A 121,896-nucleotide genomic window follows, 5' to 3' on the forward strand; every position below is an offset into this window, starting at 1 on the left:
TCTGCCTGCCCCTGCCTCCCTAGTGCTGGGATTAAAGGCGTGTGCCACCACTGCCCAGTTCCCTTTCAATTCTTTATTCACTTCATTATTATCTTTGTTTTGCAGATGGAGAAACTGAGGAAACAAACATGAAATTAAGTTGCTCTGGGTCACACAACTAGTAAAGGGCAAAGCCAGGATAATCCAAGTATTCTGACTCCTACACCCACATCCTTGGTTAGTCTGCTGTATTCGTCTACAATCTGCTCTTTCTTGCAAATGGGAATAAACACAGATCTGCTCTATAGTTCATCTCAGTTGCTGAATTTGTGCTTCAAAAAAACCCCATGCAACCAAGTATGTTTTTTTAGTAATACTGAGCCTCCAGTGTTTAATCAAATTCCAGGACTGACCTCTTATTTCCTAAAGATAGCATGCTGTACATTTTGATCACAGAGAACATCCATCCATCCTGTACTGTAAAGATAATGGAGTTATATAAAAACTGGTGGTTTTCTTGAAACTTTTTTTCAGTGCTTGGTTTGATTTCATGCACTTTTCCATTTTCAGGGCGGAAAGAGACCTGTAGGGATGGAAAGATACTCATTTCTAAATTTTCATATTTGAAAAAGTGAGAACAAGCCAGACTTCGCATATTATGCCTCTACCCCAGCACTTGTGTGGCAGAGGTGAGAGAACTGTCACAAGTTCAAGGTTATCCTGATCTATATAACAAATTCCAGGTCAGGCAGAGCAAGACTCTGTTACAGAAGGAGTAAATGAATTCCCTTTTCAAATCCAAAAAAAGCAAGGGGACTGTGATTATAGAGGCTAAGCTGAGGATGTAGTTTAGATCTTTAGTGCCAGGACAAGACTGAATGACCCCTTTCTTCTCATATTTTGTACTGTAGTTCTTTTCCCTCCAGGTAGATTTTATTTTTTAACTAATGCCACCAACAGGTGGTCTCAAGCATAAAAATGCTTATTTTATTTATATTTGTTAGTTAAAATTCATTGAAGTACATACTGAAAGACATGGGACTGCTGCTTACTGAACTACCTCAGAACCTGGGAACTTGTATAAGTGACTAATAGTGATAATACTAGTAAGTCTATTAAATCCAGATAGCTTTATTATTTTTATATAAATCTATCCTTAGAAACGGGTTAGTGGTTTTTATTGATTTTCTAAAAAAATGTATGAAACAAAGGGTCTAGGCTTTAATTTTGTCATATGTTGAAAAAAACTGAAAACAGTACAATGTTATTTTAATACTACATATTAAAATGTATTGTTCATTTTCTATTACTGATACACTCATGTCTTTATTATTTTTGATTCTCACTTTTTGTAGTAACTGCTTTGCTTTCCTGCCCTTCACTGGGACACCTATTTCATAAGAGCTTCTTGTGGGGCATTATGGCTTACTCCACTCAAGATCAGCCTGGGCTGTGTTAGACCCTGCCTCAAAAAAAAAAAAAAAAAAAATAGGGGCTGGAGATCGGGCTCCACAGTTAGCTTGGCTTTCTGTACCCGTTGGTCAGCTCACAACCACTTGTAACTCCAGCTCCTGGGGATCCAGTGCCCTCTTCTGGCCTCTGTGAATGTGTGTGTGTGTGTGTGTGTGTCTGCATGCACACATGAGCAACCCTCCACACACACTTAAAACTAAGTCTTTTACAAAACAAAATTTTTTTCTCTCATTAAAAGACTATTATAGCCGGGCGGTGATGGCGCACGCCTTTAATCCCAGCACTCGGGAGGCAGAGGCAGGCGGATCTCTGTGAGTTCGAGACCAGCCTGGTCTACAAGAGCTAGTTCCAGGACAGGCTCCAAAGCCACAGAGAAACCCTGTCTCGAAAAACCAAAAAAAAAAAAAAAAAAAAAAAGACTATTATACAAATAAAAGACAGGTCTGGGGATGGGAAGGAGCTCTCAGGTAACAGCCTATCAAGAGAAGCATATTATGCTAGGTAAAATTATAAGCTAGGTTTATCTGTCCTTTCTACCCCACCCCTACCCCAACTTGGCTCTGTGCTTCTCCATCTCTTTTGTGCGGATGGATCTGAGGCACTTACTACTATGTGTAAATGATCAAAAATGCAAGGCTTAATGAAGTTACAGTCCCAGAACATGACTCTGAAGCCCAAATCGTGAAAGTTTACAGAGTGTTAAGTATTGCTGAACAGAACAGAGAAGGAAGAGTTAGAGTAAGGGCAGGGAATGGAGACTTTCCTTTTATACCTGAGTCCATATCTCTCATGCTTTGTCTTTCTTTCTTTCCTTTTTTAAAAAAATTTGTAAAAATATTTATTTATTATGTATATAGTATTCTTTCTGATTGTATGGCTGCAGGCCAGAAGAGGGCACCAGACCTCATTACAGATGGTTGTGAGCCACCATGTGGTTGCTAGGAATTGAACTCAGCACCTTTAGGAAGATCAGGCAACACTCTTAACCGCTGATCTATCTCTCCAGCCCTCTTTGTGTGTGTGTATGTGTGTGTGTGTGTGTGTCTCCCAAATCTATAGATGAAAGTTTCTGTCCCGCCCAACCCCACAAAAAAAAAAAAAAATCTTCCTCAAGAGCAGAGGAAAATGACAAAACAGCAGAGAGGGATGGTCAAAAATGTCCTGGCACAAACCTTTAATCCCAGCACTCAAGAGGCAGAAGCAGGCGGAATTCTGTGAGTTCAAGGCCTGCCTGGGCTACAGAGATAGTTCTGGGATGAACCAGGGCTTCCAGAGAAATCCTAACTAAGAAAAACGAAAAACCAAACCAAAAGAAAGCAAAGCAAGTCTTCAGATTTGCAAAATCAAAAGGAAAGGGGCAGATTCTATGATTTCTAAAGATTAGTGAACTCCAGAAGATGGGATGATTTCCCTGACTCAAAGCAGTCCTGAACTGGCCATGGTTTCTATGCTCATCTGTCCAAGGAAGACAGTACTGATTTAAGATCATTCCCACTAGGGCTGTGATGTAGCTTAGTAGCAGAGAACATGCATAAGGCTCTGGGTTTAGTCGTCAGCACCATAAAAATACATATAAATATGTATAATGTATTCTATAATTGTGTATGAGGGAATTACTGCCACCTCTTTTTGTTTTAACAGAAATGATAACACAAGTATAGAAAAGGATAAAAATCTCAGTGATAGTGATTTACAAAGAAATTAGAGGGACAGTTAAGAATTCAGGAAAGGCTGGGCAGTGGTATTGCACACCTTTAATTCCAGCACTCGGGAAGCAGAGGCAGACGGATGTCTGTGAGTTCGAGGACAGCCTGGACTACAGAGTGAGTTCCAGGACAACCAGGTCTATTTCACAGAGAAATCCTGTCTCAAAAAACAAAACAAAAAATCCAGAAAAGATGTTGTTTTAGTCACTATTCTCTTGCTGTGAAGAGAAACCATGACCAATGCAGCTCTTATGAAAGAAAGCACTTAAGAGCTTGCTTACAGTTTGAGGTTAGTTCGTTATCATCATGGTATCATATAGGCAGGTGCTGGACTAGAAGCTGCGAGAGAGAAAGAGAGAGAGAGAGAGAGAGAGAGAGAGAGAGAGAGAGAGAGAGAGAGAGAGAGAGAGGGGGAAGATGGCGCGTCCAGCTTTTAAAAGCTGCCTAGCGCATGCACACAGGGGCTTGATGTGGCTATGTCATACGCAGATGGGGGGGGGTCACGCATGCACACAAGGGCTTGGCTGAGTCAAACGTGGATGATGTAATCCACCCAGCATGAGGGTCATGCCCGCGGCATGCCCTCTCCCCCTTTCCCTCTCTCTCTCTCAGCACACTGACTTCCCCAGGCCTGTACAACCCCCTCTAGTAAATTCCTAAGTGGGTTTGCTGCATATTTTGTATTTCCTTCTCACTCGCTCCAGGTAATTTCATCCACTTCCTACAAGAACCCACCATGAAACTACACTATAGCCAGCCTTGCTTGTCCTTTTGCTTGAAGGTCCATCCTAGTCAAAATCTTTTAACACCATGGCCTAGATGAAGACCTATGTTAATGGGTGATGTTCAGCTATTTCTTTTGAATTGAAGCATTCTCTCCTGGAAAGAGGCTCATAAGACTCTGGGAGAAAACAAGACTTAAAAGGCTCAGAAACTTACAGGACTCACACAAGATCCATTCCTCGGGAATACATTACATTTATTATATATACGCATTAAATAATTGCTAGGGAAACTCAGGCTGGTGGTGATGCCAGCTAGTTGTGCAGGGAGCACCAAGGATGTGGCTTTTGTAGGGGGTCATCATGATGGAATGGGCTTTTTGATGAACAGCTGTCTTTGCACCCATGCTCCCTCCTCTAAGTAACCCCTGTAAACTGACTCACTGTTTCCCTAAAGCTGGATGAGGCTGGACTGTTTCCTGGGATGTTATTTGTCTCTCTGGGATTTGGAGAGGTTTACCTCTCCCCAGGAAAAGTCACATAACACAGGGCTCCTGTCAGCAGTGTACCCCTTGTATTTTCGTCCAAAGATTCCTTCCAATCTGGCACCTTCCAGCATGTAAGACAGCACCCCACTACCTCCAAATTTGGTAGCCTTTCTCTTATCCCATCCATGATAGCCACAGCTGCAGCCAGAGGAGTTTGTGCAAAACAGACTGATCATCACTAACATGTTCAAAGCTCTGCTTGGAGTAGAACATCCAGGCTTTGGTGGGGCATGTGAATTCCTTCATAACTTGCATCGATATCTCCATTTTCTTCTTTAGTGACTCCTTCATCCAGACAAGGGTACTTTGTAATGTTTCAAATACACCACACTAAATTCTGAGTGCCAAGAACTAATCCAAACTAAAGAATACAGTAAAGACAAAATGTCTATCTCACCATTTAATTATTTTAGTAGGCAGAGCTGGTCGATTAGCACGACAGTTTCAGAGAAGGTACCATCGAGACAATGAAGTGGATGTCGGGTGGGAGGCGTCACCTACTTTTAGGTGTACCGCGCAGAAATGCAGTTTGATGAAGACACGAGAAAAGCCCCCTCCGACTGAGAACTAGCTTGATATTCCCAAGGTTAAGAATTACCTGATGCATCTGAATGTTTTATTTTTCTGTATTTTAAGGACAAAAAGGCATATCCTGAGGGATTCTAGGTGAAACTGTCAGGTCCTAGTTTACGTTTTAAAAACACGTCTCAGGTTAGCGCAAAGACCACCTCTACTCCGGAAATGGCTACTTACTGGGTCAGTTTCAGAATCCAGGGAGTTAAGAAAGGGCGAGGCTGAGAGGCGTCACCTAAACTTTGCCTAGCCTCTCCATCCCTTTCTGGCGAGCCAGAAGCCAGAAGCCTCCGACGTGGCGCTCCTACATCAAAGAGCCACTTGCGGCTGCTCCCTCTCCCATCTCCATCAAGGTCAAAGCTCAATGAGAGAAGGTTTAATGCGCGCCGGGGAGCTGACAAACCTAGGGTCCACGGACTAGTGTCATGGAGAACGTTTCTCACAGGGGAGGACGAAGTCGCCACAGGTAGTCCTAAGTTACCCACACCACGGGACCGGCTGTGGAGAGCGCGGGTCGCAAGCTACAGTCCCGGCGGCCTCAGCACCGGCTGGGATCCTTCCGCCCGCTCCCTCGCGTCCGTCCCCGCGGGCCGGTACCCCGGGGCTGCCCCGCAAGGGCCCGAGCTAGGGCTCCTTTAGAGTCTGAGGTCCATCTTCTTATCCCATTCCCGGAGCGGGGCTATTGCGGGCTCCAGAGGAGAAAAGGGACTTTTTGAGGATCAAAGCGGAGGCAGACGATGAAGGGAAGGCGAGCTCAAGCAGGCGATTTTCGCGCGCTTTGTCGCGGGGGGTTGTGGGTAGCTCGCCGGGAGGGAAAAGACAACCCCGAAGCCGGGTCGCGCCGCCCGTCGGGCCGGAGGGGATGTTCGAGGACGAGCCCCAAGCCGAGGGGGCGGCGGTGGTCGCCGCGGCCAGGGAGGCGCTGCAGGCCCTGTGCCAGGAGCTGAACCTGGATGAGGGCAGCGCGGCCGAAGCCCTGGACGACTTCACTGCCATCCGCGGCAACTACAGCCTAGAGGTGAGCGGCGGCAGGTGGGCGACGGCCCCGACCCTCGCCAGGCCCCACCTCCGGCCCGCCCCCGCCCCGGCCTCTCGGGCGGTGGGAGTTCCCCCACCTCCGAGGGTCTCCGAGGAGCGCGGGGAGAGAAGGGTGGGTGTAGCTCGGTCAGCCCACCCATTTGTTTTGAGGCGGGAAACCGAAGCTGAGAAAAGGAACTGCTCCCGAGTCCCGCTCTGCTCCGGAGCTCCCTAGACGTCAGGCTTCCAAACTTGATTTCTGCGCGCCGCCCAGCGCCCCAAAGGGCGCCGTTAAATCGATCAGACCTGATCCTGTGATAAAATGAGTCGCTCATCGCTGCTCATTCCTTTGCTTATGTCTTTCCCCACTCTTTAAACACGTTTGGATCCCCTCTCCGCGGAAGAGAAAGCGGGGTCCTAAGAGGTTAATTTGGCGCCCCAGGTGACACGGTTTGTGATGGAGTCTGGTTCAGCTGTATGAGCCTTTTAACCTCTCCACCCTTCTGCCTCTTAGGGTGCAGCAGTGGGTTCGTTTATACCAGGGCAGTCTGATCAAAGTCAGCACACACACACAAAGCTCTTCTCAGTCCCACGTTCCTCTCTGCCAGGTCGTTATCGTGGTCTGACCCTGAATAAAATAAGCGGTGGTTGTCACTGTTAGATTTTCCCAGTAACTTTTTTTTTTTTTTTTTTTGGTTTTTCGAGACAGGGTTTCCCTGTAGTTTCTAGAGCCTGTCCTGGAACTAGCTCTTGTAGACCAGGCCCAGTAACTTTTATATCTGTCTCCACAGCAGGGCAGTGTTATCACTGCCCAGGATTGTTTTGCTTAGAATCACTCGAATATCGAAACTTAGAGAGGTATATAAGCTCAGTGTAGAAACAGAACTGTAATGACATGTACAAGTGGAACTCATGCCCGTGGGTTCCACAGGTCAAAAGTATTTGGGGAAAAAACTGCATTTTCCGGAACATGAACAGACTTGTCATTCCACAAACAATATAATATCATTATTTACATAACATTTACATCAAGTAATCTAGAGATCATAGGTTATGTGCAAATGCATTGCCATTTTAAATCAGGGGTTGAACATCCTTGGATTTTGGTATCTTCTGGTCTACGGGAACCATACCCCAGGGGATATTTCAGCATATCCCTGGGATGTACAGAAGCTTTCATTATCCACAAGGGCTGGATTCACATATAGATTGATCCTCTGACAATTGCTGCACTCAGAGGCATGGAGTTGGAAATGAGGATGGAGTGGTTGAGACAGGCAGATCCCAAGTACCCAGCCCTGGCCTGCCAGTCTAACTGCAACACAGAGCTCCCGGTTCAGTGAGAGACTCTGCCTCAGAAGACACCCAGCAGTTATCTCTGACCTTCACTCATGAATACATGAATGGGGGAACACATTTACACATGTGCACATGCATGTGTACACACGTACACTATATAAAAAAGTGAGGGAAATTTTAATGGCATCTCAGCTGGAAATGTTTTTTAACGTACTGAGAAAGCAGTTCTAACCTCCCAGGCCTTCATTTATCATTGAGTACAATCTGTGGCCAAGTCACTCAACTTAGATGCTTGTTTCAGATTTTAGGTATGTTAAACTCAGCCTAAGTTGTTAGCTTTCTGCAGGTCACTCTGCCTGGACTATTTCCCTTCACCTGTAACTCCAGAGAAGGTTGACAATCTAAATGCTAAATCTATAGTTAGGCAGAGTTGGTTGACACCTTAAATGTTTACTGTAGAAAGCATGGTTCAGCAGTTTAGACACTGGCTGCTATTGCAAAGGTCTTGAGTTCAATTCCCAGCATACTTTCACAACTATCCATAATGAGATCTGGTGCCCCCTTCTGGCGTGAAAGCATACATGCAGGTAGAATACTGTAGGCATACTAAATAAATAATTCTTTAAAAATTGAGTGTGGAAGTAGTCTGCCCTGTGCTTTTTTTTTTTTCTTCTTGTTTTTCTTCTTTTAGTTGTTAGTGAAAGACGCTTGGAGAAAAGGCATCTCTCAGTCTCTGCTACTCCTAAGAATCCTGTCTACAGTCTCTATCCCTGCCTAATCCACCACACAAGGCCCTGCAGGCATTCTGCCTTTTCTCACCTAACTTACATTTTTTGGTAGTTTGCTACTGAGCAGTTTTAAATCTTCCTTTGTGAAGTTTCTGTTGACATCCAGTCAAAGTCAGTTAACTACACTGTATTTTCCCACGCTTTCTCTTCAACTCTTAAAACATATGTGTGCGTGTGTGTGTGTGTGTGTGTGTGTGTGTGTGTGTGTGTAATACCAATTAGGGAGAACAGTTTCTGTTACTATTCTTAACTTTAGACTTGGAGATTAAGAGCCATTTTTGATTTTGTTTCATTGGTTTAAGTATTCTACCACTGAGGTATATCTCTGATCCTCTCCATAAAAATTTTAAAATAAAATTTTAATTTATAATCAGGAGGTGGCATGTGCCATGTGGAGGTTGGAGGACAACTTCTGTTGGGTCTGTTCTTTCCTTCCACATTGACATGGGTTCCAGGGATCAAACTGAGATTTCCAGACCTACATAGCAAGTGCCATCTCTCCAGCCCTGTATCTTAATTCCTTTCAGGATTATTGCCATTTTTTTAGCTTTTAGTTATATCATTCTCCCCATTCCTTTCCTCCCTCTGACCCCTCCCTCTTTTATGTACCTCCCCTTTATGTTGTCTCTCAAAATCATAGTCTCTTTTTAATTGTTGTTCCATATGTGTGTATATGTCTATGTGTGTGTATATTTCTAAATATATAAATGTAGTTTTCTCTGTCCACATGTATGTTTTTAGGCTGATCATTTGGTGTTGGAGAGCCAGTTGGTGTGCTGTTTCTCTCAGCACTCCTCAGTTCCCTGGTTCTTTGCCTAGGTTCCTCCTTCCACATTAGCACTATTGGTCTATTGGTGTCATGCTTGTTCAGGTCTTGTTTATGCAGCCATGCTAGTGTCTGTATCTGTAATTCTTTTTTTTCCTCTGGGTAACCCTGACTGTCCTGGAACTTGCTCTGTAGACCAGACTGGCCTCGAACTCGGAGATCCAAATGACTCTGCCTCCTAAGTACTGGGATTAAAGCTTGTGCCACCACTGCTAGGCCTGTATCTGTAATGCTTAATCCTCTTACTTCAACTGTATTTCATCCAGTCATGCAGTGTTACCACTTGAAAACATTTGAAGTCAAGAGCAGAAAATTAAGTGTTGAATTACCAATTGTTACTTTTTTATAGCTTGTAAATTGAGATATCTATGGTGGTGGAGAACTATGCTTAATATTTTAAAGATAACTTACTATGGGATAAATAATGCCCCAAATCCTGCTCTCACAAAAATGACATTGTCCTTCATATTGTGGGTATTAATGATTACTGTATTATTATATATCAGCATATTAATATGTTGACATGTGACTCCCCTGACAACTTTCTACTCTATTTTTTCTTTTCTCTGCAGAATTGGTTAAAAAGAAATATAATTTTTGTTTTGTTTTTTGTTTTCAAGACAGGGTTTCTCTGTAGCTTTTGGAGCCTGTCCTGGAACTAGCTCTTGTAAACCAGGCTGGCCTTGAACTCACAGTGCCTCTGCCTCCTGAGTGAGAAACATAAAATTTAAATAATAGAAAAGAATAAATACAATCGAGAATATGACTGCCAGGTGGAGTTGGCATATGCCTTTAATCCCAGCACTCAGGAAGTAGAGTGAGGTTGACCTCTGTGAGTTCAAAGCCAGCCTGGTCTACAGAGCTAGTTCCAAGATAGCTAAGGCTACACAAAATTCTGTCTCAGAAAGAGAGAGGGAGAGGGAGAGGGGGAGAGAGAGAGAGAGAGAGAGAGAGAGAGAGAGAGAGAGAGAGAGGAGAATACAAAAAAGATTTTAGTAAAATTCTTTCAGTAAGGCTAAATTTGGAATTAAGTAAGATATCTATTTTTAGATTTAGAAATTCAGGAAAATTTCTGATTTTTCTAAGAACAGGGAGGTAAATGTGGAGGTCTATATTGATATTTGGGACTGTATTCACCTTATTTCTTTAGGGTTTAGAGAGATGAAATTATAAAACCTTTCCCAGGTAAGCATTTTAAGGTGTCTCTGTATTTTTCTTGTGTTTCCCTGCAGGGAGAAGTCGTACACTGGCTGGCATGTTCTTTATATGTTGCTTGCCGCAAGAGCATCATTCCTACAGTGGGAAAGGGCGTCATGGAAGGAAACTGTGTTTCATTGACCAGAATACTTCGCTCAGCTAAGTTAAGGTAAAGCATTTTGCTTTCCCAAATGTTTTAGAAGTACTAAGTTTGGCTGGAGAGGTTGCTCAGTGGGTAGAGTATCTGTCACACAAGCATGAGTACCTGGGTGCTTGTGCCCTGGGCCTTAGTGCTGGGAGACCAAGGCAGGCCATCCTAGGGCTTGGAGGGCACAGTCCAGTCAGAATGACAGCTCTACCTCAAAAATTGAAGTGGAGGTTCTGGAGAGATGGCCCAGTGTTTAAGAGAACTTCCTGTACTCCCAGAGAGCCTGAATTTGGTCCCCAACATCCATACTGGGGCTCATAACTCCCTGTAACTATACTTCAAAGATGTAGTTACCTTTGACACCTTCTTGCTTCTTGTGTTTCCCTGCAGGGAGAAACTCTGCTTAGACACACACACACACACACACACACACACACACGCAAAGATAAATTTAAAAATAAAAAATTTTAGTGGAAAAGTTATTGAGGGAGATACTTCAGTGTCATTTGCTGGCTTCTACATGTAGCTACGTGAACAAGTATACACACATGCACACACATAAACATACACCACAAGCACACAGAGTCCTAAATGTCATTTTAGGATTCGGTTTCTCTCATTTTAAGTCATTTGACTTTGTTCTGTTACTGCATGTTCTTTCCCAGTTTGATCTTGCTTCTCTACGTTGCCTCTTCAGATTCTAACTTCAACCAAAGGCTTCTGTTAAATTGATTTTAGCTATACTTTTGCTCACTAATTTTTTAAAATTTGAAAATAGTTTAAAGCTTACAGGAGAATTAGAAAAATGAGAGAAATGGAAAGAATACCCGTCTACCTGTGATCCAGTCTCACCGGTTACTGCCATTTTACCTCATTTACTTTATCAATTTATCTTTCTGTATTAAGTATTATGCTCTTTCTCTCTCAGTGCTTCTTCCTTACTCATTTTAAAATGAGTTGTACTCTTTATAACCTTTTATCCTGAAATTGGTTTCAATGATATTTTAATTAGTTAGTTATTTACTTATTTTTGAGAGTGAATCTTACAATATAGCCCAGGTCCAGGCTAGTCTCAAACTGTGGCTCTTGCTGCAGCCTTCCAAGTGCTACAATTATAGATGTGTGTCACCATGCCCAGTTTCAGTGGTATTTTTTAATTAACTATGATGCAGTCTTCAGGGAACTTAACATTTTTTTTCAAGTCTGCCATCAATAGTCTAGTTTTGTTAGTTGAGCTAATAATATTCCTGGTAGCATTGTTTTTCTTTGAGTACCATTTCCAGTTTTGGATCAGTATTACATTCACTTATTCCTATTTGTTCCCCTTTAAAAAGGAATATTTTTGTAGCCGTTGTCTCTTTTTTATTTTTATTTTATTTTGTTTTTTCAAGACAGGGTTTCTCTGTGTAACAGCTCTAGCTGAATAGTCCTATGTGGTTGACAAAGGAGCAAGTAAAAGGTAGAACTTAGACCTACAAAGTGCCTAGTAGTGACAAGTTGAAATAAAAATCAACTATGTAGAAAACAGGGCAATACATTGACACGATGACCAAAGTCAATAACATTAATAAGATGAAGATGGATATAATATGCCACTGCATGTAGTTGTCCTAAAGACTTAAAATCACTCCATGCAGTTTCAAAATGTACAACTTGTGTATATTTAGCCTTAAGAAGACATCAGACATATCTCAAATGAGGAGCAATCTATTTTAAAAGAGGACTGGGGTAATTGTAGACTTATTTAAAAATGTTATCATGGGGTGGGGAATATAGCTCAGTTGGTAATACACTTGCCTAGTATGCCTGCGGACCTAGGTTTTTTTCTAGGCACCAACCATATAAAAGCTGGCATAAGCCTGTTATTTTAGCACCGGAGTGATGGAGACAGGAAGTTTAGGGATTCATGATCATCCTTGGCTATATAACAAATTCAGAGTCAGCCTGGGCTACAAAAGACTTGTCTCTAAACAACAGAATTATAGCTTGAAAAATTAGATCAGTATATACTCATAATAAAAATTAGATCAGTACATACTCATAATAAAAATTTCAAATGAGTTCTAGAGGTGGGTGGTGACGGTGGCTTTACAACACAGGTAACCAGATGCAGCTGGACTAGACATTAAAATGGCAAATGTAATCCTGTGTGTAGTTTATCAGAGACATGAAGATGGTTTTTAAAGGTTGGGTGTGTACCTCCATGGTACAGTGCCTGCAAGTAATATGTTGGTGTGATGAGACATGTCAGTTATCCTAGCACTCAAGAGGCTCCATCAGGCCTCTTGGAGGCACCCTGTTCATTTTCATCATGTGGTCAGTGATTGAAGCTCAACCTAGGATACACACATACCAGGAAACTTCGCACCCCAATTTCCAGTGAAGCTGGTCTAAAAGAAGTAATTCTCAAAAGTGAGGAATTCCTCAAAGGAGAGAACATCCCACACTGAGCATCTTCCTACCCCAATCTGCCCCTGTCAAAAAAGGGAAAACTTCATAGTAACTAATTGGGAGGAGAAAAGAAAAATAGTGGGACAATTTTTTGTTGTTGTTTTTACGTTGCTGCTGCTGTTGATAAGAACTTTTTAGAATTTCAGATTTTAATTAATGTTTCAAATTTACCTGTGAACAATTAACTGATAACTTTAAAAACATTACCTAGTATCCCTCTATATAGTGCCAGATAATAAAGTGAGCTTTTGACATTATGAGTTTTTAATCTAAGACCATGCTAACAGATCGTATACCATTATTGGATAAGCTGAGAAAGTGGAGTAACAATCTATTATGATTTTCTAAATATCTACGTATTTATTTTATTTTTGGTGGTGATGTCACACACTAAAACTCAAACACTGAGCTGGAGAGATGGCCCAGTGGTTAAGAGCACTGGCTGCTCTTCTTGAGGTCCTGAGTTCAATTCCCAGAACCCACATGGTGGCTCACAATCATCCACAATGAAATCTGGTGCCCTCTTCTGGCAGGGATACATGCAGGTAGAACTCCAAGTACATAATAAATAAATTTAAAAAAAAAAAAACAAACGGGGCTGGAGAGATGGCTCAGAGGTTAAGAGCATTGCCTGCTCTACCAAAGGTCCTGAGTTCAATTCCCAGCAACCACATGGTGGCTCACAACCATCTGAAATGGGGTCTGGTGCCCTCTTCTGGCCTGCAGGCATACAGACAGACAGAATATTTTATACATAATAAATAAATATTTAAAAAAACAAAACAAACAAACAAAAACAAAAAGCCTGTTAAAACTCAAATACTTTATGTTAAGACCAAGGTCCTCCCAACTCCCCCCAGGTCCAGAAAGGTGAGGGTGGGTATGGGTGGAGGGAAGGGGGAGGAGGAGGGGAGGAGATGGAAATTTTTAAATATAAAAAAATAAACCATGAGAAAAAAAAAGAAAAAACTCAAATACTTAGCTGGTCCTGGTGGCACACAACTTTAATCCCAGTACTTGGGAGGCAAAGATAGGCAGATCTCTGTTAGTTCGAGGCCAAACTGGTCTATAGGGCGTGTTCCAGGACAGCCAGACTTACAGGGAGAAACCCTGTCTCCAAAAACAAGCAAAAGAAAGCCGGGCGGTGGTGGTGCATGCCTTTAATCCCAGCACTCGGGAGGCAGAGGCAGGCGGATCTCTGTGAGTTCGAGGCCAGCTTGGTCTACAAGAGCTAGCTCCAGGACAGGCTCTAAAAATAAAGCTGCGGAGAAACCCTGTCTCGAAAAACCAAAAAAAAAAAAAACAAGCAAAAGAACTCAGATACTTGAATTTTACTCCCAACCTATAATAGTCTGCTTCTTTGTGAACAACTTTCATTTGGGAGACTTTTTTTTCCAAACTAATTTTGTGAACCTATAAATTAATTGTTGACTAACGTATACTTCATCAACTATATGTAGATCATTGCCTAGGTGCAGCGGAGGAAAGAAATAGGTAGGTGCTTTTACCACCTGCATCCTAGAAGGTTGCTGTCACTCTGTGTCATCAGTCTCCGTGATGGTCCTGGGAACCAGAGCAGTTCATAGCAGTGAAATGAGGGCTTATGTTCTTTGCTTTTTCATAAATTTAGGTTTTTAAAGACTTTTAGTCGTAAAGAGATTGTGTCATTTTCAGTCCATTATATGAGCTAATTTTAAAGTTGTCTTTTCTTCCTTTTCTTTGAAGCTTAATACAGTTTTTTAGTAAAATGAAGAAGTGGATGGACATGTCAAACCTACCACAAGAATTTCGTGAACGTATAGAAAGGCTAGAGAGAAATTTTGAAGTATCAACTGTAATTTTTAAAAAATTTGAGCCCATTTTTTTAGATATATTTCAAAATCCATATGAAGAGCTACCAAAGTTGCCACGGAGCAGGAAGCAGAGGTGAGTCATTTAATCTCATATATTTGTGATACAAGATTATTAGGAAAGTTTAACTTTAAAAGTCTGCTTATTACCTTTCTGCAAAGACTTAAATTTCTTTGGAAATTTATGGACAGTTGCTTATATTTGGAAATGGGTAATACTTTTATTATTATTTTATTTATTCTGATGTTCAATGTAGACTAAAAAGCTTTAAGAAGTCTGTTTCTGAGCCATCTGTCCACTTGAGTGGAGTTTTACATGAATTTAACCCTTTTATTTATATTTGCTCTTTCAATGCTTAGCAGGTTAGTCAGACCAAAAGAATACATTTTTTCATTTTAGGAGAATTCCTTGCAGTGTAAAGGATCTCTTTAATTTCTGCTGGACACTCTTTGTTTACACTAAGGGTAAGTTGACGTTCTCAGAGCTTACATTTCTACTCTGGGATTTGGTGATGTTTGACATGAGAGGTTCCTGGGTTTTAACTTTTTTTTCCTTATAAAGGTAATTTCCGTATGATTGGTGATGATTTAGTAAACTCATATCATTTACTTCTGTGCTGCTTGGACCTGATTTTTGCCAATGCTATTATGTGCCCAAATAGACGAGACTTGCTAAATCCATCATTTAAAGGTAAAATATTTAGTTTTAAAAAGTAATTATTAAATTTTAGAAAAAACTAAAAAACTGACTGTTCTTCTTGTCCTTCCTGTTCCCTTCATGGTCTGTCAAACTAGGTTTACCATCTGATTTCCATGCTCCTGACTTCAAAGCTGCAGAAGAGCCTCCCTGTATCATTGCCGTACTTTGTGATCTACATGATGGACTTCTAGTAGAAGCAAAAGGAATAAAGGAGCATTATTTCAAGCCATATATTTCAAAACTCTTTGATAAGAAGGTAATAACAAATAAGATATTTGGGGTCAGCAGCACCCTGAAAAGAAAGAATCTCCTTAACATTGTAGGACTCATGTAACATGATCCTAATCAGTCCTATCAATAAAAGCCAGGAGTCAGTTATTGGGGTAATAGCCTGAAAGATCAGAGAAGCAAAGGAGCAGCCATTATATTATATTATATTGTATTATATTATATTATATTCCTGTCACCACCTTCCAGGTGCTGGAATTAAAGGCGTGCACCACTGCTTCCCGGCTCTATGGTTAACTAGTGACTAGCCGCATGCTCTGATCTCCAGGCAAGCTTTATTTGTCAGAACACAAACAAAATATCATACAATAGTCCTGGTCAGATGTCCCAAGTCTGGGGCTAGAGAGATAGCTCTAAGGTTAAGAGCATTAACTGTTCTTCCAGAAGACCCAGGTTCAGTTCCTAACACCCACCATACCCAGCTCATAACTTCCTGTAACTCCAGTTCCAGGGCATCCAGTGCCTTCAAATCCCAAGTTTCAGTGTCTGCTGTGATGCAGCCTTGCCCTCTAGTCACAGGAGACTGAGTGGTTGAAGAAAGTGCTCAGTTGTATGTTGTGTCTGGGAAATGCACTGCCAGAAATTTTCGGGGTTTCTAGCAGAACCTGCATTCTCCTGAGAAAGGGTTATGAGAAGCATGAGATCAGAGTGAACTGACTGATTTTCTGCCGCAGTCATTCTGTTAAGTGCTATTTACTAAACGCATTGTAATAGTATAACAACTATTGTTTTGTTTTTTCTTTTTTGATTTTTTTTTTTTTTTTTTTTTTTTTTTTTTTTTTTTTTTTTTTTTTTGAGACTAGGTCTCACTGTTTAGCTCTGGCTATCCTGGAAATCACTGTGTAGACCATGACCTTGAAGTCACAGAGTTCTTCCTGCCTCTGCCCCAAGTATTAAAGTGTGTGCCATTACTTTCAGCTACAACTATCACTTTAATTCCACATAAATAAAGCAGAAAACTGCTTTCAGGCTACTTACATGCACTCTCATTTTTTTTTTCTGTAATTGTCTGTTTTTATGTTTCTGAGTTGGTTTATCATGGAGGAGTTATTAACTTCTCACTTCTTCAGCCATGAATCATGTAATTCAATTAGGCCTTGTCTTTTCACTTTGGTAAAGAATTTCGTTTAAATCATCACTCTGGTTCCCCATTTAGTATTAAGAGATTTTTATTTACTTATTATTATTATTATTATTATTATTATTATTGTTTGCTTGCTTGTTTTTCAAGACAAGATTTCTCTGTGTAGCCCTGGCTTGTCCTGGAACTAGCTTTGTAGGTTAGGCTGGCCTTGAAGTTGCAGAGATCCACCTGGTTCTGCCTCCCAAGTGCTGGGATTAAAGGTGTGTGCCTCCATGGCTGGCTTAAATTTTTTTGAGTATTATTATTATTGTTTGTGTGCATGGATGCCTGTTGTGTATATGTGAGTACACATGCCACAACATGTGTGGAGGTCAGAGGACAACTTCATGAGTTGGTTCTTTGCTTTCACACTTAAATGGGTTCCAGGCATCAAATTCAGGTTACCAGACTTGTGGGGCAGGTGCCTGTATCTGCTGAGCCCCCTCATAGGCCCATGATATTTTCTTTAAGCATAAAGCCTTTCCTAACTGGCTTCTTCTCCCTTCTATACTTTGTATTTAATCTTACATGTCCTGGAATATGTATACATCATGATTTCTTGTAGGTATGTGTAGCATAAATTTTAATTGGTCTTAATAATAAAAAAAAGTCAGATATAGGGATTAATACTGAAGATCCAGAGAAACAAAGTAGCCAGCCATTAGGGAGACCTTTTACCTCTATCAATGCTCAAACCGAAGGGACGATGCTGTCCTTAGACTGCATCTCCAGGCTGCATCTGTCTCCATCAAACCTCAGACTGCCTTGAGCTTCTGTCTCCTCCCAGCCATGTCACTCCTGTCTCCACCTCCCCAGTGCTTGCATTAAGGGCGTGCGATGCTAATCCTGGGGTTAAAGGTGTGCGCCACCACTGCCTGGATTCTAGTGGCTTAACTCTGCACTCTGATCTTCAGGCAAGCTTTATTTCTTAAAACACAAACAAAATATCACTACAGGTATGTTAAACATTTCCAGAAAAGTAAACTTTTAAAGAATATGTTATGCAGACATAGTATACCTTAGTACAGTGGCCCAAATCCCATTTTGTCTGTATAGCCACTATTGTCTTGGCACAATTATTGTAACAATTTATTCCATTCCAGAAGCATACCCATCATCCAAACCATTATGATTTTGAAACTACTTGGAGACTAGTCAGATTCTGGATTGCATGATTGGACAGGATAATAAATAGTTCAGCTCTAAGGCCAGACATGTTTTGTTTGACTTGTAGGATAATACTTACTTTTATCTTGTTCAATTTATTATTTAAGTAACATGACCTTTTATATAAAAAGCTTTTAAAAACAAGACGCTATGACAATTCAGGGTTGGAATTTTTTTTTTTTTTGAGAAAGGGTTTCTCTGTGTAACTGGCCTGACTGTCCTGGAGCTCTCTCTGTAGACCAAACTGGCCTTGAACTCACAGAGTTCTGCCTGCGTCTGCCTCCGAAATGACCGGATTAAAGACATTCACTACCATGCCAGCTAAGGGTTGGAATTTCTACATGGTAGACTGTCACCAAGCTAAATGATAACTGTCACTTTTAGAATGGCAAATGTAACTTCAGCTCTCTCTGTTCATGTATGATGGACCTTTGCTCTTGATGGCATTTCCCTTTGTTACCTAACATAATGACAACCTAAGTCTAGTAAGGAAGATAGAATTACTGGCAACTGTGGTTTTCCTTTCTCACCAGTAATAGGAATCAAGGCCTTCCTCTCTTTCAATTTGTGGTACTGAAGATCAAATCCAAGGCCTTATAAATACTAGCCAGTGAGCTAACTACCCAGCCGCAACCCCTTTAATTTTCTTTTAATCTTTATCGTTTGTTTGTTTTGAGAGAGGGTCTCATGTAATTTAAGTTAGCCTCAAACTCAAACCAAGGGTAACCTTAAACTGCTGATACTTTTCCCTCTACATCTCACGTTCTGGGATTGCAAGCATGCCTCTCCTTTTAAACTTTTTGCTTACTGAAGCATGTAGTAGTAATTTTAATTTTCCTTCTCATAGACTAATATTTAATAATGGGTCTCTTTCACTAGAATTACTGGTGAAATCGCTTGTTAAAAATACTTTCTTGGGCTGAAGAGATGGCTCAGAGCAACCACATGGTGGCTCACAACAATTTAAAATGGATCTGGTGCCCCCTTCTGGCCTGCAGGCATACATGCAGGCAGAACACTATATGCATAATAATATAATCCTTAAAAAAAAGTGCTTTCTCAGTGTAGAGAGTAAATGTCAGTGGAATGCTTAGCTACAAAAGGAACATCTGTATCACATCCCCTCCCAAGTCTCAGGGATCATTTGGAAGTGGTCAGAACCACTGCATTCTATGAGTTCACAGCAGCAGTGTTTGCCTACACAGCATCAGTTCAGTCAGCATTCCTGTATGGAGTGGGAGGGCAGGAACTGTGGTTGGTTGATAGCTTTAGGGCAGTGAGAGTCTGTGCTCTTTAATGGTCTGGCACATGATAGGTTAGCCACACTCCAGTGGATGACTCTACTCCCAGTTTTATGGGCAGTACAAGTTGGAGTCAATATGTTATTTGAAAAAGTGGGGGAGGTAGGAGTAGATTTGGGAGGAATTAGTAGTGAGTAAGTATGGTCAAAATATATTGTATGCATTTCTTTAAAAAAATGAAAATATTTTTAAATTTTGGAAAGAACTGTCATAGGCTAACCTTGCAGTGTTTTGAAAATTTGTCCTTAGGGTTGTGATCACTGGCATAGCGCTCACTTTGCATGAGTGAGGTTCTGAGTTCAATATCCAGCACCAATTAAAACAAAAACCTTTGATTTTTCTTATTTGGGAGGATGGTGCTAGAGGACAAAATACTAAAACAAACAAAAAACAACAACAACAAAAAGCCCAAAAAACAAATCTGACTTTAAATCTGTTTTAATGTTCTGTGGTTATGTTTTTACTAGTCTAAATGTCTTTTTAACAATATTTATTTAATTTTGTGTGTGTGTGTATGGCTGAGTGTGTCTGTTCATCACATTTGTGTAGGATCCCCTAGAACTGGAATTATAGATGATTGTGAACCACCATGTGGTGCTAGGGACTGAATCCAGAGTCTGTGCAACAATAGCCAGTGCTGCTAACTGCTGAGACATGTCTCAAGCCTGCTCTGAAACCTTTACTAATTCTTTATATGTGTATTATACATATGTGAAATGTTACTGAAATCTCATTTTTGTGTTTGTTGATATTCCCTATTTTTTTCTTTGGCCAGATTTTAAAAGGTGAATGTCTTTTGGACCTTTCCAGTTTTGCTGATAATAGGTAAGTATTTAAAGATGAGTGTGCTGGCACACACCTGTATGTAATCTCAGTACCTGGGACTTGGTGGCAGGAGAATTAGAAATTCAAGGCCAACCTTAGCTATGTAGTGAGTTTGAGGCCAGCCTAGGCTACATGAGATCTTACAAACAATAGGTAAATATCTAATACAAATAGTGCCTGTCATGACACAGACTGGCAATAATGAATTGTTGAAATTTGTTAAGTGAAACATTAAATATCAAGGTAACTTCGTCAAATTCAAAAGTCTCGCTTTAATGGCATTGAATGGAATTGTCACTAAGCCCTGTTGGCTGAATATATTTAAGAAACATTGGCATTTGAAACAACTGCACTCCCCTGAGAATTCAGAAATTCACCCAATGACATCTGTGTTTGATTTTATATTCTTCCAAATAATCCACATTAGCAATTGAGAATGCTCTTATTTCAAAGCCATTTGATTTCCTCAGGGATCAGATGTGAATTAACGTCACTGTTTTAGATTAAGTATATGGTCTTCTTTCACTTGTACTTGAAGATAAGTTATTGCTGCGACCAGTATGGCTATTCATAATCAGGTGGGACCTCTGATACTAGACAAGCAAAGGCAATAAAAATGCAGTCATCTGGGCTGGAGAGATGGCTCAGAGGTTAAGAGCACTGGCTGTTCTTCCAGAGGTCCTGAGTTCAACTCCCAGCAACCAAATGGTGGCTCACAACCATCTGTAATGAGATCTCATGCCCTCTTCTGGCCTGTAGGCTGGATCTGTCTTCAACTGAGATGCATCTGTCATATGGCTCAGTTTTATTCTGGCAGCTCAAAGCAATTCTCTTTGCAGCAAAGCAGTGAACAAGGAGTACGAGGAGTATGTTCTAACTGTGGGTGACTTTGATGAGAGGATCTTTTTGGGAGCAGATGCTGAGGAGGAAATTGGAACACCTCGAAAGTTCACCGCTGACACCCCATTTGGGAAACTGACATCAGAGGCCAATGTGGAATACAACCTTCAACAACATTTTGAAAAAGTAATATAACCTAGCGTGGCCTCAGTTCTGAATGATACTTGTCTTTTCTTTGTGTGATTCTACTAACAGCAGAGGCATCTTTCAAGTTAAATATTGAGTTTCTGCTACTAATTCATATTTCCCATGAAAGCTCTGAAAGGTAATTTTTAAACTATAGCACTTACTTTTCCTATTAGTCATGATTTATATACATTTTCTAAGCACGCCTGGGTTTGTCATTATATGGTTTTTGATATAAAATTTACAGTTAATTACCAGTCTCTTTGCCTCAGCTTAGCCTGTTTATGTTGCTTCAGAATTGTAGTTTTACTTCTCTGCACTTGACACAAACTGCTTTTCTCTGACTTCTGCTGTGTAACTATAATGGAATGTTGAGGGCCAAAGCTTAATTTCATGTTTATGTGTGAGATTTATTAGAGGACAGAGGCTAATGGAAAATTCACTCCTGCAGAGAGTGGGAAGCTACTTTCCAATTCTTTTATTAACTTCATTAGCACAGACAAGTTTTACTATCTGTGCCTATTTCCTCGTGTATAAAATTAAAATAGATATGCATCGTATTTCAGACATGAGATTACAAATAGAAAGTATGATTCTGTTGTACAGTATCATTAGCATAATATTGCTGACATCGATGGCTGACCTGAAAAGGAAGAAACGTGTTAAGCAATGCACCTGTGAATGTAGAAGATGGGACACCGCATTGGACATAAGGTCAGAGGGAGTCTCTCGTTAATTCCACACATTTTCCTTTTCTGACAGAAACAGTCATTTGCACCTTCTACCCCGCTTACCGGACGGCGGTATTTACAAGAAAAAGAGGCAGTCACCACTCCTGTTGCTTCAGCTACTCAAAGTGTAAGCCGTTTACAGAGTATTGTGGCTGGACTAAAAAATGCACCAAGTGAGCAACTTCTGAATATTTTTGAGTAAGTATAATGTCGTTTTCCTAAATGTTTTATTATAATTAGAGTCTTCGTGCAATTATGTTTTTAATATAGTCAGAATTTTTGAGACTGGGAGTACATGTGGCGAATTTTACTACATCAATTCTATCATAAAATAGGTTCATGTCTAGACAGAAACACCTACAGAAAATTTTGACATTTCACAAAATAATAGGCTTTCAAGTGTATTTGAAGTTTGTTGAGTGTTGACCTTCCACTCCTGTAAGTACTTGAGTTATTTGTGTTTTTTCTTTTTAGTTGACTTTTTTTTAAATGTTTTTACATTCATTTATATATTCATGGGTGTAGGGTTAAGAATACCATTGCGTGGTTGTAGAAGCTAGAGAACAATATGTGGGAGTCAGTTCTCGCCTTCCACCATTCGGATTATGGATATTGAATTCAGGTTGTTAGGCTTGGCGGCAAGTGCCCTTACCCACTGAGCCATCTCACTGGTCCCTAAGTTCACTTTAAATGAGTTCAACTTGAGTGACTATTTAAGGTGAGACTGCTTTCCCACTAGGGAGAATATATAATTTTGTGGAATTTTATGGAATTGTTTTTTAAGAGATGTGTTTCTTCATAAAAATGAAGCCAAATCAGAGACCATTCTTTCCTGATTCCTAATGAAATGAGAGAGTAATGAGAATCAGAAAAGTAATGATCAGCAGCTGCCTTTTTGGACAGAGAGGTGACTTCATGTTATAGACTTCCCAATCAGTGGGCAGGAAAAGTAGATGATTCTCACGTGGCCATCCCCAAGAAGTGGTACTGGGAAAGGGATATGTTTAATAAAGTTGTAATTGTATGAATTGGTATTCTACACTCTGCTCTTTTCTCTGTCATTCTATTGAGGCATAGTGATCATGAGTTCAAGGCCACGCTAGGTTACGTGAGACCTTATCTCAAAAATAAGCAGAAGTAGGGATAGAGTTGACAGCATTTCTAGTCCCAGGCTACTGTTGCTGTCTTCTGAGAATTAGTCCTCTCACATAACCTAGGCTGCACCTGACCTGCAGCTCAGTACTTCTCTTTTCTTTGATGATTGATGAGGAAGGAGAGTTCTTGCTCATTATGTGAGCCCTGAACAATTTTAAAAGTTAACTTTCAGGGGCTGGGGAGGTAACTCAGTTGGTAAAGTGCCGAGGCCCTAAGTTTGATCCCCAGAACCCATATAAAGAAGTTGAAAGTGGTGACTTTCCCTTTGTAAATCAGAGCACCAAGGAGGCAGAAGCAGAGGATCCTTGAGGCTCACTGGCTAGCCAACCTAGCCACATCTGAGAACCCAGGCTAGTGAGAGAACCTTTCTGAAACAAAATAAGTGCTCAGCTCCTGAGGATTGGTGTCCAAGATTGACCTCTGATGCCCTCACAGACGTGCATAGATGTACATAGACACTAGAAAAGGGGAGAAAACAATGCTCCAAAGCTGTCAGTTTTTACTGATGCTGAAGCATGGGTATATTTTGTAATCATCGATGATCACAGAAATGGCAAAATTACACTAAACTTCACAGAAAGAGTAAGTATAGAGTGACTGCCTGAGGTGTGATGTGAGGTGTGCTGTGTAGCTCAGAGACCTAGAGCAATAATGGATGATCTGCTCCTTCCCATCAATTTGATTTCACTGTACTGACAAGGTCAGCAGGCATGATAGGGCTTAGCATGGGCAACCTAGAAAATGCAGGATATAAAGACACAGAAATGAAAATCCTGGGATTAACTCTGTAGGAATGTGAAATATACACATAAATAAAATATCTCAGTGGAAAAGGGAGAGAGGAGCTGGGAGTGGTGCTGTAATCCCAGCACTTGGGAGGTAGAGGCAGGAAGGTAGGGGTTCAGTGTCATCCTCTTTGGCTACATACTGAAATTAAGACCAACATTAAAAAAGAAGGAAGAAGAAGAAGAGGAGGAAGAGGAGGAAAAAAATTAAAATTTATGTCTACCCTCAGAGGACCCCAGATAATCAAAAGAAACTTGAAAAAAAAAAAGAACAAAGATGGAGGCCTCACACTTTATTTAAAATAGTACAAAGTTTGAATAATCAAAATAGCATGATATTCAGCCAGACCTGTATAAAACGGAGAAACAAAATGGAGAGAAATAAACTCTTATTACATACACGCGTGCGCACACACACACACACACACACACACACACACACACACATATGTGGTCAAGTGGTCTTTGATAGTGGTGCCAAGACCATGCAATGGGTTACAAATAGAAAGAAATGTTGGTAAAACAGAAGAATGAAGACATTACACAATATTAAAAATTAATACAGGGCTCAGAAGGACCAATTCATATCTTTTATTTTTTACTGCTAAACCTGATGACCTGAGTTTGATGTCCAGGACCACATGGTGGGAGGAGAGAGCTGACTCCTGGATGTCTTCTGCCCTCCACATGTGTCCTGTGATACACAAGTGCCCCCTCCTACATTTACACAAAACAAACAAATATAATACAGAATAATGGATACTCCTGGGACAGAGAGATGGGTCAGCAGTTAATAGCACTTGTTGCTTTTGCAGAAATCCCGGGTTTGATTCCCAGCACCTTCATCAGACTGAGACCCTTTTTGGCCTCTGTGGGCACTGCATGCATTTGGTGCACAAGCAGACACCAAATGTGCACCACCATACTCAGCAAAATAACATAATTAAAAATGCTTAAAGCAGGGTAGTAAAGCAGCTCAGCAAGTACCTGGTAAGTTCAGTCCCCAAGACTTACATAGTGTATAGAACCAACTCCTTCAAGGTTCCTTCTGACCTACACACATGTGCCATAACCTATATCCCCCTTCATCCATACAAAATTAATACATTTATAAATTTTTTATATGTTTAAAGCACTACATTATTTTTCCAGAGAGACAAATAACGAATATGAAAGAGTGCTGAGCATTACTAACTAGAGAAGTGCAAATCAAGCTCACAGTGAGCAGTCACTTCCTGTCCATCACGATTGCCAAATCTTTCACTCTACCCCCAAATCAAAAGATAGAATCTATAGTGGTGTAGTATTTGTTTTGGTAAATACAACTTGCCTGAAGATCTGAATTCAAAGCAGCCACACTGGTCAGCCATACAGTCCAGGCAGTGGTGGCACACATCTTTAATCGCAGCAGCCACACTAGTTAGCCATAGAGACTGGGTAGTGGTGGTGACTCCTTTAATCCCAGCACTAGAGAGGAATATAAAATGGGAGGAGACAGCTTGCATGCTCAGTCTCAATCTGAGGATTCGTGCAGGCAGGATCGCCCATTTCAGTCTAAGGTAGAGGTAAGAGTTAGTGACCGGCTGCTTTACTTTTCTCATTTTCGGCTTGAACTCCAATATCTGTCTCTGGGTTTTTATTATTCGTGCTATAAGAATCATTAGTGTTAGTAAGTACAGGAAGAAATTAGGATCCTTAGACATTATTTTTGAGGATTGAAAAAGGAGCAATCATAGTGGAAACTGATACAGTGTTTCCTCAGAATAGTAAAAGTTAGGCTGGTGAGGTGGGTAAAAGTGCTTGTTGTACAGTCCTATCAGCCTGAATTTGATGCCTGGCACCCATGGGAAAGAGAGCCAAGTCTCCAAGTTGTCCTCTGATGTCCACATGTAGACCATTGCACAGTAATATTTATAAGGAATAAAAGTTGGCCAGAGAGTGGAGATGGTGCATGCCCCTAATCCCAGCACTTGTGGGGCAGAGACAGGCAGATCTCTGTGAGTTCAAGGCCAGCCTGGTCTATAAAGCAAGTTCCAGGACAGCCAGAACTGTTACACAGGGAAACCCTGTCTCAAAAAAATCAACCCCCTCAAAAAAGAATAAAAGTTGATTATCATATGACTTGGTTAATACCACTTCTGGAAAATGTATTCAAAACATTGAAAACGGGATCTTTTGTTGTTACATGGTTTTTGCTGATGTTACTGAGACAGGGTATCACTATACAGCCCTGGCTGGCCTGAAACTCGCACAGATCTGCCTGCCTCTGCTTCTCATGTGCTGAAAATAGGATTTAGAGGAATATAAGGGGTGTTTATATATTGTATTCTCTGCAGCATTATTCACAGTCATCAATATGTGGAAGCAAAATGCCTGTAGGTGAACAAATCAAAGAAAACAGTATTTGTAGACATAGAATAAAGAATTATTTAGCCTTTAAAAGGAAGGAAAGTCAGTCATATACCACAGCATCTTGGCCTTGAATATACTAAATAAAATAAGCCAGCCACAAAGACATATCTCATACTTGCATTTATATAACATATATAAGGGAATCAAACTTTTAAAACTTATATGTAATTTTTTATATATGAAATTTTACTACTTTCATTAATTTTATTATAGAAATTTATTGGGACTACATATCTTTGTGTGTTACTTGCTTTATATATGTAAAGCTTTATTTATTTAAATTTATAGGCTCACAACTGATAATAGTACCCACTAAAAACTATTAGTTTTTAGGTTTTTAGTTTTGTTTGTTCTTTAGCTGCGTAGCCCAGGCTGATCTTGAACTCACGATCTTCATGATTTTGTATCCCAGTGCAAAGCCAAAGCTCACCAGACTCTGTGTGTGTGTGTGTGTGTGTGTGTGTGTGTGTGTGTGTGTGTGTGTGTGCATGTGTGTTCACAGTGGTCTTGGGTGTGCTAGGCAAACAGTCTTAGCACTGAGCTACATTCCAGTTTAGAGAAATGTTGGTAATCTGTGCTTTTTCCTGGTAAGTGGACTCCTCTTGTATTTTATAGATCTTGTATGCGGAATCCTATGGAAAACATTACGAGAATAGTGAAAGGAATAGGAGAGACTTTCTGCCAACACTATACTCAGTCCACAGATAAACAGCCAGGATCTCACATAGGTAAGAAGAGACATTTAAAAGTGCACAGTGTTAAGTATGGAGAATGTCCCCCATAGTAGAACTCTTTCCTTTACAGTTAAAGTAGCAATTTAAGTTTTCCTCTTTAGTTGTCATCACAGTTCAATACCATGTGCTTTCCTTTATTTCCCATAGACTTTGCTGTAAACAGACTAAAACTGGCAGAAATTTTGTATTATAAAATATTAGAGACTATAATGGTCCAGGAAACACGAAGACTTCATGGAATGGACATGTCAGTAAGTAAATCCACCCTCTAGTCAACAGCAAGGCCTCAGAACCCTACCAGGGAAGTAGTAGTTTGTTTGCTACTGTCTCTCCTCTTGTACTTTAGGTCATTATTAAGTAAAATTAGGGTTATGTAAACATAAGCACCGAGGTACACATCATGATCACTACAACTAAATGACTGATGAACAGGTAGTTTATACAGTGTGCATATATTAGACAAAGTGATGATTCACATCCACAGCAAGATAAAGTGAGGCAGTATGGTGTTTAATTTATTATACTGCTCAGGATAGCACACAATTTAAAACTTAAGAATTACTGTCTGTGATTTTTCATTTAAGATTTTTGAATCAAGACTGACCTTGGGCAAATGGAAGAAACCTTAGAAAGCAAAACCACAGACAAATGGTATCTATCACATAGAACTCTCTGTTAGAAAGGCCTTTATGCTGGTCCTCTGTAGCACGCTACACTCAGCCACTGTTTAGCCTTCTTACAGTTTTATAGCACATTGTATGAACCTGCCTCTTTTAATTCATTGATATTGTGTTTGTAGCCTCGGACAGAGTTTATCTTGGTAAATGTTCTGTAGAAAATGTGTATTCTGCTATTGTGTAGAATGCTTTGTTATTTCTGTTATTGTTCATGACATTGCTGAATTTCTTTCCTTCCTAATTTTCTGCTTGCTTCTGTCAGTTGGGCTACAACACTACACTCCTCATGTGCCTTTTTGTGAGTTTCACATTCATTCACTGGGCATTCCTACAGAGCTACCCTTTTTGTCTAAACTTATGTCTTATGGTTCATTGTGTTTGTTTTGTTTGATAATTTTACAATGCTCTGTCTCATGAACTCAGAGCCCTCTACATATGAGGAAAGTGTTCTACCACTGAGCATATACTCCTAAATTTTTGCAAATTTTTTATTCTCTACAGTTAACTATATTTCTTTGATGTTTTCTTCTATTGCTCAATATGTCTCCCAAATGTTTCTGTGTTTTGTTCTGTAGTTCAGGGGAGGTTTTCTGCAAATGCTGGGTAATTCTGGATTATCCACTTATATATATTATCCAAATACATGTATTATCCAAATGAATAAGGCATTAAAAAGGTAATAAACTGTGAGGATAAGGTTCAGTGGTTTTCTGTTCTAATCTCTTACCTGGTTGTTGGTGTTATAGAGCAAGACAAGGAAGGGAAATTGTCCAGTTACAGACTTTCACCTCTTCTTAAGTACCTGTGAGTCTTCAGTTTCTCTAGAGAACGGTTTTCTATCATTTGACCTTTCAAATACTGATTGTGTATAACTTTCCACACTCTGCAGACTTTCAAATCGCCACTCTGTGTCAGTCCTTGCCTTATTCCTACTTTGCATTGTGCCTATGCCTTCAGATGCTGGTTCCTTCAGGTTTCATATATCAAGTCCTTTTAAGTGTCTGTCTACAGACCCTCACGTATATTTGAATATCTTTCTGTCTGCTGAGTCATTTATCATCCTTTCTCCATTTGGTTTTGTCTATTGTGACTTGTGGTTTGTAGTTACAGATGACTTATCCTAGATGGGGTTCCCATTCTTTTATTCTCTTGTTGATCTGTGGTGATTTTTGATAAAGACGGACAATAGACAGATTTTAAGAAAGTAATTTTGGAGTCCAGCAAGATGGTTCAGTGGTGAAAAGCACTTGCTGTGAAAGCGATGACCTCAGTTTGACCCCCCAGAGCACACATAGAATACCTCCAATGGGCACAGTGTGTGCGCACACACAAACACATGCGCAAGTAAAATAAATGAATGTAAATTTTAAAAATATTGTGTATATGATATATGTACAGACATGTGCATTTCATGGTGCAGGTTTGGAGATCAGAGGAAAATTTTATGGACTCAGTTTTCTTTTCCTACTTTATGTGGATTTCAGAGATCAAACTCAAGTTGTCAGACTTGCATTGCAGGTACCTGCACCCACTGAACCGCTGTGCTGGCTCAAATAGCCATTTTTAAAAAAATATGTTTTCTCTCTCTCTCTCTCTCTCTGTCTCTCTCTGTCTCTCTCTCTCTCTCTCTCTCTCTCTCTCTCTCTGTGTGTGTGTGTGTGCGCGCGCGCGCGCGCGCGCGCACGCGTGTGACATGGTGTGAATGTGGAGTTGAGGTGTCAGTTTCACTCTTACTGTATGGGGCCTAGGGTTCAAACTCAGGTTTTCAAGCTTGGTTGTCAAGCAGCTTTACCCACTGAGCCATCTCTCCTCTGACCCCCAAATAACTATTTTTAAGAACTGAAAACATAGCCAGACTGTGGTGGTGCATGCCTTTAATCCCAGCACTCAGGAGCCAGAAGCAGGTGAATCTTTATGAGTTTAAAGCCAGCCTGGTCTACAGAGCAAGTTCTATGATAGCCAGGGGTACACAGAGAAACCTTGTCTCAAAAAAACAAAAACAATAACCCTGAAAACATGTTAGATCTTTTTTAAAAATATTTATTTTATTTATTAATTATGTATACAGTATTCTATCTGTGTGTATGTCTGTAGACCAGAAGAGGGCACCAAACCTCATTTCAGATGGTTGTGAGCCACCATGTGGTTGTTGGGAATTGAACTCAGGACCTTTGGAAGAGCAGGCAATGCTCTTAACCACCGAGCCATCTCTCCAGCCCAACATGTTAGATCTTATACTCAGTATTAGATAGATCATCTTATATTCAGTGGTGAGAGAGGTTTTTGACTTCCCAGTGAAATATTTTTCTCTGAACTTTTAGCAATTGCATTATTTTATTTTAGTATTAGTACCTTCTATTTTAGTATTAACATTTATGCTGACAAAATAATTAAATTTTGGTATTTTTAATAATTAAAGAAAAAGAAAGCCAACCCTAAGTTTTTCTCTCAATGGGAATATTACCTATTTTATGTGTTAACATTTCAAAGAAGATTTTTATGTGTGCCTCATCTAAATTCAAAATCTATAGTAAGCAAGATTAAATATAATTGGAAAACTTTACCAGCTTGAGAATGAAATATATGTGTATATACGATATATGTGATACATACATATGTATATAACATATATCCTATTTATATATCCTCATTATCCTGTTATCTCTGGTAATTTAACATTTTTACAGATTATTTTGTCTGTTTTTTATAGTCCATTCTTCCTCCCCACCTGCCTAGATTAGTTTTTATTGAGTCTTGAATACAAATCTCTCAACTACTAGTTTATAGTTTTCTCTAGAAAGACCAAGGCTGAAATTACTGAGAAATACTAAACTCTGATCTCTTTCTTCCCCAAGGTTCTTTTAGAGCAAGATATATTTCACAGATCCTTGATGGCTTGTTGTTTGGAAATTGTGCTCTTTGCCTATAGCTCGCCTCGTACTTTCCCTTGGATTATTGAAGTTCTTGATTTGCAACCATTTTATTTTTATAAGGTAAGATGATTGCAAAGTTCTGTTATGGTATGTATATCTCACATAAACACATTTATCTTAATGTTGAAGAAACATAGTTGCATTGTTTATAAAATATTTTTGGCGGTGTTCTAATAATAATTATTCCTTTTTAGGTGTAATCAAAGATAAAAGGAAAGGAGGGATATATTGAGCCAAATTTCATAGTTTGAGTTCTTTTTCAAATCACTTACTTGCAAATGTGACCTGGTACTCAGTACTTAACTTCAGATTTTCTCTTTGTCCTAGGCCTTGTCTCCTTTAGTATGTACTCAGATACTGCTGTGGGTTTGAAAGTCTATCATTCCAGAGCCTCTAGGCCCTCTCCCTGTGCTAGAGTCATTAGCTAGTCAGTATTTTCTTAGAGAAGAAGCATATAGTTATTTTCAAATAGTTCATTCTGCTCTTTGGCGATATTGGAAAAGGGAAATTGATTAAAAAGAAACTGGACTGGAAGCTAGGACTGTATTCCTTTTATACTACTTTTATACTACTCGCCAGTTTATGCCCATTGGATCTGTTTTTATCTGTTAAAAAGAAAGATATGAGGATTATGAGCGTGCCTGTAACCCAGCACTGAGGAAATGGAGGCAGGAGGATCAGAAGTTCATCCTTGGCTACATATAAGGTTTATAGCCAGCCTGGACTACCTGATATCCTGTCTCAAAAAACAAAACCAAAAAGACATGAAAGAAATGTGTGTAACTTTATTTTACTCTGTTCTTTGACTAATTGATTAGCTTGGTTGGGGTTAGAACACAAGACCTTGTGCATAGTAGACAAGTGGTCTTCCACTGACATTTTTCTCAACCATGTAGTATTGTTTTCTATTTTATTTCCTTTTCATGTGTCTGTGTCTGTGGTATGTATGAGTGAGTGTAAGCATGCTCACATGTGTGTGAGCAGGCATTAACCTACAAGCATGTGCTTGTGGAAATCCAAAGTTGATGTTGGGAATATTCCTTAACTGTCCTCTTACCATATTCTTTTGAGGTAGGGCCTCTTAATGAAACCCAGATCTGCCAATATAGCTAGTCTTGCTAGCCAGACTGCTCTAGGGATCCCCCATCTCTGCCTTCCAAGGTGGAGTTACAGGCAGGCTACCACATCCACCAACATTTATTTGAGTTCTGGGGTTCTGAACTCCAGTTTCCTTGCTTGTGTAGAAAACATTTTAACTGTTGTGCCAGCCCTATATATAGGCAGAGGCTGCTTCTTCGTTCCTAGCCACCCAGATCCGAAATAATCACACAGAAACTGTATTAATTAAAATACCTTTTGGCCAATAGCTTATGCGTATTTCTAGCTAACTCCTACATCTTAAATTAACCCATTTTTATTAATCTGTGAATCACCACAAAGTTGTGGCCTACCAGTAAGGTTCTGGCTGGTGGCTGCCATCTTTCTCCTTCGGCAGCTACATGGCATTTCCCTGACTCTGCCCACTTTCTCTCTATATCGTTGTTTGGATTTCCCATCTGGCTTGACTCTACTAAGTCATTGGCTTAAACAGCTTCTTTAACAACCAGTGGTAATAAAACATATTCATAGCATACAGAGGGGAATCCAACATCACCCATATGTGTTAATATTTTAAAGGTGTTCAGTTGATATCCTTGAAGACCTGTTCTTTTCTGGAGGGAGATGGAGGGTCAGTGGATCTGGAGGGTAGAGGGAAGGTTGGGGGGGCAACTACAGTCAGGATGTATTGTATGAGAACAATAAAGAGAAAGAAAAAAAGGGCTTAAAAGCATCTTGTGTTTTAGTTTATAATATATGCAGATACTAGCAGTTCACAGAATTATGTGGTTCTATGTGGCAGTAAAGAGTCATTTGTGTTTGTATGCCTCGACCAGTGATTGCTTGTTAATCTAACCTCAATGCTGTTTCAACTTTCTCCTTTTCAGGTTATTGAGGTGGTGATCCGCTCAGAGGAGGGGCTTTCCAGAGATATGGTAAAACACCTAAACAATATTGAAGAACAGATTTTGGAGAGTTTGGCTTGGAGTAATAATTCTGCACTGTGGGAAGCTCTCCATGCTTCTGCAAACAAAGTTCCTACTTGTGAAGAAGTAAGTTAGGGCTAAGTTAATAGCATTTTTTGTTTGGTTTGGTTTGGTTTGGTTTTTCAAGATGGTATTTCTCTGTGTAGCCTTGGCTGTCTTAAAACTCACTCTGTAGACCAGGCTGGCCTCAACTCAGAGATCTACCTGTACTCCACCTCCTAAGTGCTGGGATTAATGGCGTATACTACCATTGCCCCGTCAATTTTTTAAATGAGCCTTTTGAAGATAAAATTCACGTACCATACGATTCATCCATTTAAAGTGTATAGTTGATGAGTGGGTTTAGTGTATTGATATGTATGTATATGATAATGGTTTTAGAATATAGGCATCAAATCTGTTAGAATCTCACTACTTGGTTATCCCTTTTTTCTGATCTCCCTTTCACCCTCCCAAACAACCACGAATCCACTTGCTGTCTCTATAGATTTGCATATTCATTTAAATGGCTATATCTAAGTCTGTGATGTCTTGTTTCTTTTCACTTTCATATATATTGCAGTACATATCAACCTTTCATTTCCTTTTGCTGTCAAATATTCCACTGAATACATATGCCACATTTTAGTCGTTCATCTTTCATTTGACAGACATTAAAGTTTGTTTCTTTTAGCTGTTAGAGTGATGCTCTACCCAGGTTCAAGCCAGATATGTACTAGCCCTGAGAGGGGGAAATGAACAGGGAGTCCAACCCCTAACCTAAAATCTATCTGCAGTTGATACTTGCTAGCAAAAGGAGAATCAGTTTTCCCCCATCAAGTCTCACTGGGTATATCACCTACATTTTAGGGCAGACCCTTTGCTCAGGAGTAGTTGGTTAACATAAAACAAAGTGATATTTTTCATGGACTTTTGTTTCATTTTGCTTTGTATTGGTAATTTTTGTCTTATTGGTCTTTCACTTATTTTTATTTTTAATTTTATGGGTTTTTTGTGTGTATATCTTGTTTTGTTTGTTTTTTAAAGAGAGAAAGAACTTAAAGTTGAATAGATAGGAAGGTAGGGAGGACCTGAGAGGAATTAGGAGGGAAAACTTGATCAAAATATATTGCATCTTTTTTAAAATTTATTTTTATTTTATGTGCATTGGTGGTTTTACCATGGGTATTAGGTCCCCTGGAGCTGGAGTTACAGATAGTTGTGAGCAGCCATGAGGGTGCCGGGAGTTGAACCCTGTTCCTCTGGAAGAGCAGTCAGTGCTCTCAACTGTTGAACTATCTCTTCAGCCCAATCAAAATTTATTGTATGAATTTTTTTAAAAGAAATAAAAAAATGATTAGGTAGTGGTAGGGCACACCTTTAATCCCAGCACTCGAGAGGCAGAGGCAGGCGGATCTCAGTGAGTTAAAGGCCAGCCTGGTCTACAGAGTGAGTTCCAGGACAGCTAGGGCTACACACACAGAAACCCTGTCTTGGGACTGAAAAAAAAAAAAAAGATGCTGCTTTTAACATTCATTCATGAGGTCTTATGGGCATATTTTCATTTCCCTTGGGTATCTGTGAGTGGTATTTTATCTATGCTTGGAATTACTGGATCACACTGAAACTGCTGGGGCTTTTGACAAATGTTAGATTTTGTCAAGAAGTAAAAGGGGAGTGAAATAAGATAAGGGTTCTTTTTCTCATGGGTTTCTGTTACTGGGTTCGTCTTTGTAAGATGAAGTGTTTTTGTTTTCTGTAGGTTATATTCCCAAATAACTTTGAAATAGGAAATGGAGGAAATGTACAGGGCCATCTCCCCATGATGCCAATGTCTCCAATAATACACCCAAGAGTGAAGGAAGTTCGGACTGATAGTGGGAGCCATCGAAGGGGTAGGTATAACGCTGATGAAATACTGGGGGGGGGGGAAGACAAAGACTTTTTTTCAAAGAAAAACATTTTCAAACTCCATAATATAGTAAAACATCTGATTTCTTCATTAAGATTTGACAAGAAACTTAATGCTTTCACCCGTACCTTTATGTGGCCTGTTATATACTCTCTTCATATTAAAAGTATTTCTGGGCTGGGCCTTTGATCCCAGAATATGGAGGCAGAGACAGACAGATGTCTGTGAGTTAAGGACAACTTAGTCTACATAGTGAGTTCCAAGATAGTCAGGGATATAGAAAAAGACCCTGTCTTAGAGGGAAAGAGGGAGGGAAGGAGATGGGAAGAAAGGAGAGAAGAAAGAAAAAGGTTTTCTGGACTGGCAAGATTGGTCAATGGGTATTGAAGCTAGCCACCCATCCTGAACACGTGTAATTCCCCAGGACCTGTAGCATAAATTCTTTTTTTTTTTTTTTTTTTTTTTTTTTTTTTTTTTTTTGGTTTTTTCGAGACAGGGTTTCCCTGTAGTTACTAGAGCCTGTCCTGGAACTAGCTCTTGTAGACCAGGCTGGCCTCGAACTCAGAGGTCCGCCTGCCTCTGCCTCCCGAGTGCTGGGATTAAAGGCGTGCGCCACCACCGCCTGGCTTTGTAGCATAAATTCTAATTGGTCTTAATAATAAAAGCTCGGAGACAGATATTAGGGGATGAAAGCTGAAGGATCAGAGAAGCAGAGCGGCCAGCCACTAGAGTTCTTACCTCTACCATCCTCAGACAATATGGGCGATTCTGTCCTCAGACTGCATTCTCAGACTGGCTGCTTCCGACTGACTGCAGAGCTCCCGTCTTCTCCTGCCTTATGTTCCTCTCTGCCCAGCCGTATCACTCCTGTTTCCATCTCCCTAGTGCTGGGATTGAAGGCATGTGATCCCAATTGCTGGGATCACCTTTTTGTGAACTCTGTTTATCTTTTAGACTGGATCAATTTTGTGTAGCCCAGAGTGGCCTTGAACTAACAGAGATCTGTCTGCCTCTTGTCTCCCAAGTGCTAGGATTAAATGTGTGTGTCACTATTGCTTGGCCTTTATGGCTAACTAGTATAGTTAGCTCTACACTCTGATCTTCAGACAAGCTTTATTTGTTAGATCATAAACAAAATATCACCACAAGGACTCATGCTGAAGGGAGAGAACCAACTTCCTCAGGTTGTTCTCTAATCTCTACTTATACACCATGGCCTGCCATTCTCCTAACTAAATAAATTAAAATATAATTTAAAAAACTGTTCTCTACTACTGTACTACATCCCCTAAAAGACTTATCTACACCTTTAAAATTATGCCTTTTGTGCATTAGCAGTGGGAAGATTGTAGTACAGTCTTGTTTTTCTTATGACATGCTCAGAGTTTTGAAATATGTAACTCTTGATTTTTGTTTTGTTTTGTTTTTGAGAGAGCGTCTCTGTGTATCCCAGCCTGGCTTCAGACTTACATTCTTTTTAGCCTTCTGAGTGCTAGAATTACAATTGTGTACTTTAAATTCTTGAATTCTTAAATTACTTGAGAAAACCTTCACTGTTCTACTACTGCTGCTTTGCAAATACTTAAACAACTATGGTAGACTCTCAATTTAATTATTACACAAATAAGTAGCTGACCCATACACACATTTAAAAACATGACAGTTTGCAAGGGCAAAAGTAAAGATGCTGTGTTATAAATGACACAGGAAGGCAGCAAGCATCATCTAAGTTTCTTTTTGTAAGTTTTTATTTTATTTTGGGGTGCTGGTGATCAAACTCTGAGCTTCAAGCCATGCTAAGCAAGTGCTTTGGTAAGATATGTCAGGGCTCTGCAGACTCTTGTGAGTCATAAGAGCTATAAGAATCTACTTGTTTACAAAAGAAGGCAGAGTTGCTTTTATAACGTCCAGTATCACTGAAAGATTTTCATTTAGCCACTCCTGCTTCCCCAACCATCCCACTAATACACAGAGCCTCCACATCATTGCCAGAGAGTAATTTTTATTATCTATGTTTTATTTTTTTTAAGTTTGTAAGGCCTTTTTTTAAAAAATTTATTTATTTATTATCTATACAGTGTTCTGTCTTTCTGTATGCTTGCAGGTCAGAAGAGGGCACCAGATCTCATCACAGATGGCTGTGAGACACCATGTGGTTGCTGGGAATTGAACTCAGGACCTCTGGAAGAGCAGTCAGTGCTCTTAACTACTGAGCCATCTCTCCAGCCCTTAGCTATGTTTTAAAAGTAGATTGACTAATTATCTACTGAATATAAAATTGATAATGAGATGCCCTCAACATTATATATAGTAGGTACTGTATATAGTTCAGTGGCAGAATGTTTGCCTTACGTTAAAGCCAAAAAAAGAGCACATACTTGTGAATCAACTCAGGAAAGTGATAAAAAAAATTGTGAACAGCGATATAGGATTGGATATATCTTAGAAATATGGGCTTGAGCTGGGTGTGGTAGTGCTTTATTCTAATACTCAGGAGGCAGAGGAAGGTGGATCCCTGTGAGTTCAAGGTCAGTCTGGTCTGGTCTGCTAGTGTGTTCCAGGCCAGCCTGTGCTACATAGTGAGTTCCAGGCCAGCCTGTGCTACGTAGTGAGTTTCAGGCCAGCCATGGCTACATAGTGAAACTGTGTCTCAAACACTAAAAGCAAAGCAAAACCCAGACATATGTAAATTGTATTACAGTTTTTTTTAGAGGCTCACAACTAGTAATTTTCCTTGAGTCAAAGGAGACTTTGGACTTTAACTTTTGAACTTTGGAACTATTGAGAGTATACTGACTCTTGAAAAACAAAATTCATTTTTTTATTATTGGACAGGAATAGTTATTAGTGACTCTATTAGTTATGTTTCTATTGCTGTGATAAACCACCATCACCAAAAGCAACCTGGGGAAGAAAAGGTTTTTTTCAGCTTATAGTTCTATATTACTGTCATCACTGCGAAAACTCAGATCAGGAATTCACATAGGGTAGGACGCTAGAGGCAGGAGCTAATTTAGAGGCAATGGAGGAGTGCTGGCTAGCTCACTCTATTTTGTTATAGTATCCAGCACCTCCAGGCCCCATGGCCACAGTGAAGTAGGCCTTCACACAAGAAAATGTACTATAGGCTTGCCCATGGGCCAGTCTGGTGGGAGCATTTTCTCAGTTGAGGGTCTGTCTTCCCAAATGACTCTAGCTTGTATCAACTGACATAAAGCTAGCCTGCATAGTGGCCAAAACCACTTAATTACCATTTTTTTGCCCACTTCTGCATATTACCCAACATCCATGTGACTATCCTGGGAAACTTTTTAAATGTTTTAACTGCTAGATTTCACTAACTGGAAAGTTAAGAATGTTGTCAGAGAGCAAGGCACAGTGGTATGCACCTTTAATCCCAGTACTCAGGAGGAAGAAGCAGACAGATCTCTGAGTTCAAGGTTGGCCTGGTCTACAGAGAGAATTCCAGGACAGCCAGGCCTACACAGAGAAACTCTGCCTCAAAAAAATCAGAGAAAATATGTCATCAGAAAGCACAAGAGATCTACAGTGGAGATTGCCACATGTTGCTGTAACCAATCTGTTTCTACCGATGTATCTGAAAAAAACTTTTGTCTCATGACTGTCTTTGTTATGTTAATATGAAGCTATAAAACTGCTACCATATTGAAATATGGAATTTGGGGTAAATTAAATCTGTGTTCCTAGACCATGGTCTCTCACATTTTGTTCTAGAATAAAATATTTCTTCTCCCTTAAAAAAGAACATGCAGTATTGAAACAGTCTGGAGAACCTTAATCCCCACTAAGGGGAAGATGAAGGCAGCTCTGCAGATGAATAGCACTGGGAGAGGCCTAGTTCCTGTGTGTGTGACAGAGGTTAGCATCACGTGTCTCCGCCTTTTCTCTTGAGGCAGGCTGGCCATTAAACCCCAGGATCTGCCTGTCTTTGACCATTCCTGCTCCCCCTTCACCCTTTGTTAGGGTTACAAACCTGTGTGACCACTCCTGGCTTTTTTATGTGGGTGTTGGGGCACCAGATCCCCAGGGTCTTATGGTTGTGTGATGGGCACTTTATTGACTAATCCATCGTACCAATCCATAATCCTCACTTTGGTTTTGACCAGAGAAGACCCTCAAATTAAGACAAAGTCAGCAGTTGCATGAATCACTTTTGCTCATGTTTTCTGATGGGCCTATTAAAGATGCTCTGTATTTCCTCAGAAACCATAGCACTGCCGTAAACTGCTAGGAGTGTGGGGAATGACAGAACAATGACCTCAAACTGAGCTTTGCTTGTGCCTACCTTTTTCTTCGGTGCTATTTAGTAGGTAATATTGGGAGATGGAAGCTAATTCTTAAATTAGTGGTCATGTCATTCTACCTCTCTGCTTCTCCTTTATTCTTAATATGTTGCTCTATTGGTATGGACAGAGCTTCAGGAATCCAGAAAGATGAGCTGCCATAACCCTTACACTCTTCTCTAATGACTTAAGTCTCTCTCTCTTCCTCTAGACTTGATAGTCCATGAAGATGGAAACCATGTTATTTACTTCTAGATCTCAAATGCTTAGCATAGGAATAAGTAAACCTGATTTTAAACTCTTTTCTTTTCCTCCTTGTTAGATATGCAACCGCTGTCTCCGATTTCTGTCCATGAACGCTACAGCTCTCCTGCTGCAGGAAGTGCTAAGAGGAGACTTTTTGGAGATGACCCACCAAAGGACATGTTTGTGGATAAGATTATGGCAGAAGGAACAAAACTGAAAATTGCTCCTTCAAATGTGACTGCTGAAAGCTTATCGATTTCCCCTGGTCAAGCTCTGCTGACAATGGCCACAACCACAGTAACAGGGACAGTAGGACAGAAGGTTACAGTTCCTTTGCACGGTAACATCTTCATCTCTACTTTATACTTTTGAGTTAAGTAAAAATTTAAGAAAGATTTTAGGGCCAGGCGGTGGTGGCGCATGCCTTTAATCCCAGCATTCAGGAGGCAGAGGCAGGCAGATCTCTGTGAGTTCGAGGCCAGCCTGGTCTACAAGAGCTAGTTCCAGGACAGGCTCCAAAGCTACAGAGAAACCCTGTCTCAAAAAAACAAAAAAAGAAAAAAGGAAAGAAATGTATTAAATTGGATCACATGATCTAACACTTTTTTATAGATTTATTTTTACTTTATGTGCATAAGAGTTTTGCCTGCATGCTTGTCTATGCACCTTGTGCATGCCTGATGCCCACGGAGGCCAGAAGAGTATATCAGATGCTCCTGGAACTACAGCACAGGTGGTTGTGAGCCACCATGTGAATGCTGGGAACTGTACATTGGGTCCTCTGCAGGAGCAGCAAATGCTCTTATTGAGCCATCTCTTCAGCCTCAGTATTTTATTCTTAAACCAAAATTCTTTTGTTTTCCTTTAGCTGACCCTGTATTTTAGGGCAGTTTAAAATTCACTGCAGAATTGAGAGAAAGGAGAGAGATTTTTCATGCATTTCCTGTCATCATCCCTGCTCTCTCCCACAGCCTCTGAAAGCACCAACATCACATCAGGCCTGCATGGTTCTCAGAATCAGTGAGCCCTCATTGGTGCATCACCACCCAAAGCCCAGAGCTTACATAAGATTCACCCTTGGTATTTTACATTCTGTGCGTTTTGATAATGTGTAATGACATGTGTCTGCCTTCATAATAGCACACTTCTACTGCCTAAAAGTATTCAGTCCTCCACCTCTTGTTTTGTTTTGAATCTATATACCATTTTTCAAATTTTCACATTTTATAAATTTATAACACTTTTTGTTAGAATTTACTTTATTATCTGAGCTTTATAAATTAATGTTCATGGGGAGATTTTTATTTTTAATTAAAGGCACCTTAAGTGCACAAAAGAGTAAAAATTAATTTTTAAAATATTAAAGTAGGACCAGTAAGATAGCTCATCAATGAAGGGTCTTTCCTACAAGCCTGACAACCCAAGTTCAGTCCCCAGAACCCACATGGTAGAAGGAGAGAGTGACTGCTACAGATTGTCCTCTGACTCCACACACATCATGGCACATATTCACACTCCTCCCCATAACAAAATAAATAATTGATGTTTTTAAAAGTTTTAATTGTTATATAAAAACATCACAGGCACAAATTAACTAAAGGACAAGGATTTTTTTGGTCGTCTGTTTTTGAGACAGGGCCTCTATACTTACTGTGTAGCCTGGGCTAACCTCAAGTTTCCAGCAATTCTCCTGTCTTAGACTTGCAAGTATAGAGATTATAGGCATAAGACATCAACCTTCCTACTCAAATTTGTTTCTTTAAGTAAAAGTAAGCATAAAAATAGCAAAATAAAACATGATCTTGTTTCAGAAAGAGAAAAACCAAACTTCTTTTCCAACATGTAGTTACTATGTTACAGCTGCCTTCTTTTCTAGCATATCCCTGTGCCTTTTTATACACAGACATACATATGTATATATAAAGTGACAGCTTTACTACTGGGAACATTCAACTTGTATCGCAAACTGAGAACTCTTGCTTGTGCATTCAGGTGTTGCCAATGATGCTGGAGAGATCACACTGGTTCCTATTTCCATGAATACAACTCAGGAGTCCAAAGCTGAAAGTCCTGTATCACTAACTGCCCAGTCATTAATTGGTGCTTCTCCAAAACAGACCCATCTGACTAAAGTCCAAGAAGCTCATCTGACTGGAATAAGCAAACCAAAGAGAACTGGATCCTTAGCACTATTTTATAGAAAGGTATGTGTTCATATAGCCTCTGAGAAGAGTTAACTTTACTCAAGAAAAATTGAATGCAGAGCAGTCTTGGCCTCTCTTTTAACTCCTTTTATACACACACACACACACACACACACACACACACACACACACACACACACACACACACACAGATACACACATACATACGCATAGCCTAGAATTTGTTGCTCTAATTTTTAGGTATACAGTTTGGTGTTAGATACACTCACATTATAAAACCTTTGTCACCGTCCATCTCTAGAACTTTTCTTCTTCCCTGTCTGAAACTGTTTACTTATCAAAGAGGAAACCACTGTTTCTTCCTGCTCTTGGGCACTCACCATTCTGTTTTTTGTCTCTGAACCTGACTACCTATTTGAAAGGTGTCCTATTTAGTGAAGTCACACAATGGTTTGTCTTTGTTGACTGGTTTATTTCACTGAGCACACCTTCAGCACTCATCTGTGTGATAGCATATATGGGAATTTCTGATTTAAACTGAATGAATAACAACAGTTCTGTGTATTTATTGCCACAGTTTGTTTATCTACTCATCTGTTGGTGGATGTTTGGGTTGTTACTGCTTTTTGGTAGTATGAGTAATGCTTCTATAAACATTGGCATTGAGTCTCTGCTTTCAGTTCGAGTCTATTCCTAGAAGTGGGATAGTAATTCAGTATTTAATGTGTCAGGAGCTGTGGGCCAGAGGACAGCCTTGGCCTATGTGCCATTCACTTTTTTTTTTAAAGCAAAGAGACTTTATTTTTTATGCAAGTTTGCACACTTGGTCTCTCCACATATCCAATGTATCCATAGTGTAGTGGTTATCACGTTCGCCTGACACTTTTTTTTTTTGGAGAGCCTCTCACTGATCTGGAATTCCCAAGTAAGCTAGGCTGGCTGGTAAGCAAGTCTCAGGGATTCCCACTGGCTCCACCTCCCTAACACTGGAATTACTAATGCTTACCACCGTACTTTGTTTTTTTGTTTTTTGTTTTTTGTTTTTTGTTTTTTTTTAAGTTAGTCTGGGCACTGAACCCAAATTCTCATGTTAGTACTGCAAGCACGTTAGTGACTTGAACTACTGTATGTCCCCAGCCCTCAATATTTGTTTAGACAACTGCCATTTTGTTTTCTGCAGTGACTACACCACTTTACAGCCTTAGTGCTAATGTGCATGGTCTCTAGGAACAGGTTTTTGTTTTTTTTTTTTTTTTTTATTGAAAGTGCAATGAAACATGTTAAAAGCTTAAAAGAAAGGAGAAATGAAGACACTCTCCCTGAAGCCCAGGAACAGGAACAAGAAAAGGTCTCTCTAGATATTGTAGGGAAAAAACTTGGTTCATCTTCTTACTGTTTTGTCAGTGGTGTCACTGGACTTAACCTCCAGTTTTCGCGAAGACCTGCATGGTCAGTAATAGAAACATCAGTCCTCAAAGAAGAGAAGCAGTGGAACTCACCATTTTCTTTTTATGAATAAGAGACATGATTGTTAAGTAATAATTCATCATAGTTTGGATGTTCATTCCCTTTTTTTGAGGACTGGGGTACTGAGTATTGAATCAGGGCATTGTACATTCATTTTTATTTTACATTTAAACTGTTTTTATGTATATAGGTGTTTTGCCTGCATGTATATCTGTGTACCATACTTGTGCAGTGCCCCCAAAGGCCAGAAAAGGGATCAGATCCTTTGTTAATGGAGTTATAGCCCTGGTTGTTATTGGCTGCCATGTGTCTGCTGGGATTTGAACTCCAGTCCTTTGGAAGAGCATCTTTGGCTTGGATTTTGGAATCTCTGTGCTTACTAATATTAAGTAACTTATTGTCATTCTATATATCTTTGCGTAAATGTCTGTTCAGGTCCTTTGTCTACCTTTCATTGGATTTTTATGATTATTACAGGAGTCCTTTCTGGATATTTTTTTTATCAGATTCATGATTTTCAGGTATTTTTTCCTCCACAGGAGTTGTTTTTTCTTTGATTATATTCTTTGATGCATAAAAATTCCTAATTTTGACAAGCTTTTTTTCTTTTGAATATGTATATGTGCATATGCATGTGTGGATATGCATGGATGCCAGAGGTTAATGTTGAATGTCTTCCTCAATCACTCCCTACCTTATTTTAAAAATATGTTTATTTAAGGTATGGAGAAATGGCTCAGTAGTTAAGAGAACTGGCTGCTCTACCAGAAGACCCAGGTTCAATTCCCACCACCCAGGTACTGGTTCACAACAGTCAAACTACAATCCCAGGGACTCTGACACTCTTTTGTGGCCTCCTCCGGCACCAGGCACACTAAACCATGGAGCCATCTCTCTAACCCCAGGAGACTTGTTTTTGTTTTTTGTTTGTTTTGTTTTGTTTTTAGTAGTTTTGCTTCCTGAGTCATTTTCAGACTCAGGAAAGTTCAGATCTTTACTACCTGGCATATTAAACCTTCCAGCAATTTTATTTCAACCCAAAGAGAACACACAGGGGCTCTGAACACTTGAAAAAGTTTGAAGTCATAATAGTTATGATGCAGGTAAACCATGTCTTTACTTTTTGTTACTTTACATGGTGGCATTTAGAGTAATAGGCATGATCTTTTTTGAGAATTTTGCTTTTGTCTATACTCTATTCAGCAGTGAATGCTATAAAACAGGAAATTTAGATGATTTGGTAATTAACAGTCTGCCTGTTTTTTTAACCTTGGCCTATAAGCCCATGTTCATGGTAAGACATAAAAACTTGAGAAATGATTTTTTATTTTATTTTTTTTTTTTTTTTGGTTTTTCGAGACAGGGTTTCTCTGTGGCTTTGGAGCCTATCCTGGAACTAGCTCTTGTAGACCAGGCTGGTCTCGAACTCACAGAGATCCGCCTGCCTCTGCCTCCCGAGTGCTGGGATTAAAGGCGTGCGCCACCACCGCCCGGCAAATGATTTGTTTTATAATAATGTGTTTTCTTCTATCTTAGGTCTATCACTTGGCAAGTGTGCGCTTACGTGATTTATGTTTAAAACTTGATGTTTCTAATGAGTTACGAAGGAAGATCTGGACATGTTTTGAATTCACTTTAGTTCACTGCCCTGATTTAATGAAAGATCGGCATTTGGATCAGCTCCTTCTGTGTGCCTTTTACATCATGGCGAAAGTATGTATAGGATGGGAGGAGGCCTTTGCCCTAGTTGCCTTAACTTGAAGCATCTATAAAAAGTTGTTGAACTTGATCCTTAGTTTTCCTTTTGTGCTACAAGCAATATTGCTTACTGTAATTAAATAATATCAAGCTACTACATTGTCTGGACTGTCTTGTAAGTTTCATAATAATCAGTTTTTCCACTTGATAAGACTACAGTTTGCTTTGGACCAGTGAGATGATGCAGTGGGTAAAGGCGCTTGCCACATAAGCCTGATAGCCTGAATTTGATTTCTGGTACCCACAATGGAAGGGGAGAAAGGGAAAACTGACTTCTGAACATTGCTCTCTGATCTTTACACATGTATCAGATGTGCTCCTGAGTTCACATACACACCATCATTATCACAAATGAAATTCTAAGATTTTAAAAAAGAATACACTGGTTTAAAGAAATTGGGAACTGTGACTAGCACATTTCTCCCTCTGCCTGTGACATCTGTGATACAAGATTTAAAAGGAAAGTGAGGGGCTGGAGAGATGGCTCAGAGGTTAAGAGCATTGCCTGCTCTTCCAAACGTCCTGAGTTCAATTCCCAGCAACCACATGGTGGCTCACAACCATCTGTAATTGGGTCTGGTGCCCTCTTCTGGCCTGCAGGCATACACACAGACAGAATATTGTATACATAATAAATAAATAAATATTAAAAAATAAATAAATAAAAGGAAAGTGAGCATTACATTTAGATGAGTAAGGCCCAGAACTGAAAGTCATTTGGCTAAAATTACCCAGTAAGTGGCAACACAGGTCCTCTTCATTCATGATTTGATGTAGGATGCCTCTGTCCTATAATGCCTTTCTTTGATTTATATCATGTGGCTTTGCAAATAGTTTTTGCTTTTAGTTGCTACACCATGTTTTAGGTCACAAAAAATGTATCTTGCTTGTTTCTTAAAAGTTGGACATATATGAGAAATATTTATTTATAACTTCTATTTTGACAATATATTGGCCAAACTAGCAATTTTATCCAATGCATATAACTTTAAGACTGGATTTTTAAGCGTTTGAGGCAAAGGGTATTTTTCCAAACTCTTGTGACCTTCCTGTCTAATACCTCTTTAAAATTGATATATAGGAGCTGGAAAAATGGCTCAGTGGATATGAGTACTGCTTGCTCTTCAGAATAACCTGGATTTAATATTCAGCACCCACATGGCTGTTTACAACCTCCTGTAACTCTAGTTCTAGGGGACCTCATATCTTCTTCTGGCTTCCTTGGTCCCCAGAAGTGCATTTGGAACATAGACATTCACACAGACAAAACACGCATGCATATAAAATTTAAAAAATCTCTGTACAAAGTGTTGATAAATGCCTTTAACTAAAATCATTTGTGTTTTCCAGAAATCTGTCAGAATTGAGGCTTTTCCACTTCTAAGTCATCATTATAGAAAATGGGTTCAGTGCTAATGGACAGTGAGTGAATTAGGGAAGGATTAATTGAAGCCGATGTTGTGATAACAGATAACAGAATGGATTCCTCTTTGGGTCATTGATCTGTTTCCTTTCCTTAGACCTTCTGTGACTTCTGAGTATTAGAACCCCTTGCAAACTGTCTTAAAACCTTCAAATCTAATTCCACAATAACTCCGCAGTTCTCTCATTTCTGTCCGATAGTAGGCAATTAATTTTCTTTTAAAAAAGTACTTAAAAGTAATAAAGCCAGAAACTGCAGGGGGGTTAGCAGGTCTGTGTTTTCTTCTGCTGTTTTTTGTAAAAATTCATTTTCATATAGTCCTATCATACTAGTTCTAGTGCTTTTTGATTAATGAAACTATTAACTATGTCCCCACAGGCTACAAACCCTGAACTTTAAAGGTAGCAAAAATCATAAATGTATGTGGCTTTTAGTCATGGATTGGCCTGGGGTTAATGGCTTTCTGCAAGACTGCTCTCAATAACAAGCTATAATTGAAGTTTTTGTTCAGAACCATTTTTCTTTCAATAGCAATTGATAATTGTAATTTTTATTTTCCCTAGGTAACAAAAGAAGAAAGAACTTTTCAAGAAATAATGAAAAGTTATAGGAATCAGCCCCAAGCTAATAGTCACGTGAGTTACATTATTTTTACTACTGTCCAAAAATAGATTTTTTTGTGCCATTTCCTTGCTGGCAAGGCATAAGTAGTTGCGTGATAGTTTTACTATAGTTTGGATATTCTGGTTAGAGGATGCTAGTAATTGCAAGAAATACTTTTGTTGAAGGACCGTGTAAATAGAAGCCAGGAAATCTGACTCTGATTCATCCATATCATGCATATGTAGTGTGAAGCGGCGGGGCTGCGTCCCGCCACCCGGCTACCGGCTAGCTTTACACCCGAAATAATTACACGGAAACTGTATTCTTTTAAACACTGCCTGGCCCATAGTTTCAGCCTCTTATTGGTTAATTCTCACATCTTCCTTTAACCCATATTTAGTAATCTGGGTAGCACCACGAGGTGTAGCTTACCAGGAGAGATCTTAACCTGCGTCCATCTCGGAGAGGAGCAGCATGGAGACTCACTATGGCGACTGCCTGAAGCGTCTCCCCAACTCTACTTCCTTGTTCCCACAATTCTGTTCTGTCTACTCCACCTACCTAATTTTCTGTCTCTTAAAGGGCCAAGGCAGTTCTTTATTAATAATGAAAGTAACACATAGACACTCCTCCATCATGCATATGGTCTCACAAATCCTGGGGTAACTGCTGTTCATTTTATAAATATTTATTTATTTATTATGTATACAATATTCTGTCTGTGTGTATGACCTCAGGCCAGAAGAGGGCACCGGACCCCATTACAGATGGTTGTGAGCCACCATGTGGTTGCTGGAAATTGAACTCAGGACCTTTGGAAGAGCAGGCAGTGCTCTTAACCTCTGAGCCATCTCTCCAGCCCAACTGCTGTTCATTTTAGGAAGAGACATTTTTCACTAGAAAACCTAGCAAAAGATAGATATATATCTTTTATTATATATAATAGTAATAATATTTCATTATTTGTTTGTTGGGTTTTATTTTGTTTTGATTTTTGAGACAGTCTCATTATGTAGCTCTAGCTGGCCAGGAACTAACTATATGGACCAGGTTGGACTCAAATTCACCAAGATCCGCCTGCCTTTGCCTCCTGAGTGCTGGAATTAAAGGTGTGCATCACCACACTTGACTAGTAATTTTCTGTCTTCTTTCCTTCCTTCCTTCCTTCCTTCATTGTTTGTTTGTTTGTTTTGTTATTTCAAGACTGGGTTTCTCTGTGTAGCCTTGGCTGTCCTGAAACTTGCTCTGTAGACCAGGCTGCCCTTGAACTCATAGAGATCAGCCTACCTCTGCCTCCCAAGTGCTGGGATTAAAGGCTTACACCACCACTGCCCGGCCAATTTTAACTCCTGATGATAACAACCCATCTGAGAATTATTTAACTGATTTTATTTTGCTATTGTTTGGATTTTAAATTGTATCTCTTTGTGACTGAATGATCCTTCCCCCTCTGGCTTGTAGGTGTATAGGAGTGTTCTCTTGAAAAGTATTCCAAGAGAAGTTGTGGCATACAGTGGTGATTGTGAAATGACAGATGGTGGTAAGCTATCCAACTTAATATGCTATACCTAATAAATCTTTGACTGCAATATAGTAGGTATCATACGTGGACTCATAATGTAGGAGAAATGAGTAATGCTCTCTCACTGTTTTTAAAGATTTGTTTATTTGTGTGTGTGTCAGAGGGGGGTTGGGAGAGAGAGAGACACTGACTAACTGATTGTAGGTGCCTGTGGAGGCCAGAAGAGAGTGTTGGGATTCCCTAAAATGGTGTTACAGGTATTTGTAATCTGTCTAATGTGGATGCTGGGAACCAAACTGTGTCTTCTGCAAGAACAGTACATGCTTTCAACTGGTCTATCTCTCCAACCCCCACATCCTGCTTATTTTCTCATATTTCTGGAGATTAAATCCAAAATCTTAAGCATGTTAGGCAAGCACTCTACCATTGCATTGCACTCTCAGACCTAAAGACAATTTTTAAGTTGCATAGCACTGTATCACTATAGTGTTGGGTTGGTTAGTGTTGATTGTCAACTCGACAAGATCTGGAATCACCTAGTAAGCCTCCAGGCATGATTATGAGGGACTGTCATAAGGAGATTCATTGAAGTGGGCAAAGAAAAGCAGCAGCACTGTTTCCTGAGGTGGGGTCCTAAACTGCATGAGAAGCTAGCTGAGTGTGTGCACCCATCATTCTCTGTATCTGATTGTGGGTGCCGCGTGACCTGCTTTCGGAACTTCCTGTCATGATGGGCTATACCCCTGAGCATGTGGAAAAACAAAGCCATTCTCCTTAAGTGCTTTCAGAATATTGTCTCACAGCAGCAGGAAGGGTTAACAAAGACAGTATACTAGGATTTAAACTTTGACGATCTCAGTCAGCAGTCCTGTTGTGCTAAGTTTTTGTGGCAGCAACATACCTGAGAGAAACCATTTTAAAAAAGAAAAGAAAAAAAGACAAGATGGGTTCAGAGTTATTGTTCCATGGTCAACTGACTTATTTCTGGGTTGTCAGGAGGCAAACATCATAGTGGGTAACAGCAGAAAGGAAATGGGAGGGCCTTGGGACTGACTATAACTAAAGGCCCACCTCCCAGGACTTTCCTCCTTTAACTAGGCCATATCTCCTAAAATTGTCACTGTCTCCCAAAATAGTGCCACCTTCTGGGAGTCAAGGTTTTAACTGTGAGCCTATGGGAGACATTTCAGCTGTAAACCATTTAATAATCTTTCAGAATTTGACTATTTGAGATTTGTAGGCCACATATACTTCTTTTTACTTAAGCATATTATTCCTGAGGTAGTGCGAAATATATAAAATATAAACCAGGAGGAACAGCAAAAGCCCCTGGATTCCTTACCTATTTTGTGGACTTTGTTTGCTTTTGTTTTTTGAGACAAGAGTGCTAGCCCAGGCTGATCTCACACTTCTTATGGATCAGAGGATGACCTTGCAATTCTGATTCTTCCATCTCCTGAGCACTGGGATTAAATGTTTGTGGCACCATGCAGTTTATGGGGTGCTGAGAATTGAATCCAGGACTTGGAATATGCTAGACAAACACTCCACCAACTGAGCTACAACTGTACCCCAGAAATTACTTTTGAAAAAGCATACCCAGGGACTAGAGACATGACTTGGTGGTCAAGAGTGCAAACAGAGCAGGCGGTGGTGGTGCATGCCTTCATTCTCAGCACTCAGGAGGCAGAGGCAGATGAATCTCTTTGAGTTCAAGGCCAGCCTTGAACTACAAGAGCTAGTTGAGAAGAGGCTCCAAAGCTACACAGAGAAACCTTGTCTCAGAAAAAAAAAAAAGGAAAAAAAGAATGGTGCAAACTGATCTTGCAGAGCACCCACATGGCTGCTTATTGTCCAGCAGCTGCCTCGCTGGCCTGCCTTCTTCGTCTTTAATAAGCAGCAGGCATTACAATTTGTCTTTATCTAAAGACTAATGGCAGTCTGTACAGATGCACCAGATGTAGTCATTGAGAGGTCCCTTAAACTGGATGTAGATTTCCCTAACGTGCCCCAAACAGTCCCCATGAGATAGTACTGTTCCCCTTATGTTCTTTCCTCAAATGTTGGTATGTCATCCTGGGTGTAGAACTGTGTGTCTACTCATAACCGTGGGATAGTTTTCCTTCTTTTCCACTTGTACTTTAAATCCTTGGAAAAAAATCAAACCAAAGATCCAAGCTAAAATATTCATAAGTTTTCCTATAACACTGAAATTTATAATTTAATGAAAACATTAAATAAGTGCATTTTATTCATGTGATGAGATTGACCTATAACAGCTATTACCAAGTTTCTGCGTTTATTTTCTGTTATTATAACAAGACACCTGAGACTGTATAGTTAAGAAAAAACAGAAGTTTGTATCTGTTGAGGGATCATTTCTGGTAAAGGCCTTTTGTTGATGGGGAAGATTCTGCAAGAGTCTGAAGTTGTACAGGGTACTATGTGGCAAAAGAAGCATCTCTAACGGCAGAGCCAGTAGGCAGGCAGTTTGTTTATTTTACTCTATTTTAAGGAGTATAACCTTGGGGTTTTTGTTTTGTCTTGTTTTTAACTTTTTAAAGTATGTATAGATGCTGCACATCTATGTACCACTTGCATGTAGTGCCCTTGGAAGTCAGAAAAGGGCATCAGGTCCCCTGGAACTGGGTGGACTGTGAGCCACCATGTGGGTGCTGGGAACTAAACCCAGGTCCTCTGCAAGAAGTGTTTTGAACCATTGAGCTAGCTCTCTAGCCCGTCTATTTGGTTTTAAAGTTGTTTTGTTTTTAATTTTATATATGTGTACAAGTGCCCATGGAGGTCAGAAGAGCACTTTTACCAGAATGAGCTTTAATCCTCAACGCTTTGCAATGGGAGATGACATCCAAATTGGGTCTGAGACCCCTTTGGAGGTTCCCAGGGGTTGCATAGTCCTGAACTGTTTCAGTTTTCTGGTTTCCTAAAATGAATGCATGTTTCAGCCTTGCTGAAAATAACTCATTTTGATATGCTGAATTTCTTTTCTTTTCTTTTTTTTTTTTTTTTTTGGTTTTTCGAGACAGAGTTTCTCTGTGGCTTTGGAGCCTGTCCTGGAACTAGCTCTGTAGACCAGGCTGGCCTCGAACTCACAGAGATCCGTCTGCCTGAATTTCTTTTAATTGGCAGTGGATTCTTTACTATTGTAAAGAAACAGGCCAGGCATGGTGGCACACACCTATTCCCAACACTTGGGAAGCAGAGGCCAGTGAATCTCTATGAGCTTGAGGCCAGTCTGGTCTGCAGAGCTGGTTCTAGAGCAGCCAGGGCTGTTACACAGAAAAACCCTGTTTGGGGGTAGTAGAATGGGGAGACAGAGAAAGAAAGAGAGAGGGGGTGGGGGAGGGGTGATTCTTAGACAAGTAGGCTGAAGGTTATACACTTCCCTAAACAATGAGTAAACTAAAGCTCCGCCTGAGGTCAGACTCTGTTCCGGATGACACCAACAAACAGGAAACAATCAGGAAGTCACCTTGAGCAGACAGAGTTCCTGTTATGCAAGAGAAAACAAAAGCCCTATATGCTGGCCAGTTATGGTAGCTCATGCCTAAATTCAACACTGTGGAAGCTGAGGTAGGAAGATGGCTGCAAGTTTGAGGTTTTCTCCTACTAAGGAATAAGACTGTCTCAAAAACAAACAAACCCTACTACTTACTTGCCTTGTATTTGCAAAAAAAGATTAACTCAAACAATTCATCTTTATTTTCTTTTATTTTTGAGCCAGGGTCTCACTAGTAGCCCTAACTGGCCTGGAACTCTATGTGCTGCCATGAAAGGTGTGTGCTACCATCTCTGGCCCATATGCCTTTTTCTTAACCTGTGAATTTATGCCTTGTCTTTTAGAGCCATTCCACCTTCTTCAGACAACCAGTATAAGCATCTACAGGCCTTCTTGTACTCTGAAGTTCAGGATTTTTTTTACTGCCACACATTTGAAGAGTAGTTTAAGACCTAATCAGATCTGGTTCTCCTTTAATAAAGGCCAGCAGGGACACAGCTCAAAAACTGCTCTCATGAAATGTGTTTTCTGAACTTCTACTAGAGAAAAGAGTGCACATTCAGACCACACAATTGCATTTTTCTACATTCTAATTGGATTTTTTTTTATTAACAAAGTCTCATAGTATATCCCAGGCTAGCTTGGACTCTTGATTCTCTGACTTCAACAATCCAATTGCTGGGATTACAGGCATGTGCCACTACACTCTCAGTTTGATTTGTAAAGTATGCAGATAGATTTTTCTAAAACTATTAATTGCTTTTTACAAGGATTTGTATTTCTTTTTAATTTTGTTAGAAGGAATGTAATCCAAGTCACTAATATAATATTATAGCATACCTATCACAATGATAAATTCTTCTTAACAGACATAGAAGATGCCACAAAGACACCCAACTGTTCCAGTGAACCAGTGAAAGAGGAAAGAGGTGATCTTATCAAATTCTACAATACAATATATGTAGGAAGAGTGAAGTCATTTGCATTGAAGTATGACTTGTCCAATCAAGACCATATAGTAAGTTTTAAAAAATAATTTATTTATTTTATTTGCATTGTCATTTTGGCTGCATGTATGTTGTCAGACCTTGGAGTTACAGACAGTAGTGAGTTGCCATGTGGATGCTGCGACTTGAACCCAGGTCCTTGGGAAGAGCAGTCAGTGTTCTTAACCACTGAGCAATCTCTCCAACCCCTGAACATAAATATTTTTGGTCTCTTCTTCAATCATGGCAGATAGTTTTGCCGAGTACAGTAATTTATGTCATGGACTTTTTAGAACTTTTGAGTGCATTTCTCCAGGCTCATCTGGCTTTCAAAGTTTCTGTTGAGAAGTTAGCTATTATTCTGATGTTTTTCTTTTATATATAACTTAATTTTTTTTTCTCTTTCAGCTTTCTGGTGTGTATATCTAATTAATCTTATCAATAAAATCAATCAGGAGTCAGATATCAGAATAAAAATCTGAAAGATCAGAGAAGCAGAGGAGCAGCTGCCAGTTGCTTCCTACCTCTGTTGTTTCTCCGTCCAAAAAGGCCTTGATCCCCTCTCCGCCCCACCTTATCACCTCCTGTCTCCTCTCTATAGTCCTCTAGACCTCTGTGGTTAAATAGTGACTAGCTCCACCCTCTGACTCCAAGCAAGCTTTATTTGTCAGAACATAAACAAAATATCACAAAACATTTTCACCTTTTTGTCTAAATAAAAAGCGAAGGTTTTAACTAACATTGAAAAACTATATACAAAAGCTATATACAATTATATACATGGAATAATTACATTAATAATGTCTAGTCCATAGGATTTGACAAATTCAGAGAAAATACTCCATTATCTATCCTATCTTGGTGAGTCCAAAGTGTTGTACCTAATTTACTTTTTATCCTAACTTGCATTACCAACCCAAAACTATCCTTTTATGTCTCTCAACCTTATATATTTTACACCTCTTTTGTGAGTTTCTTTTCTGAGTTTAGTAGCAAGGAAAAGAAAAGAACCTATGTTATTAAAATATTTTTAATACCATATTCTGTAGACCTCTGAAGTGTTTGAAGACCACCTGTCTATCTAAAATATATCTCTGTTTGAGCTAGAAAACATATCTAACTTGACTATATGTTTGGTGACTAGTTACTAACCTGCATTTCTTTTTTTTTTTTTTTTTTTTGGTTTTTCGAGACAGAGTTTCTCTGTGGCTTTGGAGCCTGTCCTGGAACTAGCTCTTGTAGACCAAGCTGGCCTCGAACTCACAGAGATCCATCTGCCTCTGCCTCCCGAGTGCTGGGATTAAAGGTGTGCGCCACCACTGCCCGGCTAACCTGCATTTCTTTATTATCCTAAATAATTTGTAATAATAACTTTCAAGAACTAGAAATTTGCATTACATTGATAAATGAGCTGTATAGGTACATTGAACAAGAGTAGGAACATGTACAGTATGTTCTAACAAAAATAACCTTAAATTTATATCAACATACAAAATTATCTTAAACCAGAGTAGACATTATATATAGAGTATAAGAAAAATAACCTCAAATTTGTATTAATATACAAAAATTCATATCAATGTGAAATACTTAAGACTAGTAGTTTCCTTTATGTTTTAAAAGTTGATTCAATAATCTACCCTTTTATCCTATTTCTCTATCTCCCCCCCCCCCTTTTTTTGAGACAGGGTTTCTCTGTGTAACTTTGGAACCTATCCTGGAACTCGCTCTGTAGACCAGGTGGGCCTCGAGCTCAAAGAGATTGCCCCTGCCTTTGCTTCCTGAGTGCTGGGATTAAAGGCTTGCACCACCACCTCCTGCTTCCCCTTTTTCTTTTTAGAACAAGATCCCTGAATCTAATCTCCTTTGTTGAGCTTTTTTCCTGACCATGACCAATAGCAACTTATAATCAAACCCTCTAAATAATGACAAATGTCCGTAACCCACTGAATAACCAAAACCTGCCCACCTACCTTTTGGGAATGTGGGCCTTATATCCTTTAAATTACTTTCTGCTGTTTGGGGGAAACAGCATCTTTAGTGGACCCTGCCACAAAAATTGGGATAATTGGCAAGTCCTGGGAGAGCTAACTATATCATTGTGTCTAGTCTCTATAATGGGAAAGTTCAGGGCTTATCTCAAGTTCTGGCTAGAGTAGTTTGTGAGGTCGGAAATTATCCTGAGCAGTTTATAGTCTAAAGCCGATCTTTGGGTGGTTTGTCAGTTTAGTGGCATTACCAAAGTTCTTGTGGAATCATCATTGTGGTGCCCTGTCCTTTTGGAGACTTCAGAAGTCACTGTTAGGTATGGTCATGGTTCACTGTAGAAAGCTTAAAACAGGGCTGGAGAGATGGCTCAGCGGTTAAGAGCACTGACTGCTCTTCCAGAGGACCCGGGTTCAATTCCCAGCACCCACATGGCAGCTCACAGCTGTCTGAAGATGCAGTTCCTCGAGATCTGACACCTTCACACCAATGTACATAAAGTTAAGTAAATCATTAAATAAAAATTTTAAAAAAAAGAAATCTTAAAACATTTGAAATGTTTTAATAGTAGATCTCAAAAAGATTAAAGGACCTTAATTTGTTATGTACATCCATAGTGCAGAAACTTAATTCCTAGTTACCTGATGTTCAAACTCAAAACGATATACAGGAAACTAGATGAAGCTTTTTTTCTAGAATTAGTACTCTACATAACTTGACATACCATGACAAAAAGTTAAAGTGTGGCCGGGCGGTGGTGGCACATGCCTCTAATCCCAGCACTCGGGAGGCAGAGGCAGGCGGATTTCTGAGTTCGAGGCCAGCCTGGTCTACAAGAGCTAGTTCCAGGACAGGCTCTAGAAACTACAGGGAAACCCTGTCTCGAAAAACCAAAAAAAAAAGTTAAAGTGTGTGTGTGTGTGTGTGTGTGTGTGTGTATGTTGGGTTGTTTTGTTTTTTGATTTTTTGTTTTTTCAAGACAGATTTTCTCTGTGTAACAGTCCTGGCTGTCCTGGAACTCACTTTGTAGACTAGACTGGCTATGACCTCACTGAGATCCACCTGTTCTGCCTCCCAAGTGCTGGAATTAAAAGCATGCACCACCACAACCTGGCAAATTTTATAAATTTTGAGATAATATTTATGTCTTAATAAAAGTTTTAAAGAGTCAAAATAAAACCAAAGAATTATGTAATTAGTGGCAATAGAATAGTTCCTTAATTTTGGTTTTTCTTCTTTCTCATCAAGTGGTTCTTCTGACATGAGACAGAGATTCTAGATTTTCTGTTTTACAAGAATGCTTGGGTTTAGAGAAGGAGAGAGCCACACTCCAACTCTAAAGCCAGCTTTAATTTTTAATTGAACTGAGACTACAAAAAGACCATTTGTATTTTATGCTTATAGAGAACAGCAGAAACGTTTGGGATGATTTATAAAATTTTATCCTGTTAGAAATGTTTTTTGTGTTTTTTGGTTTTTTTGGTTTTTGTTTTTTCGAGACAGGGTTTCTCTGTAGCTTTGGAGCCTGTCCTGGAACTAGCTCTTGTAGACCAGGCTGGCCTCGAATTCACAGAGATCCGCCTGCCTCTGCCTTCCGAGTGCTGGGATTAAAGGCGTGCGCCACCACCGCCAGCGGTTAGAAATGTGATACACCAGTAGGCTAATTTACTCTTTTTCTTGGGACATTTTCTCTGGATAATTCATAATTTTATTCAGATGTCTTGTTTGTCCAGTGGTCTTCAGATTCCTTGGCTGGATGCCTTCATTCTCTTGGAAAGACAAAAACAAAGTCTTGCCCCAACCCTAACTTTGGGGAGTTTCCCTTTTGGCAAGTTTTATCTCATCAAATGAAAAGCATTTGTTAGTCTTATAAGTTAGTTTAGATTGATTAGTCACACTGGTTGATGAACTATCACCTCTTCTAATCAAGAGGTCTCTCTTGTTCAAATCTAATCTTTATGATATATGCTTTATGGTTTCTCTTGAAATTTTTGTTCTATCTTCTAAAACTGTTCTATCATCCAGAGCAGCATGGTTTTCCAGGCATGAGGTCCTTTAATTGCTCTGGGGAGGAGTTTCCTCCACAGTGACAGGGAGTGATTGGACCAAATTTGACATGGGGGCCTGTGAGAGGCCCCTCAAGGTGTTGCCAATGGCAAAGGGTTGCCTTGTCTGTCCCTTGTTAATCTGCATTCATTGGTCCAATGTCAGGCTTTGCTTCACCCTTCTACATACTCCAGAAGTCAAGGGCCTTCTGTTTGGATTAGAAGAAGCATTGTTTCTGGGAATGCCCTGTCTACAATCCCTTTTTAGGTGTGCCACAGTTAAAACAAAATTTTAATTTTTCTTTAAGCCTCTGTAAACCACCTCTTCCTATCCAAGCATCATTTTGGTTATGAGATTCAATATTAATTAACTGTATCTTGGATTCATTCCTCTGTGGGTGATGATCTTGCCTTCAAAGGCCTAATTACCCTTTTGCATTGTGAATTAGCATTTTCAAAAGCCAAAGGCTCAATTACTATTTGTCTAGCTTCTGAATTTGATAACATTCTTTTTACAGCTGATGTCTCTCTCTGTAACAAGTCAGCAAAGGTTTCTTTTGGGCCCTGTGTAATATAACACCACAGCTTTCATTCCTTTTTTCCTGTGTATTTAGTGTGTTGATTATGATATGCCTTGGGGAGTTTCTTTTCTGGTCTTGTCTGGTTGAGGTTCTGTGTGCTACTTGTATCTGTATGGTTGTCTTTTCTTAGTTTGGGGAAGTTTTCTCTCATCTTGTTGAAGATCTGCTCTGTGCCATTGACCTACATTCTCTTCCTTCATTTGTGTCTCTAGTCAAAGATTTGGTTTTTCATGGTTTACCATAGTTCCTGTATAATCCTTTTGTTGTGGGGTATACATCAGAGAAGACTGCTTAGACATGGGTTTAAGCCAATAGAAAAGCTTTATTAGCCAGCTGGCTACTACAGTGGGTGCTTGGGATCCCAAGCCTTTTTCTCAGGGTGAGCTTTTAACCACAAAAACCATATCCTGTGTTGACATATGTCAGTTAATAGGAACAGTTAGCCAAAAGAGGAACTACAGAAACCTAAAAGCAAGGTTAGTGCATTTAGAGACTTTTTCAGAACTATGGGCTTTGGTGGATTAGGTCTTTGTTTTAGTTTTGACAGGTGATGCTGTTTGTGTGCTGAGTTTTACAGCCTGAATGGCATTTCCATCATGGAGTCAGTTGTGCTAAGGTCTGGGGACCTAACAACATCTGGGACTCTATTAACACCTTTATGTATTTTTTAAAACATTTTAGTATTCTTTGCTTACATGATCTAATTCCTCTATTTTGTCTTTGAGGCCTGATAGTCTAGCATCTACTTGATCTGTTCTACTTGTCAGACTTTCCTCTGAATTTTCTAATTGGAATATTGAGTTTTTCAATTCCATTTTCATTTCAGCTTGAGCTTTCTTCAGTGTTTCTCTTTATTGAACCCAGTTTTCAAATCCTGGACTGCATTTGTCATTTCATTCAACCTGTTTGTGATTTCTTGGGCATTACTTAGAAATGTCTTGTCTTTATGTTCATCTTTATCAGTCAGTAAAACTTGGTTGTGGTTTGTTTTTGTTTCTCTGGTGGTAAAAGGGTTTTTTTTTTTTTTTTAAATGATACTTGGAATTAAATGAGCCTCAAGTCCTGTTCTTACCTTCATAGTATGAACACAGGAGTCTACATGTTCCTGGTTTACCATTCCTAGTAATTTGTCCCAATTGTTTGTTGTTTGTTTTTTGTTTTGTTTTGGAAAGGCATAGCCCAGGCTAGCTTAGAACTGATACACTCCTGCCTCAGCTCCTGAGTCCTGGCATTATAAACATGCCAGTGTGCCCTGCTTACCCGGATTCTTTAAATCTAGTTATAGGATTTCTTGGGTGATCCAAGAAGGTAAGTTTTAGCTTACCTCTTAATAGTTGATAGAAACAATGAGTAATAACCTTTTTCTTTTGCCTTTTTCAGTCATAAATTAGTTCTTAAAATGTAGTTATCTTTTAACAAAGAATTGCTGTTATAAGGACAAAAACTTTTTTATTCTTTTGTCTCAAAAGTATGATTTCTGGGTTATTTTAGATGGATGCTCCACCCCTCTCTCCTTTCCCACATATTAAGCAGCAGCCGGGCTCCCCACGCCGCATATCCCAGCAGCATTCCATTTATGTTTCACCACACAAAAATGGATCCGGCCTCACCCCCAGGAGTGCTCTGCTGTACAAGTTCAATGGCAGCCCTTCTAAGGTAAGGTGCACACACTCACATACATACTTGTTCAGTGTTGGATTTCAAGTTAGAATTTTCAAGTAACTGTGCAAAAGTTGGATTTCAAGTAACTTTACCTCTTAAAACTGACTTTAGTTTATCAATTCAGCATTCATTAATCTTTTTGTTACAAAGTTATCACTAATAAAATATAAGCTACTAACTGTGGCATGCTTTGTATGACCAGAAACACTACTATTAAAGTAAGCATGATGGTACATACCTGTAATCCCAACTTGAACAGTCTCGGAAGTGGGGCTAAAGAGGGATGCTTGGACCTGTTTTAGGGGGAGGACATTTATTGGAAAGGTTGTTAACAACATGGACAGACACAATATTGTGTGGGAGATCCGAGGAGAATTCAGACCTGTAAGGCAAGAAGGAGATGGGCTTCTTATAGGACTCTAGAGAATCGGATTCCCTGCTTCTCTAGCACAGGGCAGGAGAGTGGGTGGGGAGCAGGATACATGACAACCAATACCCCTTTGATGACTCGTCTAAGCCTGCACATTCAACATCTCAATTTAAAAAATCTCAGGCACACACACAAAAAAATCTCAGGCACCTTTAAGTCTGTTCTTCACAAACACTAGCAATAGGTTGCCTGTGAGTATGTGTAGGAGGGGAGGGGCTGCTGCACTTACTGTGGCCTGAGCAGCAATCTGATCTGCATTCTACCAATACCAAGGCAGGAAGATTTTGATTTAGGTCCAGCCTGGACTATGCAGTAAGATACTATCTTCCCAAAAAAGCGGTATGTTTAGTTCCGCAGATGTTTCTCACTGGTAAGGAGCTTGCCAAGCATAATTGGTCCCTGGGTTTCATCCTAGTACCACAAAGAGAGAAGAAAAGGAAAAGAGAGCGTGGCATTCAGTTGATACAGGCTTTTTGTTTGTTGGCTGGTATTTCAAGATAGGTTTCTCTGTCTAACAGCCTTGGCTTTCTTGGAATTTTCTTTGTAGACCACACTGGCTGGCCTCGAACTCACAGAGAACACCTGCCTCTGCCTTCTGAGTTCTGGGATTAAAGGTGCGCACCACTACTGCCCGGCTAGTTGATATAGCTTAATCCATTGCTACCCATATGACGTTTCAGGGACTGTTAAGATATCTGGCTTTGTGTTGTTTTTCGAAACAAAGTGCTGTGTACTGCACTGACTGTTCTCGAACTCACTCTGTAAGACCGGGCTGGCCTCAAATTCAGATATCTGCCTGCCTCTGCCTCCCAAGTGCTGGGATTAAAGGCGTCCACCACCACCTTTTTTTTAAAGATTTTTTAAAATTAATTTTTACTTTATTATGTTATGTGAGTGTTTTGGTGGTGTGTATGTCTATGCACTACTTGGAGGCTAGCTGTTAACCACTGAGCCATCTCTCTGACCCCTGTTTGTTTGGTGTGTTTTGTTTTGCTTTGCTTTTAAAAGTCTCTCAATAGATTGTCCAAGCTGCCTTCCTTCTGAGGCTATAAACCATGCTTATATGAGAATGTTAATTTAAAGTATGACTTTGAATATTAAGATTGATGGCAGTCAGATCAGTGAAAAGTTACAAAACAAGGGCCTCCTCTTATGTCTGCTTTTATGAAGATTCTAACTCCATTTTCACCCTGTATTCTGATGGAGGCATCTCAGAGATAAGCTTTTTCAGTATTTCTGAGACCGCACAGAAGCTTCGAAAGTTTCCAAAAGCTGTTACACACTATTTGGACTAATTCTGAGTGTTGGTGCAATAACAGCTCCTTAACTCCTTGATTTCCTGTTTGGTTCCACACTTACTGAGGTCTTACTGTACCTGTCAAAGAAAATTGACCAAGATGAAACTTGTATTTCCTCCTCCAAAGTTTATTTCCAATTAACAGTGTTTAGATCTAGAATCCAAGGCAGTGATTCCAAAGCCATAGTCAAAATCACTCGGGGAGCTTGCTGAACACCAGTACTGCCCACCAAGTTTGTGGAATTACAAGAGCTAGCAGGCAGGTCCAGACAACTGGGATGCAGTTTCAGGAACCACTTCTTGTGTGCCTATAACATCAGAATCACCTGGGATGACTCACAAACCCCCACAGCAGTCTTTACATTATCAGGATCCCCAGACAAGCAGTAAGCACATCTAAGTTTAAAAGCATTACTGTGTTAATCCAGGCATAGCAGTGCATCAGTCAGAGGCAGGCAAGACTTCTAGTAGTTCAAGACCAACTTGGGCTATATAATGAGACCCTGTCTCAGAGGAAAAAAAAAACCAATAAATTGACTCAGAAGGTTAATGCCCTCCCACCAAGCCTGATGAGTGTGTGTATAATATAGTTTATCACATGTACTATATATATATATATATATATGAATATAATAACTATATAATATATGTGCTGACAAAGCATTCATACACATTAAAAAATCAATAATAAATGAAAAGATTTTAAAAACAAACAAGCATAAAATGTTGGTTGCAGCTGGTCAGAAAGTGTAGTGAGGAAAACTACTTGCTGCACAGTCTTGATGTCTGAATTCTGTCTCAGAAACCCACACTGAAGGGGAAGGACCAACTCCCAAAAGTTGTTCTCTGACCCCTGTACATGTCATGTCAATAATTTGCCCTACACACACACACACAAATAAATAAATACAACATGTACTGCTAGGCCCTACCAAAAAACCTCTGACTCAGAAAGTGGATGGTAAAGCTTGTAGATTTGCATTTCTAGCATCAGCTTCTCAGTGTCTCTGCTCCCTCTATCTGGAGGCTCAAGGTTGAGAACTACTGTTCAAAGGTACATCATCTTTTAAAACCACTCAGGAAACTACCCGTTCAAAAGATAATCTCTATATCAGTGCTTAGGCTAGGGTAGAAGATAGAAAGGAGAAAGGCGGTTAACTTATTTCATTATCATTTCTCTTTTTTTTCTATCTTTTACACATGACCTCTTGTTTTTGTAGAGTTTGAAAGATATCAACAACATGATAAGGCAAGGTGATCAGAAAACCAAGAAGCGCGTAATAGCTATCAGTGGAGATGCAGACTCACCTGCCAAACGTCTCTGCCAGGAGAATGATGATGTTTTACTTAAGCGACTACAAGATGTGGTCAGTGAAAGAGCAAACCACTAGTGGCGCTCCTTCTTCTGACCGAGCGCTGTGGTGCTGTTCTGGAGAAACTTTTATCACTGGGTTATACCAAAACTTGCACCAAAAGCAAGTTTTTTTTTTTTTTTTTTTTTAAAAAAAAAAACTTCTATTCAAGATGTATCTGACAGACCTGTATTTTCAGTTAGATTAGAAGAGAAAATTTAAGTGCCTTTATAAATATTAATATTTTTAAAATTTTTGTTCCTTGGATTAAGGAGAAACTATTTTTTAGCTTTCTTTTCAAAATGATCAAATGTCTTCTATACTTTTTAATATGAGGTCAGTGAGTCTTTGAGATGCTTGTGCTGTCTGCTCATGTCGAAGGCCGGGTTAGCGCCCACAATATGTGGGCTCGGTGATGCACCAGCCTGCCTTGGGCCCACTGTAGTGACTGCACATCAGGTACTGCCACCATGCTAGGCTATCTGTCCCTTTGTCTTCTCATTAAGTACAAGCAGCTTTGTACCTGAGTCCCTGCACTGCCCTACTCCTTGCTTTCCAGTCCTGAGCCCTCTTAGCCTGATGTTACAACTCAATGAAAGGGACATTTGTTCCATTTAAAAAACTACTATATAGTTTTGATTTACATGATATTACCTTAATTATTATATGTGATTGTATTTAGTCAGTTCTTAAAATTGTATTATATGTGATTGTATTCAGTCAGTTCTTAGAATTGTATTATATGTGATTGTATTTAGTAGTTCTTAAAATAAAAACTGTTTCTTAATCTAGTAGAATAAAATTCCGATAAATAAGAAATTAAATTTCATTAGTAAAGTAGCATTATGATAAAATCATTCATTCTTGTTGTGTTCAGTGGGACATGCCTATAATTCCAGCAGCACAGGAGGATTGCTGGGAATATCAGACCAGCCTGGCTATATAGCAGGTTCCAAAGGAACTTGGGCTACATAGCAAGATCCTTACTCAAAAAGATCAATTTTCATTCTCATTTATTTAGTTTCCTGAAAATATTTGAAGCTTTCACATTAGTATCACTTAATGCCTTGTAATCAGAATGTTTCAGTTCAAGAACTGAACTTTTTCTTTCATCTCACATCACTCTTTGTCCCGATAATTATGGTTTCTCGCGAGTTTTCCACTGGGGTTTAACCCCTGGAACCCCTTGATGATCTTTCACACTGGAGGTGGAGCCTTCTAAAGAATCAAGCCTTTAGTGTTCGCCTTTTCTTGTGTGTTTCTAGAATCTGAGAGGATGGGAAAAAGCCATTCTTAATTTCTAGATGATGTCAGTATAAATACTTTAGCTGCAAACTTATTTTTTAAAATATAAAGTGTTAATCTGACAGTCTAGCTCAACATAATGTTTAACTTTTCCAAAATTAGTTAATTTGAATTAGTTCAAGATTTGACTGCCAATTAATGATGAATGGTAATCAAACTTTATTTTTTTAATTTTAAAAGGAGATTTGGGTTATGTTTTGTTTTTCTGAAAATTGTATTCTTGTGTTTTGTGTAGTATCTACACATGTTGTAATAAGCCAAATAATAGTCTGTCTTGAATCCTTGTACATATTTCTGTGTAGCTATAACTACTGTATCACTTTCATTATTAATGTACAAAATATAAATGTGGATTTATTCAATGACTGTTTAAAAACTTCAGACATGTTTTTACCAATTTTCAGAACTTTGTATTAATGTACATAAAATAGTTAATAAAAATTAGAATTAAAAACTATTAAACTATTGTACTTTTTACTGTATTACTAGAGGTACTTGTGCAGCCATCTAAAATTCATGTCTTCAAGTTGGAGAGATGTTTCAGCTGTCAGAAGCACTGGCTGCTCTTGTAGAATACCAGAACTTGGTTCCTAGCACTCACACTGGGTGGCTTATAACAGCCTTACATACTCCAGTTCCAAAAGACCCAATGCTGTCTTCTAGCCTACAAGGGCACCTGTGTGCATGTGTGTATACACATACATATACATGGTGATGCTTTGAATGAGATGCCTTCCACAGGCTCATAGGGCTCAATAGTTGGTCTCTAGTTAGTGGGACAGACCATCCAAAGGAAATTCCTAACATTCCAACCATTGTAGATAGAATCACCTGCCAGCACGCACCCATCGCTTTTTACAAATGTCAACCAATCAGGGGTTCTGAACCTTAGAAATCCCTCACCCCTACCTTCACTACTATAAAACCCAACCCCAACTTGTGTAAGAATACTCTTTGCTTTTACATACAGGACTTGATCTCCAAAATACAGAAGGGCCCTGTACCCCGCCTGTGATCTTTCCATGCATCCATGTAGACTGTCTATAGGTTCTCACAGATTCTGGGCCCATGTACAGAAGGATATCCAAAACAGAAAGACATGAAATGAAACTTGCATACAAAAAAACACAGAAAACTTACTGGCCAACTGAAGGGTAGTGGTCCCAGAGAGCTTGGGGGAATCCCGGACGAGCCCCCAAATGTTATGCCCAGATCATGGAGTCCCCCAAAACCAACTTGGAGACCAAGTCCTGTATGTAAAAGCAAAGAGCCTTTATTCTTACACAAGTTTGCAAACTCGGTCTCTTTGTGTGTCCAATGTATTGGAGTGATTGGAGAGCCTCGAGCTCAGTTGGGGTTGGGTTTTTATAGCAGCAAAGGTAGGGGTGAGGGATTTCTAAGGTTCAGGACCTTGGCTGACATTTGTCTAGGGGTGTCCTGGTGAAAAGCAATGGATGTGTGCTGGCAGGTGATTCTATCTACAATGGTTGGAATGTTAGGAACTTCCTTTGGATGGTCTGTTCATGGGCAGTGCCAGCTTATGACTTTTCTTGAAACCTGGTGCTGCCTGCTATGGCATCCATGCAGCCGGGGCCCCACAGTTTTTACTCTTTTGGCTTCTTAGGGCATGCCCACCACCCAGCTCCCAAATAAATCACATGGAGGCTTATTCCTAGTTATAAACATCTAGCTTTCACTTCGCTTGTTTCTTGCCAGCTTTTCTTAACTTATCCTGTCTACCTTTAGCCTCTGGGCTTTTCTCATTCTCTTACTTTGTAAATCTTACTCCGTTCATTGCTGTGTAGCTGGATGGCTGGCACCTGATGTCCTCCTCCTCCTCTGGCTACCCCTCTCCTACCAGATTTCTCCTTCTGTTTATATTCTCTGTCTGCCATTCCCCACATCCTTTCTCTGGCCTCGCTATTGGCCATTCAGACCTGACAGGCAAAATATCACAGCTTTTCAGAATTAAACAAAAGCAATATAAACAAAAGTAACATACCTTAACATAATACTCCCAACAAAAGGCCTGTTCCACCACTGTCTGGCTACTAACTAACTCTTACATTTAAATTAGCCCATATTTCTTATCTATGCTTTGCTATGTGGCTCATGGCCTATTTATTACCTCATTTTCTCTACATCCTGCTTCCTTGGTAGCTGGCTGGCATCTCCTCTGACTCTGAACTTCTTCCCATCATTCCCCTAGTTTGACTGTTTTACCTATAATTCCTGTCTGCCTACCAGCCAATCAGCTTCTTATTAAACCAATCCTCATGGCAAATCTTCAAGTGTACAAAAGAATTATTCCATAGCAGTGGTGGGCATTGAAGTTTCCTATGCTCAGGATACCACCCACTGTCTACGTTGACTTTCTGTTGCCTGCACAATGTAGTACTATCAGCCCCAGCACCACATCTGCCTGCACACCACCTTGCTCCCTCTCATGACAATAATGGACTGAACCTCTGAAACTGTAGGCCATCCCAATTAAATGTTTTTTGTTTTTTTTTTTTTTTAATAAGAGTTGCTGTGGTCATGGTGTCTTTTCACAGTGATAGAAACCCTAAGACAGAGTTGGTACTGAGGATTGGGGTATTGCTGTGATAGGCTCGACCATGTTTTTGTTTGGGATAATATGGACTTTGGGAGTATGGGCTAGGAAAGCAATGGAATGCCTCTAAGCACTGCTTAATGGGCCATACCTGTAGGAGCATGGAAGACAGTGGTGCTGAATGTGATTTGATGATCTTGGGGATCAAGAGGCTCAGACAAGGCTGTTCATTAGTATGTGGCCTGGAGTCGGATCTTGTGATATTTTGGTGAAGAAAGTGGCTGCTTTTTGCCCTTGTCTACGTGAGGCTAAAGTGAAGAGTTTTGGATTAATTTTGTTGGCAGAAGAAATCTCAAAATAGCCTAGTATAGGTACCGTTGTGTGGATATTAGTGGTAATGCTAATGAAGATTTATAAAAGGAGCAAATTGACCAGTGTAAATTACAAAATGTAAGTTTTGAGGAGAAAAAGCACCAGAAAGTAGAATGGATCTAAGTCCTATGTTGAAGGAGATAAACAGATTAAGAAATAGAATAATGGGGGGCTGGAGAGATGGCTCAGAGGTTAAGAGCATTGCCTGCTTTTCCAAAGGTCCTGAGTTCAATTCCCAGCAACCACATGGTGGTGGCTCACAACCATCTGTAATGGGGTCTGGTGCCCTCTTCTGGCCTGCAGGTGTACACACAGACAGAATATTGTATACATAATAAATAAATATTTAAAAAAAAAGAAATGGAATAATGGCAATATCCCACCCAATTAAGTTTCCAACTGGTGGGAAGAAACTAAATAAAAGCTTAGAGCCTGGTATGGTGAGACACCTTTAACCCCAGAACGCGGAAGGCAGAGGCTGGCAGATCTTTGAGTTTTAGGCCAGCCTGGTCTACAGATCCAATTTCAGGACAACCATGCTTAGGCAGTGAAGAACAGAAAGCTGATGAAGATGTAATTGAAAAAGAGGGCCATGTTCCAGCCTCATCCAAGCAGTGGAAATTGGCAACTTTAGCCACATGGTTTTAACTTTAGAGTTAAGGATAGAAGAAATAGGTATTTGCCTCCATACCACCCACTGTGAAGTAGGCCTTCTCCATAAATCACTAATAAAAAAAATGCCCCAAGGCTTGCCTATAGCATGATCTCAATAAGGCTTTTTCTTTTTTTAAAAAATATTTATTTATTATGTATACAATATTCTGACTGCATGTGTGCCTGAAGGCCAGAAGAGGGCACCTTACCTCATTACAGATGGTTGTGAGCCACCATGTGGTTGCTGGGAATTGAACTCAGGACCCTTGGAAGAGCAGGCAATGCTCTTAACCACTGAGCCATCTCTCCAGCCCCAATAAAGCTTTTTCTTAATCAAGGTTCCCCCTCTCAGATGGCTTCAGGCTATGTCAAGTTGACATAGAATCATCATCTAGCACAGAGGTTCAGGAAATTCAAGGTCATCTCTATAACAAGTTCAAACTGGAGACCAGCTTGGGCTACATGAGACCTTGTCTCAGAAAAAGGAAAGGGGCCAACAGCCAAGATGTAGAACCACTTTAGATGCTCTTCAACAGATTTTTTTTAAACTGGCATTTGCACAATAGTATTTTATTTAGACATAAAAAAATGTTAAGTCCCACCTCCGCCCCCCCCCCAAAAAAAATCCCCTGAACCTATTGTTAAACATTCCTTATGGCTGATATACTGGTAAAAATAAAACACTTCAGTGATTGTGGTGAGTTGAAATAATACAAGTCCGCAGCCAAATTATCTCCTGCTCTTTCAGCCCCCTAAATAATCATTTATTGCCTACTTCTGTGTTTGTCCTAGCATCCTTGTGACTGTTAGGCAGATCTTTTGGATATGTATGATCAGCCCTCTAGCTTCCCGCAACCCACAAGCTAAGAAGTCGTCCTATGGCATCTGAGGCTGCAGCAAAGGTTTCTCCCCTCTACCCTGCCTACCTGAAGCTTCCACCAATGTGTTTCACTTTCCTATTTATCATTTTCTTTGTTTTGTTTCAATAAAAACTTCAGCAAACTCTCGCTGTGTTGACACGCAGTATTTGGGGCAGTCTGAATCTGCATCCAGGATGTGGTCACTCATACTTAGATCTAGAATCTTCTTTCGTTTACAGTAAGAGCTGTGCTTACACCAAAAGAAAGAAATTGTGTCGTGTGCAGAAAAACAGGTGGAAATAGAGGAGGCTATGTACAGCTGATCTCGATTCACTGCCTGTTTTTGAATCCAGATGTTTTTGAAGTATATGTACATGATAGGGTTGTGGTAAGCATACACAATGGATAAATCTCAAATAATGTACTAACTGAAAGGACTCAAGTGCCAAGGGCTACATTATGCATATACATAACATTTATATTACGATCTAGAAAAGGCCTCTGCATCCTGAGTGCTGGGATGAAAGGCATGCACCACCACCACCCGGCCTGCCCCTTGGTATTTCTCAACTCCAGGCACACTTCTGCTTAGGAGGCTTGCTTCCTCTTTGTGGACTGCCTTTCTATACCACCCAGATAACTCCTTCATCTCTGCTCGAATGTCACAATGTCATCTTTGCCAAAGACCTCACCAGACTTTTCTACCTAACATGGTAACCACTCCTGGTCTCTTACTCTGATCTATAATTTTCTTTTTGTTTGTTTGTTTGTTTGTTTGTTTGGAGACAGGGTTTCTTTGTAGCTTTGGAGCCTGTCCTGGAACCAGCTCTTGTAGACCAGGCTGGCCTCGAACTCAGAGATCCGCCTGCCTCTGCCTCCCGAGTGCTGGGATTAAAGGCGTGCGCCACCACCACCTGGTCTGATCTATAATTTTCTACAGCACCAGCTTCTGACATATGATGCAAGTCTCTGTAGTAAGGAGTGAGTAAGGAGTGAGTAAGGAGTGAGCCACTTGTTGGTTCCCGACCACTTAGCCCCAAAATAATCACACAAAAACTGTATTAGTTAAATCACTGTGCAGTCCATTATCTCTAGCTTCTTATTGGCTAACTCTTACATATTAATTTAACCCATTTCTATTAATCTGTGTATGGCCATGTGGCTGTGGCTTACTGGCTAAAGTTCTGGTGTCTGTCTCCAGCAGGGCTACATGGCTTCTCCCTAACTTTTCCTTCTTTCTCCTAGCATTCAGTTTAGTTTTCCCCACCTATCTCTGTTTCCCTTTAGATCTTCTATAGGCCCAAAGCAGTTCCTTTATTAACCAATGGTATTCACAGCATACAGAGGGAAATCCTACATCGTCTCCTATAGTTAATTATATTGTTCACTGATGGCATTCCCACTAGAATGTGATTTTTGTCTGTACAGTTGTTGATGTGCCTTAGTTGTCCAGATCAGGGCTAAGCAAATTCTAAGTAGCCCGTAAACACTCATATTTGATGGATGAAAATGTGTTAATGAGGGGCTGGAGAGATGGCTCAGAGGTTAAGAGCACTGGCTGCTCTTCCGGAGGTCCTGAGTTCAATTCCCAGCAACCACATGGTGGCTCACAACCCATCTGTACTGAGATCTGGTGCCCTCCTCTGGCATGCGGGCATACATAGAGACAGAATGTTGTATACATAATAAATAAATAAATCTTTAAAAAAATGTGTTAATGACTACATAAATTTAACACTAAAATAACTAGTCAACAAAACTCTTATGAGGATTAAAAATAATAGACACTATACAAACTTGAAATGTCTGACTCACTCTTACCTGAGTGTGTGTGTGTGTGTGTGTGTGTGTGTGTGTGTTTGTGTGTGTGGGCATCATGAATGATAGGCAAGTGTTCTTCTACCCACTGAGATATACTCCCAGCACTAGCCAAAATCTATTCGTGTGTGTGATATATGGACATGTGTGTACAGGTGTACATGTTCATGTGCATGTCCTTGTGTACATGGAATGCCCAGAGGATCACGCGTAGAGTTCTGTTCTCTCTCTCTCTGCCTTATTCTTTTTTTGAGACTAGGTCTTACTATGTAGCTCTGGCTAGTCTGGTACTTTCCGTGTATATCAAGTTGGCCTTGAGCTCACAGAGACCCCCCTACCTCTGCCTCTCGTGGCAAAATTAAAGATGTGCATCACTACACCTAGAAGACAGGGTCTCTTTCTGAACTTGAAGGAGACGGGCAGCCAGCAAGCTCCAGTGATCCTCTGTCTCCACCTCCCTGCCCTTCCTGCAACACTCGAGTTACACAGGTGCCAAGGCTTACCCATGCAGGGCCTCCTGCCTGCTCAGCAAGCATTCTGTCCACTAAGCCATGTTCTCAGCTGTATGTGGTTGCCAATGAGAGAGACTCACTGTGTTAACCAGGCTATCCTGAACTCAAGATCCTCCTTCCTCTACTTCCCCAGCACTCAGGAGGTAGAGGCAGGCGAATCTCTGAGTTCAAGGCCAATTCAAGTCTACAGAGTGAGTTGCAGGACAGCCAGGACTAACAGAGAAACCTGTCTTGAGAGAGAGAGAGAGAGAGAGAGAGAGAGAGAGAGAGAGAGAGAGAGAGAGAGAGAGAGAGAGAGAGAGATATTTTGGGTTAGGCTTTGAAATTTGCATAGATGGAAAAAATATCTCCAGGAAGCATGTAGAGCGAAGGCTGAAGAGGAAGTAGAAGAGTGAATCAGATTGGTGATGGTTGGCTGTGCAGAGATGTGGAAACCACAGCCTGATGCTGTCGGGACCAAATTTTACAATGTATCTCGCTGTGGGACAATTGGAGGTCCAGGACAAATTTCTTGGAATGGGGAAAGGCACTGGTGATATGGGCCTTAAAACAGTTTTTCCTATTCTGCTCCTAACCATGGCAAGCTTGGGCAGAGCTTCCTCTCGGGACGGGGTACAGGCGGGAATCCTGTCTAATAGGTACTGCTTCTCGGGTTGTGGGGTGACTTCGTGGGAACAGGTCACCAGAACTAGAGATGGCCAGAAAGAGTCAGTTTTATAGATGAAATCCTGTGTCAACAGACTCCCAACTGTTACCACCATGTGACCTTGAGCCAGTAATAGTTCAAAAGATTAAGAGCCTCTGGAAGTGAGAGGATTGGAGGGAAATAATGCATATTTAAAAAAAATAGTGTGTGTGTTGACAGGCAGTGGTGGCGCATGACTTTAATCCCAGAATACTTTCCAGAACAGGCTCCAAAGCTACAGAGAAACCCTCTCTCTCTCTCTCTCTCTCTCTCTCTCTCTCTCTATATATATATATATATATATATATATATATATATATATATATATAGTGTGTGTGTGTGTGTCCACTCATACCACAGCATACATATGGAGATCAGAAGACAATTTCCCAGAGTCAGCTCTCTTCTTCCACCTTTCTCTCGTGTCTTAGACTCAAACTCAGATCGCGACACTTGCACAGCAAGTGCCTTTACCCACTAAGCCATCATGCTTATCTGAACATGCAAATCTAATTGATTAAACTTAAAACCCTGTTTGCATCATTTTCTATTGCTGACTTCTATGGAAAAAGACTCTCACAAATGTTAGAAGCACAATTTTCAAATCAGCCATTGTGGACATAAAATATAGCTCTTTTACCCTCTTGTTCCGTTTCTTATGTCTTGATAACTGGGATGTTTTCACCAAATGCCCTGTTGACAGGATGGAGAATGTTTTTCTGGGCCAGCAAGTTATTAAGAGCATGGACTTTGGAAGCATGCTGCCTATCATTTCTTAGCTCTCTTCCCTTCCCCCTCCCTCTCCTCCCCACCGTTGTACTTCACTTCCTCCCATCTGAAATTTGTTAAATGTATTCGTGTTTGTAAAGCCTTCAGAACAAGGACCCTGAACACAACAGCATTGTTTGCTAAGAATGCCTTGGTTTATCAGATTTCGTGTTTACTCTGTTTGGGTGTTGGGGATTGACCACTGGGCCTCAAGGTTGTATTCTCTGCCTGAGCTTCACCTGTTCAGCTCACCACCAAGCATCTAATTTGGACTGCTTGGTGTTAAAATAACCTTGCTGTAGATGTGTCTTGCTTTCCAAAAAGGTGTTGGCTTTTTATTAGCAGCGGTCATTATTAGTATGTATTAGTACATACATTAGTGTACTAATAATGTATGAATACGGATTTATGGGGAAGTTTGGGTCTTGACCCAAAATGGATTAAAAAGCAAAAGAAAATGCCTGTCATTTGGATACTAACCAGTAATTAGTAAAAATCCTGTCTATTTGGAAATAAACTTGGCACCTTAGGGCAGGCCCCTGCCAACTAGCTGAATTTGTGAACTGCAAAAGGACAACTGGCAATCATGGCAGGATCTTCCAGTTAGGCCAGTCCCTTGCCAGTTGTTTCTGCACTGGGATGGTGCTGGCAGCTTCGTTGCCTTCAGGTACTTTTTACAAGTTCACAGCTTGGAGCGTTTGAAACCGGGCAAAAAAGTACTTGCTTAGAGGAAGGTACCTGCAGTCCACCAGAAGGCCCTTTAATCTGGAGTGTGGTGGAACCTTCATTAGCCCCAGGTGCCCTTTTACACCGGCCTCGTCCTTACTAGAGCCCTCACCCCTCCTTAATCACAAATTTTGTTTCTCTAATAACTCCGCCCTTTCGGGAAACACAGAGGCGGGGTTGAGGGCAAGTGCGCATATCATTGCGCTTGCGCAATGGGCCGGGCGCTAGCGCCTCAGGGAGGCCAAGCTCCCAGGGCTGATGTCCAGCGCGCCTGCGCAGTAGTCCCGGATGGCACCGCTGCATGGACTCGCCTCCAGGGCAGTGGCGTCAGTGCGACTGCGCGCGAGCCGGGTGCCGCGGTACTTAATTTCGCTGCGCCTAGAATCGCAGGTAGCCATGCGGAGAGCGGACCCCGAGCAGCCCGCAAAGCGGCCTCGCTGCGATGGCAGCCCCAGAACGCCGCAGAGCACACGTCCTGCAGCGGCCAACGCGTCTCCGGGCTCCGAACTCCACATCGACCTCCCGACCTGGGATGTGGAGGACGTGTGCTCCTTCTTGGAGGGAGAAGGCTTCCGAGAGAAGAAAGTGCTGGACAGCTTCAGAAGTAACGGGGCTGAGGGGCTGGGCTGAGGGGGGCAAGGGACTGCGCCCAAGGGGCCGAGCGGGGAGAACCCACTCGAGTGGCATCCGAAGCGGGAGGCCCCTGGGGGAAGCGGCTGGTGGCGGGAACTCGGACCTGAGGCGGGAGGCGCCCGGACGCGAGCCGTTCAGGACGGCTACCCAGCGCAGGCCAAGTGCCAGCCCATAGGAGGGTGCTGGCTCTGGAGGCTACGGACCTGGGAGGGGCCCTGGGAGGTTTGCATTTTCTTCTGGTGGATGGGTGTCTTCGGGAACTTGTCACTTCTTCTGACAGGAGAGATCCACGCCTTTCTAAGATTTCCTCCCCAAACCTCGGGCAGTGGCTTGCGGTCTTTTCAGGCTGGGAAAAACCTTCTGTGCTAACCGCAGCTCCCAAAACACTTGACCCCGGGAGAGATTTTGACACTTTTAAGTTTCGTTCTTAAGACGTTCTCGGAATTTGGGGTTTTCCTGAAAGGGGAGGGTAGTTGGTTAATCTCCAGATTCTCACCGACTGCCATAGCGTCCCCGTAGGCGCTCAGTGTGTGCTGACTGTATTTGCAGAGTGCTACTTATCAACTTCTCTTCCAAAACAAGAACAACTCACTCAGTTGACCACTGCAACCCCAGCATTCCACAGCTTGGCCACACAAAGGGGAGGGTACAGGCTGAGAATTTTAAGTGACCCTTCTGGTTTTTGCTCATGCGTCAGTCAAACCCTCTCTCTGCTCAGCTTGTTTGTGGTAGGTGTGAAGCTTAAACCCTTGCACGATCCCCTGAGGTGTTCGCTGGGAATGTGACTTGTAGATTCAGAAAACTTTACTACTTGGGGCAGAGCCATGTGCCTAATTGAAGGATCGGGAAGTTTCAAGTTCAGGGCATAAAAGGTAGCTTACAAGTAGGAACTAACATTTCTCTCTTTACCTTCCCCACTTCTCACTCCACAGGAAAGTAACTTGGGGGGTGGGGTGCTAAGACAGTGTCTCTCTAAGTAACTCTGAGTGCCCTGGGACTCTTATGCAGACCACGCTGGCCTCGAACTCAGCGATCCACCTGCCTCTGCCTCCTGAGTATTAGAGTGAAAGGCGTGCGCCACCACACCTGGCAGTATTTTTTTTTTTCACCTGGCAGTATTTTATTTTAGTTTTATATGTATGAGTGTTTTACCTTCCTGTGTGTATGTGCACCACGTGTGTGCCTCGCGTCCTTGAGGCCAGAAGAGGGTGTAACTCCCCCTGGACTGAAGTTAGAGGTGGTTGTGAGCTTCCATGGGAGTGCTCTTTGCAAGAACAGTGAGTGCTCTTAACCTCTGAGTTAGCTCTTCTGGCTTTATTTATTTGAATTATGTTTTTATGGGGGTGGGGATGGGGAGTGTATGCACCTGAGTGCGGTGCCCACAGAAGCCAGAAGAGGGTATCCAACCGTCTGGAGCTGGCATTTGTGAGTGGCCTAGAGACACAAAAGCCGTGTGTGCTCTTAACTACTAAAGCCATCTCTCCAGCCTCAGATGATGGTTTTTTTTTTTTTTACTTTCTTTTTTTTTTAATTTTATATCTTTTATGTCATGCATCTTTTTAAAAAATTTTTTATGGTTTATTTAACTTTACTTTATGTGCATTGGTGTGAAGGTGTCAGATCCCTGGAACTGGATTTTCAGACAGTTGTGAACTGCCATGTGGGTGCTGGGAATTGAACCCCGGGTCCTCAGGAAGAGCAGTCAGTTCTCTTAACCGCTGAGCCATCTCTCCAGCCCCACAGATGATGTTTTGATACCCAAAGATGTTAAGTAACCTCCCAAAGCCACATCTAGACAAAAGATGCAGAGCTGAATTTTTTAAAGGTTAATTAAGTCTTTGGATTCCAGAATTCATTCTAGTTATTTCTTAACCAGTGTTCTCCATAAAAATTACTGGGGAACATATGCCTATTATCCTACTCTTTGGGAGGCTAAAGCAAAACAATTAAGATTTCAGGTTCCAGTCTTAGGTTTTCAACCCATTCTGGGCTACGTAGTAAGGCCTTGGAGAACATAACCAAAATTAGAAAATCAACTAAGAACAAGGGAAAAAATCTGTCTTGTAGAAAATGAGTAAAATAGCAAGAAGAAACCATCAATAACCTACCAATAAACTTAAGTAAAGCAGTTTTATCTCAATAGTAAGTTTTAAAATACTGGGTTTTAATTTAATAATTAGAAAAGATTGTTAGCAGATGAAATGTGTTCCAGTAAAGTTGATAGAAGTGTCCTTTAGCTCAACTGTGGACAGTTTGGTAATACTTTTTGACCTATAGTAAATAATGATGGCTAGCATTTATTATGTATATACTTTGTATGAAGTAACCCCATATACATTTTGCAAGCTTTTGGGGGAGGGGTAGGATTTTTATGTGTATGTATGTAATATGGAGGATGAGACCAAGGGCTTTGTTCATGCTGTGTGAAACTCTACCACTGAGTCATATTAGCCCCCCCATTCTGTACATATTTTATTTTATAAAATCTTACAACAGGGGCTGGGGAGATGGCTCAGTTAGTAGCCGTGCAAACAGGAAGATCTGAGTTCTAAATTTCAGCACCCACATGAAAAGTTGGGCTTAAAGGTGCATGTTTATAATCCCAGAGGTGAGGAAACGGAGACAAAGTAGCTTCCTGAGGGTTGCTAGCCAAGCACTGTATCTGAATTGTTCGGATAAATTCAAACAGGCACACACACATATAAATAAATCTTAGAAAAATACCAGGCAGAGGAATAATTAAGGAAGATGCCTAACGTTGACCTCCAACTTCTGACAAGCACATGCACAGGTGTGTGAATGCACCCCCACACAAGTGCACACATGTGCAAAATGTATTAGGATTTGTATATACTGTAGGATACAAAGTATCGATTAAAAAAGATGCCTCAGTGGTTTAGAGCACTTGTTACTCTTGCAAAGCACCCTGGTTTGATTTCCAGCACCCACATGGCGGCTCAAGACCATCTGTAACTCCAGTTCCAGAGGATTCAGTACCATCTTCACTGGCACCAGGCACACATGTGATGTGTGTGTGATGTGTGTGTGTGTGTGGTGTGTGTGTGTGTGTGTGTGTGTATGCCAGCCAAATACTCATACATACAAAATAAGTCTTTTTTAAAACAATTTAAAAATGGGGGGGGGGAATACAAACTTTTATCATTGAGAAGAACTATGTTTAGGATATTGGGTGGGAAAAATTGGTTATATGACAATCTTTTTTTTAAAGATTTATTTATTTATATAGTATACAGTGTTCTGCCTTCCTGTGTCCCTGCTGGCCAGAAGAGGGCACCAGATCTCACTACAGATGACTGTGAGCCACCATGTGGGTGCTAGGAATTGAACTCAGGACCTTTGGAAGTGTAGCCAGTGCTCTTAACTGCTGAGCCATCTCTCCAGCCCATGACAATCTTTTATATGTAAACTGCATCATTTTATATAGATAAATTTGTTATCTTAAAATGCTAACAGTAGGTATCAGTTTGAACTTAAGTAAATTGGTATTTTGTATTTTTTTATATATTATTTGGACATTTTACATTGTGTAACATTTTTGTAATAGAAAAAAGTAGAAGTACTATTTTCTTTTTTTTTTTTTTTTTTGGTTTTTCGAGACAGGGTTTCCCTGTAGTTTCTAGAGCCTGTCCTGGATCTAGCTCTTGTAAACCAGGCTGGCCTCGAACTCAGGGATCCGCCTGCCTCTGCCTCCCGAGTGCTGGGATTACAGACGTGCGCCACCACCACCCGGCTAGAAGTACTATTTTCACTTCAACTTTCCTTTTTCTCCCAGAAAACCACTTCCTCGTTTTCTCTTGTTACATTGAGTAAGAAGGTTTTTGTTTATGTGGAAATAGTCCAGAGCTATAGAATCCAAGCTCAAGAAGAGCTAGAATTTACTTTTCGGAAAGAAAAAATATGTACATATATGTATATATAGCTCTTTCAAGGCAGTATTGTCTGCTATCAAAGGTTGCTTTATGGGCTGGAGAGATGGCTCAGTGGTTAAGAGCACTGCCTGCTCTTCCAAAGGTCCTGAGTTCAATTCCCGGCAACCACATGGTGGCTCACAACCATCTGTAATGAGGTCTGGTGCCTGCTTCTGGCCTGCAGACATACACACAGACAGAATACTGTATCCATAATAAATAAATAAATAAATAAATAAATAAATAAATAAATAAAAAGGTTGCTTTATAAATGAAACTCTGGGTACTTCTCCGACTGGTTTTAATCTGATGATTCTAAGAACAATTGATTTAAAGTCCTTCTCTGACACCACCCCTCGCCCTGAGACTTACAAAACAGGAGCTGCTGACCTGGCAGGACCTCACAAGCAATTAGGTTTCACTTTACTTTCCCCATTGCTTTTCTCAGAAACAATTTACATGAATAATTACAAATGTTCATCTGATTCATCAAAATAGTTCTTGGGTTAGTTACCTAATTAAGATTTTTATCAAATAAAATTTTTTTTAAACATTTATTTATTATGTATACAATATTCTATCTGTGTGTATGCCTGCAGGCCAGGCCAGAAGAGGGCACCAGACCTCATTACAGATGGCTGTGAGCCACCATGTGGTTGCTGGGAATTGAACTCAGGACCTTTGGAAGAGCAGGCAATGCTCTTAACCGCTGAGCCATCTCTCCAGCCTCAAATAAAATTTTTAAAAGAAGGGATAGAAAGACTTTTAAAGTAGAATGTCAAAAGTGTAGTACATCTCAGTTATAAAATGCTGCTTAGTATGTACAAAGACCTAGATTCGATCCTTAGTAATTTTTTTAAAAAAAAAATTTTGAACTCTGGAGGCTCTCAGAGATAAAGCCAAGCTAGCTATGTGGCAAGACTGTCATAAATAAATAAATAAATAATAAATAAATAAATAAATAAGCCTGGCATGGTGATGAACAAGAAAGATAGTTCAGTGGTTAAGAGGGATTGCCCATAATCATGAGGACTGGAGGACTGGAGTTCAGCTCTCAGCCCCACATGAGATGAGTGTTTCCTGTAAATGTCAGTAATCCCATCTCTGGCTTCCAACCTAGCCAAATGCAAGCCCCAGGTTCAGGAAAGAGACCTTGTCTCAGAGTAACAGGCAGAGAGTGATGGAAGAAGACACTCAATGCTCTCCTTGTGTCAGTTCTGGTGCACACTACAACACACTCACAATTTAAATATATATTAAACATATATGTTATATATTTTTAATTTTATATTTTATAAATTATTTAGCTATATATATATTTTTTCAAGTATGGTGAATTTGTGTCTCAGTATCTGAGAAGCATTGGTTTTAAGACAAAGCAGGTATCTAAAGGTATGATGCTTCAGTCCATTAAATAGCATAGTGCGTTTGCTTCTGACCTGTGTATACTCACATCTGTATTCTTTAAATAATCTCTACATTACTGTAATGCCTCATATAATGTAAACGGTTGTCGTACCATATTTTGACATGTTATCTACAATAATGAACACAAATCTTTACATGTTCATTGCAGGTGCAGGAGTTTTTTCTGAATATTTTCCATTAGTACCATCAATAAGAAATCTGTGGCTACAGACGGCTGGCTGTAGGCCATATGGTTCACTGCCTGTAGTGGGTTCTTAGTAAATACAAGCTGAGTGAGTTCTAACGGATTCCTACCAAAGGAAACTGGAAAACATATGCTGTAAATACTGAGTTTGCTTTTTCCTCTTCCTTAGAGAGAAACATCACTGGTTCATTTCTGCCCTTTCTTGATGAGTCTCTTCTTGAAAATCTTGGAGTAAGGTAAGAATAATAAAATTCATACTTGATTCACCTTTCAGAGACAAAGCTCAGGATCTCGGGTTTTACCCATCCTCAGTTCAGTACTGTGACAGGTGTTAGGATGGAATCCCTTGCCTGCTGTTTCTGCTGCACGGGCCTTGTGTTTAGTTTTACATGTGGTTTCTGTTTCAAAGGGCTTTGCTGATAAGCATTCATGGAGTTTATAGAGACCAACTTTTTACTCTCAAATTTAGTATAATTGAATTGTATACACTAGAAATATGTATAAGAATCAACAGGAAAAAAAATAACAAGAAAGTCAAAATTACCATCCTATCTGTTTGTAGGTCATCCTAAAGCTGTCTAGGACTGGGATGTATCTGTGTATGTAATCGGTTAAAGCCCATAATTATCCCTGTATGACTTTGTGTACACACATGTAAATATCTCTATATATAACTGGAGGTTCTGGGGTCTAAATTAAAGACCCCTTTAAAGATCTTAGCTGATATTCAGTGTTTATGTGTGCTTTAAAATGTAGGTTTTCTTTCTTTCAGAATTGGCAAATTAGTTTAATGTTTGTGGTAACAGTAACTAAAGAAGAAAAGCAAAGACTTATTCTGAATTACTTCAGGGCCTCCGGCTTAGAACTTGAGAATTGAAATAGATTGTGAGTTAACCTTAGCAAAGAATGTTAGCTGTCCTTTAGAAGCTGCCCTTTGTAGCACAGTCTTCAGGGATGTTGACTCTGCTTCTTTCATTGCCATTTTAGCCGTCTGAGACTTCTGTTTATCACCTTATTACCTGCGCAGTGGTGGACTTTCTTCTAATCTCTTTTCAAAGACCCAAACACTGTTGACTTGTTTAGCAGCTATTTATGGGAGGTTTCATTTGGTTCTAGGCACTCCTCTGGAAACTTGGGGCACATGGGTGAACAAGACAGGCAAATTCCAGAAGGAACAGTACTGTGCGCTGTGTGTCTCATACCCTGCTTTCTGCCTCTGAGATGAAGTCTGCAGGATATAAACAGGCTTGCATTAGCCTGTAATGTAGCCACCTGTTGTATGTTTAAATTATCTAAAATTTGATTAAGTAAGTGCCGGAGCTGTGGCTCCGAGAGTAAGAGCACTTGCTGGTCTTCCAGAGGACCCACATCGAGCAGCCCTTAGCAACACCAGTGACTCCAGCTCCATTGGATCTAACACTCTCTGACCTCCACAGACTGTCCTCACATGCACAGATCCACACACAGACATGCAATTAGAAATAAAATCTTTTCAGTTAGATGAATTAAAAATTTTTAGTTCTTTTGTTGTACTATCTACATTTCAATTGACCAATAACCCCTTGTGCCCAGTTGCCAGTGTGTTACACAGGGCAGATAAGACACTTTGGTAACTGCAGAACGTTCTGGGAGGCAGCTGCCTCAGAGGATACCACAGCATCACCCAGTGAGCCCGTGGTGCTAGCCTAGCTTTCTGCTGTATTGTCATGCTTTTCTCTCATTTCCTTTTTATCCTTCCCTGTCCACCAACTCCTGTTTCCAGGATATAAACTCCCAGACAAATTTCCTGTATATAAGCTCTTGTGTTGGACTCTGCATATTATGGGGAATCCTGTTTAGATAAACACTTGCTGTATTCCTTGAATTTTTTATTAAATTATTAAGCAAATATTGATATATTTACTTACGTTGTTTCAATTTTAGTTCCTTGGAGGAGAAGAAGAAGATGATTGCATGTATCCAAAAACTGAGTCAATCTCACATAGAGCTAATGAAGGTAAAAGGGATCTGAGTGTATAAGCAGCATTTCCTTTTTTATACAAGAGGTATTGCATAAGGAATGATAACTTTTGACTTTGACTTATTATACGATATAGTGTGTGGGTATTGGGGGGTGGAGGTGTACATAAAGTGTCACAGTCCAAGTGTAGTCTTCAGAAGATAACTTTGGGGAGTCGGTACTCTCCCACCACCATGTGGATACAAGGGATAGAGCTCGGGTCCCAAGGCTTGGTCTCAAATGTGTTGACCCATTGAGCTATCTCTAGCCCGGTGATGATGTTTTTGGCAATCATCTAATTCGACAAAAATCCCTAGTAGCCTTCAGCCATAGAATAACTTTTATTATTAGTTTTTATTTTCATTTATTTATTTATTTTTGAGGGAGTGTCTCACTGTGTAGCTCTGGCTGTCCTCAAACTTGCTATGTAGCCCAGGCTGACCTCAAACTCAGAGATCCACCTGCCTCTGTCTTCAAGTGTTGGGATTAAAGACACACATCTCCGTATCCAGCAAGTTTTTTGTTTTAGTTTTTAATTAATTAATTTTTATGTGTATGAGTGTTTTGCCTGTGTATATATGTGTTTGCCACTTTTCTTACGTGATGCCTGTGGAGGCCAGAAGAGGACATTGGATCCCCTGGAACTGGAGTTACAGATGGCTGTGGGCTGTTGTGCGTTCAGGTGCTGGATTTCTACTGATTTCTTGCCCACTCTGCTTGGCATATACAATAACTGAACAGTTAATGGGATTGTATTATCTTGTGGGCTAGGAACAGACCAGGATATACAGTCACTACAAGTCATAAGCAGACCATATGACTCTGTGAGGAATCATTTATATCATGTAATAATAGTAAGAATAAAAATGACCACTGGTGGTGGTGGCACACGGCTTTAGTCCTAGCACTTGGGAGGCAGAGGCAGGCAGATCTCTGAGTTTGAGGACAGCCTGGTCCATAGAGCGAGTTCCAGTACAGCCAGGGCTACACAGAGAAACCCTGTCTATGTATGTGTGTATGTATGTATGTATGTATGTATGTTCTCACTTGTTTGTGATGGTTAGGTTGACCTTGTGTTAGGAGGAATGCTTGTTTATGACTAGGTATTTAGAGATCACTGAACTTGGTCTTATGCAGTAAGGATACCCAGAGGATTTAATTTTGATATTCTCGGTTCCTTCTCTTCCTGAGGACTTTAATATCATTCCCTGAGTATTATTAGCGATGATAACCTTGATATAGTTTATGATAATCAAGTGACTTTGCAGAGTGGGATGGAAAACTTTAATATTCTCCAAATATACATGGTACAGAGACAGGTAAATGCTTATAAAAAATAGAATGTCAAATTTTTAAAATTTTAGCTGTTGGTTAATGAAGTTGAGTTATTAAAATGATTATTATCTAAAAATATAAAAGGTTCACTGTTCATTTTGTTATAACAAGGAAACTATTATGATATTAACTGTTAAAGGCAGTTTTTAAAATTGTATTTATTGTTTCTGTGTATGTGTGATGGGGGACTTGTGTGTGCCAGTATAAGCATATGGAGGTCAAAGGACAACTTTCTAAACATCATTTTTCAGGTATTTAATGATCCTATTCATGGCCATATTGAGTTCCACCCGCTCCTTATCCGAATCATTGACACACCTCAGTTTCAGCGGCTTCGCTACATCAAACAGCTGGGAGGCGGCTACTATGTTTTCCCCGGAGCTTCCCACAATCGCTTTGAACACAGTCTGGGGTAAGAAGGGAAAGGCGTGGGGACCGTGCAGCTTTTACTGCTTCTCTCTCATGGAGTAGTCTCATTTAATCTCTTAGAGTTCGCTTTCTCAAATGGTCATTGCAACATCTTTATTTCATTGATGAGAAAACTGAGACTTTGGCGTCCTCTTACCACATTTTATGTGTTTTTGGAACTGCATCATATCCTCCTGAAACCTAGTGTCTGCTGACAGGTCAGTTGGATTAAATACTTGTCTGTAAATACTTACATTGACTGGGGTTGGCTGCTGGCTTAACCAACTGTAAATTTGATTAGTTTTCCTTTTGTCCCTAGTTAGTCTTCTCATCTCTTTCCTTCTGGGACAGAGGCTCCTGAGAGAGCTCAGGCTGACCTCAGACTCAGTGTCTCCCACCTCATCTCCTGAGAATGGAGATTCTGGGCACACTCCACCATGCCTGGCTCCTGTTTAGTTTTATAGATTCACCCTTTTAAACAAAGTAATTGTGTCAGGAAATCTATGAGTTAGAGAAGTGCTTATAAGCCCTGGGAGGGTTGTCTCTGTTTTGTACTTTGCCATTCTGTGTGTAGAGTTGGGAGAAGTACAATTGGGTAGAGTACAATTGGGAATTAAGTATTTGCTTTTTTATTTACTTTGTGGATTTTCATTTCTGTAAGCTTTTTTCTTTCTCACTTGCTTCCTTCTGTCATAGACGTACTGCGCACTAACCGACTGCACCCCTGCAGCTCCGCTTGCTTCCTTTTGTTTCCTTCAGCGTTTCATTTTACAGCCTTGGCTGGCCTCAAACTCCTAATCCTCAGCCTCCCAAATGCCAGAGTTCCAGGTGTGTGTCACTGTGTCCAGGTCCAGTAGTCAAGATAAAATGTACCTATGCTCAAATTATAGACACAGTTTATTGAACCCTTATTAGAACTTTCCAAGCCACAAACAAGTTGTCTACCTTCCTAGAGCTGAGTTCAGGAGAGAAGTGCTGAAAGTACATTTAATGCTTGTTATTATGCCATTTATTTGTCTTATTTTTGTTTGCTTTGCTGGGGATTAAACCCAGGGTCTTTTACATGCTAGTCAAGTGTTCTACAAAACCACATCCTCAGCCCTGCCAAGCACTTATCTTCAGTCTATGTTGGAACATCAGAGAGCCAACTCTCAAAACTCAAAGTTTCAAGTTCTAAAGGTTCATCTTTTAAACCAAAGTGTGACTTTTGATCTTTTTCTCTGCAGGGTTGGATACCTAGCAGGCTACGTCGTTCGAGCACTGGCTGAAAAACAGCCGGAGTTGCAGATCAGTGAGCGAGATATGCTTTGTGTTCAGATTGCTGGGCTCTGCCACGACCTCGGTAAGCTCACAGAAGCTCTCACTTCGTGGAAGAGCCTACCGTCTCACCCTCTCCTTCACATTCAGAACTCCGTCTAACCAAGGGAGATGTACAAGTATTTTAATTTTTCACTAATCACAGTGCTCCGTGGTTCCTAATATAATTGATAAGGACAAAACATTGTTATTACTTGTGAATTTTCCATATTAAGCCTCTTTGCTATGTCACATGAAAGGTATTATTCATTTATTTATTTATTTATTTATGTATTCATGAGACAGGGTTCTTGCTCTGTAACCCAAACTGTCCTAGAACTCACTATATTTAGCCTGGGCTAGCCTCAAACTCGTGGCGATACTCCTGCTTCCGCCTCCTGAGTGCTGAGATTACAAGCATGAGCCGCTGCACTGGCTGAAGGGGCATTCCGACAAGTGAGTTTTCTTGCTCTGTCTTTAGGATAATGGGAACCTGATTTTTCTCTCATTGACTAAAATTGCTTTTCCCTTTAGTCATTATAAATCCATTCCTTCTCACAACTAGAACAGCTTTAAGAAATACTTTTTCTTCCCTTACTCACAGGAGGTCTTAGGCCATTTAAATCCAGGTAGAAGAGTATCATCCTTTTCATTAAAAAAAAAGGTGGCTGTTCTGATCTCTTTAGTTACAGAAGAGAGTGTGTACTTGTGTCTCCATGGACAGACACTGAAGGAGCAGAGGCCTACCTTTCTGTGAGCCCAGGGATTTCAGTAGGCTCAGAGATCCTTCTTAGAAGATAGTTGGTTCTTGTATGCTTTTTGATTGAATGCAAACCTAGGAACTGTGCATGCTAGGCCCTGGCTCTCCCAACTGAGCTGCAATCCAAGTCTTTTGGGGATTTTTTTGTTTGTTTGTTGTTTTTGGTTTGTTTTTTGTTTTGTCTTGTTTTTTTTTTTTTTTTTTTTTTTTTTACAAAAAAACTTCTAGCATTCCTGGTAGCAAATACAAAACTGGAGACTGATCTAAAAAGGGTTGGCTTTCCAATATGGTTTTGCATCTTATTCTGTTGTTTTGGAAAATTGAAAAGGCAGATTTGTTCTTTTTTTCTTACTATTTTAGTAAACTAAAAATATTTTTTCTAAGAATTCAGATTTTGCCAATTTACAAATACTTTTCTTATTTGAAGTCTGCTTTTGTTTTTAGGTCATGGGCCATTTTCTCATATGTTTGATGGAAGATTTATCCCACTTGCTTGCCCACATAAAAATTGGAAGGTATGTATTCATCTGTTCCATAGTCAATAGAAATAGAATTTATCTAGCTGTCCACTTGCATTGCCTGTCTTTCTTCTCTGGGTTCTAGCATCCTTCCCTGAAGCAGTGTACAGGGTGCTCCCATTCACATTTGTCTGCTTCATTTGATCCTTACAGTAGTCTGTGGAGAAAGGGACTTGAAACCCTCCGGAGCATAGTGCTGGGCCTGACTTTAGAAAGCTGTCAGGTGAGGGACCCACCCTGGAAAACCACTTCCTCAGCTGTCAGGGTAATGTTATTTTCTATTCTGTTGCCTTGCTGCACAGTTTGTTTTTAAAGTCCAACTTAAGCTTTTATTTTGGTATAGCCATCAAGTTAAGTATCATTATTTTTAGTAAACGAACCTGTATTTTAATACAGTTTTCCCAGGTAGTTGAGAATAACTTTGAACGCTGTCTTGCCTCAGTCTCCCAAAAGCTGAGAACATGCTACACCCTCATTTCTAGCTTTAAATGAAACCCCCATTTGCAGGTGATGAAGCTGTGCATTTTGGATCAGTTTTTGAGAAATGAGTTGACCTCCCGGTTTCTACCACACTGTATTTCTAGCAGCTGGAGGAGAAAAGCACAGTAACTTAAGCCAAAAGCTCCTTATATGTCAAACCATTTTTTTTTCTCTGCCTTTCCTTTTTTTAATATATTTTTTTACATCATTGTTACTGTTGTTTTTGTTTTGAGACAGGGTCTTGAAACCGAGATTGCCTGCTTCTGTTTCCCTAGAGCTGGGATTAAAGGTGTGTGCTGTCACTCCTGGCTTTAATTGTACAAGGCTAGCAGGAGTCTGACAAATGAACACACGCAGTCAGACTGTCGAACGTTTTCATCATATAGAGAGTTCCCTGTGCCTTGCCTTTTTTTCTGTGGTGCTGAGGCTCAAACCCACAGCACTGCACACACTAAGTTTGTGCCACCGCCACAGCCCAGCCCTTTCTCCATGTTCTTTTAAAATCAATCCTCCATCACTTCTGATTTTCTTGAACATAGATTAGTCTGTCTTTTCTTAGACTTAGTATCTGTTTCATTTGTATTCTCTAATCTGTTGCAAGTGTGATTTCATGTTGTTGGCACCACATGGTTTTATACATTCTGTGTGTGTCTGTGTGTCTGTGTAAACTTTCTCAATAGTGGGCTAGGAGGCTGCTTCCTGGGAGATCACATGCCAAGCAGCTGAGTTAAGGCTTGATCCCAACACTGCAGTAAGGTGAGGTGGGGCAGATTTTGACCCTGGGAGATAGCTCAGTGTGTATGGTGCTAAACACCTGAGTTTGATCCCCAGAACCTTTGTTAAAAAAAAAAAAAAAAAAAAAAAGACAAGTGTGGCATGTGTGTGTCTGTAGTCCTGGTTGGTAGGGACACACTGCCGGGTCCCTGGGGTTTACTGCCCAGCCACCCTGGCCTACTTGGAGAGTTCAAGGCCAACCAAGGTGGACAACTCCAGAGAAATGATAGCTGAGCTCATCATCTCGTCTCCATAGGCACACGCGTGCAAAAGAGTTTTTATTGTTTGCCCACTTAGTATTGATTGGTAAGAATTTATGTATGTGTATATTGTTTTATATGTGTTAGAACTATTTTCTGTTAGTGTTTGACTTGCCACCTCCCCTCACCCCCACCCCCACCCCCAGACAGGGTTTCTCTGTGTAACAGCTTTGGCTGTCCTTCCTGGAACTTGCTTAGACTAGGCTGGCCTTGAACTCACAGAGACCCACCTGCCACTTATTTTTTTAACAATGCCTTTTGAGAAAGACGTTTTCTAGTCTCCTTTAAGTCAGTAAATCGCACAGTTTCCCATCAGTTTTAGTGCTGTGTGGCCTGCTCCCTAGATGAAGGCCATACAATTGGAAGTTAGTTCTTTGCCCTCTCATCCTACTGTTGACTTTCTTTTAACATCTGCCTGCTTCTGGCCATTGGCCAATACGGTCATGAAGTTAGTTATCCAGAGTATAATTTTTTTTTTTTGTCTCCAGCAGGATTGATCAAATAAGATCTAGGAACTCACTAGGAGCTACTCAACCATTACTCTGTGTGTGTGTGTGGGTGTGTGTGGGTGTGTGTGCTATGTATATGCTGTGTTTGTGTGTGCTGTGTTGTGGCGCACTGAGCCATTTCTCTAGCCCCATGTTTCATTTAATTATTATTATTGTATAATAGGGTTTTGTACTTAGAACAGTGATTGTGTATGTGAATTTATGAAGTGTGAACCAGCATTCTACTATAATTATTCCCAAGGAGAAAGCGCAAGTTCCAGGCCAGTCCAGGCTATATAGTGAGTTCAGGTCAGTGTGGGTGATGTGATGAGACCTTACTCAAAACAGACAACACATAATCAAGGTAACAAACTTATTATTTTATGTGTTTGTAATTAATATAGCTTGAGTCAATTCATAATAGTTATAGGGTCATTCCAGGTTCGTTTTCATTTTTAATCAGTTTTGATAAGACATATGAGAGGACTGATATCTCCAGGGGTCAGTTGCTCTTTATAGTGACTGTGAACGGATGAACAGAGACATGAGCAACCAGGTGACTGATTTGAGAGTTTAAGATAGATCTTGACACCAGAGCTTGGAGACACTTAATTTTACTGGCAATGTTGTGGAAATATCAACCAACAGCTCAAATGTTCTTCTGTGTTTGAAAAAATAAAAAACCCTAAATTTTAAAGTGATCTTCATTCTACCTATATCATGTGGTAATATGGTAATATCCTTCTTGGTAATATAAATGGTTATATTTCTTTTTTTTTTTTTGGTTTTTCGAGACAGGGTTTCTCTGTGGCTTTGGAGCCTATCCTGGAACTAGCTCTTGTAGACCAGGCTGGTCTCGAACTCACAGAGATCCGCCTGCCTCTGCCTCCCGAGTGCTGGGATTAAAGGCGTGCGCCACCACCGTCCGGCAAATGGTTATATTTCATAAAATATTTTTGTTGTATTTATTTATGAAATAAGAAACACAGTTTATAAAGGTTTTGAAGACTGGGGAAGAGGCTCAATAAAATAAAGTATATGTGAAGATGCTACAGTAAAGCTCATCCCTTTGTGTGCTCATTTCAAAAGCTAATAAAAGTTGCTTTGTGACTGGGCATGGTGGGGCACGACTTTAATCCAGGGACTCAGGGAGCAGAGACGGGTGAATCTCTATGAGTACAAGGCCAACCTGGTCTACATAGCAAGTTCCTGGCCAACAGAACTATATAGTGAGACCATCTCAAAAAACCAACCAACCAACTGAAAATGTTTTCTAGGCAAATAAATGTTGACAAAAATCGGCGAATTTAAAAGCTGTAACAATGTAGTTGGAAACTCGGTAATTGTGACACTTCATCTGAGGTTACCTAGAATCCAGAATAATCTGTTTAATTAGAGAATCTGTAACAGGCTGTGTTGAATTCACTTTCGCAGCATGAAGAAGGCTCAGCTAAGATGTTTGAGCATCTGGTTGCTTCTAATAACCTCAGACCTGTCATGATAAACTATGGTCTCGACCCTGACGAAGATATTCTCTTTATCAAGGAACAAATTAAGGGACCAGATCCAAAGACACCGAACAAAGACTCTTTGGTGAGTGTTTATTTTTGTTAATCAGAGCCAATGCCACTTTCCATTTAGTCTCTTCTTGATTCTGTCAGAGCTATACATTTGGCTGTTGGAGGGGTGCTAAACATCAGAATATAAGTTATATACATCTGCCTTCTAATGCAAAAACAAAAGCAAAAAGATGTATTTTTCCCCTCATCTTGAGTTCTTTAGACATTATTTCCCCCAAATGATAGCTTATGTCTGTAACGTCAGTACTTGGGATGCAGAAGCAGGAGGATTAGAACGTAAAAGTACATGCCTGGGCTGGAGAGATAACGCAGCAGGTAAGGGTCCTCGCTATGCGAGGATGAGTGCCTGAGTTCAGATACCAGCGCCCACATAAAAAGGCAAGCTGAGTAGTGCACACCTTTAATTCCAGCACTCCGGGAGGACAGAGGCCACCTGGTCTACGTAGAGAATTCCAGGCCAGCCAGCCCTACATAGGAGGACTCTATCTCAAACAAAACAGCGCAGCTGTAGGCCGACTTTTCTTTCCAATCAGCCAGTTCCCAAGTCACGTTATTATTAGTTGTTACAAATGCTCGGTCGATAGCTTATGATGGTTACTAACTAGCTCCTACAGCTTAAATTAACCCATATTGCTTATCTACCCCCTGTCCTGTGGTGATACCTTCTTTCACCACAGTCTGTTTATCTCCTGCTTCTCTGCCCTTCTTCTTCCCAGCATCCTCCTAGTCATAGCCAGACTAGGATATCCCTCTCTTCTTGCCCAGCTATCAGCCAGTCAGCTCTTTATTCACCAATGAGAGTAGTACATATTTACAGCACACAAAGAGTATTCCACAGCACACAACAATTGAAAAAAAAAAAAGCTCCTGGCAGTGGTGGCATAAGCCTTTAATCCCAGCACTTGGGAGCCAGAGGCAGGCACATCTCGGTGAGTTCGAGGCCAGCCTGGTCTACAAAGTAACTTCCAGGACAGCCAGGACTATTACACAGAGAAACCCTGTCTCAAAAAAACAAAACAAAACAAAACAAAAAAAAGCATGGCTGGGCACAGGCTTGTAACCTCATCACTGAGAGGCAGAAGGAGACATTCAAAATTGACCTCTGGTCTCTCTGTGTATGTACACACACAAGCACATACATATGCACGTGCTCGCACACACACACACACACACACACACACACACACACACACACACGGCTGCCTGTGGACCACAATGTACATGTGGAAGTCACAGGACAATCTGCAGGAGTCGGTTCTCTCTTTTCACCTTGTGGGTCCTAGGGATAGAACTCAGGTTGGCAGCAAAAGCCTTGACGTGCTAAGCCATCGCACCAGCTATTTATAGACCTTTATTTATTCATTTATTTTTGTGGTGCTGGCAGTCAAACCCAGGTGGTCACATATGCATGCACTGTACCACAGAGCAACATCCCCAGATGGAAGACTTGGTATTAATAGGGTAACATATACTTACTTCAGCATTTCTTTTCCCTTCCTACTTCAGCAGACTTGAGGAGGAGAAAGAAAGGTTAGCCTTCTGACTTCACTGTCTTGTTTGTAATTTGCATGTCGATAGGGTTGCCTTGCTTATAAATAGGTCTGCATCTACCTAAAACCTTCATGAGACTCTCTTGTTTTCCAGTGGCCCTATAAAGGACGTCCTATCGAGAAGAGCTTCCTCTATGAGATAGTAGCTAACAAAAGAAATGGCATCGATGTGGACAAATGGGATTACTTTGCCAGGTATGCACTGGACATTTTCCACGTTGCTGAAGTCTTTGTACAAATGTAGCATGAGGGTTTACCCAGCTGATCAGAAGTCGGGCACCACGGTCCCAGCGTTAGCACTAGTTTCGTGGCCGCTGTGACAGAAGTGAAACAGCCTTCCCCTCGTTCTGAATGCTCTGGGTTCCTTCCCGCCTTGTCTTGCATCACCATCGCTTACTCTTCTGCGTCCTGTTGGGCTCTGGTTAGCTCTTTAGCTGGGTCAAGGTAGAAGACAGTCTCATTTTGAAGTGGGAAAAATTCCCTTTTTCCTCTCTGTTTACTTCTTCACAATCAAGGCTTTGTTCTTAAATGTAATGAAGGATTTTAGTCAGAAGTGAGAACAGCATAAGGACCTTCCAGCTGCTCATACCTCAAGCAGCTGTGTGTTAAGTATTGTTCCTTGAATGGCCAACCTCTCCGCCGATGCAATGATTCCAATCAGACCAAATTAGAACATGCCCAGGTTTAATCCGCCTGCCTCTGCCTCCCATGTGCTGGGATTAAAGGCGTGCACCACCACACTCTGCCTCACTTGACCAATCTTATTTTGATCATTCTACCCTCCAAATTATTTTAATGCTAGTTTGAGACAGTGTCTCACTGTGTAGACCAATCTGACATCAAGCTCATGGAGATTGCCTGCTTCTATCTCCTGAGTGATTTCACATTATTTTAAAGCAAATCTCAGGCAACATAGGATCTCATCATGAAATGCTTCTTTGTGGCTCTGAAAGTATCTCTGTTAAACCTAAAAACACTCAGAGATCCTCCTGCCTTTGTCTCCTGAGTGCTGGGATTAAAGGTGTGCGCCACTACTCCAGGCTAAGGTATTAATATATGGTCAGGATTCAGAATTCCCTAGCTGTTTCTTAACTGTCTTGTTACTGTTCGCTTGTGCAATTCATAATCCAGTGTCTACACACTGCACCTGGTGCTAGCTCTCCAGGTCTCCATTCGATAGCAGCTGCCTCTCGATCTTCCAGGGAATCTCTCGCTGACTGACCTAGCCAGTCACACCTCTCTGTGTCCTTCAGTGTATTTTTTTTTTTTTTTTGGTTTTTTTTTCGAGACAGGGTTTCTCTGCAGCTTTTTTAGAGCCTGGCCTGGAACTAGCTCTTGTAGACCAGGCTGGCCTCGAACTCACAGAGATCCGCCTGCCTCTGCCTCCCGAGTGCTGGGATTAAAGGCGTGCGCCACCACCGCCCGGCCCTTCAGTGTATTCTTCAGTCCCCAACCAGCCTTCTACAAGCTGGTAGATCCAAAGCCTGGTTCAGAATTGAAAAGAAAGAAAAGAAGTGTACTGTTTGTATTTAAGGCACAGTTTCCCTGTTGAACTGTTTTGTATCTCTGCTTTGGAACTTTCTAGAGACTGTCACCATCTTGGAATCAAAAATAATTTTGATTACAAACGCTATGTCATGTTTTCCCGTGTCTGTGAAGTGGAAGACAGTGAAGGTGGCTATAAGATGAAGCACATCTGCACCAGGGAAAAGGTCAGTCCTATCTTCAGAAAATAAGGATGCAGCTCCTGCTCTGAGATCTGGAAATAATCACTTAGCAATTTGAAAAGATCTAGAAGCCATCTCTCTTTTCTTTCATTTCCTCCCTCCCTCCTTCCTTCCTTCTCTCTCTTTTGATTTTTTTTTTTTTAGATTGTGTATGTACGTGTACATATATGGGCTCTGTGTGTACTTGCTGTGCATGCCTGTGTGAACGCATGCAGAGGCTGCCCTCCATCACTGTCTGCCTTATCCTTTTATGTCAAGGTTCCCTACACCTTGTGCTCATGGTTTTTCTTAGTCATCCTCCTGTTTCTGTCTCACCCAGCACTGGGGTTGCAGGTGCACAGGAGACCACACCCAGCTCATTACACAGGTGCTGGGATTCGAACCCAGGTCCTCATGCTTGTGCAGCAGACATTCTTTTAGCTGGTGATATCTCTGTAGCCCCACAAACTTATCTCTAAAAACAATATATTATTAATTTTAATCATGCACATATATGTCTGTGTGTGGGTACGTGCACATAAGATAGCTTCTCCCAGAGGCCAGAAGAAGGCATCACATCCTCTGGTGCTGGAGTTACAGGTACTTGATATGTCCAACATGGATGCTAGGAGTCAGACTCAGGTCCTCTGCAAGAGTAGCAGACTCTTTAACTGCTAAGCCATCTCTCTAGCCCTTCAAACCCTTCTCCTTTTTTGATTTTTTGAGACAGGGTTTCTCTGTAGCTTTGGAGCCTGTCCTGGAACTCGCTCTGTAGGCTAGTCTGGCCTTGAACTCACAGAGATCCGCCTGCCTTTGCCTGGGATTAAAGGCGTGCGCCACAACTGTCTAGCTCCTTCAAACCCTTCCTAATGCTTGGAATTTGTTAAGTGTTCTAAGGGCTTTTTCCACTCTATTAGATTGTTAAATAATAACAATAATAATAAAATTAAATTCCACATTTTTGAGTCTTATACTAGATAGGCTTTAAGTGTTCTTGATAGATCAACTCAGTCCTCATCACCCTATGAGGTAGTACTATTATTATTTCATTTGTTTCAGTCTGCTTTCTGTCATTATAACAGAATACCCAAGCCTGTGTGATTTATAAAGAAAAGAGGTTTATCTAGTTCATAGTTTATCTAGTTCATACTTCTGGTGTGGATGACACGCTGCTCCATGCATGGTGAAAGTCAGAGGTGCAAGCGAGGAAGGTGCTGAAGAGGGAGGGGCCGTGCCAGACTGACTTTATAACTTCCTGTTCTCAGGAACTGACCTAGTCATCTCTTGAGATCGGAGTCCTGATAACTTCATCACCTCTTAAAGGCCCTGCCTCTCTCACCACCATTGCTTTAGGGACTGAACGTTGATGTGAATTTTGGTGGGACAAGCCATATTTTGCTATTCAACAAGTCGGCAAAGTGAGGCACATTAAAGAGATGGGCTAAATAAGTAAGAAAACTGGAATTTCAGCCCCGTTGGGTCCTTACTAGATGATGTCTTAGGGTTTTTATTGCTATGAAGAGAGACATCATGACCATGGCAACTCTTATAAAGGAAAACATTTAATTATGGTGGCTCACTTACAGTTTCAGAGGTTCAGTCCATTATCATCGTGGTGGGACATGGTGGCGTGCAGGCAGGCATGGTACTGGAGAGGTAGCTGAGAGTCCTATATCTTGTAGGCATCAAGAAAACAAGTGCAGGGCTGGAGAGATGGCTCAGTGGTTAAGAGCATTGCCTGCTCTTCCAAAGGTCCTGAGTTCAATTCCCAGCAACCACATGGTGGCTCACAACCATCTGTAATGGGGTCTGGTGCCCTCTTCTGGCCTGCAGGCATACACACAGACAGAATATTGTATACATAATAAATGAATGAATGAATGAATGAATGAATGAATGAATGAGAAACCAAGTACGACACTGGATGTGGCTTGAGTATGTATAAAACCTCAAAGCCCACCCACACAGTGATACACTTCCTCCAACAAGACCACGCCTTCTCCGGCAAAGCCACGCCTCCTAAAGTACCGCTCCCTTTGGGGGCCATTTTCTTTCAAATCACCACAACGATACTCATACAACTTGAAAAGTAGTATGGAATTATGCTATAGGAGAGTCTTTTTTATGCTGGCCCTTTAATCCCAGCATTCAGGAGGCAGAGGCAGGTAAATGTCTGAGTTCAAGGCCAGCCTGATCTACATAATGAGTTCTAGGATACCTGGGGCTACATAGTAAGACCCTGTCTCCAACAGAGAACACAGTCTGATCCTGCATTACCATTCTGTTCCCTTGCAGGAGGTTGGAAATCTGTACGACATGTTCTACACACGCAGCAGCTTACACCGCAGAGCTTATCAACATAAAATCAGCAACCTCATCGATATAATGTAAGAATGTCAGTGTTACCGCATTATAAAAGTTTACATGATGCTTTGCCACAGTAGCATTCCCAGATCAAGCTGAGCAATCTGTGCAATCTAAAAAGGCTTCCTTAAAAGAAGACTGGCATATAGTAAATGTAGGAGGAGGAAAATGGATGTGATGGTGTGGTAGATGGAGAGGAAGGAGCTGGCCTAGGCTAGGCATGCAGATGCTGCCAGAGTGGCTCAGAGTCCTGAGCAGGAAGTCACACACAGCTATTATTCATAGAGGTAGTGAGTCATGAATACCTGACATTCTAAGCTAACAACAAAATTATGCTAATTTCTGCCTTTATCCTGTCAAATATTTTTCAAAGTGAGTAGCAAATAGGAATTTTATCTTTTTCCCTGTTCTAGTCAGAACTATAGCCAAAAACTGCACAGTCTGTACACGTCTCAGGGACCCCATCAAGAGTTTCCTTCCTTTGTTTTTAAGACAGGATCTCATACTTATGTCCCTGACAGGTCTGGAATTTACTGTATAGCCCACATCGTCCTCAAATTCATGATTCTCTGGCTTCCGCCTTCCAAGTGCTGGGATCACAGGCATGAACCACCACATTTGGTTCCAGAAGAGTCCTAACATAAACCAGAAGTTAGGTGTAGCCAGGCATGGTGGCACACCCCTTTGATCACACACTAGGAAGGCAGAGGCTGGTGGACCTCTGTGAGTTCAAGGCCAGCCTGGTCTACACAGTAAGTCCCAGGACAGCCAGAGCTGTGTAGAAAACCCAGTCACAAAGCAAAACAAACAAACAAACAAACAAGAAAGGAGGTGTAAAGCTGACTATGATAGCACAGGTCTGTGATGCCAGCACTGGGGAGGGAGAGACAGTTCAAAGTCATTCTTAGGTACGTAGCAGCTTTGGCCTGAGCTACATGAGACCTTGTCTCAAGAGAAGGAAAGAGCTAAAGTAATTTTGTTTCCAGTTTAGAGTCAGAAAGGCTTTGGTTCAAAGCTTGATATGCTTCTTCTGAGCTTGTTTAAAGAAAAGTCATGTTATTTCTGATACTATAAAATTGGAGCTGGATATGTGTATTATTGGAAAAACTAAATAAGGTCTGTAAAGCTCCGCCATAGTGCCTGGAACATAGTAGGCACACAGCTCACGGGGCATCATGTCATTACAAGGATATTAATTAATAAACAGCTGGCTTTGAACATCATACCTCAAGATTTTGTTTCCTTAAACTAGAAAGATCTTTTTGAGCAAGGTATAAAGTGAATTTTCAAATGTCTTTATGTGTTATATGATCTTTAGGATCCAAGAGGCCTTCATCAAAGCAGACCCCTATGTGGAGATTATAGGGGCCGAGGGGAAGAAGTACAGTATCTCTACAGCTATTGATGACATGGTAGCCTTCACTAAGCTGACGGGTAAGAACTCGGGAACACACATGTCCATGTTAGATATCAGCTGCCCTTATGGGGATAGAGAAGACATGAGAAAGAAGTACATACATATGTGAAATTACAAAAAAAAAATCATTCTTAAAGTAGGTGTAATGTGGAGGTAACACTTAGATGAGGCACAGTACCTCTTGTACTTAATACAACTCGATTAATACTTTAAAAAAAAAAAGCCAAACAAGCCTTGCCATCACTGAGTATTGAAAACCTTTAAGGGCGTGCCTTGAAGACTTTCCAAAAGAGCAGCCACAAAAAGCGTAGGAACTTAAAGTCTGATGGCTGTAGGGAAAGAATCTTCTCTCACAACGTTCTTTCTATTCTATAGACTCTTTGTTTTTTCCTCCTAATTGTTTATATTTCCTTTGTTCTAATTCTCTGTCTCAGTTCTAATTTCAGTTTTCTGTCACAATACTCTGTTCCAATTCATTCTTGTTCTAATTATCTACATTCTTTTTTTTTCTTCTCCATCTTATTTCTTCTCAAGCTATTTCTTCTACAGTTTGATTTCTTTTTTTTTTAAATATTTATTTATTTACTATGTATACAACATTTTGCCTCCATGTATTCCCGCACGCCAGAAGAGGGCACCAGACCCCATTACAGATGGTTGTGAGCCACCATATGGTTGCTGGGAATTGAACTCAGGACCTTTGGAAGAGCAGGCAATGCTCTTAACCTCTGAGCCATCTCTCCAGCCCCTACAGTTTGATCTCTGTATTCTTAGTCTTCTCTTCTGCCATAACCAATTCCCAGGCATGTATATCTTAGCAACTTGCTAGTAATAAAAAAGACTATCTGGAAAATTCTCGGGGACACAGGCATTCTTTGAAGATCTGTAGCAAAACTTCTAAACTAGTTTGTAGCTGACCGCAGCTGTGGTGTGGGGAGCCACCGGCCGTCTCTTAAAGGGGCCGCCACAGGTTACAAAGGGAGAAAGCTAAACCATTGAGACATCTAAGGAAAAGGGAAAGAATATGTGCATTATTTTGTATTTCTAAAGTGTGATTAATGGTATCTGGACATGGTTAGTCAATTAGGTGCTATTGGTCTCTTGAAGGACTAAAATAGAACAAGGATACGCACATGCAATTCCTCCCTAATTCATCATAAATCCCCTGAAGGCTTAGGTGTCTGCAATTTCATAAGTAAAATCTGTGGAAGTTCTGTCTGTGTTCTGTCCAGAAGGACGCATGTCTGGCCAGCTTGTTCTGTCAGTAAGACTAGTGATAGAGAACAGGCCTCTAAGTTTCTCACCATAATGTGCATAACATAGTGTAGAGAGTAGTCATCCTTTTGACCATCCACAGATATGTGTGTCCATAAGATTGAGATGTAATCGTGAGATTACATGTACACATTACATGAAAATGCATGATAATGGGGAGATAGCATAGCTGTTACTGCACAAGTGAAATTACAGATGAAAGCAACAGTTTTCAGAGTCAGTGGCCCTGCTGGCTTTGCTGGGAAGGGTTCCTCCATCTGAGGAATTTCTTGGGTGGGTTGATATCTGAATTATCAATTGCTATAAGCTGTAATTGCATCATGGCCCACAAAAGCTCATGAGAAACACTCCTGGCTTCTCAGCCTTTTCTGTTTAAAAAGAGAAGCAAGTAAGTCAATCTTAGAGCAGCGAGTAACGTGGATAATTAAAAAGTCTGAAGACAACTGGAAGAATAATAAGTAATGATATTGAAATTAGTAATCAATAATTAATACCAGTATTTAGTCAACATTTATATTAACAATCTATTTATAATCGACAATAATATTTATAATCAATCTATAATTAATAATCAATCAAAAATATATATTGATAGTAAGCTGAGAATTAGTTGAACCATCTTGTAAGTGTAGTTGTATATGATTTTTGAATATCTCTGCTCTGTGGTAAAGAAGAGGACTAATATAGGAATCTATAATGGGATGACATGATGACATGATGTGGTTAGGCGTATCTAACTGTTATGATTTTGAGTTATCAAAAAGAAAAGATTGAATTTAGAAAGTTAGTTTGCTCTATTAGCCTTTGATTAATTGTATTAATCTGATTAATCTGCATTTTTGGTGAAACATTGTTAGATAAAAGGTTTACCTGGATTAGCGGTATGCATCTGTGGTACCAAGGCTGCAGCTGAAGTTGACCTAATAAGTCAAATTTGTAATCAAGGCATAACAAACCATTTTGGGCCGGGCGGTGGTGGCGCATGCCTTTAATCCCAGCACTCGGGAGGCAGAGGCAGGCGGATCTCTGAGTTCGAGGCCAGCCTGGTCTACAAGAGCTAGTTCCAGGACAGGCTCTAGAAACTACAGGGAAACCCTGTCTCGAAAAACCAAAAAAAAAAACAAAAACAAAAACAAAAAAAAAAAACAACAAACCATTTTGGCTATGAAAGGGAAGAACCAACTTGTCTCAAAGTATACATGGCAAGATTTTCCCAACAGAACAATTGTCAGACGTACATAAGGAGATTGTCTGATAGCACATACATTGCAGGATCATAGGCAGAATTTATACAGCAGTTCAATTATAAATTAAAAATTATACAGATCAATTTTTAAAGGTGGTCCAGCCCCTGGGCTGTAGAGTTCAGTAGAAAAAGGGATGAGTGACACAGGACTGTAGAAGTCACTCATGGCTGCGTCCTGCTGGCCTGAAGGCGAAGCTGGGGGTCTTGAAGACTGGAACACCTTGTTAACAGTTAACCTGGGCAGAGCAGGCTGTTTCCTTTGTTGTCCCTGCAGGCAGCGATTGTATCAGTGGGTGTTGAGAGAGGGTCAGGAGAGTGCAGCGGAACCCTCTGGGGAATGAGCAGGCAGGCAGGGCACACGCAGGGTTGCAGTGAGATGACCAAGTTATCTGTAATCTTTTAAATGATTTTTATTTCTGCTGGAACAAATGTGTATCAATGGCAGAAAATGAAATTTAGGAATTTTAAAGAGGAAACTTTTTCTCTTCGGTGTATATTTGGAATTTTTAAATGTGCAGTTTTAGCAGATTAGAGAAAGGTATTCCAGGCCAGGGGAGAGGGAAAGCCCCCCCACCCAATAGGCAGGTAGGAAAATTAACTTTTGACAAGCAATACTTATCTGAATTTATGTTGACCTGGAATCCAAGCTGATTTCATGAAGCTTATAAGAACTTTTTCTATGAGACAAAAATGTCAGTCAGCTATGTTATTTTTATTATTATTATTATTTGTAGTCTGTATTGAAATCCATGTTGTAGAAGAGGCAAGGAGACTCACTTTCAGAGCCATAATAGCAATTTGGAAACTTAAAAATAATTTTGGTTAAGAGTGATATATTTATTTTTATTCGTATATAAGTCAAGAAAATGTCTCTATCAAAATCAGAAGCATTCTTAGTCTATACTTAAGAAATGACCACCTGGAATATAGATCCTCAAGTCTGTGGCTGAACAGCAAGCAGTCACTGTTTTATCAGTTTATTAGAATTATATTAATGTGGCTGGAGAGATGGCTCAGAGGTTAAGAGCATTGCCTGCTCTGCCAGAGGTCCTGAGTTCAATTCCCAGCAACCACATGGTGGCTCACAACCATCTGTAACAGGCTCTGGTGCCCTCTTCTAGCCTACGGTCATACACACAGACAGAATATTGTATACATAATAATAAGTAAATAAATAAATAAATATTTTTTAGAAGAACTTTAGGAATCATAAATATCAATATCATAGAAAGGGAAGGAAGTCTGAAGCATGTTTTATTGTTTTATGTATCTCAAATAATTTTTAATCATTATTTGCCTTATCATCTTTAGACCTTTGTGATTTATATTTATATATCCCAGTATTTACATCTCCTAATAATTTGTCCCAAAGCATTTTTTTTATATTTAAGCCTTTAAAACTGAGTACCAGTGACTGAAAGATCGTTGGTTAGCGTACAGTCTCAGACCCGGTAGGCTGTTGATTTAAGGCCTGATGGTGGAGAGGAGTGGGGTGAGGCCTGGGTCCAGTCCACAGCACCACACCCCCAAAAAATTTATAATAGAGAAATCTGAGGATTATTACATCTGATCAGATTGAACAGTAGTGGTCATGGCGGTAGGGCATATACCATGGCTCCCTGATCTGTTCTAAAGGCCAGCATCCTGGAAGACGGGAGGGGTTATTCTAGTTTAGATCTTTTTTTTTTTTTTTTTTTTTTTTTTGAGACAGGGTTTTTCTGTGTAGCTTTTGGAGCCTGACCTGGAACTGCAGATCAGGCTGGCCTCAAATTCTAAATTCTAAATAATTCTAAGAAAAGAAAACAAACTATCTTTTTTCATTTTACATACCAATCCCAGTTCCTACTCCCTCACCTCCTCCCATTCCCTTATACACACAGCCAGATGCAGTGGCTACACTTAGAAGGATGAAGCCGGGGATTGCCACAATGTTGAGACCAACCTGAGTTATATAGTAAGCTCAAACCACCCTAAAAGTGAAACCTTCTCTCAAAAAAGAAAACAGAAGCAAGAAAATTGTATACAAATAGATTTTTTATTAATGGAAAGATGGTAATAATGAATTTGGTTGAAGGCTATTTTAATTAGAAAGTTTTTAAAGAAAATTGAAAAAAGACAAAAGAAGAAAGGTTTTTTCCCTTCTGTTAGCATCATAGAATAAAATATTTTAAAACGTTATGAAAACAAAACCTTTGAAGAAGTCGGCTTACAAACTTCCATGTACTGTCACTTAGCTTTAACTGCTGTCAGCGCGTAGCAATTCTTTCCCTCTGCCTCCTCCTGGCAAACATTGAGCTGTTTTAAGTAGATCATAGACGTAATTTTGTTTGTAAGTGTTTAACACTGTGTAGAGATAATTAGCAAAATCTTGTCTCGTTTACAAAAAAAAAAAAAAAAAGCCCAACAGTAATAAGTAAGTCTCTGTGTACCGCCTGCCCCAGCTCAGGCCATCGGTTCTGGGGTACTCTCAGTTCGTCTCCCACGGGAGGATCTTCCACTTCTGCGCTTGCCCTTTTCCCCTCTTGTTGCCATCGTTTGTACACACAGAGTCATGATGCTCTGCCTTATTAGGACCATTTCAGGACCACAATGGTTAAATCTACTGTCATTTTAATGTGAATGAAATTTCATCACATTGGCAGATAACATTTATCTGGAGATTTTAAACTCTACTGATTCACGGTTGTCTGAGGCACGAAGTATTTTAAGGAACATCGAACGCCGTGATCTATACAAGTATTTGGGTGAGACCCAGCCAAACGGTCAGCGCAAGATTAGAAAGGTAAGTTGCGTCATTAGCTATCCTGCAGTTCATGGAGGGTTATCCCAGTCTCTGTCCTCAAGAAGAAGCCGTTAATCTTCCCAGTAGCCATGCTTCCTGTGTGTTCTCGTTTCATCTTCACACTATTCTTAGGCCTATTTACCAGACCAAAAAAAACTGAGGCTGGATGGTAGTAAAAACGTTGCTCATGAAAGCTGTCGGGTTAAGGTTCAAAGGCAGGTCTAAGCGACTATAATAAAAATCTGCTCTCACGTTCAGTCAGGACCTCAAGTTTGAGATGGATCCAAGACTGGACAATGAATGTCAGGGGAAATCCCTCAAAATAAGACCTGTGTGAGCTTCACTCCTCTCTGAGAACCCGCTCTATCTATAGTTGACCCTTGAACAATGATGGTCAGGGCTGCTTGACACAGTGCAGTCAAAACTGACCTTGAACTTCCCTGCCTTTCCTTGAATGAGGAGGGCCTGTAAAGATCATGCTGACCTTAAGAGCAGCTCAGGACAACTGACCCTGCAGGCAGCAGTGGGTAGGTGGGGGGTCTACTCACCCGCTCTGCCTACCAAATGGGACCTGTGCTGGCCTACCCTCCATGCACGTCGAGGGACCCTCTCTGCCTTCCCCCTACTGTGAGCACTTGAATGTAGCTATGCCGGTGGAATAGTGCAGACTTCTCTAGGCAGACAGGGACCTCAAAGGACTGAAAGAGTTATAAAAATATACAAAACTATGTTGTTGTTTTTTTAGATTTATTTATTTATTACATACACAGTGTTCTGTCTGCATGTACGCTTGCAGGCCAGAAGAGGGCACCAGATCTCATTGCAGATGGTTGTGAGCCACCTATTTCTCCACACTGACTCCTGTGCCCAGGAGCTCCTGGGAGAAGGGTCAGTAAGCCTTCCCAAGAGCACCCACCCTCCACTCCCGGTCTCCCGGCTGTCCACCAGATGAGGAGAGGCTGCTGGTAGAGAGGGCTGGTGGCCTCCTGCTTTGGAGCAGCAGGCTGGTCAGTATTCTCTTAAAAGGAGAAACCGGAGTTCAGCACCTGCTCCCCTCCCAGAGAATGGGAAAGTTAAAGAACTGAAGTGGGTGGCCGCTTGAAGGCTGTGCAGTAGAGCTGGTGGTGAGCAGAACGGGACGGTCTGTGGCTGTGTCCCCACCTTCAGAGGCTCCTGATCTGCCTCGGGCTGACAGCATAGAGCACACGTCTGCCCCTGCAGACGGAGGTCCCCTTCCACAGTTGCCTTAAGACTGATCCCCCACTTTGGTTTTCTGACCTGATAATCTTATTATAGAGGATGAGAAGTCTGGGCCAACAGCAATAAAGGAAACCAAAAATAAGTAGCTGAGAAAATCCAATGAACATAAATAGAAGAACTTCTTGTTCCTCGATATCACGGGTTTTTGTTAATGTTTTATAAGTAATTTTCTCCTGCTTGATTTTTCTTTTATAAAATCCCATAGAACAGTGTTTATGATACAACCATTTAATATATGTATAAATTGTAAAGAATATGTATAAAGATTTTACATAAATGTAAGAGCACGTAGAAGCCAATATATAAATAAATAGTTTTAAAAACTGAAACATATTGACCTTTAACTTTTGGCTCTCCAGAAATGTAAGTACTAATAGTCTGCCATTGCCCAGGAGCCTCACCAGCATCAGAGCAATTAACTCCATGGGTTCTGTGTGCTATTTGTATTATATGTGGCCAAAAATACAGAAGGACTGGGAAAGATGAGCTTGCTGCTGTATGCAGCTTACTGGTGAGATGTGAGATAATGTCACAGGGGCCTCTGGCAACACCAGTCGCTGCAAAAGCAGCAGGAGGTAGCTCTGCATGGAGGATGCCACATTCTTTTCAAAATGTGCTGGTTGTTTCTGTTTGTTTTTAATGAAAACTGCCCAGTTTGTTTCCAGGAGCTTTCTTTATGGGATATCTCTGTTTTTCTTGGTGTCGAAGGAACATGACCATGGCACAAGTACGTAAGGACAAATTGGGTTCTAACTGGGAAGTCTCATCTCTTCTAGGAAGAGTACGAACAGCTTCCCCGAGAGATTGTTAACACCAAACCTGATGTGCACCTGGAAGCCCAACTGAAGGCCGAAGATTTCATAGTGGATGTAAGTTGGTGAGCCCAAGAGAAGATTAAGTGAAAAATTGTGGTTTAAAAAAAAGCCAAAAAGCCTTCCCTCTGAGGGTGGTAGCCTTTAGTCCCAGCACTCAGGAGGCAGAGACAGGCAAATCTGTGAGTTCAAGGCCATTCTAGTCCGCATAGTAAGCTCCAGGAAAACCAGAACTGTGTAGAGAGACCCAGTCTCAAAAAACAAAGCAAAACAAAATTAAAAACAAAAACAAAAAAAAAAAAACCTTCCCTCATCATAAAAAACTTGGAGAGTAGGAGGTGGTGATGTACTTCTGAAATCTCAGCACTCAGGAAGTAGAGGCAGAAGAAATGCATATTTGAGGCCAGCCTGGTCTATACCGTGAGCTCCAGGTTGGCCAATGCTACATAGTGAGAACCTGTTTCAACAAACAGAACAGCAAAGAGGCTGAAGAGATGGCTCAGCATTTAAGAACTGTCTGCTCTTCCAGAGGACCAGGAAGGTCAGTTGCCAGCACCCTTGTCAAGTGACTCAAAACCACCTGTAACTCCAGCTCCAGGATCCAATGTCCTCCTGCGATTCCTTCCTGTGCACACACAGACACACATTCATGCACTTAATTTTAAAAATATATATGCAAAGAAAACAAAAAAAAACCCACACTTGGAGACACAGAAAGCTAGAAGGATGAGAATCAGCTGTAGTCTTAGAAAATCAACGTTATCAGCCACTTTTCAAATTTTCCTTGTGATGTTCTCCCAGTATATTGAGATTATGTGATAGTAGCAGAGGTGTCTTGTTTTCTGTCCACAAAGCCTTTTTCTCTTCACCTTTTCATTTCATTGACCCTAACTCTGCTCATCGGGATCTCCTATTGGCTCCTCACTTTCTTATAGCTATAGCCTATCTTACCTGTGTTTCTCTTTTAGTCAAACTTAGATTTTGTAATCATTATTAATAATTCCACCATTTCTGTAGTTACTGTCAATCCCTTACCCTTTGCATCTGTTTGGCAAGGGTCCAGGTAACCTAGATGTGTTGATGCTAACCTCCTCCCTAACTATAGCTGGCTACGCAAATCCTGTTAGAGACATCACTGCACTGCGAATTCCTGGTCACCAACTTTAGCTGTGTCCTCTGTAGTTTCAAGCAGTTTGGGTACAAAAGTTGATTATCTACTGTCTATTTCATAACAGATATTTCCTTTATACCCTATACTTAAATACTCGTAGATCTTTCCCCTCCACCCAAGTTTCTAAACCAAATCCCCAAGGGTGGTCATGTACCAGAGTTATTTTTATTCCAGATGTTACAACTTCCTAATATTCCTACTTCTACACCTCCGTTCATTTCTTGTGTTGTTCTTATAATCTTGAGTTCAGTTCTTGTGGTTGTTATGTGATTGCTTATTTATCTATTGTTTTAATTAAGGTTCTCAACATGGATTATGGGATGGAAGACAAGAATCCAATTGACCATGTTCTCTTCTATAGTAAAAATAACACAAGGCAAGCAGTCAAGATCTCTAAAGAACAGGTAATTGGCTAAATAGAGAATTCTACTCTAAGGTGTATATATTTTTTTTTTTTTTTTTTTTTTTTTTTTTTTGAGACAGGGTTTCCCTTTAGTTTCTAGAGCCTGTCCTGGAACTAGCTCTTGTAGACCAGGCTGGCCTCGAACTCTAAGGTGTATATTTGGCAAATATTAAAGCCAAATTATATTTTACTTGCCAGTCAGGTTGTAAAGTCAGTGTCTGCTATTAAAGAAATAAAAGAAGGCACAGCCTACTGTATCAACTAAGCAGGAAGCATATGAACTCAGAGACTGAAGCAGCAGCCATGGGGCCTGAAGGGGTGTGCAGGAGGTCCTCTGTATGACTATCATGGCTGTTAGCTTGAGTGGGTGTGCCTCTGACTCTCAGGGGGCTTCTCACTGTAGGAGTGGGTGTGCCTCTGACTCTCAGGGGGCTCCTCATTGTAGGAGTGGGTGTGCCTCTGACTCTCAGGGTGCTCCTCATTGTAGGAGTGGGTGTGCCTCTGACTCTCAGGGGGGGCTCCTCACTGGAGGAGTGGGTGTGCCTCTGACTCTCAAGGGGCTCCTCACTGGAGGAGTGGGTGTGTCTTTGACTCACATGCTCTTGGGAACCCTCTTCCTCCTGTTGGGTGGCCTTGTCCAGCTCTGGTGTGAGGGCTTTTGCCTTTTTTATTTTTTATTGTTTTATTTTGTCATGTTTAGTTGTTGTCTCTTTGAGGCCTGCTTTTTTCTGGTGGGAGATGGAGGGGATGTGGATCCAGGAGAAAGGGGAGGTTGGGGGAACTGGGAAGATTGGAGGGAGGGGAAACTGGTCAGGATGTATTGTATGAGAGAAAAATCTATTTCTAAATTAAAAAAAAAAAAAACAAGAGAAGGCGGGGCTAGAGAGATGGTTTAATGATTAAGAGCACTGTAGCTTTTGCAGAGGACACCAGTGTGATTCCTAGCATGTACATAGTGTGTATGCATACAAGCAGATAAAACATACACACATATGGAATGAAGTTAATAAATCTAATGTCTTTTAAAGTAAAGCATAAGCCAGGTGTGCTGGTGCACACCTGCAGTCCCACACTTAGGAAACATAGGAGATTCAGGCGGATCAGGAGTTAAAGGCCAGCCTGGGGTACATGAGACTGTCTCAAAATAAAGCAAAACAACAATTTAAGATATATCTCACTGGGCACAGTGGCACACACCTTTAATCCCAGCATTCCAGAGGCAGAGGCAGAATCAGGTGAACCTTTATGAGTCTGAGGCAGCCTGGTCTATATAGTGAGTTCCAGGCCACCCAGAGTAATTATAGTAAGATCCTTTCTCAAAAAAAAAAAGAAAGTAAGGAAATATATATATAAATAGATACATGGATATCTGGATGTAGTAGTATAAGCCTTTAGTCCCAAAAGCCTGAAACTACAGGATCACAGGTTCAAGACCTGCCAGTACTAGGAAGTGAGTTCAGGGACAGCCTGGGCAACCTAATGAGACCTTGTCTCAAAATAGGAAGGCGGGGTAGAAACAGCTAGAGCTGGAGCTCAGTGCAGTGTTTGGTTTGAAGCTCTGGTTACAAAGTCTCCTGGGCCAGGCGGCTGAGGTGATACAAGCCCAGTATGCCTATCTGCACATCTTAGATGGGAGTCTGTGCTCTCTGCACAGTTATGTCCTGTCAGTCTTACTAATTAGCATAAAATTCTGAGGCACTTTGCAGGAAATAATCATTTCCCCTTTGAATGATAATTGGGATAAAATAGAAAATCAATGCAGTACTTTAACTCAACATTAAGAATGGTACCCCAGACCCTGGGAGGCAGCTGGTTTTGGAAGTGTGAACTCAAGCAAGATCTCTTTTTGTGTGTGTGTGTGTGTGTGTGTGTGTGTGTGTGTGTGTGTGTGTGTAAAAAAGGTGTCACAGCTTCTGCCACAGAAATTTGCAGAGCAGCGCATTCGAGTATACTGTAAGAAGAAAGACAGAAAGAGCCTATATGCTGCTCGGCAGCATTTCATTCAATGGTGTGCGGACAGAGACTTCACCAAACCACAGGTGAGTGACTCTATTCATACCCTTGAACATTAAAAAAGAAAGGAATCTGGGAGCTGGGGTGAGACAGGTCCTATATAGTTCGGGTTGGTCTCAGATTTGCTATATGGCTGAGAATGACCTCGAATTCCTGATCCTCCTTCTTCACCTCCCAAGTTTGGGAAGTACAGATACACAGCTGCATAGGGACCTGGCATATTTTTTGATTTTTAGGGAAAATCCAAAAGTGATCCTTTTAATCACTGAGAGGTTCTCATTTAAATTGTAGCAATATAGGGCTAGAGAGATGGCTCAGCAGTTAAGAGCACTGGCCACTCTTCCAGAAGACCTGGGCTCAATTCCCAGCACGCAGTTCCAAAAGATCTGATGCCCTCTTCTGGTCTCCGTGGGTACCAGATATGCAAGTGGTGCATAGATATGCATGCATACACATAAAATAAAAAATGTGGGGGAAAGCCGGGCAGTGGTGGCGCACGCCTTTAATCCCAGCACTCAGGAGGCAGAGGCAGGCAGATCTCTGTGAGTTCGAGACCAGCCTGGTCTACAAGAGCTAGTTCCAGGACAGGCTCCAAAGCCACAGAGAAACCCTGTCTCAAAAAACAAAACAAAACAAAAAAAATGTGGGGGAAAAAGGGGTGGAGAAGTGATTGAAGAAGGCACCAATGTTACCCTCTGGCTTCCACATGTGCCTCATAGTCAAGATCACCTGCAAACACACAATACACATGCATACACAGACCTATACAGTACACACACACACCATGCATGTATATACATGATACATATACACGATACACATATATTACAGATAACACACATACACATGTACCACACACATATACGCATACCACACACACTTTTTTTTTTTTAAGGAGACGGGAAATAAAAACACCAGCGTGTGTGTTAAGTACCTTAAACCTAGGTATATTAACTTGTCAGATGAGTTTGCTTGGTTTGTTTCTTGTCAAGCCCTGTGTTCAGTACCAGGATGAAGCAGTCTCTAAGACAGACATAGTTCCTTAGTACTCTGCGTCTCTAGGTGTGGCCCACAAACACAAAAGTAAACAGCAGTGTGTAGCATATTGAGTGTTTTGGGGTGCAAAAGCAGATCTAGCCAGACTTGGTTAGATGAGAAAAGCCTGCCTCAGGAAAGCTTGCATGCCAACCCCAAAGGAGGAGAAAACTCAGCGGCTCTTTCAGTGCTGGCAGCAGAGGCTGATGTTAGGGAGGCGTTGAAACAGAAGCAACATGGGAATAGCTGAAAGGTCGCAGAGAACACGAGGCCTTTCAGGAGCATTGTTGAGCGTGAGGTATTTTCTGCCATCCCATGTGCAAGGGATGAAATCTTTCTGGAGCCATTGAATGAAATCTTTTTTGGGGGGGGGGGGGGGTTTGGTTTCTCAAGACAGGGTTTCTCTGTAGCTTTGGTGCCTGTCCTGGAACTAGCTCTTGTAGACCAGGCTGGCCTCGAACTCACAGAGGTCCACCTGCCTCCTGAGTGCTGGGATTAAAGGTGTGTGCCACCACCTCCCAGCAAGTGAAATCTTTTAAATGTGCATTTTTAGTATTTGCTAGAGTTGGAAGCAGAAGGAAGTGTGATGGAAATAGGGATTTTACAAATACTGCTGCTTTGGAGATGAGCAGTAGCAGCTCACAAAAGCTCTGTCTAGCCAGATCCAGTGTGTTCAGCGGAAGACATTTAGCAATGGGAGGTTTCCAAAGGTTTGGTAGAGCTAAATGAACAAATGGCAGACAGCGAGACAATGCCCGGATGATGTCACTGCCTTCTTGGAGAGGTCTGGAGCTGGAACCATAGAATGATCACGGCCCCTGAAACCCACGCCAGGGGGAATACCCAGGCTTTTCTGCCCTCCTCACCTCCTCACCACTGGGCACAAGGGCTAGCCAAGGCCTCTGAGAAGGGCAGCTGCCATGTCTGAGTGGAGCACGAAGAGGTGATAAGTACCTGAGAGTAAATGGGCAAAGACCTTTGTTCCAGGAGGCAGGCGGGTTGGAGCCTCGCGGCCTCCTGTTGGGCCCTTGCGTTCATCTGAGGTAGCCTCCCCCTTGGTGGAAGGGTGGTGCATTTGACTGGAGCCTATATTGATAGGGCCAAAGTTAAGAGGTTTATTTAAAGAGAAAGATTCAGACTCAGCAAGTAGTCATGGTCCCAGTGTCCCAGCTGTCACCCCTGTTTGCAGACCTGGGTCGTTATTTTATTTGTTTTGTTGGAGAGTGGGGAAAAGAGAAGCAAGAATCCAGTGTAGCTTCTGTTTCTCCAAGAGTCCCGTGTAGGTGTACGAACTCTGCCAGTTCTGAGCAGCAGTGTGCCGCGTCTCAGCCGTTCTCCCGTGAAGACCTTTATTTGCTTAGGGCTGTGGTGTTCTCACAGAGTACATACAACTTTGGATTTCTCTAGAAATCTATGTGCAGGGCAAGGTTATGTGTGCCTGAGGTTCACCCCAAACTACAGTGATGGGAGCTGGCTTTTCTCTGTACCCTGATTTCCTCTCTCTCTTTAATAGGATGGTGACATCATGGCCCCACTTATAACTCCTCTGAAATGGCAGAAGGATGATCCAGGTTGCCACCAAGAAGCATCCAAAGTCAGAGTACAACTAAATTTTAACTGAATGCCTTTAATCAGTTCTTTATGCAAACCTCTTCTCTCTCCACAATTAAGCTAGCTAGTGATTTTTATTTAGTGTTTTGAGTGTACACACATGCTGAAGGGTAAGTCATTTTGTTTTTTTCAAAACGAAAAATGGTAATATTAGCATAAGTTTGCTGTGCTTACTGTGGAGGTTTGAATGAGAACGGCCTCCATAGTCTCTCATAATTGAATGCTTAGTCACCAGGGAGTAGAACAGTTTGAAAGGATTAGAAGGATCAAGAGGGGTGGCCTTTGAGTGTTCAAAAGCCCATGCCAGGTCCAGTCTCTCTGCCTGTGGGTCAGGATGTAGCTCTCAGCTGCTGCCATACTCCCCACGATGATGATAGTGGACTAAGCTTCTAAAACTGTAAGCAAGCTCCCATTAGCTGCTTTCTTTTATAAGAGTTGCCTTGGTCATGGCATCTCTTAACAGCAATAGAACAATGACTAAGACATCTACTATGAAAAGCATTAGCTTGTGTGTTTTTAGCATTATTGAAGCCTTTCTCCTTTAGCTACCTGTTTTCTCAGGATAACGCTCCCATCTATTCTGAACTCTTAGGACAAATGATTGCCTTTTGTTTTTAATTTATAAATTGAGACAAGGGCACAAATTGGAATTCAAAGTTGAAATAAACAAAATCTTAGACCCTCTGGGAGGCACCCCTAACCCTGCTCCTTCCAGGAGAGAAAGCCACCGTCCCCTTCCATCCCTGCTAAATGCTAGGCCGGAGGAGCATCTGGGACAGCTTTGTTAAGAGGAGCTAAGGCATGCCAGGCAAGTCCACTACCACTGACCCGCCACTCTGCCCCATCTCCTAGTCTATCCCTGCCTGCTATAGGAGGTGCTAGGGTTGAAGGGTACCTCACACCAGATTGCTCCCCGAGTCTGATGTGGCTCCAGACAAGATCAACTCCTTTGTACTTGAAACCACTCCAGCCCCAAAGAACTCACCACAGCAGGCCGGGGACAAACTTTCTTCCACCTCTTCTGAGTTGGACTGCTCAGCTATTCAGAGAACGCCACAGACACCGTCCTGACTGCCCTCACTTGGAATTTCACCACCGCTGCTTCGTTGTGTTTACGGGTTTCAGAATATTCCGGACTATATTTGTGAGCCTAGTGGTCTACATGGCTCGGGTTTCCCCATGTAGCTTGCTGTTCCTAACAGTGCAGAGCCATTGGGGTTGTGCAGACACCCTTGCTGCTCCCCTCACCTGCGCTGTGCACTGCTTCACCAAGAACCAAGTCTAGTTGGAGTCGAAGGGGGTGGTAACCAGAAGGGCTGGAGATATGTGTGATAGGGACCGAGGCAGGAGCTGCAGATGACATCTTAGTCTTGATATTCCCCTAAGTGAGGAGGCAGCCCTGGCAGCAGGCAGCTTGAATACACCGACAGGTTACTGTGCCACCTCTCCCCTCTGGGTAGCCAGGTTCTATTTTGTTCACTCATAGGTGAAAGAGTATTTGGTGTATCTGCCTCTGTGAGCTCATAAACACACAAGGGAGGTGCTAGCTACATGCCTCTCTGAGATGGCCAGAGGTTCTGCCTCCATGTGCCCAGACTCAATGTTAAGAATGGTATATTTTTCTGCTACTATTGCTTTATTTTTGCCAGTCTTATTTTTAAATCCTTGTGCTTTATTCTGGCATTTTATACCTAATTTTGTACTGTGATATCCGGAAAACAACACGCCCCTTTTATGCACAAAACAACTACATTTTATGCCTTTGAAGCTGTTTTCATTGTTGAGTACCTGTTTTCAAGACTGCATAAAAATGGAGATTTTTAACGGCTTGGCCTCTAAGTTACTGAACTGTCCGCTTGCTGTAAATAGGACCACAGGTTGAGTGATGGTGACTTCAGCTGGGTGAGGGGAACCGCCGCAGTGAAGCTGTCGTGAGTGTGTGTCGTGAGTTTCTATCTTGAAACTAGAGGCATGCTCCTTAACTGCCGTCTCCTTACAACTGTGTGCCTGGTCTGGCGTCCTGCGCAAAGACGCTTCATGGTGTCATACCACGGTGTTGGGTCTGCACACAGTGGTATTGACAAGGGCCCAAGTACTTGATTTTCCTCACAAAATAAGAGCAAGATATAGTTTGCTCCCTTCTAGCGGGAGGTTTCTCTGCAGGGGACTGGATGGTGGGACTCTAGTTCACAAGGCTGTGTCTGAAAATGACCTCTTTCCTCCCCGAGCCCCTGGGGTCTGCAAAGGTTCAGCGTCTTTGCTCAGATATACATATTGTTCATTTGTAGCTTTTATCTCTCTCCCATGAAATCAAGTAACAGATGTGTGGGCACCTGACCCATTGGTGGTTTCTGGAAGAAACAGCAAGGCAAGGAGTAAAAGGATGGGCACTTCTATGCTTTATTAGTTTCCAGTGGCTGAGCCCAGGTTTCTGAGGCTTGACAGCATTCTTCAAGCAAAAGGAATCTCTGAAACATACAAAATAGAAATGTGTGTGCTGTGTGTGTGCACGCACAGTGTGTACACACCTGACTTGTTTGGAAGGATACGGAAATGTGGCGGTGCAGTTTTTTTGTTTTGTTTTGTATGGGTTTTTTTTGTTTGTTTTTTGGTCTTCTGAGTTCTCTAGAAATTGTCAAATCCTATAAAGACAGATGTCGTGCGTCTTCAGCAAGAGTGTCTTTCACACTTTCACAGTCAGCTCTGCTGAAGAACAGCGGCTGCTTCTGTTCCTGCCCTGGGTTTTCAGGCCATAAGAAGGCTGGCTGAGAACCACAGTCCGCATGAGGGTTCTTCGCCATCCTGAGTCAGGCAGAATGGCTGCCCTGTGTGAGGAAGACCTGGGCAGCATCCAAAAGTGACCTGAGCATCTCTGATCCTGGGAGGTGTCAGCTCAGAACCCAGGCCTCCAGCTCCTTGATGCAAAATTGCTCCTGCCGGGCCAGCACTTCATTGTTGAAGGTGGCACAGGGGTAACTTCCTCCCCGGTACAAGTCTCCATCCAGCCACAGCCCAAACTGGCCACTAAAGAGAAGAGGAAATGGGACGTAGAGATGGCTCAGTTGGTACATTGTCTGCTGCATAAGCATGAAGCTGCCTCCAGCACCAACGTAAAAGGCTAGGCAGGTCACATTCCACCCGCAGCCCCAGTACAGGGAGAATAAAGGCAGGTGGACCATGGAACACACCTATGCACATGCGCACACCAGAAAAGGAACTCTGGGCACAGGTGTAGCCTATGACTGCCATCGTCAGCCACATTACCAGTGTATCCCCATCATAGCTGTTCTCATCCCTATATGAATTTATCCAGGGTTGGGGTCTCCTCGTGTTGTGCTCTTGCATCCAGAGCATTTTTTAAACAATCCATTGATTTTAATAACTATAGACAGTGATACAGTCATCACCTCAACCCTGTTTTGGAGCATTCTAATCCTTAAATTTGACAGAAAACCTAGGCTGGAAGCAGGAAGTGGATTAGGAATCAACAATGGCTGCTGTGCCCCGCTGCCTCTCCTTGGAGCTGTGCTGAGGAATGCTTTAATCCGGGTGCACCTTAGTGTGCTTCAGTGTGAAGGTCACAGCAGGGTGAAGCTGCCCTCTGTTTGTTCCTAACTCGCTCCCGCTCGTGCCCACAGACATACAGGCTGTATTAGCTAGATGCACGTCTTCTAACAAGCCATGTCCCGTGGGACTCAGAAATCTGGGGCTTTCCCATCTCATGCTACAACTTCATCCATGTGGACATTCCCAGAGTCGGTTCAGGGTAAGATGGCACTGACCAGTTGGTCCACGCTTTTCGCTTGACTTAGAGGAGGGTGGGCCAACTGCCTGACACTATAGGGCACTGAAGTCGGCCTGAAAGACTCAGCCTGCTTGCTCCACCCGCAGCACCCTAAGGAGAGGAAAACAGGCCACCCCAAGATGTAGGGTGACAGAGACACACACCTTCCACTGCCCATCATCAGTGAGTCCAGGTCTCCCTTCACGAAGAAAGAGTTACTTCCTGTCCACTTAAAGACCTGGGTGAAAAAGAAAGGTTGGTCACTTTTGAGTGTTGTCCTTGCAGTCTGACTCCAAGCCACGTGGTGGCAGTATTGTGCAGGTTTCCTTATGCCCTCTGTCTTGAATCCTCCACATCCTAGCAGCTCCTTCATGCTAGGAAAAAAAAAATCTATGAGGCTTCCTGCTTTTAAAGATGGAAAGAGAAAAAGAAAGGCCAGGCCTGGAGTTGGGGTGGAACTGCCTCCCAGCCAACCTATCTCATGACCTGCAGGTCAGTAAGACTCACCGTGACCTCCTGTGACTTCTCTGTCCAACCCTCTGGGTCGCAGCCTCCTGTTGGTCTTGTCTCACACCATATACTGCCCCCAGTCCTCTCCATAGTGACCTGAATGGCCCATCCCAAACCTAAATCACACTGTGAGTCTTCTACCTTCCTTTCTCCGTACCCTCTTCTCTTACAGACCACACCTGAACCACGCTGACTTTTCTGTTCACCAGAGTGCGAAGGCGCTCCTGCCTTAGGGCCTTCCTACTCTCAGACCCCTCTGCCACAGCTCCCCACAACCCCGTCCTCAAGGGTCAGTTCTTGCCCTGCAGTGTGAATGTCATCACAGAGAGCCCCTGTTTGATCTTCCTTGGCATCTACCCCGTCTGAGACAGCTCCACTCCCGTAGGAGACTTACCCCTATCCACCCCCTATAATGTAAATTCTCAGGGAACTGCCCAGTTGCCCTGATAGACTCCTGAAATAAACGAGTGAATATTCAAGAGCCAAATTAGGTGATAAAAAGGCTTCTAAAGGGCCCCAAAAGTATAGTATATTGCTTCCTGTAATTAGAAGCCTCAAAAGCTAGGAGCAACCCCCAAAGCCCCCAAGAATAGAAAGATAAAGGACCAAGCTGGGAAGGAATGAGATAAAGTGAACAAGTGACCAGAGAAGACAGGCTCCCAACACTTTCTCTGCTTTCTCCAAGGACGCGTCCTAATTTAAAAGAGCAAGATCGATAAGCATTGCTGCAGAAGACACTAAGACAGCGTTGGCTGTGTTGCTTGGACAGCAGTACAAGCACTGGGAAATCGCGAAAGGCACCAGGCCAGGCACAGACAATGATTAAGGTTTTCAATGTATGGGATTCTAAGAGGCTGGGGTGACGGTGATCCCTTGAAAATAATGGGTTTCAGCACTTACACAACAGGCACTGTTAGGCATTGGGTAGAACAGCAGACATAATGAACAAAACATCTGCCTCATACAACATTTCAGAAGGAGACAGATAAATGAGAGAAGTGGCGTATTAGAAACACTAGCGAGAGAAGCACTGTGCAGAGAGACAAAGAAGTTTTCGGGGAATGGTCATTTAAAGTGGTCAGTCCCTGTGATGGCCACAGACAGGCGGTCCTGATGATTCGGTGGGAGGCTGTGCTGAGTAGAATAACATATGCAAAGGCCCTGAGACAGGGTTGTTGTTGTTGGGTTTTTTTTTTTTTTTTTTTTTTTTTTTTTTTTTTTTTTTTTTTGCCTTCCAGCTTAGGCCAGCACTCCTGGGGGAAAGTGGTAGGAAAAATAACCAATATTAGAAAGATGTTGGAGAAGAGCCACCAGTATGTGGATGGCCTGAGAAGAGCCACAGAAGAAACAAGGGTAGTCATCAAAGATACCCGAATCCCCAGCTCGGATGACAGGAAATAGCAGGAGGCTCCAACAGGAGCTGTTGGCACAAGAAGAATAATCAGAGCTTTGGGGTTCTAGTATGTGCCACAGGAAGGTGGTGAGGATCAGCCTGCAGTCTTGGTGACCCGGCATCACTGACCCCTTTGCTTCTCTCCCAAGAAGGGGAGTTGGCTACAGTTGATGGAGTCTGAGCAAGAGAGCAAGTGCTTTTTGTCACTAGCAAGGCCATCCACAGTCCTGTGACCATCTTGGTGACTGTGTGGCAGAATGTATTTGCGGGTGTCTGTGCACTGGAGGGGAGACCTCTAAAAGCAAACAAAAACACCCAGAACTAGTTCTCCATCCACCAAACAAAGTGTGAACAAACAGTTCTCAGGGACACACTAAGGAAATACATGGTCTGCCTCACACTCTGACCCTGTCCACCTCTGTGATTCCTACATGTGTACCCCCATCCTCTGTCTCCAGAGTGCCCTGCGTGAATTCAGACACTGGGTCTGGGGTCCACATCTCCCTTCACCACAGACTGAGTTAGGCAGGTTACTCAATCTCTCTGTGCCTCAGCTCCCTCATCTGTAAGATGGGACAATGATAACAGTGGACCCATGTGGGATTTGTTCCCCCGACAGTGTTTCTCCATGTAACCCTGACTGTCCTGGGACTCACTCTGTAGACCACGCTGGCCTTGAACTCACGGAGATCCATCTGCCTCTGCTTCCTGAGTTCTGGGATAAAGGTGTGCACCACCACCCAGTCACCCGTGGATTTTTTTTCTGTGACTGAATGTGCCATTTTGTGAGGTGGTAAATGCAGACCCGTGAGTTACTCTCATGTCTACTTATGGTAAAGGTTGTGGGCTCTGCCTGTCGTGCAACACTCGGCAGCTTCAGTCAGTCAGCAACCCAATGACAGAAAAGGTTTATATGGAAGAAGCTTAGGACTCTGTCTCCCACCTCCAAAAGCCCCAGCTCTCCAGTGGCTTGTGCCCTCTGAGGTTCCAGACACCTGTGCCTGTCACTGATCATATGGGGACCCAAGCACTGAATCACTCTCCCCATTCTTTCCCAGTTCCCTAGAGAACTTCATGGTCCATCCATCCATCTGTCTCCTCCTCCCCATTCCTCCCCAGTTGCAGTCTCCAGCCCCTGTCTTCATGGTCACATCTGGCACTTGTCCCTAGCAAGGAGTGCAAGGAGCCCCTCCAGTTCATTTCAGATGGTCCTCTCCCTCTACCCACTCCTTCCTATTGTCCTACACATTGTTCAGCTGCTGTCACTGTTCCAAGTGTTTGACCTCATGGAGACCCCTCCTCCATGACTCCGCCTTTGCTCACCCTTCATTCCCTCTGGCTTCGCTGGCCTCCAGCCCGCTCTAGGCTCTGTGGTCCATTTGGTATTTTTGCTCCGTCCTACCCCTTTCTCATTGTTTCCTGTGAATGGGGCCTGCCAAGAGCTGGGTCTGAGAACACTGGCTGCTCTGGTAGCAGCCTGGCCAAGGGAGAGCCTTGCCCTCCTGAGAAAAAGACAGGCAGAGATGGCCTCTTCCTGCCACTGCCAGACTGGCATGCTCTCTGGGGCTCCCCTTCCCCCACACACAGGCTGTGTAACTCCTCTCTCCTCCAGCCTTCATGTGCAGACCTCACGAGAAGCCACTGGATGCATCCCCCTCCTCCCACACCTCAGGTCCTACCTGCACTCAAACCCGTCTTGTCCTCTCTAGCCTCCCTCACTCAGCTCATGACTCCTGGAGATCTCGATGGGCAGCTAAGGACACTTCCATGCCCACCGTTGCCCTGCGGAGGAGTGGACAGGAGACAACCCTGCACGGGGACTGAAGCTGGGGGCCACTGGGATCCGCAGAGCTGTGACCTGTTGTAGCCTTCCTTCGTGACAAGATGTGGGAACCTCACCTTTAGCTGTGGGGCGAAGGAGAAGAGAAATGTCTCGCCAGTACCATAGAAGCCTTTGCTGAGTCGGATAGCTGAGGAGGAGAAGGCACCAAACATCTGGAAAGCAGAGAAAAGCACAAGAAAGGAACTGGGTGTCCACCAGCCACCTTCACAGGGCTTGAAAATGCACCCCCAGTCTCCAGGACTCCAGGGGGAGCTGAGTGGAAAGCTGGGGATAGGGCATCTCCAAGGCCACCAGCTGCTGTCTTTCCCACACTCCACAGGAAGAATTCTTGCTAGTGGCCTCCTCTGAGTTGTCCTGACTCTTTGTTACCCCGCCATGTGTGTCTGTCTGTCTGTCTATCTTTTCCTCTTCAGGGTCCTGTTGTATAACCAAGTCTGACCTAGAACTTAACCCCATGAGAGCCTTTACAGGCATGTACCATGTCCAGTTTACCCTTTAAGAAAGTATTTCCATGTTGTATGAATGTGACTATGTTCATTTGTGTGCATAGGTGTACACACACACACAGACACGTTCCTATGCATATGGAAGCCAACGGCTGATATGGACTATCCTCCTCTGTTGCCTCCCACGTTAATTTTCGAAACAGGCTTTCACTACATCTGGAACTGACCATTGAGACTGGCAGTCCAGCAAGCGCCAGGGTCCTCTGTGTCTACCTCTTAGTGCTGGGGTTACAAGCATATCCTGCCACACCTGGCTTTTTACATGATGGCTGGGAATTGAACTCAGGTCCTCAGGCTTGCCTGGCAAATACTTTCCTGACCGAACCATTACCACCCCAAATATACTTATTTCATACAAGCAATGTTTCTCGAAGAACTGGCAATCACACACAAGCAGAAAGAAAATGAGGTAAGCCTTAGTCAAATCCCCCTACTTCCTCCCCAAGCTGACTTCTGTCGCTTCCTCCTGGCACCTGCCCAGTGCTGATGCACAGGCTTTCCTAAACCCCGACACCCCACACACAAACTGTTCCCTCTCGCTTTCTGCACCAGCTTCAGATATACAGACAAGCCAAGGGCTGGGGCTCTGTTGGTAGAGCGTCTGCCTGGCCTGTGCACGGTACAAGGGAAAACCCCAGAACCACCAAAAAACTACCTTTTAAAGTTCAAAACAAGGGGCTGGAGAGATGGCTCAGAGGTTAAGAGCATTGCCTGCTCTTCCAAAGGTCCTGAGTTCAATTCCCAGCAACCACATGGTGGCTCACAACCATCTGTAATAGGGTCTGGTGCCCTCCTCTGGCCTGCAGGCTTACACACAGACAGAATATTGTATGCATAATAAATAAATATTTAAAAAAATAAAGTTCAAAACAAGTACAGATTCCTTCAGACTTTGAACAAACAGGGAATTTGCTCTAGTTCCCATACTGGCTTTAGTTTCTCAGGCCCACTTGACTGTAATACCATGACCCTTCGTTCCTAATGCACCAGCTCCCAAGAAAGGGGCTGACTCTCATATAACCCCAGTGCCATTATCACACCTAAGAGAATGGACTATAATCCCGGTATTATCTATTGTGTCTTTGTATCTTCATTTGTCCCCGATCATCTCAAGAATGTGCCTCACTTCTGGCTTTAAAGAGGAAACCACGCGTTTTATAGCTGTAGTTTTGCATCTTGCATCTCACCTGCCTGCTATGTGTCTGGTTGACATCTGTGGGACGGCTCCTGGGGTTGGGGTGTGGACCATCACAGTGTTACATGGGGGCCGTGGGGTGCGGCTCTAGGCCTAGTGCTAGAAGAAACTTCTTATAATACATAGTGCTCTACCACGGAAGAGGCTCTGTCAGAACAGGGTAAGTTTCTTAGCTCTCGAGCACAAAGTCTTCCCAGACAGACTCCTGTCTAGGTGGGGACCCTTGAGACCACTTCCAACTCTGGTATGTTCCTTCTGTAGAGGAGCATTTCAAAGCAGCTCTCAGTCCCTCCCACTTTCTGCATGGAGAACCTGCCAGAAATTCTACTGTTGGAGTGGCCATGTGAACTTCAGTCAGAGCTATCAAAGTTCCTCATTTGGTGTGTAGCCTTGGCCGTCCCCTCTGGCTTCCTCCAGTCCATGCTTCCCCATCAGCTGGGGATGTTTTTAAAATATGCCTCCATCATTTAGATGTAGATCGTCTGCTCAACCTTTCGACCTTTGCAAGATCCAGAGGTGGTGACATCTGCCTGTACTCAGCACTGAGGAGACTGAGGCAGGAGGATCTGGAGTTCAAGGTCAGCCTGGGCTACACATAGGGTTCTTAGCCAGTGTGTGTTTTAGTGAGACAGAATAAATCAAAGCAGCCCAGCCATGGTCTTGTGCTTGCAAACGTAAGGATGCAGTTTTGCATGGCCTCAGTGGTTGGTTGTTCAATGCCTCCCACTACCTCCCCCTCACTTCACACCCTCCCCACTCCACCCCACCCCACAGGAAATTAGACCATTAACTCTAAGCGTTCTGCATCATTTCTGGCTTGATCTCACTCTTCCTCATCACCTAACCTGGCACACAGAAGTGGCTTCAGATACACGAATGAGAAAATGAGGGCCTGAAGTGGATCAGGTCTCTGTGCCACCATCAGTGTTCCTGACCGGTGATAGAATCTGGCATCTCTGTTTGTGCTTCTCACTCTGCCCCGGGCAGTACCCACTGGCCCCTGTGCCCCGACCCAGCTCACCTGCCCATCCTGGTCTCTCAACACCAGCAGGACTGGTCCACTGTGCCCCTCCATCTGGCGGTACAGCCTCCGCAGACTGAAGCCATCCTTTGATGTGCAGAAGACCAGACTCCAGGGGCGACCAGCGACTCTTGGGGGTAAGTGGAGACTGAGCTGGGGACAGAACTGGAGCTGAGGGAAGGGACTGCCTCCATCTTCCCTCCCTCCTCCCACCTCACAGCCTTTTACTCCGTCCAGAGGCCCCTTAGCCATTAGCTAGCCTTTGTTCCCATTTCATAGATGAGAAAACTGAGGTTCAGGGAGATGGAGAGTCGATGGCAGAGCCAGGATTCCAACCCAGGGCAGACCTCGGGGAACTTGCCTTGGTCACTGGTACTCTGCCATGTGTCTGCTCCACCCCAGCTCTGGCTTTAGTCCCCAGGATCCATGTCACCCCTGCTACATTCCCCAGCTCTACCCAGTGAGAAGGGTGGCACTGGTTGTGACTAGAGAGGACAGGGAAGTCCAGGGAGAAAGCATGATTGATTCAGGATGACCTGGAGCTGGGGACCTTGTAGTTGTGACTCCATCGCCCCTGGGTGTGGCTAGGATAGGGCTGAAGTCCTACTACATAGAACGTGCCCGAACCTGCCTAATCTCTGAGGTGCCCAGGACCTGGCTGGCTTCTGTCAGCTGAGGCTCCACAGGGTCCTGAGGAGCCGGGGCTGGGACTGCCTCCTCCTCTTTCTTTTCTTCCTCCTTCTCCTCCTCCTCGCCCTCCTCCCCAGACAAGGTGTCCTCCACCTGGGTGGGCTGTAAAGATATAAGGATTGAGGGACACATGGGTACCAGCTGTCACCAGATCCTGGGCTCAAGAGCCAGGGCTGCCTTGGCCCCTGCCCAGGCCCCTGCCCAGGCCCCTGCCAGCCCCGCCCAGCAGAGTGGAGAAGCACCCACCACAAGCAAGACTTTGTCCCTGCTTCCAACCTGCTTCCTCCTGACTGGCTACTGCTAAGGAAGGAAGGGGACTGACAAAGGCCCTCACAGTGCCACTCAGATGGGCACCACCATCTGTTGCCAGTTTGCTCTCGCACCAGGCTCCAAACTAAGCCTGAAAGAGGGCAGAAGGGCAGATAGGAGTCTGGTCTGCTGCAGCTGTGTGTGTTTGGATGTGAAGTAGTGGCTGAAACAATCGATCACAAGAAGGGCAGACGCTGGCACCATGGTCCGGAACTTTGTGCCCGGGCCTGTGTGATGAGCCTGCTGTGAGGGTCTCTCTGAATTCTCCCTGGACCCTGAGAAGGTACCACTGACTTCTATATCATACAGGGGAGCTCTGGGGCTCACTGTCAGTCAGTGAAGAGACGTGTGCAGTCTCTTGGCTCCCCACAGAGTGTGTGCTCGCCCACAGGAGTTGTAGGTTGCTTGAAATAGAGGTACGTGTGTGGGCAGCTCGGCATGTTGACTGTCAGTGCGCTCTAGTGAGCTGGGGTTATATACACACATGTGGGTTTCAGTGGGCACGGATACTAGTGTTGTCGTTCTCATTCACTTAACTGAGCTTCCAGACTTTACCATGGCGTGTTTGAGTGTGTGTGCTCACACATGTGAGCAGGCCTGTACACAATAACATAAGGTTCATCATAGAAGGAGACACCCATCTGGGAAGGAATACCCAGTATGCCCCCTCCTTACCCTCTCCGTTACTCAGGTTCAGACCTGCAGAGATCTTCACTACGGAATAGTTTCCCCAAAGGGACACAAGAGTGGTCTGTCCCCTTTGGGGGGGGGGTGTCTCAGGACCTTAGGGTTACTCCAGGTCCTAAATCAGCCCTTGTTTTAAAGCCCCAGCCAGCTAGGAAGGACTTGAGAGAAGTAAACACACACATGCATGCACGCACACACACACACACCCCTTCACCCCTTCACCTAGCGCGTGCCCCTCCCTGCTTGGAGATTCCACCCCGTTCCCAAGTGAACCCCCAGCCCGAGCTGGGCCCTTACCAACTGAGTGTACCGCCATCTTCGGCTTTTCATTCTCATGTCACAGCCCAGGACAGGGGGACGGTCCTTGGCCCTGAGGGAGGAAATGCTACAAGGCAAAGCCAGGGATGAGGAGGTGCCTGGGCACTCCCCACTGGCTCCATGCCTACTCAGCTGCCCTTTGCTCCTGCTCACCTGTGAGCCCCAGACCAAATGGCCACTGGGTGGGTCTGTGAGCAACTCGACATTCAAGGCCTCATGGGCATCAACCACATGGGAGTCGTACACAGAAAATTCCAGTTGTGAATTCTGGCCACTTCAGTTTCTTCTCTAACGGTCTAGCCTAGACACACTGATTTTTTTCCTTGGATACCTGTGGTCCAGACTAGGATCCAGGACCCCAATTCCATGAGCAGCTGAGAGTAAAATCATTTGCACCCCAAGCCCCAATTTCCCAGTATATAATATTTAAAAATTACATTTATTTATCTATCTATTTATTTATCTATTTATCTATCTATCTATTTATTTATTTTATTTATTTATTATGTATACAATATTCTGTCTGTGTGCATGCCTGCAGGCCAGAAGAGGGCACCAGACCCCATCACAGATGGTTGTGAGCCACCATGTGGTTGCTGGGAATTGAACTCAGGACCTCTGGAAGAGCAGTCAATGCTCTTAACCTCTGAGCCATCTCTCCAGCCCCTATTTAAAAATTATTAAGCGAGGAGCAGTGGTGCACACATTTAATGCCAGCACTTGGGAGGCAGAGGCAGAAAGAGCTCTGTGAGTTCAAGGCCAGCGTTGTCTTCATATAGAGTTTCAGGTCAGCCAGGGCTACACAATGAGACCCTGTCTTGAAAAAAAATATGTGTCTGTGGGCCTGAACCAACCAAGGCACATGTTTGGAGGCCAGAGGAAAACTATCAGAAGTCACCACCCGCCTTCCACCTTT

The 121,896-nt window shown here is 41.8% G+C and overlaps 3 protein-coding genes across 4 annotated transcripts; 2 read left to right on the forward strand and 1 right to left on the reverse strand.

Moving 5' to 3' along the window:
- The first annotated feature begins 5,819 nt into the window (after positions 1-5,819).
- Positions 5,820-61,893, forward strand: Rbl1 (RB transcriptional corepressor like 1). Its single transcript, XM_038330476.2, has 22 exons — positions 5,820-6,019; positions 10,164-10,297; positions 14,453-14,653; positions 14,978-15,042; positions 15,140-15,268; positions 15,373-15,533; positions 19,932-19,981; positions 20,821-21,007; positions 21,770-21,936; positions 26,706-26,818; positions 26,972-27,075; positions 30,357-30,494; positions 32,420-32,584; positions 34,260-34,392; positions 39,036-39,299; positions 40,952-41,163; positions 44,128-44,304; positions 46,336-46,407; positions 47,837-47,915; positions 52,284-52,432; positions 58,504-58,668; positions 61,622-61,893. Exons 1-22 carry the CDS (start codon positions 5,864-5,866, stop codon positions 61,790-61,792), a joined length of 3,192 nt encoding a protein of 1,063 aa, XP_038186404.1. The 5' UTR covers positions 5,820-5,863; the 3' UTR covers positions 61,793-61,893.
- A 10,372-nt stretch (positions 61,894-72,265) lies between these two features.
- On the forward strand, positions 72,266-110,274 carry Samhd1 (SAM and HD domain containing deoxynucleoside triphosphate triphosphohydrolase 1). The gene is made up of 16 exons (XM_038330114.1): positions 72,266-72,611; positions 78,351-78,417; positions 80,105-80,177; positions 81,767-81,927; positions 83,150-83,265; positions 84,424-84,494; positions 87,934-88,092; positions 89,724-89,824; positions 91,215-91,341; positions 93,631-93,722; positions 95,018-95,133; positions 100,280-100,419; positions 102,456-102,548; positions 103,962-104,066; positions 105,967-106,104; positions 108,627-110,274. Exons 1-16 carry the CDS (start codon positions 72,296-72,298, stop codon positions 108,732-108,734), a joined length of 1,983 nt encoding a protein of 660 aa, XP_038186042.1. The 5' UTR covers positions 72,266-72,295; the 3' UTR covers positions 108,735-110,274.
- Positions 110,275-111,612: 1,338 nt separating this feature from the next.
- Positions 111,613-120,992, reverse strand: Tldc2 (TBC/LysM-associated domain containing 2). Of its 2 annotated transcripts, XM_038332141.1 has the most exons (6): positions 120,960-120,992; positions 119,604-119,768; positions 118,977-119,129; positions 116,311-116,406; positions 112,673-112,746; positions 111,613-111,748 (listed from the first exon to the last, which is right to left on the reverse strand). In XM_038332141.1, the coding sequence occupies exons 1-6, from the start codon at positions 120,990-120,992 to the stop codon at positions 111,613-111,615; spliced, it is 657 nt and encodes a 218-aa protein (XP_038188069.1). The 2 variants fall into 2 exon arrangements, with proteins under 2 accessions (XP_038188069.1, XP_038188070.1); XM_038332142.1 differs by lacking the exon at positions 116,311-116,406.
- Between the last annotated feature and the right edge of the window lie 904 nt (positions 120,993-121,896).

The sequence above is a fragment of the Arvicola amphibius genome, chromosome 5 (genome assembly GCF_903992535.2).
Source record: "Arvicola amphibius chromosome 5, mArvAmp1.2, whole genome shotgun sequence".
NCBI lineage: Eukaryota > Metazoa > Chordata > Mammalia > Rodentia > Cricetidae > Arvicola > Arvicola amphibius.

What these genes read in the sequence shown, in the direction of transcription:
- Rbl1 (XM_038330476.2), top strand. Translation starts at nt 5,864, where the DNA reads ATGTTCGAGGACGAGCCCCAAGCCGAGGGGGCGGCGGTGGTCGCCGCG. An exon ending in TTCAACAACATTTTGAAAAA is followed by an intron (nt 21,008 to 21,769) that starts GTAATATAACCT and finishes CTTTTCTGACAG; the next exon opens with AAACAGTCATTTGCACCTTC. An exon ending in CAACTTCTGAATATTTTTGA is followed by an intron (nt 21,937 to 26,705) that starts GTAAGTATAATG and finishes TGTATTTTATAG; the next exon opens with ATCTTGTATGCGGAATCCTA.
- Samhd1 (XM_038330114.1), top strand. Translation starts at nt 72,296, where the DNA reads ATGGCACCGCTGCATGGACTCGCCTCCAGGGCAGTGGCGTCAGTGCGA. An exon ending in GCCCACATAAAAATTGGAAG is followed by an intron (nt 84,495 to 87,933) that starts GTATGTATTCAT and finishes TCACTTTCGCAG; the next exon opens with CATGAAGAAGGCTCAGCTAA. An exon ending in TCAAGATCTCTAAAGAACAG is followed by an intron (nt 104,067 to 105,966) that starts GTAATTGGCTAA and finishes TGTGTAAAAAAG; the next exon opens with GTGTCACAGCTTCTGCCACA.
- Tldc2 (XM_038332141.1), bottom strand. Translation starts at nt 120,992, where the DNA reads ATGAAAAGCCGAAGATGGCGGTACACTCAGTTG. An exon ending in GCACCTCAGAGATTAGGCAG is followed by an intron (nt 119,130 to 119,603) that starts GTTCGGGCACGT and finishes TTCTGTCCCCAG; the next exon opens with CTCAGTCTCCACTTACCCCC. An exon ending in CCTTCGCCCCACAGCTAAAG is followed by an intron (nt 112,747 to 116,310) that starts GTGAGGTTCCCA and finishes TTTTTCACCCAG; the next exon opens with GTCTTTAAGTGGACAGGAAG.